The 144179-nt window shown below is 36.6% G+C and overlaps 1 protein-coding gene and 1 long non-coding RNA gene across 3 annotated transcripts; both read right to left on the bottom strand.

Annotated features, from left to right (window-relative positions):
- Positions 1–70933: 70933 nt before the first annotated feature.
- Positions 70934–122437, bottom strand: HNMT (histamine N-methyltransferase). Of its 2 annotated transcripts, XM_077861549.1 has the most exons (7): positions 122049–122437; positions 111985–112020; positions 110174–110226; positions 89285–89392; positions 88120–88250; positions 85621–85714; positions 70934–76939 (listed from the first exon to the last, which is right to left on the bottom strand). In XM_077861549.1, exons 1-7 carry the CDS (start codon positions 122183–122185, stop codon positions 76584–76586), a joined length of 915 nt encoding a protein of 304 aa, XP_077717675.1. In that variant the 5' UTR covers positions 122186–122437; the 3' UTR covers positions 70934–76583. The 2 variants fall into 2 exon arrangements, with proteins under 2 accessions (XP_077717675.1, XP_077717677.1); XM_077861551.1 differs by lacking the exon at positions 111985–112020 and having other exon boundaries at positions 122049–122433.
- Positions 122438–123184: 747 nt separating this feature from the next.
- LOC144291779 (uncharacterized) lies at positions 123185–139381 on the bottom strand. The gene is made up of 3 exons (XR_013359269.1): positions 139126–139381; positions 137487–137608; positions 123185–123551 (listed from the first exon to the last, which is right to left on the bottom strand). It is a non-coding gene; the product is annotated as an uncharacterized LOC144291779 (long non-coding RNA).
- Between the last annotated feature and the right edge of the window lie 4798 nt (positions 139382–144179).

Below are 144179 nucleotides of genomic sequence, written 5' to 3'. Positions count from 1 at the left end.
GGATCCAGTGAAACCACATGCCATCAACTAGATTGTTGCTTGAATCTCCCATCTGGCATTTAATTGTCAGAACTTAAATATCCTCTGTAAGCTTAGGTTTTCTCATCTGTAAATTGGTAATGAAAATACCTGCCTCTTAGAGTTATTGAGAGGATCAATAAAAATACCTCTGTAATTAGTATAATGTCTGGTTCTTACAAAAAACTCAATCAATGGTAGCTCTGATTGTTCTTTTTATAAATATTATTGAAGAAGAAAGATTGGGGAAATATCAACAAAAAAGTCAACAGCCTCAAAATAAAACTATTAGGGAATTGTCTTTAATATATTTTATGAGATTAAGTTGTGCAAAGCCTCAAACTCCAGGAAAACTATGACATGGTAATGTTTTCCCTCCAAGAATTCTTTTTTTTTCCCTTTCTCTTTCTATTACTTCTTTCAGGATTCATAACTAATTGTGGCCAATTGTTCATGTGTTCATTCATTCTTTTATTTGTTCATTCATTCATTCATTCATTCATTCAAAGGTATTTGCTATAATCTGCTTTTTCCAGATACTGAGTTAGGTACTGGGGGCATAATAGTTAAAACAGTCACAGCTTTGCCTTTGTGGAGAGCCCAGCCTAGAGAAGGAGACAAAGTCTATTACAAGGGGTAATTGTATATGCCTCCTCTTATTGCAAGCAACAGTGACCCAGTGAGCTATTTCTCACAAAAGTCTTAATGAATCCTTCTAGGATTCTTTATGACTAATGAAAAGCTCCTGAAGAGGTGAAGGCTTAATCCAAATAAATGAATATCTAATGACAGAAGTTCTGTTAATGTGGCACCAAGAGTAAAACAGATATTTAAATCAAATGCTCTGCTGAGAACTCCTCAAATCCCACCACATAGTTAACTCCTATTTTGCCAGGAAGTAGGGTTTTGATATTCTTTGTGTATAGTGATTGTTAAACAATAAAGGATGTTCTGAGCCCCATGCCCCCAAAGTGACACTTTCCCTTCTTATATATAAGCTGAAGGCAAGCAGAGTCAGTTTTATATTTTAAAGATTAAAAGCTCTTCTTGACTGGATGAGCAAATGAGGATCCACAGTTGGAGGAACAAGAGGCTTTTTAATTCTAAGCTGAAACATTTACACATGGAAATATGGAAAATATAATTAAACTACAAAAGGAAATGTGATGATTCAAGGTGAATAGAATTAAATGTAAAAATAGTCTTCAAATCTTGCTACTTATTAGAATCACCTGAGAACCTCTTTAAAAATGCTCATACTCTATTTTAGACCAGCTAAATAAGCAAGCTTGGGATCTGGACATTGTATTTTATTTTTTCATTTAGATCTTCTAGGAGATTCTATTATGCAGCCCAGGTTGAGAACACTGGAGTAGAGAGGAGTTTCAGGGACTGAAGATGAACCATAAAGGCAGAGTCAGATTTTGATACATGAAGAGGAATAAAAATGGCAGCCTGGAAGGAGAGTAGTGTGAGAACAAATAGTCATACCTGAGTATGACCCCACTTTGGGCTGTGAAGAGATGGCCTGCTTCTTGCTAAAAAGATAGAAGATAGGTCTGGGCTAGGTATATAGGAATTCTTCTGCCACAAATATCCTTACTTCAAGTTCTAATGTAATTGTGAAGGTTTCCTTGGTTAGCTTTTTGGGAACAACAAATCATGTTGGTTGCAGTGAGTTTGAGGTACTTCTTTTGGTGTATCTGGAAATAAGGAGGGGAAAAAAGGATTCAGAAATCAAAAATAAAAAAGTTTAACCAAGAGGTTTTTTGTTTTTACTTTTATTTTTTGTCCCCCTCCTGAATCTCCTAAAGGAAAGAAAGTACTGAAATAATTAAGCAAGGCACTAAATTTGGGGTCACAAGTCCGTGCCTCCAGAGGCCAGGCAGGTAGCACAAATGGTGGTAGACTACTGCAAGGCTCCCCTTACTTAAGGCCCTTACCTCAGGAGTTCTGCTGGCCAATGTGGCAACGTCCAAAGAGAATCCTTTGAGGAAGTGATCATAAATGAAAATTAATTGTATATTTATTTTTTCATCCTTTTTTCCTCCTTCCTTCTTTCCTTCCTTTCTTCTTTATTTTGCTAATTTAAGAAATCTAGATAGTAATTGGTATTCTTTTTGTTCCATCTATATTGCCTTGTTTCAAAGAATATGAAAGTATTTATAAGGAATTCTGTAGTTTCATTTACAATGTTAATACTTCACCCTAATTTCTCTATAGAAAGGTAAATTTTCCAAACCCAAATTCTAATGAAGTAAAGTTCCCAGACACCTAAATCAGGCAGTTAGAAAGAGATATCTATATAGTTAGAAGTTACGCCAGTTAGTGTTTGACAAAACTTAGTAACAGTTAAGACTGTTACCCATTCTAATTTTTTGCATTGCCAAGTTTAAAAATTCTGAAAGTAAGCATTAAAGCATAGCCCATTCAAGGGTATGATCTTTTACTTGGGGTCTGTTAGACTCTGCTATATTCTTAGGAATGGAAAGAGTTAGAGAAAATTGAATTTACAAATATTTGTCTTAGTATGAGTATTACTTGTAGTTGAAAGGAATAATGTTAGAGGATACTTTGGGTTAGGATGGTAAGGCTGTGGACAGCATAACTGAGTAGCAGCAGGTGGTAACTAGACTAACTTCCAAAGGAGGTAGTAGCACTTAAATGCAAGGATTTATTTTACTGAGTGAGTTTCCAAATCTGACTGCTGTCCTGAGGATTCTTTTTTCTTTTCCCTCCCTTCATAGCCCTTTATTTCTTCTCTATATAAACCTATAACAAATATTTTTAATTTTTTATTGGAGTATAATTAATATACAGTGCTATATTAGTTTTAGATATATAATGATTCAACATTTGTATACATTACTCCATGCTCATCACAATAAATGTACTCTTAGTCTCCTTTATCTATTTCACCCATCCCCAACCCACCTTCCGTAGAGCAAATATTTTTAAAATGTGAGTTTAAAAATGTGCCAAATGTTAGTTTTACTGGGATGGTCACATTATTGTCTCTATCTCTGTCTTTAACCTTATCTTCTTGAAGTGTGTTGGTGGTCCCAAATTCTCCTGGATGCCCTTCCCAATATTTTGCCTTTTGTACCTATTGCATTGGGCAGATTCTAAAATTAGCGCTATCCCCCATGCTTCCTGCCAACTTGTATGCATGGTCGCTTATAATTCCCTTTCTTTCATTGTGGGTGGAAACTTTGACTTGATTTTTCTAGTAGAATATGGCAAAATAAAGGATGTCACTCCCTTGAGTAGGTTGTTATTTAAGACTGCCTTCCTGCAAACCTGCTGTAGAGACTCCCCCTGCTGACATGAAGTTAGCAGCCATTAGGGGAAGTCTACATTGTAAGGAATTGCAGGTGGGTTCTAATTACTGAGGGCAGCCCCAACTTCCAACCAGTAAGAAACCAGGACCCTCAACCATGCAGCCATGAGGAAACTAAAGTCTGTCAACAATGGTAGTAGGTTTGGATATGAATAATTTCAAGCCTTCAAATGAGAACTCAATCCAGTTGACGCACTGATTGCAGCTCTGTGAGACCTTTAATAAGGAACTCATTTAAGGGGTACCCAAATTTCTGGTCCGCTAAAACTGAGAGATAATAAATATGTGTGCTGTTTTAAGCTCCTAAATTTGTGGTAATTTGTTACACAGTAACAGAAATCTATTATACCCATTCAGAAGTACAAATCAAAATGATGCTAAAGATGAGCCAAGAAAGAAACATGTATAAATGCTAAGGCTCCATCTCATCTATAGCGTTTGTTCTGAGGTTAGAGGTTCTGTCTTTCAGTAATTCATTTACAAGAAATTTGGTGTGTGGAATTATCACTTTGACTCACTAGAGGCCTGTCAAGCTGAAAAATAAGTGGGAATGAAGCAATTTGAGGACACTTTTAATGATTAAACATAGTTCACATCATTAAAGAAAAACAGGTCAATGCAATTCACCAATTGTTCACCAGCATGAGAAAGATTACTTTTACCCTGTGGATGGATATTGGCTTGTTATTGTAGTTACTATAATCAATATAAGAAGAAATGAAAACTCCAGTGTTTGAGCTAGACCAGTTCATGTCTTTTGAAAGCTATTTAAGGATAGATTGATCACCTGAAAAAGCAAATGAAAAATGTCAGCTACTCAAAACAGTGTGTGTGTGTGTGTGTGTGTGTGTGTGCATATAGCTATGTACTGATTAATCCCATCTATATTCTATTACCTACCTCTTAAATAAAAGATCAAGAGAGTCCTTGTATATGTACACATTTTAAAAATGATGACACTGAGTTCAGCTGTATTACTTTCCTTTGTAGGAAGTAAGCGGCAGTCCTGGATGACAAATGAAATGGTCTAATACAAATCAAATATAGGGTGTGGAAAGAAGACTTTTGGGAAACTCCTCAAATGTAAGATGATATCCCTTCACCCAATATTCTTTATATAGGATACTTTAAGGACATTAACTTCATTTCAATTATTATTTTCTAGGACAGTCTAGCATTTGAAAATAATACATATCCAAGGAAAACTGGAGACACTGCAATAATGTTTACATAGTTAACAATAATAGTTTATTTTTGTCTATAGTTATATTTTGTCTATAGTTTTGTAAGGATGTTCATATTAATAATCTCATGAAACATAAGCCTGGGACATTTTATTAATTTATTAACACGTGTGCATATGTAGAGACAGAACTTTTGCCCATCTACCATCCAAACACACCAAGAAGAAGTAAGAGACTCATCAACTTTTGTCAAGAAGATCCTGATTCTTTACAACATAGGTCTTCCTTTCATAGGTGTAACCACTAAGTTTTGAATATTTGAGTCCTAGACTTGATTGTTTGAGGAAAAAACTGGTGTGTTTTATCCAATAAGAGTAAGAATTGCCCGGTAGTAGAAACTATCTACAATTCCCTGAGGTCTTACTCTATTCTACGTAGTTCATGCACATCATCCTTAATGCTTCCAAGAAGCTTTGTGTATATGAGGAAACAGGCTCAGAGGTTTAAGGTATTTCCTTATAGCTACACACTTAATAATTGAAATCTGAGGGATTTAAAGCTAGGTTATAGAGTCTGTACTCCTTTCATTAAAGTAGGCCACTTGTTGAGAATCCAGTTCTCCTCATTCCCAGCAATAGGGACTTCCCTGTCAATTAGTCTGAACCCAGCATTCTAGGTTCTAGATAAAGTCAAAATGGGTCTTTATCCTATAAAGATATATCCAGAGATTATTTCTCTTTCACAAATAGCTAAAGCATGGGTTTGTGAAAAGACAGAAGAACAGCTGCTCCCTTGCAGAGTGTATGTGTACGTATATATTGCTCCCTTTGATGTTTCTGCATGAGCTATATATTTTAAATTATATTTTATATTTTGACTTTTATTTGAATTGTAGCTTTTCACTGTCTCTATATACAGGCTTTCATCAGCATGTATTAAATATGTCTGTAAAAAATTAAGATGCCTGTTGGAAAGTTCACAGTGACTGGGACAGCATGAGCCATTTCAATCCTGGCTGGACTGTTTCTTCCATAGGGCATCAGTATGGAGCCATGGAGCCTGAGTTTCCTTGATGTTTCCCTTCAGGAAAAGAAATAGAATTTCACAGGCACCAAAGGGCCCTATCAAAGACACCAGACTTTGAGTGGAACAGGGGTACTGTGTGGCACAGTGCATATTTACAGGACAAATGGAAGGCTTTTCTTGGAATTTCAAGAACAGAAGGTGCAGACAGACACAGTAGTCTCTCAGTCATGCTTTAATGAGCCAGGGCCCTTGGCTGCCTGGATGCTCAGTAACAGGACGTCTGTGCAGTGAGAATACAAGCATAGGATGTTCAGGCTTTGCCTGGGCAGGTGTCTCTAAAGGGAGGGAAATATGACACTTGAGCTCTGTTGACCCTACTGCCATCACCCTTGGAAAATTATTTGTGGGCAGAGATCTAAGCTGTTTATAAAAATGACATGTGCTACAGCTTCAACCTCAGGAGTCTTCATAGGGATAGATAAAGAGGAGGATTACAGAAGCTAAAGCTTTTGTTTAATGAAAGATTACAAAGCATTTGGGTTGGATCAAGTTGTCCTGAAGCTTAACTGCTAAAATGTGCCCCCTTTTCTCTGTTCTGTGAGGAGTTTTGCTCTTAAACTTAGTGCTCAAATGTGAAGATGAAGATGAAGCTGTATTTGGAATAACCACAGCTTAAGATTGTTGGTCTCTTTCCCTTCTCTTAATATGAATCAGGAAACATGAAGGGTAGAAGAGATTCCAACATTATTTTTTCTAGTAACAAGGGCAAGTACTTTCTAAGTATTTGAATGTGAAGAGGAGATCATGCAGCAGGAAAGTGGATGCAATAAGGTTAACACTACAGAGAGATTCATAAACTTATGGTTTTTGTGTTGGACATTGTCCAAGATATAGACTGCCCCTGTTGGGAGAATAAAAAATATCGGTTTAAAAACATTCAATTTATTTCCCACTTCTGAGGCTGAATTGAATTGACTGCATGGCTGATCCAGTGAGTGTAAAAACCTACACTTTCAGGAGGTGACTTTAAAAAATGAATTGACCAAAACTCAGCCAATTTGTCAACTACTTGTAGAATTGGCCTTTGTTCAGCTAGGGATCATTCCTGAACTTCTCTATGTCAGAGATATTTTCTGCCTCAGTGAATCTTTCCCTTTCATTAAAAAAAAATGATAAAGTTCCAAAAGAACCATATGCAAAATTAGACATGTGTGACTTATTAATTCATTAATACAATAGCAGTGTGCAGAGCATTTACTAGATGCCTGGCATTCTAAGCACCGGAAATCCAGTGACAAGACAAATTCTCTGCACTTAAGTTATAGTAGGGAAGACAGAAATTAAATAGTTGAATAAACAAGTATATTTAAGAATATTTTTTATAGTGTGGTAAATATTACTAAGAAATTAAAAGTGGGGGAGAATGTAGGAAATTGAAAGGCTGTTTTAGAATGGATGTCAAGGCAGGCTTTTCTGAGGAGGGGATATTTAAGCAGAGATCTAAAGATATGTAGGAAACAAGTAGTGTGAAGATCTAACAAACTGTTCAATAAAGAAGTAACAGCATAGGAAGGGAATAGTGGGTGACAAAATCTTGAAGCAAAAACTAGCTTAGAGTGTTTTAGAAACCTTAAGAAGGTCAACATAGCTGAAGTGGAGAGGGTCAAAAGAGCAACACAGGAGGTAAGGCTGGAAGGTAGAAGAGGCCAAGTTATGTAGACCAAGGGAGTCCTTGGTAAGCAGATGGGCTGTTATTCTAAATGTGATGGAAAGCAGTAGAAGGGTATTACAGGAATTTTGAAGAGCTCCCTAGTTACATGTAGAGAATAAACTGTAGTGTGATGATAGTAGAAGCAAGGAGACCAGTTGTAAGTCAATTTCTGAAATCGTTGAAGGAGATGGTATCTTAGAGATGTGTGATATTTAAAGAAGTGAACAGAAGTAATGGGACATGGGTATATTTTGAGAGTAAACCCAACAGAGTTTTCTGGTGGATTTTATGTGGGTAAAGTTAAGATTGGAGAAAGAATAATGGAAGGAATGGAGCCATCTAGAATTTTAGCAGGGCACAACCTGCATCCATGCATAAGCCATGACTGAGTTTAGCAAATGAGTGAATGTTGGTGGCTAGAATGAGGAAAATAGTGAAGAAACAGATGTTTGGAGGGATTGAGGTGGGAATAAAAGGTTTTGACTTGAACCTGTTATGTTTTAGATATCTCTAAACTATTACTATTAACTATTCAGCTAGGAAAGATTCCAGAATCAGGGAGAGGTCTGGATGGGGTATACAAATAGGGTGTTATCAGTATATAGATACACAAAATGATAAAATCACTGAAGGAGATTTTAGAGAGAGATCAGGGCCAAGGACCAACACTGGGGGAAGGACAATATTTAGAAAGCAATAGAAGAAAAGAAACTGGCAAATAAAACTAAAGGGGAGTCATCTGTGAAATAAATTTCACTGAGAATAACACTTGATAATAGTTAAATAACAAAAGGACATTGAACTGACTAATGGATTTAGTGACGTTTTTAAGAGTGAGGAAAAAAGCCTGATTATAGATTTTCTTTAGGAGGCAAGGAAGTAGAGACTGAATGTACCTAATACGTTCAATGATTTTTTTCTAAAGAAAGCAGAATAAGTTGATAGTGGCTGGGAGGGAATGTAGGGTCAAGAGATGTTTTTAAATAACATTCGTATGTTCTATTTGTCAAGATAGGCTAAGTTATGCTTAGGCCCCAAATTCTAGTGGTTTACTACAACAAAGGTTTATTTTTCACCCATGTTGCATGGGAGGGAGGGTAGAATGGAAGCTCTGCTACCCATGGTTTCTTAAGCTCACAGTCTGACGGAGGTTCCATGATTTTATATGTGTATGACTCAAATATGCAAATCCTTTAATTGCTATAGCAGAAAAGACTAGAAAAGTGTACATGGGATTTTTCACTTTTTTAGTCTGAGATGATTATACATTTACGTGGTCAGAAGTAATCACATGGCCTGCCTAACGACTAGAAAATTTAACAATTGAAATATTTAATGAGCATTACTGCCTCTACCACATAAGTCATTAGGAATAATACAATAAGTAGAATAAACGAGATGTAAGAGCCAAATTCCTGAGTAGGCAGGAAGAGTTGTAAGTCAGGTCCCTTTTAGGCAGTTTGGCTTTAGCAGCCCTTAAGTAAGAATGTTTCATCTGCTATATCAGAAACTTGAGTATATGGATACTGATTATAGAGACTGAGAGATTTGATGTTGGAAAGATGAGGTAATTATTTTTTGGATACTTTATTTTCCTGGGGATATAGGAAACAAAAAAATAAGGTCATCAATTAAGAATGAAGAAAGGAAGTTATTTTTGTAGATTTTAAGATAATGTCTGTAAATAATCATCTCTAACAGTGAAAATACATGTTTACTAGGTAGAGGCAGTATAGTGTAATGGTTACTCTGTATAGATCCTGGAGCCAGATTCCTGGAATTTAGTCTTGCCTATATCACTTATGACTGTGACCTTACTTACTCACCATGAAGTGCCTCAGTTTCCTGATCTGTAAAGTTAGGATATAATAGGAGTCATATCATAGGATTTCTTGGTGGAGTAAAGCAGCCTGGCACCGTGAAGTGGCAGCTGGTATTGTGAGGATAGCCTGACAGTGGGAAAACTACTGGTTAATGGTCTTACAAATGAAGTAATGCTAATTAGAACAGTTCTGTGTTCTTTCTCCCTCCTTGTTCAACTGCTCAGTTACTAGAAAGCAGTTGTGTAGTAGGCAGAGAGTTAGATTTAACCAGGGTTAGAATAGATTTATATGAGAGAGGGAATTTTCTCCATATCTCTGTGGCAAGGTAGTCTTGTTTCTCCAAGTGTGAAGATGTCTACCCCCACATCTTTTTTATGTCTTATCAGAAATCCTAAGCATTTTTCTCTTTTCTATGAGCTATGTCAAATTTCTCAAGACTTTGCAGGTCCTTTGGAATATTGAGAAGGGAAGAATTTTCCATTTTTGATTAAATTAATCCTCTTTTCCAAGAAAAGCACCATTCATAATTTTATAAAAGTGGCATATTTGGCAGCAACCAACTTATAGTCTCTTCATGAGGAAATATATTCAATGCTTCTCTTCTTGGGGGAGGGCAATTCAAGATGGGGGCATAGGAAGGCCCTCAGCTCACTTCCTTCCACAGACACCATACCTACATTTACATATGGAATAATTACTGCTGAAAAAGAACTGAAAACTAGCCTAACAGCTTCCTCCATAACAAGAGATAAAAGGGCTACATCAAAATAATTAGGAGAGGCAGAGATGTAGTCTCACAAAAACCCTACCCCTGGCATGGCAACACACATTAGTGAGGGATCTCATGGGTTCAGAGATTATTCTTAAGTAGTGAAGGTTTTTTGCTTCACTTTGGGCACCCCAAATATTGGGACCTGCATCAGAGAGATGAAGACATAAAGCATCTGACTTTGGAAACCAATGGCGTTTATGTTAAGGGCTTCAAGGGACTGTGGGGACCTGAGATATTCCTTTTGATGAGTTCACTCATAAAGTCACTTGTCCAAGGATCCAGCATATAGGTGGTAGCTTGAGAGGTTACTGAAACATATGTGAAGGAGATTCATTTGCTAATATTAGAGTATTTTCCAGAGGGGCAGGGACCAATTGGGACTTCTTTGGGGGACAGGGGTGCTGGGGAATACCATTTTAACACTTTCCTTCTACCTCACTAGTACAGGCAGGCATCTGTGGACACAGGTTTACTAAAGCTGAAGGTGTGTTCTGCCTCAGTACTCTTTCCCTGAATCACTATAGCCTCAGACATACCCCAACCCCAATACATTCCCGCAGCTTTGCAAAAGTCCCTGGGCAAGTGCAGTCCACATAGGGGATGCTTCTTGATCTCCTAGCTCTGGTGGCCAGAGGGGTTTGCATTCCTGGGTTTCATAGGACCGTAACAATCAGAGAGACAGTTCTGGGCAGATTACCACACCCAAGGCACTGCAAAGACAACAGACTAAAATTACCACACCCAAGGCACTGCAAAGACAACAGACTAAAACACATCCCCAGTACGCCTGTGAAAAAGACTTCTTTACTTATCATGGAACTTTAACCTAAGAGACAGGTTTCAGATTTGCCATACATGCAGAGGCATTCTCTAGGAACATGGGCAAGGAGATACCATCTTTGTATACTCCTTTGATCTTGCCACAGCTCACTCCTAGAAAGGAACTGATACACTCCTGTGAAGTCTTGATTCTTGCACCTGTAACCCAGGGAACACCTCCAGGCCAAGAGGGCCTAAGATTGTGACCCTAAAGGTTCATATATATTTGTATACTTCAAAAGTTGCTTTCAATAGATCTGGCTTCCAATTAGCCTGAAACTAGGTGCTGAATGAGATCACTCCATTTTGAACACTGACAGGTCTTGGCACACACTCAGCAACAAAGATCTGTCAAAAATAAATCAGGCTACTAGTACAATCACAAAGGTTTGAGAGACAACTAAGGACTGGACAAGCTGTTTAAGTGATAAAGTTCATGTCCTATACAAGGGCATCCCCTCGGGACTGGGAGATGTAGCTGTCTCACATAACAAATAGAAAGAGATATTAAGGGATCTGTGGTGGCGCAGCGGTTTAGCACCTGCCTTTGGCCCAGGGTGTGATCCTGGAGACCCGGGATCGAATCCCACGTTGGGATCCTGGTGCATGGAGCCTGCTTCTCCTTCTGCCTGGGCCTCTGCCTCCCTCTCTCTCTCTCTCTGTGTGACTATCATAAATAAATTTTAAAAAGAAAGAGATATTAAGCAAAATGAAGAGGGGAACACGTTACAAATGAAAGAATAAGACAAAAACCTCAGAAAAGAACCTTAATGAAATGGAGATAATCTACTTGATAGTTCATAGTTATGGTCAGAACATGCTCACTGAACTCAGAAGAATGCATAAACACAGTGAGAATGTTAACAAAGAGACAGAAAATATAAGAAAGTACTAAGTAAGTCATAGAGCTGAAGAATATGATAATTGAATTGAAAAATACACTAGAGGGGTTCAACAGCAAACTAGGTAAAGTTTCCTTTTCCCTGGGAAAGGAAACTGATTTAGGTCCAGGAATCACAGAGTTCCAAATAAGATAACCCCAAAGAGATCTATACCAAGACATATTATAATTAAAATGTCAAAAGTTAAAGAGAGAAATTTTAAAGTAGCAAGAAGAAAACAACCACTTATATACAAGGGAACTTCACATAAGACTATTGTTGATTTTTTTCAGCAGAAACTTTGCAAGGCAAAAGAGAATAGCATGATATATTCAAAGTGCTGAAAGGAGTAAACTTACAACCAAGAATACTCTACCCAGCAAGACTATCATTCAGAATTGAAAGAGAGAAGTAAAGATAATTTTCCAGGCAAGTAAAAGCTAAAGGAATTCATCACTACTAAATTGGCCTTATATGAAGTTTTAAAGGAACTTCCTTAAGCTGAAAAGAAAGGTGCTAATTAGTAACAAAAATACATATGAAAAGAATAAACCTCACTGGAAAGGTAAATATGTAGTAAATGTATTGGATTAATCATTTATAAAGCTAGTATAAAGATTAAAGTACTAAAGGAGTATAAAAAGATTACAATCATAGTAAAGAAAGACACAAGAATAAAAGGTATCAAATGTGACATCAAAAACAATATGTGAGGGGAAGAATAAAAATGTTGAGCTTTAGAAAAAGATCAAATTTAAGTTGTTACTGACTTGAAAGAGACTGTAGTAGATATAAGTTGTATGTAAGCGTTATGCTAACATACAACTTTTAGTATGCCTCACAGCCTGCTGGACTGCGCTATGTTGCTGCTGTCTCTGGGACATGCTCACTTGACCAGCTCGGCCTTCCTTCCTGTCCTGCCAGTTCAGCCACCACCTTCAACAGGTGTGCCTGCCCCATCTCTTCTGATTGCTGAAATAAATGAAAATGACTAGCTCTGCACAGATACGTCTACCTTCAACACAGTGGGATTCTAGATTAGCAGGGATTGTGCTGCTGTTTAATTCAGGGACTGTCTTTTTAATATTCAAAATCCATTTATAATTGGCCTTTCACAAATGTGCTAAATGACTTTTATTTTTTGGCCAAAGGCTTAGTTATAAAATATATATTTAAAGATTATACGTTTACAGTAGTGACCTGATGTAATACCACTGAATGATTTATCTGCTTACACCCTGTATGTTTCAATAAATTTGTCTAAACCTAAAAAAAAAAATTGGTAAATACACAAAAGATAAAGAGAGAGAAGAGAAAGGTATATAAGCATACCACTTAAAAAAGTCACCAAGGGATCCCTGGGTGGTGCAGCGGTTTGGCGCCTGCCTTTGGCCCAGGGCGCGATCCTGGAGACCCGGGATCGAATCCCACGTCGGGCTCCCAGTGCATGGAGCCTGCTTCTCCCTCTGCCTATGTCTCTGCTTCTCTCTCTCTCTCTCTGTGACTATCATAAATAAATAAAAATTAAAAAAAAAGTCACTAAAGCGAAAAGAGAGCAAGAGAAGACAGGAACAGAGAAGAACTACAAAAACAGCCAGAAAATAATTAACAAAATGGCAAAAGGTACATATTTAAATATAAATGAACTAAGTTTAAATATAAATGGACTAAATTCTCTAATCAAAAGACAGTTGCTAAATAGATTTTAAAAAGCAAAATTCATTGATAGACATATAAGAGATTCATTTGAGATCTAAAGATACAGACAGTAAAGGTATGAGAAGAAATATTCCATGCAAATGAAAATAGAAAAAATATGGTACAGTATATTTATATCAGACAAAGTACACATTAAAACAAGGACTATAATAAAAGAGAAATAAGGGCATTCAATGATAGGTCAACTCAACAAGAGGATATAACATTTGTAAATACGCACTCAACATAGGAGCACCTAAATATATAAAGCAAATATTAACAGACATAAAGGGAAAATTGATAGCAATACAATAAGAGTAGGGTACTTTGATGCCCCCACTTATATCAATAGATAGATCATCCAGACACAAAATCAATAAGGAAACAACAGCCTTAAATGACAAATTAGACTAAATGGACTTAGGAATATGCAAATATTCCATCCAAAACAACAGAATACACATTCTTCTCAAGTACACATAGAGCATTCCCCAGGACAAATTATATGTTAGGCTTAAAAACAAGTCTCAACAAACTTAAGAAGATTGAAATTATATCAAGCAGCTTTTCTGACCTCAATAGTATGAAACTAGAAATCAATTATAAGAAGAAAAGATGGAAAAAACCTACAAATATGTAATTAAACAACATGCTCTGAACAACCAATGGGTTAATGAAGAAATCAAAGAGGAAACAAAAAAATCTGGAGGCAAATGAAAATAGAAATACAACAATCCATAATCAATAGAGTACAACAACAGCAATCATAAAAGAGAAGTTCATAAGTGATACATGCCTACCTTAAGAAACAAGAAAATCTCAAATAATTTTATATGAAAAGGAACTAGAAAAAGAACAAATGAAGCTCAAAGTTAGTAGAAAGAAGTAAATAATAAAGATCAGAGTGGAAATAAATGGAATAGAGACTAAAAAAGCAACAGAAAAAGATCAACGGAACTAAGAGCAGATTTTTTGAAAATATAAACAAAATTGATAAACCGTTAGCTTGACTCACAAATAAAGAGAGAAGGCTTAAATAAATAAAACCAGAAATGAAAGAGAAGTTACAACTAATGCCACGGAAACATAAAGGATCATAAGAGACTACTATGAACAATTACGTGCCAACAAACTGAATAACCTGGAAGAAATAGATCAATTTCTAGAAATACACAGTCTTCTAAGACTGAGTCATGAAGAAATAGAAAATCTTAAGTGACCAATTGCTAGTAAGAAGCTTGATTCAGGAAATAAAAAAAACAAAACACAAAATACCTCCATACAAACAAGAATTTAAAACCAGATGTCTTCACTGGTGAATTCTACTAAACAAAAATTCAAAGAATATTTAATACTTATCCTTCTCAAACTCTTCCAAAAAAATTGAAGAGGAGAGAATGCTCCCAAATTCATTTTACAAGGGCAGAATTTCCCTGACAAGTATGTCATACACAAAAAGATAATAACACAGATGCAAAACTCTTCAATAAAATATTAGCATACCAAATTCAACAATATGTTAAAGGAATACACACTATGATCAAGTGCCATTAATTCCAAGGATGCAAGGATGGTTCAAATCAGCAAATTTATCAGAGATACATATATTAACAAAAATGAGAGATAAAAATTGTATAGTCAATAGATGCAGAAAGAGAACTTGACAAAATTCAATGTAGATCTATGATAAAACCCAACAAAGTGAGTGTGGAGGGAACATATCTCAACATAATAAAGGCCATATATAATAAACTCATGTGCTCAAGAGTGAAAGGCTGATAGCTTTTCCTCATTGATTAGGAACAAGACAAAGATGTCCACTTCTACCACTGTTATTCAGCATAGTGTTGGATGCTAGTTGCAGCAAGCGGGTGAGAAAAACAAAAGCCATTCAAAATGGAAAGGAAGAAGTAACACTGTCACTATTTGCAGATAACATAGAGAATCCTAAAAACTATACCAAAAAACTGGTACAATAAATTAATTCAATGAAGTTGTGGAGTCCAAACTCAATATACAGGTATTTGTTGGATTCCTATACAATAACAATAAAATATCAGATGCTTAAGAAAGTGCTATTTATAATTGCATAAAAAGAAAAAAATAGGAATAAATTTAACCAAGGTGGTGAACGACCTGCACACTGAAAACTATGATGTTGATGAAAGAATTTGTAGAAGACATAAATAAAAGGAAGGATATTCCTTGTTCATGGATTAGAAGAATTAATATTTTTAAAAATGTCCATATTACCCAATACAATCTACAGATTCAATGTAAGCCCTATCAAAATTACAGGACCATTTCACCAAATATCATAAGGGTTTACAAATAATTATAAAACTTGTATGGAACCACAAAAGACCCCAAATAGCCAAAGCAATCTTGAGAAAGAACATGCTCCCTGATTTTAAACAATCCCTGATCTTCATGCCCACTGATTTTAAGCTATACTGTAGAACTATAGTAATCAAAAATAGTATGCTATTGACATAAAAAGACACACAGATATCAATGGAAAAGAATAGGGACCCTATAAATAACCCCACTCATATACATTCAATTAATTTATGGCATAAGAGTCAACAATATTCAGTGGAGAAGGGACAGTAGTCTCTTCCATAAATGGTGTTGGTAAAACTGGACAGCCACACATAAATAATGAAACTAGATCACTATCTTACACCATATACAAAAATTAACTCAAAATGGATTAAAGATTTGACTCTAAGACTTTAAATTGAAACACCTAGAAGAAAACATAGTAAGCAACTTGACATCAATCTTGGCATTGAATTTTTGGATCTGATATCAAAGCAAAGGCAATAAAAACAAAGTAAACAAGTAGGATTATATTAAACTAAAAAGCTTCATCACAGGAAAAGAAACCATGCATAAAATGAAAAGAAACCTACTGAATGGGAAAAAAATATTTGCAAGGTAGATGTCCAATATGGGGTTGATATCCAAAAAATATAAAGAATTCTAACAACCCAATAGCAAAAACAAAACAAGCAAAAACCTAAAACCAAAACAAACAACAGCAACAACAAAATCCCACAAAAAAAATGGGAAGAGAATCTAAGTAATCATTTTTCTAAATTTGAAATACAGATGGCCAAGAGACACATGAAAAGACATTCGACATCATGAAGTATCCAGGAAATGCAAATCAAAACCACAATGAAAAAAAACAACAAAACCACAATGAGATATCACCTCACACCTGTTAGAATGGCTATTATCAAAGAGACAAGAAATAACAAGTGTTGAAGAGACTGTGGAGAAAAGGAAACCTTTATACAATATTGTGGGAATGTAAATTGGTGTAGCCACTGTGGAAATCAGTATGGAATTTCCTCAAAAAATTAAAAATAGATCTATCATATCATCTATTTATTCCATTTTTAGATATTTATCCAAAGAAAATGAAAACACTAAGTCAAAAAGATTTGAGTACCCCTAGGTTTACTGAAGCTTTATGTACAATAGCTGAGTTATGGGAACAACCTAAGTGTTCATCAATGGATGAATTGATGAAGAAGATGCAATATATATACAATGGAATACTACTCAACCATAAAAAAGAAATCTTGCCATTTGAACAATGTAGAAGGACCTTGAGGGTATTGTACTAAGTGAAAACAGAGAAAAATACCATGATTTCACTTAAAACAAAACAAATGAGCAAACACAAGCAAAACTCATAGATACCTCAGATACAGAGAATAGATTGGTGATTATCAGGGAGCAAGAGGGTTGGAAAGTGGGCAAAAATGGGTGAAGAAGGTCAATTGAATGGTGATAGATGGTTAAGATATTGTGATGATCACTTTTAATGTATACAAATATCAGCTTATTATATTGAATGCCTGAAATTAATGTTATATACCAATTTTACCTCAATTAAAGAACGAACAAACTTGTTGGAAATGGAAGAAATTTTTTTCTGTGTCAAATAGAATTATATTTTTGAGATAAAGCTCACATAATTTTTCCCATAGGTTATTTCTTTTTCCTCTACTTTAGAATCCCTGAGTATTTAGACCTTGATTTTTAGTGGGAAACAATAAACCAAGGATCTCTACTTCAATTATCCTGCCAGCTTAAACAGTGCCTTCTTAGTTGCTAATGATCTGAAACAAATGTCACTAAGTAGAAAGGAAGATTAATTCCAATGAGACTGTGCAAGTATGCCAAATCTATTTTCTTTCTTCACGCAGGAATCTGCGAGGAGGCCAACAGCAGAATCTTTTATTGTGTAATAACAATAGAACAATTTTCTCCACATTTTTCTTTGCCTTTAAAAATCTTTTTACATTGGCTTTTCTTTCCAGAAATCCTCTCTAGCTTCCTTAATAACCCAGGCTACAGAAACCCTTATGATGTTTGATACTAGATATTATTCTAATTCATTGGGATTATTCATCCTGTAACTATTAGATTTCTGACTTAAAAAGCAATCTCCCTGATAGCCTCTCCTAGTTTTCATTAAAATATGCTTGTAAACATATGCAACAAAAAATATAGAAACAACAAAAGATGAGAACTCAGAAAAAACAAATTGGAAAATAATATGCCAAAATTAAATAATTCTAAATGTTTATGTTGCAGATGGAGGAGCAAGATGGGAAGATCCTCCGCATTCCATTCTTCTAACCCCAGACACATGTTTCTGTCCCTGAGACCTGGGCAACCAAGGTAATAAGCGATTCTTCTGTGGCATCAAGTCTATGATGCTTACCACATTTGAGTGATGGAATTGTGAATAATTTTGATACTTTTTTTGCCGATATTTATTCTTTATCTTCTAATCTTTTAATCTAAATAACTTTAAAAAGAGAATATCTATATAATGGCAGAGGATAAATTCAGATTAAAAGTGGTTGTCTTTGGGATTAGGAGTTTGGGTGATAATTTTATCTTTTATGTTATTATTATATTTTGAAATATTTTTACTATGTTCATATTTTACCATATAATTAGGGAATAGACTATAGTTTTCAAAGGACACTACTTTAGAGGATTTTGAGGAAAATTTTTTCTTTATCTCTCATTTTAAGTCAGATTTGCAACAAAATATTTTCTACTTGGTGCTTTTTTCTCATTAAAGTGAGAAAGGTTATCTTTTTTATGAAGACTAATATATATGTAATTCAAAATGGTAGTCTGGGTTCTTAGCCAAAATTGATGGTATATTTGGGTGGTCTGCCTTAAAACATATTCCACGCAGTATGCAGAATTCACAATGATGGTCCCAGACGGTCATTAAAGAGCTAGATTGTCTAGAAGCTAAAAATGAGGATGGATTTTTAATAAAAATAACTTTAACAGTGTGGAAACAATTATTGAGATAATCTGTGTTCTTAGTAAAATTTCTCTGAATGCATGAGGGTCTGTGGCATATTTTAAAATATGAGTCATCCTCAAAACAACCAAAATTGAGGATTAGAGACTCTTGTAACTACTGACTTGGAAGCATCTGCTTTACATTCATTATTTTATTATTATTATAAGGCATAATTTACATATATTGAAATATACAGATCTTAAGTGTACAGGTCTAAGAGTTTTGACAAATATGTATACTGTGTAATCTGCATTTATAACAAAGTATAGAACATTTCCATTCACTGAGCTTCTTCCCAGAGAATTTAATTTCTTTCCCATTTGGGGCTTACCTGGATACTCCTGTCCACCATGGTAGACATAAACACTCATTCCTGTGGGCATATGTCTGGGAGTGAGATTGTTAGGTCATGGAATATATGTTTGTTGATATTTAGTAGGCACTGTATAACTTTTTTACTATGGGATGGGATCAGTTTACACTCTCCCTGCTTGGTAAGAAATTCACAGTGTTCCATATACTTGCCAATACTTAGTATTGGTTATCTTTTTTATTTTACTCATTCTGGTGACTATGTAATGGGGACACACTGTGGTTTTAAGTTGCATTTTTCTGGTGACTAATGATGTGAGTACTTTTTTACTTGTTTACTAGATATTTTGATATCCTGTATCATGAAGAGCCTACCTATCACAATGTATTTTAAATGTATTTTCTTATATATAATTACACCCTAACAACTGGTCTTTATATTCTCTAAAGGCAAGGAATACTTTTAGTATTCTTGATATTTAGCTTGCTGCACTAGCACATGCAGTTTCTGAAAAAAAATTGGGGTTCAATGAAATAAAGATAATTATTAAGTAACTTTTTCTATGTGCCAGATGCTTTTCATGTGTTACATCTTAATAACTATATCAACTTCATTTATAGATGAAGAACTTGAAGCTTAGAGAGCTTTAAGTATTTGTCATGACCACAGAGCTAGTATGTAGCTTACATTGCTATAGTCTGAAACCAGGACTTTCTTGCTCAAAAACTATTTTCTTTGTTCCTTTGAATCCACCACAATAACTTCAGATTTAGAAAGAGGTCTTTCATTATACTCATTATGCACCTATTTACTTCATAGGACGACAAAGAATGCTGTGCTCTCAAACGTCTATGTTTTTCTCCTTTTTTGGGGCACATGGCTAAACTATTTCCTAGGACCCTTGAAATTAGTTTGGGTCAGTGACCAAGTTATGACAATAGAATGTGATTTAATGTTGTGCATGGTACTTTCAGGTCTCATCCATAAAAATCTCCTACATGCAATCTTCCACTTAATGTTTCTGTGGCACATTTGGAATCCACATGTAGAAGATGGTAGTATCAAAGAACAGAGGAACCTTGATCTCTGAGTAACTGTGTAGAATGAAAATTCCTCTCCTTTCCCTATCACATTGGTGTGTCATGAGTGAACATTAAACTCTCATTGTGATAGAGCACAGAGATTTCAGGGTTTGTTATAGTAGTCCAGCCTACTATAATCTGGTATTTATTGATGATACAGAGATGAAGAGCTGTAGTTTTAGAGAATATAAGTTTTTTAAACAAAGAATTCTAACACAATATGACAAATGCTATATAAAAGTACATACCAACATCTATGGCAAATGATGGAGAGAGACCAATTCTGCTTTGTAAACTTGGGGAGTATGTCACTGACGGGAATATATGTATTATCTGGATCCTGGGAGGATCAGATGAAAGTAAGAGGCATTTTTGTTTGTATAAACAGCATGAGGAAATGCATGGAAAGCTAAAAAGCATGCTGTATTCCTTCCTGGAGATTTGTGAAGTTTTATGTGGCTAGAATACAACTTGCATAAGGAGAATGGTAAGAGAGAAGTCTAATAAAATAGATTGATAGCCAAAATTGAAGCACCTCATATGCTATGAAAAAGAATTAGAACTTGGTTTTATGATCAATGGGGAACCATCTCTTAAGAATTGAAGGGAGAAGAAACTGGAAGCAGAAGAATCATTTGAAGGCATTGCGATTATCTTGATAAAAAAAATAATGAGGATCAGAACTAAGATATTGTTAATGGGAATTAAGAGGAGGTAGATTGTCAATGGGAATTAAGAGGAGGTAGATTCTTAAAATTAATAGTGTTGTGGAAGCAAAGAGAATGACATTTGGACTATTTCTTTGGTTGAATGCCACCCAATATTAGAAAAGTATTACATAGATCAAATCCAAATGAATCTTCTGTGTTTTCAGGTCTCTCTCTATAGTCCATGTTTTTTGTTAAAATATTAATTTTTTATTTCTCTCTCTAACTTCTCAGAACTTCCAAAAACCTTGTTCTACTTACAATGTGCTCATGAATAATATTGTATTAATGAAAGAAAGTTACCATGCTCTAATTGTTCATTCTTTATACATTCTTCCCCAATTTATCAGTTTCTTTGTTTTCTGTTTTAAATGGAAGAAAAGCAATTTAGTTCCACAAATACTTATTGGGTTCCTATTATGTTCTCAGCATAGTAGAGGCAATAATGATTAAGAGAGAATAAACCTCGATCTTAGTCATTAAGGAATTACAGAGACAGTGAGCTGAGAAGGATGAGACAACTCCAAATGACTACAATGCAGTTTTAAGTAATAACTGAAATGAGGTATTATGATGGTTCAAAGCACCAAGAGAGTTCAAATGAGTGATATCATAGATTAGGAATGGTACGTATGGTTCTGTGTAGACCACACAACATGGTATGGGTTTCAATAACAGGATGCTGCTGCTGATGATAATGGTAATGAAGGACAAGTTCCTTTTAGCATCTACAATTATATTAGTTGCTGTTGACATGTCTATGGGCACATGGCCAGGCAAGCTATTCATCCACATTCATGCCTGGTCTCCTGCATTAATGATTCCAATCACTAATTATGTAATAAGAATAATGAGAACTGTTAGCCAAAAAGTCAATTTCCATTGTTTGTTTTGCTTCTTTAGGGGAATAAAGGCTGTTTTAGAAAACCTCCTTTGAATTTACAGAATAAAGCAAACACACAGGAGGAAAAGTATCGCCAAGGATTAAGGAAGCTTATGCATCAGGATCAGAGTAGGAAACACCCAGAAGCTTAGCAAAAGAATAAAAGAGCAGTTTCTTCACTTCTGCCCCTGAAAATACACTCACAAACTGAATCACAGTGGGAAAGATAGGCTATTATATGACAAGGGGGAGGTAGGAAAAAAAAAAAAAAAAGCAGCAAGCAGGATTTTAGTTTGGTTTTTAGAGGATTAAATAAGGTTTATGCCAGGAACATGATGAAGTGAATTTCTCAAAGGGGTAAAATTTTGGCAGAAAATCAGAATCATGTATTTAGAAATGAGTGCTGTTCTTTAACTGTAACAATAAAAACTCTAAATTATTCAGCCTGGAAATGAATTCTGGAAAGAATATAGCAGATGTATTCATTCATTCACTTATTCTTCAAACATATATTGAATGTCTATTATAGACCTGACACTGTAGAAAAAAATGATAGAAAAAAATGCTGAGACAGTGTAGTTACCCTCAAGAAGTTCATGTGGGGTGATTCACAGGAAAACAAAAACAGCCAACAGACATGGTGATGTGTATTGTACAGCTATGTGTGGGCTGCTAAGGAAGAAGGGGAGAAGGGAGATCATCTGCCTGGGGCAGACTGGAAAAGTTCCACAGAAGAGAAACAAAGAAACAATCTGGAACTGGGATATGCAGGATGAGTAGAAAATTGCCATGAAGAAAAAAGTGGAGACAGATATTTAAAGCAAAGGGGATAATAAAATGAGAAAGAGATCAGACATCAGTAATAATAGTAGACAAGGTTCATTATTGGATGCTAAAATTAGTGAGTAAAAGCTTTAGAACAAATAAGATTTACATAGTCTCAAAGTATGTCCCCAAGACATGTATTAACTACAAGGGCAATGATAGAAACTTTACAGTAAAAAAGTCCTACAGAAACCACCTATAAGAAGTCAATATCACCAGTAATGAAACATACCAACATTATGGATCTCATGATGTGTTGCACTGAGAACACTCTTCTGTGCTGTTCTTGCCAAAAACACATAACTTCATTCCAATCATGAGGAAACATCAGACAAACCAAAACTGATGGATATTCTGCAAAACAACTGGTCAATACTCTTCAAAATAGTCAAGGTAATGAAAGATAAGGAAAGACTGAGGAACTGTTACAGACTGCAGGAGACTGAAGAGTTACCTAATGAAGGGTGGAGTCTTAGATATGATTTGGAACAGGAAAAAAAGTTAGTGAAAAACATGAAATTTGAATAAGATGATTTATTTGGTGAATATTATCTCAATATTAATTTGTTTTACTTGATAAATCAACTATTTCTATGTAAGATGTTAGAGTAAGGAACTTATGGAAAATCTCTACAATTTTTTCAACTTTTCTAGAAGTCTTTGGTTCAAAATGTAAACGTTAAAGAAAAGACCTACAGGTTTAAGATAACAGAATGTACATATGAGAGGGTAAATACATTGATAGAATCTTGGTGTTGGATATTTGTGGGAGATGAAGTGGGCCAAGTCCTTCCTAAAGAGTCTGTGTTTAATCCTGTAGGTGATAACCAGACATTTGGGAGGCTAAACAGCAGAGCATCACAACTAGATTTGTGTTTTATTTTTTTATTTTTTTTTTTTTGTTTTTTTTTTTTTGTTTTTTTTTTTTTTTTTTTTTTAGATTTGTGTTTTATAAACATACTGATGACAGCATGGACAGGAAGGTAGGGTCCCTGGAATTGGGGATACTGTTAAAGTAGCTATAGGCCCATGGGAAGATGGTGGAGGCTTGTACCAGGACAGTAGCCCCAAGTGATGGAATAAAATCAAAGAGTTCCACAATAGTCTTTTAATACATTCTTCATCATTCCTTTGTTAAAATGTTACATGAATGTTTCCTGGGCCTATTTCCAACACCCATAGCTATAGTTATGTTTGTAGCCTACATTATTGTCTATTTTATCCTGCTGGGAATTCACTCACTCTCTATTTCATTTGTACTTCTTCCTGACTTCTGGCCTGAAGTTTGGTGTCATTACTTGGAGATCAGTTGCTGCTCATATAGAGTAGATCAGATCTCTTTCAGTAAATCATCTACCCTGACAATGATCTTTTCCCTTTCTAGAACATGGTGCATGGAGGCAGCAAGAAACAAAGACGGGGAAATTCCATTCTTCCTGTGCTAAAGTTGCCAATCTATCTAGTTGATCAAGACCACTTAGAACTCAGGATCCAACGAGTTCTTAGCCCAGAGTTGCATTACTCTTTTGATAAGAGAAAGAGAGGGGGAGGGAAAAGGGGAAATAGAAGGGAAGGACAGGAAGGAGGGAAGGTGTGAAGGGGTGAGAGAGAGAGAAGGATGGAGAGAGGGAAGAATGGGGAAGGAAGAAAGGGAGGGAAGGAGAGAAAAAGAAGGAACAAAGAATTGAATTTGTCAGTTTCTTGAACCTCTAAACAAAACAAAACAATAGAATACACCTTCCAAACCATTCCTCATCTTTGGATCTTGTCACTACTTTATAGTGTTTTATTACTCTCTCCAAAATTCAGCTGCCTGTGCTTCTGCTTGAGGCTGTTTAATTCTGTTTTGTAATTTTCTCTGGGCTTCCGTTTTAAAAGGCCCAGAAATGGGAAAGGCTTCAAGTGAAATAAGAAGGCTGGCAAATGTGTTATTCAAAACTTTTGCTTTATCCTGTATCTTCTATTAGTTTTTTTTTTTTAATACTTACTTGCAAATGGAGCCCAAATGACCATCAGGTAGCTTAATAATAAAGCAGAGTTCATGTGGTTAACTTCTTATTGCCTTCCCCAGTGAAGTTGCTTCCCCAAAGATCTACTCTCTGCATTGTTCTAGGGACTAGGGAATGCATTTTTAGTTCATTATAACTCCTAATTCTTCCTAAATCTTTTTCTATTGAAACGAAGACTCCTGATAGAAAGGCTATGTTAGGCCACCACTGTGTCAGTGTGCTCAATGTTATTAGATCTCTATGATTGAGTTAAGGAAGTGGAAAGCCTGAATATGCTGAACACCTCAGAAGGAACAGTGGCATAGGATCCGGTGTAAAAAGGACATAGAGGAGATTCTCCTCTTCCAAAGATACCAGACCTCCAGGTATTAGCAGAATACCCAATATACTCTGACTTCTGTCTCACTGCTTTGCATGAGATGCCTGAGACATGAGGTTAGGTACAGAGCTGCCCATTGCCTTGAACACTGGAGTAAGTAAAGAGTAATCTTAGTCTAAGGTAAAAGGGAGTAGAAAAGGATACCTGTAAAAGATTTTGAAAGAAGGAGAGACTCTACGCCTATAAGAACTGGGATTAATTAAGAAAAAAAAAAGTTAAGACATACTAAAAATCATCTCAGTGCCCAAACTGAGATAAGGAACAAAAAGTAGAGAAACCAGAATCTGTAACCAAAAGGGCCATGTACCAACATGCACATGAGAAAATGCTCTGCATCACTTGCCATCAGGGAAATACAAATCAAAACCACAATGAGATACCACCTCACACCAGTGAGAATGGGGAAAATTAATAAGGCAGGAAACCACAAATGTTGGAGAGGATGCGGAGAAAAGGGAACCCTCATACACTGTTGGTGGGAATGTGAACTGGTGCAGCCACTCTGGAAAACTGTGTGGACGTTCCTCAAAGAGTTAAAAATAGACCTGCCCTACGACCCAGCAATTGCACTGTTGGGGATTTACCCCAAAGATACAGATGCAGTGAAACGCCAGGACACCTGCACCCCGATGTTTATAGCAGCAATGTCCACAGTAGCCAAACTGTGGAAGGAGCCTCGGTGTCCATCGAAAGATGAATGGATAAAGAAGATGTGGTTTATGTATACAATGGAATATTCCTCAGCCATTAGAAATGACAAATACCCACCATTTGCTTCGACGTGGATGGAACTGGAGGGTATTATGCTGAGTGAAGTAAGTCAATTGGAGAAGGACAAACATTGTATGTTCTCATTCATTTGGGGAATATAAATAATAGTGAAAGGGAATATAAGGGAAGGGAGAAGAAATGTGTGGGAAATATCAGAAAGGGAGACAGAACATAAAGACTCCTAACTCTGAGAAACGAACTAGGGGTGGTGGAAGGGGAGGAGGGCGGGGGGTGGGGATGAATGGGTGACGGGCACTGAGGGGGGCACTTGACGGGATGAGCACTGGGTGTTATTCTGTATGTTGGTAAATTGAACACCAATGAAAAATGGATTTATTATAAAAAAATAAATAAAATAAATAAAATAAATAAAATGGTTAAAAAAAAGGGGGGGGGGCATGTAAAGCACCGAATGACTGGGAAAGATGAATTGGAGAGACGGTATAGACATATAACCATCTATTTGCCCAAATCCTTGGGTCTAGCTACTAAGATGTAGTCTTGCTCCCATAACCTAATGTAAAGGAGCATGATAAATGTAATCAAGTCTAACAAGTTTGGTATTAAGGTCATTGAAATTCTTGGCCTGTATTATAGTCTTGTTATAGGGAGGGGGAAACCACTGTAGATGGGAAGTCCAATAACAAAACCATCCCTGGGAGAAATAATGGGTGCGCATCTGTTTTTGGAGAATTGTGGTCCAGATACTATGAGAGACCCCCAACTCATTTTCAAACTCCAGATTAACTGGTTCTTTTTATAAGATAATAAGGAAAAATTTGAAAATTCAAGAGAAACTTTAGACAGAATGATTTTTAGCAAAGTCTTTTTATATTCTACTCAAAATGACATTAATAATCAAATATTACCCACATTGATTTTTCAGCTTGGTATGAATGAAATCTTTTGCGTTTAATTTCTCAAATGTCAGAGTATAGATTTAAGATCTGTTTTAGGAGGAGGAAACAAAAAAGAGATTCATCTGTAGTTAGGCTCGTGTACCATGCTCGTGTACCTTTTGAGAGAATCTGTCATCCTCTATCACACCCAACACCATTAATAGACGTTAATAAACTGTTACATCATTCCCTTTTTCATTTGAATGTAAGAAGTAGGCTGTCTTTTTTCTGCCTCCTAGATTTTAGAGAGTAATAAAATTATCTAGACACACAAAATATAAAGGCCAAAGAACATTCTCTTGTTATAAATCACTTACTGGGATGTACCATGCTGTTCTAGGGATAGTACTATCTTAAGCCTATAGATCTTGAAGGAAACACGTGGAAAGTGGCCAAGCAGCATTGTTCATGGGACATGGGATAGAGTTCCAAAGAAAACACTTTGCCTATTTCACAATTTTCCCTGAGTCAGCCTTGACTTCATGGGAAGAATCCTAATAGCCTATTTCACAATTTTGCCCTGAGTCAGCCTTGGCTTCATGGGAAAAATCCTAATAGCACTATGGGAGTGGCCCTCTGTCACATTTCCACTACTTGATACTGTAGAATAGTAGAACCATCACCACTTGATGCATCACCTCTCCTCCAGTAGTATAAATGGCTGCTGTTGGAACAGAGATTGTCTATGGGAATTGGTGGGATTTTGTAACAATTACCAAGAACTAATTTTTATGCAAACATTATTAAGTATAATGTACTATGCATTAAAAATATTACTAGTAATGATTTATCCATGACCTTTTGGGGTATGAGGAATTATCTTGTCATGTATTATTATAGTAAATCCTCTCTATCCTTTACCTAATAGAAAACATTTTTAGTAGGAATTTAAATAGATCTTTTAGAAGATTTTAAGATCTATCTTAAAATATTCAACCTAATACAGAATGCTATAACATATATCTTATCTATGGTGAACAATTTCTCTCTGTCAACACAGAAACTTCTGGGGAATATGAATACAAAAAGTTATGCTTGTGAATCAACCCCATTACTTTGAAGTAAAAAGTTAAAGCTAAGACATTAGTTAGTTGTCCTGAGTTCATGGGCAGATCAGAGGCAGGGCCTAGACTCGTGCTGAGTCTTCTTCATTCTCTCTGTCCAGCACTCTGTCCTGCAAATCTGTGCAAGGATGAGAGAAAGGAATTCATAACACACACAATGAATCATATTGCCATCTAACACTATGCTGCTGCTAGGGTGATGAAATATGTGGTTTGGTGGAGAATAAAGAGGTGTCCCTGGGATTTTGTCGTAGGTCAAGTTACATGTATGTGAGTCATAGGACACCTGCTTTAAACAATATTTATTATATACTTATAGCATGGCAGACAAGTGATAGCTGTCTAGGGGTCTCAGGAGTGAGGGTGAAAATCTCCCTTCCCTAGTTTCAAGTTTCTATGAGAAGAGATATCACTTGGTATCTTTCTGCCCCCACACACTTACATCTTCCAAGGGGGAGCAGTGACCTGCCTCACTGAAGAGTTTCAAAGAACTCAGTCCCTTTCTCTTTTTCTTCTCTTTGGAATCTGTCTGGTCAGCTCTTGGTTGTGTGTTAAGCTTAGCAGTAAAGGTTCTATTTTAATGGGGGCTAGTCTGTGGCTTCCTCTTGACTTAGGTATGGGCTGTGTGGCTTAACATACTCAAGTTCTGCTTGGCCTGGTATCAGAAGATCATTTTAGATAGAATATTTGCCACTTCTAAACTTTAACATGGCTGAGATCCGTGTACAGAGTGCTGGTAAGATTCTAATAGTAAAATCTTAGGTTGCACTGGATTTGCTCCCCCAAATTCCATTCTATATTCAGGAATATAGAGAAAACTTTGTATTCCTGAGGCCAGTGGGAAATATCTCTTCAGAAGATTCTCTTTTTGTTGTCTCTTCCTAAAAAAAAAAAAAAAAAAAAAAAAAAAAAGATCTTGAATCTATGCTCTCTTTTTTTGGAGGAAATACGGACTTGAATGAAGATTATTTCTCTTTGGTATAAGTGAGACCCATGAAAACATCCAAACAACACCAACAACAAAAATGAAGGGGCAAGAATTAAGACAATCAAATCTCCCTCATCCACAAGGCCTAAAGAAAGAGCAGAGCCTGTTTCACTGTCTTTGAGGTTGTGCCAGGCTTAGTGCAGCCCTGACCTATAGAAGGCACTCCATATGTGCAGGTCTTTACTTCCCTCCTTCTGAAACTGTAACACTCATTGAGTCGGACTTCTGCCTCTCAGCCTCATTATAAGAGGCCCAATTTTTTCTTGTCCTAGCTCATAACTGACTTTCCTCTGAGCCAGGTATCTCTAAATGAAAAGATAATGCTGCCAACCACAATTGCCTCACAAGCTCTGTATTTCCACTCCCATCCCCCAGAAAAATACACAAATTGGCCCCAGACTGGCTCCAGATTAATTACTAAAATCTTTCTGTATTTTACTGTATTTAAATAACACATGTAAGATTTTGGTTCTCACAAGGCCCCCATGTTCAGAAGCAGTAAATGCAGCATCAGTTCTAGGTCCCACTGACACCCAGGTAGGGAAAGGGAGAAACTTTCTCTAGGAGGCAGCTTTCAGAGTCCTAATCACTTCCATAGCAAGAGGCTTTGTTAACAGACATTGAGAGATAGGAGTAAGAATGCCTGATATCATGAGAATGTGGAAAGATGCTTCCAGAAAGAGCCATACTCAGTAGAGGGTCATGGACATAGGGATCAAGGAGAAATTGAAATTAGGAAAATTTAAATACACTGAATGGAAAAGAGTGGTACTTTGAAAAAGACTTGATATTTGGACCACTACATTGCAAATTTCTAAACTCCAAAAGACAGTATATCAAACAGCACTTTCTTGGGATAAGAGATAGAAACTGTAGGTGGAGTTCCCTAAATTAGGTATGGTGACTATATTAACCCTTATTTAAAAAATCTCTTAATGAATAGGTGATGAGATTTCCAGACCAACCTAATTGACATTTGGAGCTGAAACCAAATTTTCCCCATTTAATCACATCTTTCAAATATCATTTTCTCTGTTCTGCATTCTTTGGCAGTCCTAAGTACTGGGTTTCTTTGCTTTGGATGAGGGCTTGAGGATTGGGAATTGCCTTCATTTCTACATTGCTAGGTTTGCAGCAATACTTGAATAAACTCCTATGTACTAATCTTCGAACTCTTTAAAAAGTGAGGTATATGACAATTTTAATGTGGAACTAATTCAATTCCTGACCATCACTAGAATGGTTCTAGTGATGGTCAGCACAGACTGTAGTTTCTAAAAGAGCCAAACTGTTTAGGTTTTGAAAAAACACCTTCAACTAAGACTGAACACAAAAAAAGACTACTTTCTTTGGGATTTTCATACCCAAGTTCAAGAATATTTGATTTTAGAGGTTTTTTTTATATTTAAAGAGTATTTGTCTTACTTTTTAAAAGATTTTATTCAAATTCTAGTTAGTTAACACAGTGTAATATTAGTTTCAAGTGTATACTATAATGATTCAACACTTCCATACATCACCTGGTGCTTGACCACAAGTGCACTCCTTAATCTCCATCACCTATTTAATTACTTTGAATTTTGATGTATTTGAGCTTGAGTTTTCAAGGAATTCTAATCTATGGACTTTATTTTCTCCCAAGGAATTTGATTCTGCAAGGGGGTTTATATTCAGGTATTGGAAATTTTATTATGGGATTAACTTTAAGTTTCCTGGTGAGTTATATTAGGCAATATGCTTGATCAGAATTTAGGATTGGGAAAAATAGGCAGGTAGATTTCAGTTGTCTAGAGTGGACTTAGTAGTTAAATAAACTTATCACCTATTTCAGTGAAGAAATGTCTTTACTGTCACCAGCAACTTCAGGGAGGTCCTCCATAGAGGAGTGATTGGTATGGGGGAGAGCTTTATGAAGGTAGAATCAGATCACCCTAATGGGCTGCCAATCTCCTCCCCCAGAGAGATATCCATACCATTTTGACCATATATTTAAGGGTAACCCAAATGAGTTAAAAGAAACAAGGTCTTGGGAATGTTGATTGGAAAGCCTATTTTATCCTGGTTCATGTTTCCAAAGGAAGCAACATCCGTGTAACCTCCTGGCTTCTCTCCTTCCATCTTACTTATTCCTCTCTAAGACAGATGAAGTTAGTGATCAGATTGATGAGATGGGGAGAGGAAGCAGGATGCTCACTCCAATCTTTGCTCTCTTTTTGGGCTCTGTCTGCTTTTAGAGAACATGTATTTTCTATTTGTGGCTATGAGCTAAGCAGAGTACTTGAGACTTGCTTGGGGAGGTCTGCAGTTTTCTTATGCTATCCAAATTTAGGGTACAGTATTATGAAACCTACTATTGCTCTTCACTTAAACCACAACCTCTATCACCTCTATAACTGAAAAAGTTGATTTTTTGAGCTCTCCCTGCCTTGTTGTAGACACCAGGAAGACTTCCATTTATAAACTAGGTGACCTTTGTCAAACCATTTAACTTCACTATTTCCCAATTTCCCTATGTGTATAATGGGAGAATACCTGTATTTATTTTTACAGGATTGTTATAGATTGAAAGAGTTAATGGAAAGTGCTTAGGTAAATTCTATGTTAGTGTTTGTTATTACTATTTTATCTCATCTATCAATTTATATATAATTTGGGGAGTGGGAATGAGATATGCTTTTTACTGTGTCTCCTATGAAGTGCAGCAATCGGTACTAGGTGTACACAGAGTGATGTAATGGTGGTGGAGACAGACAGATGATAATTGTGATACAGCATGTGATGTGCCATTTGATATAGGAAGTCAGAGATGGGAGCAACTGACAATTTAAATATTCTTACAGCTGTACTTAAGACTAGTTCAAGATAAATTATGAATTAGAACCTAATATTTTTCAGCCTCAAAGTTAAACTTTTGTGTTAGTGGTCTTCCCAATTTTTCTGCCACATAGTGATCTATGTATGCTCTCTCACCACTCCTTGGATGCCCTCCTGGAGTTTCTCCTTCTAATATGTAATCCCAGATTCAATAGCATGTTGGCACAACAGCTGCCTGAGGCACCCATCCATATGAGCTGTCAAAACATCACTGGATATGTAACAAGATGGATAAAATTGAGTTTATCTGAAAGGAAAGGACATAGTGTACCAGATGAGAATTGTGGTTACAAGAAGCAGAAACTAGGTCAGAATGATTAAGCAGAAAAGGAATTTATTAAAAAGGTATTTAGCAGATCACAGAATCATTGAAAACAAGCTGGAGACTGAGCACTCAGAGCAATGCCCCAAAGCCACACTGTAATACTGGTCTGTGAGGAAACTGCAACTGAGGCCACTGCACAGTAGGTAAAGGGATTTGTACCACCACCATTTGTGCATTACAACTGCATTGCTTCTGTAATCACTGTCGCTGCTGTACTGATGCCACTTCTATAGCAGCAAAGCAGCTTTGCATCTTCTACAGCCACCACAGACCCCCGAATGCTGGACATTTCTTCTTTAATCTTGCAATACAAAAGCAACAACAACAGAAAAATGGATTCTGTGCAGTTTTTGCTTTTACCACTATCTACTTTCTACTATAGTTTGTAAAGGTTTATCCAGTTGGTGGAGCCCAGGTAACATACTTGAATTCCAGCAGCAAGAAGTTGACAAAGCCAGTATTCTGGCTTCTCCTTTAGGGTAGTATTGGAAAAGTCTTAGTGAACCAGGAAACATGACAAATGTCTAGGATGCTCTTAGAGCCTTGGAGTAAGAATGAGACTCTTTAAAGACTTGATTGAATAATGATTGATGCCAATAAATATAAGGCTTTTTCTTTCCTTTTCATATTGATGGAAAGATTTTCTTTTCCATTTTTTATTTTACATGCAAGGGTGGAGCCAGAACTCAGAAAAATACATGTAAGGCTAAGCAATTCCACTGTGGGTTCCCTTTTTTCCAATATTCTTCACATAGTTATCTGCCTTTCCTTTAAGTGTTGAATTTATATTAATAGCAAATTATTTTAAAGGTGCGTCAAGTTATCTATCAGCTTACCTAGGGCACCCATGTGTCTTGATATTTAAAAATGGTATTCCATGGTAAACTTCTTTCCTTGTGCCCTCTGAAGTATAGTGTTAAGGGTTCTCTTGTTCAAATAAAATAATGTCAGATATTGCCTGATCATCAAATCCTTCTGAAATACAAACTAAGTTATCTCTTAATCTTCTGTTATATTCTTTCCCTCACCAGATGCCATGACATACTAGATGCTGTGGGTCTTGCTCAAATATATCATTCTATTTGTACCTCCAGGTATTATAAATTCAGGCCTTGATGCCAAAATTGCCTACAAATCTTGCTTCTTAAATGTCATAGACAAGATACTTTGATTAAAATCTTCTTCCCTAAAATGAGAAACATCAACACTATCAAGTAAATGCTCAGAATATATTACCCATTATTATTATTATTATCCTCATCATCATTATTATTTTTGTTAATTAGGCATAAAAGATAAAGGATTTTAATAGAATAATTTTTTCTCTCATGTAATTATTTTTTTAAGGAGTCTCTGAAACCATATTCCAAATCTATTACATGTAGGGGTTCCCTAAGACAATTGGCATAACAACCCTTGAAAAAGGCAGTCAAATAAGACCTTATGTCCAGAAGAAAGCTGGAATAATCTTGTTTCATGGGAAAAAAAGATGACTTTCCTAGCCCTCCAGATAAGGATGACAGTGATCTAAGAGAGCTGACCTCCGTAACCAAGTAGGATATATTTGGGTTGAATTTAGCACCAAGAAGTGGAGTTACTTTCAATCTCTTCTTCCCTTGAAAGATCACTGATGGAAGTTGGCCTAGTGAAAACCTGCAGTGCTGGACATCATCAGCCAAATTCTTCAGTGTTATCTTTTGGTGGTGAAAAACAATGGGGTTACAGAAGCTGCAAAAGACTGATTAGAAAGATGGCTTCTCTTTCTTTGGACTTGGAAATCCAACTGACAAGGTTGGCCAGCTATCTTCTCATCTTCATCTAGGGGGTTGATCTGGTTTTATTTTTTTTTAAAGATTTTATTTATTTATTCATGAGAATAAATAGGAGAGAGAGAGAGAGAGAGAGGCAGAGACATAGGCAGAGGGAGAAGCAGGCTCCATGCAAGGGAGCCTGACATGGGACTTGATCCCGGGTCTCCAGGATCAAGCCCTGGGCTGAAGTGGCTCTAAACCACTGAGCCACCCGGGCTGCCCAGGTTTTATTTTAATTTGAAGAAACAAAGTGTGTCATCAAACTTATATGATGATTACAGTATTTAAAACTGTAGTTATGTTTTACTGTTATGACAGTTGACTGCATGTGCCTATTTACATGGAAAGGCCATGGAGAAGACTGTGAAGCTATGATGGGGAATTATATAACAATATAAAACATAAGCATGGGTGATATTATTTGTTCATAGATAACAGCCTCACTTTGAATGAGTTCTAGCTGTTATTTATTCTTCCACTGTCTCACAGGATCCATTTGAGGGAAAGGATCACTAAATATTTGATCTGGAAGAAACAGAAATTGCCCAGTCATTCCATTTGAAAGAGAAGTATCTGGAAGGCCAGTGAAGAAGTGAGACCCCACAAAGGTCACACAGTGTAAATAGCAGAAGTGAGACTGGAATCATGTCTCTTCTGATAACATCTGGCCGTGATCAAAAACTGTCTAAGGATCTACTCAAAGACATATCATTTGCTTTCCCTCTAGGCATCAGGCTGAACTTTTTTCAAGCTCTACTTTTCAAAATGATTACTTTGTAAATTTTAACAGCCATGTTAGAAAATAACACACAATTCCAATGTTAATTATTATATGAAAAGGGAAAGGAGACTTTGCAAATATTGTGCTAAATCTATAAGCAGATTCAGCTATGAGGCTAATCTTTTCTTTATTACCTTCTTCTCCAATCCTAGTTTAAAAATACACGCTGATAAATAACGTGTTCCAACAAGTCCATTTTTCAGAATCCAACACATGTCTTTGCCTCTCTTTAACATTGGCCATCTGTGGGTCCTACTTTGGCTTTGTTCCTAATTACTATACTATTAGCTCGCTCTTCATCTGTTCTTGGCCATTTAGTCTATGTGGACTTGTTTTCTTTGCCCTACTGATTATGAGTTGGGCAGTGGGATAGCAATCCCACTCAGACCTAACAGATAACCCTGTGCAGTATTAATTGTCTTATTTGACCAAACTATCACTAGCAACTCCCTGAAACATTCCCTTTGAATCCTAATCCATTATTTAGTAAAGTTCCCAAATTAGAAATCAGGACTCCATATGGCTTAGGCAAGCAAATTCTGAGTTAACTCTATTAATCCAATTTTGAGGGGACACCTTAGGCCTGGGGTTCTTCTTCAGAGTCTATATCTAGTTTTAAAGTTGTATTTGACAGCTTATTCGGGGCAAAATATACTAAATAACTTAGCATGTAGTTTTCTCTGGATACCTCTGTGTGTAAGTAGGCTTTGCGTACCACAGTAAGTGAGACTGGTTGATAATTCAGCTATATTCAACTAAGTAGAAAACACACCCCAGATGGTCTGTCCAGAGGAAAAATGCCTCAGATTCTGACCTATTTCCATTACACTTGAAAAGTCCTAGTTAATTCTTCTTAATGGTATCCAATTCCAACCATTTATTGGTTACCATGGAACAGTGAGAGCAGGTCCTTGGTTTAATGCTCTACTGTTGCTGTCTTGAAACTTAATAATTTAATCTTTGTGTGTTTTGTAAGTGAAGTCCTATGGGAACAATGGAGCATACACTTGAGCAAAGAACATAGGTGGAAGAAAGGTAGAAACTTCATATTTTAGTACTTTTAATGAAACTGCTTTTCTGCTTTTTGAGCAAGGGATCTCATTGTTTCATTGCTGTTCTGAGTAACGATGGTATATATTGCCAAGTCCCTACTTCATCTTGGCCACTCAAATTTATAGATGGCTCTATAACCTTCTGTCCTGGTTATATGCTACTCACACATCACCTCAATGACTAAGGTTCACTTTCTCTCACTTATACCAACAGTTATTTAAACTGTTTGTTAAACACTGATTCTGTGCCAGACATTGTACCACGTACTTAATCTGTATTATACATGTAATCACCATGGTGTCTCTCTGGGTTCACTGTTTTCATTATTCCCATTTTACAGATGATGAAATTGAAATGTAGGTTAAGTGACTTTATCCAAAATCACATAGTAAGTGTTGGAGTCAGAATTTGAATGCTGAAAGACTCCAGAATCATGAATGTAAGTGAAAAATATCTAAGAAAATGATCAGTCCAAGAATGTGATCTATATATTCTTATTAATCTACTCCATTATTTCCTCGGTAGTCTGTGACCTTTTATTGATTTATTTTGACTTAAAAATACCCTCCATATAGTACTATTTTACAGTAAGTTTATGGTCTACTAAAATACATCTTAATGAGGCATTGATGAGGTGATAATAGACCAATAATCACCTGCCTTCTCCTGTTTGATTTCTTTAAGAGTAAGAAATATTTGAATAACCTATTGTTCTGCTTAAGGTCCTTGAGTCAAAATTGCACTTTAATTCACTTAATTATTTCTATTTCCTGATCATTCCTTCTTTCTCTGAGACTCAGTTTAGAAAGCTATGTGCAGTACAGGTAGTAAGTTCAAAATCTGTAGAACTCAATTTGTAGAACCTGATTCCAAGAAAGTATACATGATCTTCATACCAATTCTGCAGATAGGTCCAAAAACTATTCTCCTCCATTTCATTTATGCTTTAACTGCAAGAACAATCCAGAGATCCTTCTCCAAGGTGCACACTTTCCCCTGATTGCCACATCAGTCATTCCAAATCAGAGCTTAGATGATTCTATGAATGCAAGTAGAAAAGTTCACTTTCTTCATCTTTCCCCACAACTAAGTCTAAATGAAAATGTTACACATTCAATAGAGTTCCAGTATGAACCTATAAGGAGTTGGCAACTAAAGTAGAGAATGTGTAGCTCTTATGATGAGAGTTTTCTGTTCTGCTTAGTGGCTGTTGTATTGTTAGCATTTCACTGTCCAGGATGGAAAGAGTGAGGGGAGAGGCTTTCCCCCTTGCAATTACTGAATGGGCAACTCTTAGTAGAATGCGTACATTAGTCTGCCTCTCCCAGTGAGCAACAAAATTTCATCTTTCTTCTGTTATGATGTTTGATCTGAGAAGTACAGAATGCAACTATTTTTCAGGAAAACAGATTTTTCTATGGATCTATGTTCTGTTCCACATGAGTTTTCCTCAAGAAGATGCTCCTGATTAACAAGGAGAGGGAATTTGGCAGTAGCAACAGACTGCAGAGAAGGATAAATGACTTTCTATACACCCAAGTTACCAGAACATTCATAATCATTGAGTGTGACCAGGCTGTGTCCTCTCTGGTTAAAAGTATTTCCAAAGAGAAGATCATTTTTGTCATTTTACAACTTGTACTGGCCTCTGTGCTATTAGCCTGACTATTTCTTGAAGTTAGAGCAATTTAATGGTAGTTTTTATCTGAGGGGTTCATTTTCTCCTTACAGCAGCCCAGCTGGACTAGGAAGAGGAAGCTCTAGCCCTGTAACCAAGAATCAACTGCCTCCCCTCCCCAGAGAAGAACCATTTATTTTGAGCTCTCCATTGCTGCACACCATGATTATATTTAGTGAAGCTTCTAATACCAGCAGGATGAGAAGTTAAAGAGGAGATGACCCCTTACAACACACTGGGCCTTTCCTCCAGACCATTGACAATTACTATTCTAATAGTCACTATCCTCCATCAGTAGGAGGCTCCTACTATCACATCACACCATCATACTTTGATGTTGAAATATATGCATCACAAGCCACAGAACACATTCTGATCTTTCAACACCACCTACTCCCCAACACTGAGGCTAAACTTCCACATTCCCTTTTCCCAAACCCTTCTACCATTCCTCTTGAATACATGACCCTGAAAGGTAAAATCCTCTCACCCTTAACATGTTTCGTATGAACTTCATTTTCTGTAGCCTATTGAAGAAGAGGGTGGCTTTATCCCTTAATAGGAATGGGAGGTAGAATTATTATCTCCCTTTCTCCTTGGGGGTAATTCCAGACCATTCTATTTTTCTTTAAGGACAGAATCCTTCTATACCATTCTACTGTTCCTTTACTAATGTTAAGACATAATCTCTCATTCATTAAATAATTTATTTTTATTTTTTAAAAGATATCTATCCATCTATTTATTTGAGAGATAGGGAGCATGAGAGAGAACATGGGAGGGGGAGGGGCAGAGGGAGAAGGAGAAGCAGACTCTGCTGAGCAGAGAGCCAGACAGGGGGTTGATCCTATGACCCTGGGGTCATGACCTAAGCTGAAAGCAGGTATTTAACCAACTGAACCATCCAGGTGCCCCTTAGTCATATTTTATGTGCTTGTTCACTTTCCACCTCAACTTTGACCCTATTCCAGAAATCTTCCAAAGCAATATCTATGATTTCTACAGTTAATTGATCTCTTACTTCCTTGAGTTATCTCATTTCAAATGAGCTTCCCTCTCATTGCACTTCAACCATCCATTTCCACAATTCTTTTCATGTCTGTATGATCTCCAATAGATAATCCACTCAGAAGTCACAAAAGCATAGGTTGCTTTCTTCTGCTAGAGCTCTTTACTTCTTTCCAGTTGCCATACTCAGGCATATGTCCACCACAATACATCATTGATGTCACTGATACGCTAGTCTTTGTCACATCCAAATTTGATCTATCACACCTCCCTGTTTTCAGGTCTATCCTTATCCAGTATATGTTCCGTGGCACATTCTAACAGTCATGCTCTTGCAAAAACTCGCTTGCACCTCCCTTTTCTCATCCAATCTGTCTGGCAAAACTATGCTCCTGGGTAGAGCTTAGTATCTGTATTTTCCATGCTTGCATCCAAACAGATGAGTATTGTGCAGAAAAACCACAAAGCCAGGCAGATTCAGTGAGATTATAAATTTATGATCCCAGATTTCAGCTGAGATTTCATAAGTGCTTAACATTCTAACTTGGCTGTGCTACTAAGAAAATTCTTATATTTGCTTTAAAATATCATTCATATATTCCACTCTCTTCATAACACTTAACCCTCCCCTGTACTCAATTTCACTAATCTTTGAAAACCTTTGAAAAGCAGAAATCATTTCCATGAAATGGAAACCCCACCTTCCTGCTACCAAATGTATCAAGTTTTCTACATAAAAGCCCATTCTCTTCTTCTCTCCTGCTTTAAAAAAAAAAAGAAGAAGAAGAAGAAGAAGCATCCTTTACCAATATTCAGCTTCCTAGGTCTCTAGTTCCTGTCTCACCTTCCCATGGTCCCCTCTATATCAGTTATAGTTCTGGGCAGCCTGGGTGGCTCATCGGTTCAGCACTGCCTTCAGCCCAGGGCCTGATCCTGGAGACCTGGGATCGAGTCCCCACGTCAGGCTCCCTGCATGGAGCCTGCTTCTCCCTCTGCCTGTGTCTCTGCCTCTGTGTGTGTGTGTGTGTGTGTGTGTGTGTGTCTCATGAATAAATAAATAAAATCTTTAAAAAACAATATATATATATAGTTTAAAAAAATATATATATATATCAGTTATAGTTCTTCCTCTTATGTTTGAATTAGTCTTCCTTAGTGAATTCTTTTAATTAGCATCCAAACATGTTCTTGAATCCACCACCTAGATCCCCATGTCCATCCAACCAATGCTCTCTATTTTTAACGACTTTTCACAGTTAATTTTCAGAATTATCTATCTAGGCATCCTTAGCTTCTCTGTTTCATTTATACTTAGCATCCAATATAACAGCAAATTACATCAACAGTAGCTTCAAAAATTTCCAGAATGTGACCTTTCTCACCATATAAACCAAAACTACCTGGTACAAGCTGCTGTCATTCATTACCTGAGGGCAACAATTGCTCCTCCTGCTGCTTCTACTCTACCTTCCTGCAGCAGCCTCTGCTGAGAACCCTCCAATGGTTTCTCATCTCAGAGAAAAGACCTAAGTCTTGAAAAAAGATTTTCAAAGCCTGACAGGACCTGTTCCATTCTACTTCCCTCACCACTCTGATCTCACCTCTATCCCTTTTCACTTTATCCAGCCAAACTGGCTTCACTGTTATTTCTCAATAATAGTGCAGCTGCCTCAGGTCTTTTGTATGTGCTGCTTCTGCCTGGAGTGTGCTCCCATAGATATTCTCATGATGTACACACTCTCTCTTATTTCCTATAGGTCTGTGATCCAACATTACCTTATAAAAGAGGACTTCCCTAAATAAAACAGCAAGCACCCCTACTCAGTAGTTCCTATTTCCTTTAATGCTTTATTTTTTTCCACCAGACATATTGCATATTTATTTATATGCTTATTGTCTGTTTCTCCTCCTTAAGGCATGTTTGTTTGATTTTGATTTTCAATTTACTACATTAGCCCCAGCATGTAGAACAGTATCTGGCATGTAGTAGGTCTCAATAACTACCTCCTAACAAAAGTCTCCATCTTGTTATATCCCCTTTATTCTCATATTCATTCCAAACTGGTTTGCCTCCCTCCCTTCTAAATTTGCTCTTCTTAAGGTCTTCAATGACCTTTTTTGCCAAATCCTCATCTAATTTTTGTTGCACAGAGCAGGTTTTAACAGAATAGGTAACCACCTCCCTCTCAAATCACTCTTCATGGCTTTTGTGATATCCTTCTGCATTCCTGGTTCATAGTCTCATTAATTTTTCCTTTTTATAGCCATTAAATTGTGGAGCTCTTCAGGGGCCTCTCTTCTTAAGCTTCACCTTCTCTCCAGGTGATCTAACTTTCTCCCATGACTTTATAAATGTCACCTATTGGGGCACCTGGGTGGTTCAGTGGTTGAACTTCTGCCTTTGACTCAGGTGGTGATCCCAGGGTCCTGTGATTGAGTCCAGTATCAGGCTCCCCACAGGGAGACTGCTTCTCCCTCTGCCTGTGTCTCTGCCTCTCTCTCTGTGTCTTTCATGAATAAATAAATAAAATCTTAAAAAAAATAAATTTCACCTTTTGCTAATGGTCCCAAACTTATTCTCTTGCCAAGCATTTTCTTCTGATATTCAGGCCTGTGTTTCCACTAAAAGTCTCAACATGATATATGAAAAACTACATGTCAGACTTACTTATCCTTGAGTATTATTCTGAAAATGATACCATTGCTTAACTCACAAAAATGGGAAGCCCTTCCCTATTCCTCATTTCCTATATCTAATTCATGACCAAGTCCTATTCATTCAGCTGCCATACCATACCTTGTGTCTTTTGCCTTCTCCTCATCTCCTTTGTTGTACCTACACCATCATCATTTCCACCTAGAACATCACAACAATCATTTACATAGTCTTTCTACCTCTACTTGTCTCCTTTCAATCTTTTCTCTACACAGTCTCTAAAGGTCCATATGATCATGTCACTTCCTTGCTTAAAGCACTTGAAGCAGCCCTCATCACAATCAGGTTATAGTGTCCATCATGATCTGGACTATAACTATTCTTTTGCATGATAACTCATATTTTTCCCTCAGTAATCCTATGCCTACACGTATCTGTAGTTATAAATGGCTTTTATTCAGGCATCTATTATTTGCATTGTGGTAGTTATGTAAACTTTGTTTTCATGCCACTTTTTAATTTTCATGCAAAATGAGCACCAGTGTCACTAAATTTTAGATAAGGATGCTGAATTCCTAGAAATTAATCATGTCACTGAAATCATATTTATTGAATGAGTGAATGAATTTGTCCAAGATCACATATATCTAGACATTGTAGAGCTTTTCTACCATACAAGGTCCTTGGGATTATACACATGCGATATTTTTTTTTGAAAAGCATAAAGTATTAAAATGTAAATTTAAAAAATCATAGTACATTTTGGAAGTTTCTGTTACCCTGTATTATAAAGATACATATGCCGGAGGGGAATAAATAACTAAAAAACTGAGTTTCCACCATCAAGTGGCTTATCTTCTCACTAGGCAGGCAAGGTTTATGTATACTAGAACTCACTGTAAACAATATAATATCACACTTATAAATGCTGGGGAAAATAATTGGGGAAAGTCCTCCCTCTTTTGTATTCTGTTGAGGAAGAGTACAAATAAAGAAAGGGAGACTTATCCGATCAATCTGATCAAGTCAACCAATAGGCCATCATTATAAATTATAGCCAGATTTCCAGTATCCTATGCAAAAGCCCCCATTACTGGACTTAGCTCACAAAAGCATATCAAATCTGAACCTACAAAAGTGTCTAATAAGAGAGGTCTTCTCTGACACTATGTCCACATTACCCTGCAACGCCTCATCGCTTTTATCTCACTAGTCTTTAATATGATTTTTTCTTTCTTCTCACTACCCAACATTCATGTATTTATTTGTTGTTGTTTCCTTGTTTTTGTGTTGTCTTGCTCAACTAGAATGTGATTTTGAAAAGAATATGGACTTTGCTTTGTTTGTTGTCATGTCCCTGGTCAATAAGGGGCTATATAAATAATATGTTAAAGACATGAAAAATGAAGCACTATGTTGAATAGAATCCATTCTTTAACTGAGGGACTCTGATTAGGTTAATTACTTAAAAGCTCTCTCATATTATCCTTTCTTGACTAGAAAGTACCACCTAAGTTTCCTCTCTCAATTTTGAGGACCAACTTCCCTGCCCTTTTCCAAATCTTATAATGGGAGAAACTGCCACCTCACCTACCTAGTGTGCCTGGGGAATATGACCAAAGGGATGGGCCATGCCCTCTTCTAAGAGTTGCCATAAGCAACTGTCTGGTATCTCAGTGGGCCTCACTTTGGGCATGGCTGACTCTAATGCAGAGGATCACTAGCTTATTTCCAAATGTGCTACTTATGCGAAGTGATCCAAATAACCATTCCACAACCCAAGAGGCCCCAAACTGGCTCCATTCAGCTGTGACAATGTGCCCAAAAGCTACTACAGGTTTCACTAAAGTACAGAGGAAATGTCAGACTTCCTTTGCATTATCAGACACACGTCTTACATGACTTCTTTATTGGGTTTTATATCTTGAGGGGGGGTCTTAATAGGATGAAAGGGAGGCTTGCTAGGTGCAAATGAGTGCCGTTCAACTATTTAAAGGCACATTTAATTAAACTGGATTCATAGCCTGCATGGGGCAAGTTAAATGAAAACTAAATAGATGGAGTATGATTACATATTATTAAGAAGAGAGACAGCTCTGGAGACCAAATTCTTTTAACACAACATTAAGCTGAGCTCATTTCATATGCACAGTTTAGCACCGGCCTATAAGGAGAACGTGTTTTGAGAAAATCAGCAGAATGGTTATGAGCTCTAAACAGCTTTTAATAAAATGCAATGTTTCAGGGAAGGAGCAGCTTCTAAACTTCACTTAAATATGCTAATTAAAGAAAATTAAGTTTCCCACTGATTCCAGGTTCTCTTTGTTTTCCATTTTTTATGTACATCTCATCCAGGCTACTTTCTGCCTTATTTTATAAACTCCCAGAAATGTTCTAAAATCCTTATTAAAAAGATGTCAGGACTTGTTGAGAGTTGGGGAAGAAAACCAAACATGAGTCTTGCAAATTGATGACTTTAATTGACTATCTGGGTCTGATTGACCATAGACTAAAGCTTTTAGCTGGTATCTAGACCATTTTTGACCAAGAAGGCCCCTCAAGCTGGGCAATAATAATAAAAACAGTTGTATCTGTTGAGTCTCCTGAGTAAGGCAGGTGCATTCCAGATATCACCTAATTGGATGCCCACCATCACCCTAGAAGATAGGTATCCACAGAGATGGGAAGGACAAGGGAAATAGTTTGTGGTGTTGCTGGTATTCAAATTCAGGTCGGCTAACTTCAAAACCTCCACTTCTTCACTGATAATACCTACCTTGAGTCCATCTAGGGAATTACAACCCTGGAAGAGGGAGTGATATTTGAAAAGCACATAAAATTGTCAACATAGTTGACATAAAATAGTCAACACAATTTTATATTACAAAATAGTGGGAAAAAATCTTTCAACGTCTTTCAAATCTTGCAACGATTTCAAACCCCTTTAAAGAACATTGTACAAAGTCGTCTTTGTTTCTGGTCCATAGGTTAAAAAAAAAGATGTTGAGAAGCATTGATCTGATTTATTCATCCCTGAGTTATGTTTTGAGCTTGTGTCACCATTCCTATCTCTTCTGAGTGCAACACCTTAGTGCAACTTCGTAGAATTGGCTTTCCTCTACTTTCCATCCCTGTGGCCTGTATTTGTCTCCCTAGGTCATTCTTTCTTGAAGTGTGATTACCTGATCAGTAGCATCAGCATCATCTGGAACTTGTTAAAAATGCAGATTCTCCAGCCCCATTCCACATCTACTGAATCAGAAACTGAGGATAGGACAGAGAAATGTGTGTTTTAAAAAGTCCTTCAGGTGACTCAGATACCTGCTCAGGTTTGAGGACCACATCTCTAGATCAAAGTTTTTTTAAATTCTTGAAGTAGCAGAAACATTTTCCTTAAGTAGAATATTGCCTAAAAGTCCAATATAAGTCATTTTGCTTGAAATGGAGATAAAGAGCCTAGAGATCTACTTGTTCCTGAAAACATATGGTAGCACCTGAGAACATTTCTAGGGACACTCTAGGACTCCATGAGATACAATTTGGATAAAGATTGGTGACATGCTATGTTAATGAGCACCTGCCCCAATTCATATCACGTTAAATACTTTTCCACTAATATTTACACTCAAATTTTCTATAGTCCCTGAAGTTCTGTTTTAGGGTGAGATTTTCACAAATCTCTACATAAAATGAGTCTTTTGAATATTAACAGAGTCAGAACAGGAAGTTGGGATTAGGGAGTGCAAGGTAACGGAGGTCCCTGTTCCTGCTGGAAGAATTCACACGTGGATATAAGGAAGGAAAAGCAGCAGCTCTTAAAAACAAAAAAAACTCCAGACGCAAAACTTTTGGGCCTGGAAATGGTATAGGAAGCTACAAATATTCCCCTTAAACAAATATGTATTGCTCTAAATGTTACAAATTCAGTAAGGCTACTTTAGACAAATTTATGAAAAATTGGAATGTGTCATGGATCCTAGCTTGCCTTGCCGCATGCTCACCTAGCCTTGCCTGAGGGGAATTGTCTTTTCTACAGAAAACTGTCTAAATCACCCGTGCACACTGCAGCCTCATACACTTGGTGTTCTGTCTTCCCAAGGCTATTTATAGAGGACAAGGCAGTCTTCAAAAGAAGGAACCAACTGTTTGGGAAAGATTTGGGGTCAAGGAAATTTTTACAGCCCTTCTAGGAACACTATTAATTGCTTCTGTGTCTTGGCAATGGTTAGTTATTATCCCTGAAATACTCTGTGATCTTCAACTCAGCCCATTTCCAAAAATTTCTATTATTATTATGTAACTTCAGATATCACTAATAATTTTAACTACCTCCCTGTAAAATTATCCCTGTCTCCCTGTCTTGTCTTCTCTGATATTCTTTTTAGTATGTTTCCACTGATTCTTGTGCATGGCTGTTAAAATGTTTATCATATTTTGGTACTAACAACATTTTAATAACAATAGATAATACATTTTATATTTATCATTTCAAGTATGTATCTCTTCAACTTCGAGGTGAAAGTAGAAACCATAGTGTTTTATCTATGTATCTGAAGAGCCAGGCACAGCATCTGTCATATCATGGTGGCTTAAAAATACCTTTTCTGTGAAAAAATAAATAAATCCCTTACTAGGCCTACTCTCCCAAGGTCAGTTATGGAGCTTACCATCTTGAGAACTTAATAACAGCCTCCATGAATTGAATGCCTAACATAAACTAGGCCTAGTGCCTGGTAGTTTCAGATGAGAAAATTTGGGGATCCCTGGGTGGCGCAGCGGTTTGGCGCCCGCCTTTGGCCCAGGGCGCAATTCTGGAGACCCAGGATTAAATCCCACATCGGGCTCCCAGTGCATGGAGCCTGCTTCTCCCTCTGCCTGTGTCTCTGCCTCTCTCTCTCTCTCTGTGACTATCATAAATAAATAAAAATTAAAAAAAAAAGATGAGAAAATTGAGGCTCAGAGACATTATGAACCTTTCTGAGATCAAGTAGCTGGTGGAGCAAGGATTTAATCCTAGTCTTGTGTGATGGCAAAATCTGCTCTTATAATATTTATCTTTCCCTCTCCTTCATTCACCCATTAATTTAACCCATGCTTAAGGATAGCCTCCTTTGCTTCAAAAGGAGCAATGCATGGCAAGGTATGTAGACATATCAAGGGGCTATTCTCAAGGTCCCAGACTTCCCTAAGCTCACAGAATGGTGGAGAGAAAATCCCCCAAACTGCAAAAAGCAAACATACAAACACAATATGATAAGGGCTCTTGTCTTAGATTAAGTATTACTTTTCTTTGAAAGAATACAAACCTCTTAAAAAAAAAAAAAGAATACCTCTGAGTACATAAGCAGTGAGATCATAAAGAGATTGCCCTTGTTTAACTATATCTCCCTATGGAAATAAAGCTCATTCCTTTACAACATCCTCAGACTTGGAGGAAGATCAAATTAAGCAGGTTATCTTGGTACTGTTCATTATCTCAGGCTGCTCACCTATCCCTTGCTCTAATTGCTAGCTTTCTGAGCAAAAATATTTCTAAGCTGCACGCTCTGCACTTTCTCCTCCTTTTTAATATCATCAGATTTGAAATAGACATACGTTGCAGCAGAGTTGCTAGAAATATTACAGAAGCCCAGTAGGAGATATTTGCATATTTATGAAAATAGTTTACCTTCTGCTATGACAATAACAAATGTTCACAATCTCAGCAGTTTGTTCACTTTGTAGAAGGAAAGAACTAGGAGTGAATTAGCAATTTAAGAATAACTTCTAGGGGATGGTTACAATATGATTTTCTTTTCTTAAAGTTGTCATTCTATGAGGCTTTGTGGGACATAATTGCTCATGCAGACATAACCTTCTTCTGACCATGAGAAGCATTTAAACTTTTGGAATCCTCAAAATTTGCTAAGGATTTAGGTCAGACTTTGCCTAACTTTATCTAGCCCATCTATATACTCATAGTTCATATTCAACAAATATAATTTTGCAATTTTTTGGATAATTACTTAGGAACAACCTGTCAGTCTCATGAGTAGTATTTAGCTTTCTAAAAATCTTACTGAAGACATTAAACAAAGAAGGATGTAAATCTGATCTACCAAATGGCTTTTTCTAGGAAGAGAATGAAGATACCCAAAGAAATATTTTAAAATCGGAAGATGATACTTATAGTGCTTTTAATGATGCTAAGTCTCTGTTAGCCAATATTTGTGTCAATCTATCTTCAGATATACCACCAGTTTATTGTAATTTTGAGATAGTCTAAAATCAATGAGCCCCATGTGGAACAGGCTGAATGATATAATAGAAAGAGCAAAGTTAGAAGTTAGACGGACTTGGACACAAATCCCTACTCTCTTACTTCCTCATAGTGGTCTTCTGGAAAAAGTCTTAACCTTTTTGAGCTCCAGTTTCATCAGCTGTAAAGTCAGGATGGCCTCACACATTTTGTATGGTTCTATAAGTTTGAAATTACAGAGAAATTGGGGATAGTTCTGGGCACAAAATGCTCAGAGGTGTTCAATATTAGTAGGTGTTCAATAACCTTACCTCTTATTCAGTAACCATACTATTGGAGTATGTATTCCACTTTTTTATAATATTTGTGTTATAGTTATTGTATAGTTTCAATGCTGCTACTCATTGTATTTGTTTCCTGTGGCCACTGTGACAAATTTTCACAAACTTGGTGGCTTTCGACAGTAAGAATTTATTGTCCCATAGTTCTAGAGGCCAGAGTCTAAAATCAAGATGTTGGCAGCACTTGATGTTCTTTGAAGGCTCTAAAAGATAATCTTTCCTTGCCTTTTCCAGTTTCCATTGACTCCTATGTTCCTTGGCTAGTGTCTGCATAGCTCTAGTCTCTGTCTTCATGTGCCCTTCTTCTTTGTTTCGTCCTGCTATAAGGCATTATAAGGACATTTGCCATCAGATTTAATGTACACCTAGATAATCCAAATGACATCATCTTGAGACCCTTAACCTACTTACATATACCAAGACCCTTTTTCTCGATAAAGTCATATTTGCAGGTTCTGGAGATTAAGGCATGGATATATCTTTGTGGGGACCACCCTTCAGCCCACTACTAGTATATATTTTGAAACTATAGTAAACTAATGAGAAGTTAAAAACTTTAAGTAAAATAGGACATGAATAGATACATAAAAGTTAATGGATTCACTGAAATAATAATGAAAAGTTAGGCAGGAAAATAGGAGAGAATGAATTTATGCAAGATTGTCCTAGTTTATAATAAGCTTGAGTGAAAAGACTTACTGGACATTGATTGTAACAACTATGTAAAATATTCCATTTCCTGAGTACAGATATGATTGTTTTAATATTAACATACAAGTCTGACTAGCTCTGAACTTTTACCCTGCTTATCTGCAATGAGCACAATCTTCCTAGAACAACTCTGGCTCAAATATTTCTTTAAATCCCCAAGTAGGAGTGAGAACATGACAGTGAGTTGACTAACACAGTGAGTCAGTCTTATACATTTTAAAGACTTTCTAGTTAAGCAAGAAATCAGAACCCCCTTGAGACTAATTTTAATAGAGATATTCCAAGGCAACTGGCACAGATTTTTTCAAAATTGGCCTTCACTTTAGTTCCTTGGGAAACCCACTACTGCATCTAATATTTGTGAGTGTTATAGTACTGAAGAATGCCAAATGTTTTGCCCTGCATCTTAGTTCTAGGGCTTCTCAACCTTGTCCTTTTGCAGTGAAAGGAAGAAAGCATTGTTGTATTTGAATAATACAGAAGAATACTGAATTACCTGTGTTATCCATAGCTGGGTCCTCAGTTATATAACCAAAGCTCCCAGTGGTTGCAACTCTTTGGTGCTTACCAGAACAGATGTTGATAATAAGGTTCTGGTATCAACTGACACACTTTTTTCCAGACTCACTAATGGCCTCCAACAATTTCAGTCTTGGTGAGGAATCTCATGCAGATGTCCAGCCTCCCTGCTCTCAGTTTTCCTTTTCTGCAATCTCTTCCTGACACAATTCCTGACTGTTTTTCAGGTGATCTGTTATATATCTGGATTTAGAACACTGGAGGTCAGAATTCCATTCCCTTTTGTCCAAATCTGTTTCAACTCTTATGCAAACAAGGGATCCAAGTAGACATAGAAAAGTCACATATTTTATACCTTTACTTGGTGTCATTCCCTACTCACATACTCAACATCTTTTGTAAATTCCTTGGAAAAATATTCTGTCTAGGGATGCCTGGGTGGCTCAGCAGTTGGGTGCATCTGCCTTCAGCCCAGGACATGATCCTGGAGTACTGGGATCGAGTCCCACACCAGGCTCTGTGCATAGAGCCTGCTTCTTCTCCCTCTGCCTATGTCTATGCCTCTCTCTTTCTGTGTCTCTCATGAATAAAAAAATAAAATCTTAAAAAAAACATTATGTCTAAGTAAACTGTGCTTAAAGACAAAGAGGAGTGCAATCTTTACATTATAGGGACAGAAAGAAGTACAATGATCAATGAGTGATGACCTACTGGGAGGTGTTCCCATGGCAAGTGAGTCAGACTAGGCATACAGAATTTACTTCTCCCCTGAATCTTCTGGAGTTCATTTCTGTTGCAACACTAAAGAGACTTGGGACACCAAAGGATAATAAGCTGGGTCTTCATGGTTGATCTTGGTATGGGAGAAAAAATATGAACCTTGGAATCAGAGCAACTTACATTAGAATCCTAATCTACCATTTACTAGCTTTGCTTTTTTAAACATCTTTCTTAGATTTTTTTTTTTAATTTGGATCATCATTAAGTTGAAAGAAATACCACTTAACTGAAAGCATGGCAGGAAAGATTAAATGAGAATTGAAAGCTTAAGCTTTTTCATAATAAGAATTAATTACCTTAAAACTTAGTTCAAACTTTAATAATGTATAGATTAATTGTCCGTGGCATCTTTAACTCAGAGCATCTTTGTTACTAGACCTACTTCTTTGGCTTGTTATCTCTTCATCTTGTGATTCTCTGGCCTGCCATAAACTTTGCTCCCTGATAAGTTACTTGATGGGTGCTGAAGATTTAGATTAAAATACTGTCATTTTCAGAAATCTCTCTTTAAATAAATATACAAAATCCATATTCTTATCTTTCATTTGCCTTTAAAAATAAACCAATATAGATAGAACTTTTTGACACACTTAAATGCTAGTTTGAGATCACTCAACTCATTTGCATGGATGACCTCTACTTGAACTCATTTCTCTGGAAATAAAAGTTTAGTGCAATACTAATTCAACTTAGAAAGTAATTGGAAGTCTTCAGTAAATGAGGAAAATTCTAATTTTATAGGGACTGGGGACTTAATTCAAATGAAAAAAAGTTCATTGATGACATGAGTTAATTGTGCAGTTAACATGAAATAACCTTACCTAGCATTTTGAAGACTCTAAAAGCATCAGTTTGCAGGTATCAATGATTAAAAGATCTATAACAGAAAATAGCAGTTCTTGAATTTTCTTTATGTTGTATATAGCAAAGGAGATAGTCAATGGTCACTAGAGAGTCTAAGACTTTCCATAATATCATATAGTAGACCCCTATTGTAACTCCCAAATCTAGGTATAAAGGTTCGGTTTCTTCAGATTATACTTCAACTTTTGCAGGATCTTCATCTTCTACCTCTAAATGTTGTCAATCTCAGAGCTCAGTCCTAGACTCTATCCATTTATTTTTTTTATTAAATATTTTACTTATTTATTCATGAAAGGCACGCACAGAAAGGCACAGACACAGGCAGAGGGAGAAGCAGGCTCCATGCAGGGAGTCCAACATGGGACTCAATCCCAGTTCTCTATGCTCACACCCTGGGCTGAAGGCGGCGCTAAACCACTGAGCCACCCGGGCTACCCAACTTTATCCATTTCTCTGGCTGTTAATGCCATTCTTATGCTACTGATGTTCAAATACTCCATCTCTCTAAGGTTGAATCATGTATCAACCTGTCCACTTAACATTACCACTTGAATGCCTCAAATTCATATTAAAAGTAACATGTTCAAAATTAAATCCTCTCTCAGGTTGGGTTCCCTAGAAACAGAGCCTCAGACAGGGATTCTCAAGAGATTTATTGTGTTCATATTGATTTAGTGATATTCAAGTGACTATTATTTAGTGAGTGCCCTTAGGGAAAGGGAAAGAAAATCAGGAGAGAATTGGGGAAAGAGCTCAGTGAGACTAGCTCTAGCATGTTCCCCCTGGGAAGCTCTGGAGTGCAAGTTGTACCCTAAGTTATTTTCATCTTGAGGCATGTCAGAATCTGGATCCCCACAAGTGGGAGATTGGAGGACATAACTTTCTGAGTACTGCAGTTTAACTGCAGTTAAACTACTGTTTAACTTGTGAAAATTCTCCAGAGAAGATGTTAGCTATGAGCAATTAACAGCTAACACTCATGGCAGCTATGAAATGGGTATATCCACCAATAAAGCAGGTAATTGGAGGACACCAATAATATCCACTAAAGATTTTTAATTGGCCCTCTCAATATGTGGCCGAACTTCTACCTATAGCTTATATGTGAAATCCACATGCATCTCAGCCAATTCTACTTATACCTAGTCCAGGGTGCTATCATGTCTTACCTGCACTGTTAAAATGTTTCCAACAGATGCCCCTATGCCAACCTTAACTCAGCAGCATACATTGTTCTCACAAAAGCCAGAATTATTTTCTTTCTTTGTTTGTTTTTGTTGTTTTTAATACAAATCTGATCACCTTTAATAAAAATTTTTTAATAGCTTCTTATTGCCTATAATTAATTTCAAACTCAAGACCAAGATCTAAAACACACTTCAGAATTAGGCTTCTGCCTCCAATGCCAACCTTATCAGACACCTCTTCTCTCTGATGTTTCTGATGCTGACCTTTGGTCTATGGCTAGATTGTTAAAAGTTTCTATCTTGACCTTCATTCTTATTATTTCTTCAAGTGAGAATGATCATCCAGATCTCTTTGGTCGGTTCCTTCTCATCATTCAGGTCTCAGATTCAAGGACACTGGTCTAAGAGAGGCCTCTCCTGACCTGCTTAGCTCATTGACAGCACTGATTACAATCTGTTCTCTAAAATCCTGACTATCAAATGAGCTGGATTTGGGTATATGAAAGCAGAAAACAACTTTCTATTAACCTCAATCCCTTGACTCATTATCCTCCACAGTGGATAATCCCATATCTTCTTCTATTCCTCTCAGATATTAAAATTCCAATCCAGTAAAACATCTAGACTTTAGTTTCTTTGACTTAAACTACTTGAAGATTTTTAGCTCTCCCAGCTTGGGCTTGCCTCAGGCTGGAAAGACTACATTGGACAAAGAGGGCAAGATGAACTTCTTCACTATTCCTTTAGCTTGCACTCCCTTCGTCTTTCCACCCAACTGTGTAGGCTCCCTGAGCCTTTGAAACTGGAACAAAGGTAGATCTAGGTGATATATAAAAGCACTTAATTTACTTGAGTCATTGTTAACTTGGCATCAGGCCTTCTGTGTGTTGTAGGCCTGACTGCTAATTCTTTCTCAAGTTGGGAACTCCAAATCTTCAGTTTTCTGACAGTTAAAACCTTGGATACTAGCTAATTATACATCCTTCAACTCCTGGCTTCTTTCAGCCTGCTCCTCTAAACAATCATGCTGAGGTCACCTCACTCCTTTGAGCAATCCCCTTTTGAGATAACATGAGATACAGATCCCTTTTGCAGAGAATGTACCTGGAGCAGGGACAATAATTCAGCTTTGTGCTGCCAAAGCAAGGGGATACAGGACATTCTCAGTCCATTCAGAATGATATAACAAAAATATCATAAATTGGGTGGCTTACAAACATCAAACTTTTATTTTTCACAGATTTGGAAGATGGAAAGTCCAAGATCATGGTGCTGACCAATTTGGTGTCTGATTAGGGCCCTCTTTCTCATTGATGGCCACCTACTCAGTGTAATCTCACAAGATGGAAGGGGCAAGGGAGCTCTCCGGGAACTCTTTTACAAGGGCATTAATCCCATTCATGAGGGCTCCACCCTTATGACCTAGTCACCTGCCAAGTCCACCTCCAAATACCATGACATTGTGGATTAGGTTTTAATATATGAAATTTGAGGGAATGGGCACATTTAGACCATAGCAAATACTCTCCCATGAAACCTGCTACCAAAGGTTATTCAAGGTCAACTGGAGGCTTTCAGCCACGAGTAGTAAGATGTCAGACTCTATGTCTCCCAGACTTCTGCTTGCTGAGGATTAAATTTTCTAAGGATGAAATAATGTGCTCTCTTATACCCTGAGCTGCTTGCTGACATTACATTGTGCATCACTCTTTATTTCCAGGCCTCTTATATTTTCTGCTCTTTACAGCCAGGAAGTGAGTATTGGCAATAGATGGCAGAACCAATCTTATCCAATCCTTTTGTACAGGAAACCTCAAAGATCTAACACTTCTATTTAGAATTTGGAGTATGTTATACCTGTTCCCCAGCTTTAGACCCTCACTTAAAACTCTAAGATGGTAAGAGCCCCATTTAATACCCTTTTATTTCCACCCCCCCTTTTACTGTAAGTCTTACTAGAATATATATACAATGAGAGCTGGGATTTGTTCGTCTGGTTCTTTGATGAATCCCCAGCTCTTCGCCAAGTTTCTGGCCCATAGTCTGTGCTTAGTAAGTATTTGCTGCAAACTAAACTTTGCTATGTATACACACTTTTTTTCCTTAGTTCCTTTATCCATAAAACTTGCTTAAAACCCAACTTTCAGAGTGAGAGTGACAAGAGAAAAAAATATACAGCACACATAGAAAAGAGTAGGGAACTGATATTTAGATTATAACTTTTATTTAGGATTTGAAGGGTCTCAGAAACTAGTCAGTGTCAGGGATTTACAACCTCCCACTCTTACCCCATGGATCTTTTGTTTAAAATGTAGTATTTAAACTGTTAAGTACTTTTTTTACCCCAATTTTTGGTAAATTTTTCCCAAATCATTCATCTCCTCACCTGCTCTCCCTAGAGGAGCTGTTTAACATAAAATGGTCTATGTAAAAAAAATAAAATAAAATAAAATGGTCTATGTAGTTCTACAAGGTAAGAGGCCCTTGCACTCACCAGGCAGGTATGTGTCTTACCAACATCTTTCTGCTTCAGCTACTCTTGCCTCCTCCTGGGAGTTCAGAGAGCCACAATAATAGCTCTGTCTTTACATGAAGCAGAAAAATGAGAAATACCTTGAAAAGTTTCTCTGTTATTGGGTGGCCAGTACATCCTACTTATTATAAGACTTATCACTATATTTTTGATATGTTAACAGGCCATCCTGTCAGAATCTTCTGTGTAGTGAAAGTAGTAAACTTCTCATCTCACTTTCCTTTGTCAACACTTATTGTTTCTCCAACTAATTAAACAAACTAGTGTGTATTTTCATGATCAGAGTGAACAATAAATTTTGGAAACAAAACAAAACCAAAGGAACAGTGTGTGTCCAGAAGAACTGAGGATTCTACTGTGGAAGCTCAGTCACCTGGTAAGAAGACATCTAGCTTCTCTGAGGGGTTTCATATGTGTGTCAGCAATGATTTTGCCAAAGTCAGTATAGGTGAAAGTGCTGTGATTGGATGCTTGGAAAAAGGTCGAAGGAAAATGTATGTAGGCAATTTAATAAATTTAAAACACACACACACAAGTATTTGAATAAGATAGGGGCAACGCCCAGCTCTGAATTTTTTCTCCAAGTTTCTCCAAAACTAGGGGAAAGAAAAAGAGGAATGAGGAGAGAATTATTCCAAAGAAGAATGAAGAGAAAGTTATTTCAAAAGACATCTGTGGAGATTGTCAGGTTTATTATTAAAGTAAGTGAATTTTGGGCCTTTTTTGGAGACTGGCAAGATCTGAAATAAGGGTAGGAAATCACAGCTCTTCTATAACAAATGAAGTACCCAGGCTGTAAAAATGAAGTTCTTGAGTTCTGGTAAAATATCCAGAAACAGAGGAGCACAGTAGTTCTTCATTAATACAGAGATAGTTTCTTCTGCACTGAAAATATGTGGTAACAACAATGTTTATGCTTTATGTATGGTACCTTATTTTGTTTTTGCAATTTAACTTGAAGCCACACCCTTCTAACATACTTAGGTGTTTCCCTGGAGCCTGACTGCCCAGATCTGTATCCTGGTACCACTCAATGTGTTTGCTGGCTGCCCATATGGCAAATATGTGCACACTTGAAAAAGGTGCACTTTTAAAAAGATTCTTTACCTCCATCTGTCAAAAGTGTCACAATATACTGATTTTGTTAGAATAAAACACTGTACTGATATCTTCTGGAAAAGTGTCCTATTCAATATACAAATCTACCATGACTATTTATTCATGAGAGACACACAGAGAGAGAGAGGCAGAGACACAGGCAGAGGAAGAAGCAGGCTCCATGCAGGGGGCCTGACTTGTGACTCAATCCCAGGTCTCCAGGATCATGCCCTGGGCTGAAGGCGGCGCTAAACCACTGAGCCACCCGGGCTGCCCTACCATGACTATAATGGGAATGGAAGAACCTTAGATGGGACTCTTTTGTGGCATACAACATATGAAAACCACCTTAGTTCTGCTCTCTCTTTTTTTAAATCGATGTGGGCTTGTGCAATTATTTAACCTTTTTCTGTTTCTGTAAAATGAAGCCAATAATAGGTTTCTGGGAATTAAATTAGTTAATGCATATAAAGTGCTTAGGTACTTGGCAAATAGGAAGCATTCAGAAAATATAAATTATAATCATTATTACTGATGAAGAAATATACTTTGATTAGACAGCTTCCCCAATGATATCCAAATGGTAAGAGGAAAAGCTAGGATATGAATTGGGTCTGGTTTCTCTCACCCAGTGTTCATTTTCTTGCTGATGATTCATGACAATTCTTGGGTTGGGGATGTGCTCTGTTGTCAAACATCCAATGCTTTTCTTGATCAACACTGACATTTAACTGAATGGAAGGTAGCTGTGTAATGATGTGTTACTGCAAGAAATAGTATAGATACACATTCTATTGTTTGCATTTAAATTTAAAAAGTATAAATTTTTCTCTCCAGAAAATCATGTGGTTCTGTTCAGTGTGCAGTTCCTTTCTATTGTCTAACTTCTTGTAAAGAATGTCCTGTGTTTACTACCTAATTTGGGACCTGCTGTAATTATAGCCTTTAAAATATAATCTTTTAGAACTATGCCCTTTTGAAAGCATATGTATTCATTAAAAGCAAAGCTCTCGTTATGGGAAGAAAGTTTGCAAATAACTATGAACCCTGGGATGGTATAGAAAACCGGTGCCCATGTTCCAGACCAGACCTCTCTCTTAATTCATGTTCCCTTTGAAACATAGGAGATGGCCCCTGTGGGACCTGAAACAGCTGCAGAGCATGAGAGGAAATTCCCCTGTCACTCCTCCTTCTCACTATGTTCCTGCCAGCTCCCCTCTGATAAAAGCCCCCCACTTCATCCCAACTTTTTAAAAGTAAGCAGGCTTGGCTGTATCCTGTATCATATCCTTCCCCCATATGCATCTTCAGATCTTTTGGGGAAATTAACTTCTGACAGCTTGAAATGAACGAAATTCCATCTTGTGTGCCTATTCAGGAAGCTGCTTGCCCTCAAATTTAATTCTCCGTTTTCTCCTTGCTCTGCTCTGGCACAAAGGGTAAGGAGACAGTGACAGGGGAAGGTTAACTAATCCCCATAGGCTGTGTTTTCCAGAGTCCATGCTATATTCACAGGCACACACTTATGGCTGGATTTGGGCAAAGAAGGCACTAATGGAAGAAGATTGGAGATTGGTGGGAAGAAGGGAGAAGCCGCCACTTCTCTGCCTATGGTAGGGTTTCCAATATCAACTGCTTCTCCTCTGTGTCTCCAGCAAACCTTGCAACGACTTACTTTTGTTCCAGCTTATACTGGATGCCACCTTCCCCAGGCCTTCAGTGATAACACTTCTCTCTTATTCCTTCAAACTTGGGATTCTAGGGGCCTCTTAGTTTTACTCATCTCTGGATTGCTTCCCTTTGTACTGAATGGCTTTACATCATACTTCCTGTCCTCTGTATAATTTTGGAACCAATTCCCTGTGTTTGTTTTACGCACTTGGACTGATTTCTGTTTTCCTAGTTGGGTGCTGACTGATAGAGACTGATTTTACAAAAGGTGGTTGTGGTGAGGTAGAGTCAAGCACAAACTCATAAATATAGTATGTAGAAGAAAGAGGAATGTATATGTTTTGGGAAGTGATTCAGATTAAAAATAAGAGGTTGCTGGCTCCTAAATGCTATGTTGCAGGAAGGAAAGAGGTTAGTACTCACCAAACTACTGGGCAACAATCATACTTAGACCATTACACATTAAAACCACAAGATTTTTTTTTTCTTATCAGCATACAGTACTGGGCTTTCCCTCTTAGAATTGCTTTGTACTCAGCAGGGAAGGAATGGACTCCTGCCACTAAGGCAGCAGACAAGAGACTGTGTGATACTCAGGATGGCTGGTGAGGGTATACAATTCAAAACAGCTATTTGAAAGTTATATTACTAACACATAATTCTTGTGTTTTTAATATATAGTTCAGTGTTTGTCCTATAAAGCATTAAGGTTAGCTGGTTTTTTTCAGTCATTATATAACTATTAATGAATGCCTACTATGTTCCATGCTATATTGTGTACTGGGAGAGAGCAGTAAGCAAATTAAAAAAAAATACTCTGGGAGCACCTTGGTGGCTCAGTTGGTTAAGCATCTGACTCTTGATTTCAGCTCAGGTCATGATCTCAGGGTGGTGAGATAGAGTCCCACATCAGCATGGAGCCCACTTAAGATTCTATCTTTCTCCCTCTCCCTCTGCCCCCTCCCACCCCCAGCTCATGCAAGTGCATGCACTTTCTTGCTCTCTCTTTACCTATCATCTATCTATCTATCTATCTATCTATCTATCTATCTATCATCATCATCATCTATCTATCAATTTTATATATATACAACACATATACTCTGTCTTTATGGAATTTATAATATAGGGGTGAGGGACAGAGGAGATAGACCATAAACAAAATATATAAGTAATATTTATGTTAAAATGGTAATATATTTTACAGAGTAAAATAATGCAGGGAAATAAATAATAAATGTTGGGAGTAGAGAGTTGAAAAAAAATTTAAAAGATTTTATTCATTTATTCATGAGAGATACAGAGAGAGAGGCAGAGACCTAGGCAAAGGGAGAAGCAGGCTCCCTGCAGGGATCCTGATGTGGGACTCTACTCAGGACCCCAGAATCACAACATGAGCCAAAGGCAGACTAAAGGCAAATGCTCAACCACTGAGCCACCCAGGTGCCACAGAGGGTTGAAATTTTAAATAAGAAGGTCATGAAGGGCCTCATTTAGAATAGTATTTAACTAGAGACCTGAAGAGGTGAAAGAAAGAGTCATGGGTCTTGTAAGTAAAGAATATCCAGGCAGAGAGGAAAGAATGGGGCAGGAGTAATAGAGCGGACTCAAGGAGGAATACACAATTTCTGGTCAGTGCCTCTGGAAGGACAGCATTCTTATTAATTGAAACAGAGCAAGATGAGTTGAAGGAAGTTGAGTTGGGTTTGGGAGATTAGCAGCTTAATATTTAGACATATTAAATATGATAAGCCTATTGCACATTTAAGAAGAGATGCCACATAGGCAATTGCTTCTTTGAACCTAGAATTCAGAGAGAGATTTCAGACTTGTCAGCATATCAAGAGTACTTAAATTAAATTTCAAGCCCCAAGGAAATGAAAGTGAACATAGAAAAATAAAAGGCTGAAGATCAAGTCCTTATCACTCCAAAATTAAGAGGTCAGGAAAATGAGGAGGAACTCAAAAAGAAGCTGTATTAGGGTTCTCCAGAGAAACAGAATCCATAGGACTTATATAAAGGTATAAAGATATGTTGAAAGAGATTTATTATAAGGGGCTGGCTCATGAAATTATGGAAGCTAAGAAGTCTCATGGTCTGCTGTCTGCAAGCTGAAGGCCCAGGAAAACCAATGATACAGTTCTGGTTGAAACACAAAGGCCTGAGAATCAGAGGAGCCAATGGCATAAGTCTCAGTTCTACTTTGAAGACCTGATGTCTGAGAGGAGAAGAAGATGAATGTCCCAACTCAAGCAGAAAATAAGCTAGCCTTTCCTAGGCCTTTTTATTCCATTCTGGTCCTCAACAGATTGGATGATACTTACCCCCATTAGTGACAGCTATCTTCTTTACTCAATCTATCAACTGAAATGCCAATCTGTTCCAAAAGCACCCTCACAGACACACACAAAAATAATATTTTTTATCATTTATCTATGCATCTTTTAGCCTTTTCAAGTTGACACTAAAATCAACCATAACAAAAGCATTAGAAGCAGTAGCAAATGAGGCACAAGTCAAAGGTTTTGAGGAGGATATCCTGAAAGTCAAATGAAGAAAGTGTTTGAAGAAAATGTAAAATGCTGCTAACAGAATAAGGTGTGGAATGAGGCCTTCCCATCTGATCTAGTCATCTGGAGGTCACTAGTGATGCTGAAAGGAGCAGTATCAGTGGAGTATTGGAGATAAAACACAGAGTAGGCTCAAGGGAGAATGAAATTACATGGCGATGAATGACAGAATAGGAAATAAGAGGAGAGGTATAATAGACATGCCAGGAGAGTTTCAGTAAAGAGAAAGAAATAAATGGTAGCTAGAGATGAAGTTGAGTTAGGAAGAAATTTTTTGTAGGTAGGAAAATAAACAGTAAGTTATTATGTTGATATGAAAGATCTAACAGAGAAGAGAAAATCATAGTTCTGGGGGAAAAGGGGGATAATTGCTGCTGCATGACCTTTGAGCAGACTGGAGGACTTGGTACCAAGGGCCCAAGTTAGCTAAGAGCATGGAAAGTGCATCCATAGTACTAGGAGAGAAGGCAGAGTGTATGGGCAAAGATGCAAGTAGCTAAGTAGATGTGGAAGGAGTTTGTGAAGTTCTCATCTGGTTGCTCTTGTTTTTTCAGCAAAATATGAAGCTGAGGAGGAATCAAATCATCAACTAGGAAAGGGGGATAGGGAGGAGATATTGGAGGTTTCAAGTATGAAATAGTCCACTAGTAAAGTAGAAAAGAAATTGATATGGAAATATAATTTCCAGCTCGTCTTAAGAGCTCACCTGAAATTCATAGCCATGAATTTAAATTGAGGGCCTTTACCATGGTTTTATGCTTTTGTTAGTCAGGTACAGTTGCACAGTTGCAGGCATAGAATAGACAGATTTAACCAGAGATGTGTTTTGGCCTATGAGGAAGCTAGAGAGCAAGAAAGAATTCATTAATATATGCAAGGGTGGGATTATTGGTCACAGAATTAAGACTGGATAAGAAGGGGAGTGAATCCAAGACGGCTCAGAAAAAGTGAAACATATCATGGATGAATTTTAGGTCCTGATGGGTTCAAATGGAGATTAAAGAGAAGATAATGGAAGGAGTGCCCTAGAAAGATGGCAGATGGTGGTCAAAGAATATGATGCTGGAAATAGAAAATATGGAGGGGATGTATTTTAGATAACAACAAAATCTATGGTATAATAATGGGAAGAGATCATAGGAAGTTAGGGTTAGAGACTGAGAAGCCAGGGTATCAGAAGGATAATATAGATTAGAAAGACATTGAAATCACCAAGAAGCAATAGGGTATAAAAGATAATGACAATGAAACAGGATAAAAATCTTCAAAAAATAAGACATGGCCTTAGTATGAGTTGATAACTATAGCAAGGAGGACTGGTATATAAAAGCACTTGATTATTTTGAGATTCAAAACTGAGTGTTTTTATGGAGAAGGAAGAGCAAATAAGAAGGAAGGGGCAGTGAGGGAGTAAGAAGACACCTTCTTCTTACAAGCCAGTGTCTGAGAACACAGAGGGGCCAACATCTATTATTGGAAGGGCTACCAGGGAAGTTGTATTCTCAAGAGTCTGGTCTAGAACATAAGGTGCCTTTCATTATAATGGGCCAGGATTTCTATAAGTCATATTTGAAGAGTTTTAGGAACTGGGTACAGTTGGTAGATGTGATCAGGAAAGGATTCCATGGGACGCCGGGGTGCTCAGTGAGTTCAGTGTCCAACTCTTGATGTTGGCTCAGATCATGATCTCAGGGTCATGAGACAGAATCTCGAGGGGGCTCTGTACTGAGCATGGAGCCTGCCTAGGATTAATTCTTTCTCTCTTTCTGCCCCTCCCCCCTTACCCACTGCTCTTTCTCCCTCTCTCTCTCTCAAAAAAAAAAAAAAAAGACATGGGAACTTGGTTAGGGCAGGGAGAGGAAATTATTACTTATTGGAGTCATAGGCTGGGGTAAGACATTGATGCTCTTACACAGTGTGGTCCCCCATGAGGAGAAAACTTGTAGGATATCATTGGATAAGATATATAGTAAGTTTTTACTTTCTCCTGAATTATCTATTTTTATTTTAGTGAAAAGCTTAGGTTGATAAGTGAAATAATACACATGACAATTGCTAAACTCTTTGGGGAAAAAAAGGTGCTATAGGAACAGAAATTATTATTATTATTTTTTTTAATTTTGAGAATAGGAAAGAAAGAATGAGCAGATGGCTCGTCATGCTTTCATTGGTTTTCAGGTTGGTTCCAAATGGTAAACTATTGCCTGGCAAATATTCGGAATCAAAATGACCCTACTCCATTTGTTCAGAATATTTCAGTACTCTGTGTACTATGCAAGTCATGTTCACCATTATAAAAGGGCATAAAACTTGCTAGGAAGAAATCTCTGATTTATTAGATCACTGGGATGAAGCTTGAGAAGAAAGCAAGTAAAGGAACAGATACCCATCACCAAATGGCAAAAATGCTAACAGAGAAAGAAAAGACTGAGTACATTGTGGAATTTGAAGTTTAGGTGGCAGAGCTATTCTCTAGCCATGGGAAAACTCATTGTAGAGACCAGGAGTATTTTTAAGTGAAAGTGGATCTTGAATTATAGCTCTTGTTCTAAATAAGTCAAAGAGAATTTTGTGTAACCTTGATGGAACCAATAATCTTTGTGAGTAAGTAACATTAAAAAAAATATTTTAGTAAACCTGAAATGACTGTATTGTGGAATAAAAGAAAACCTAATTGAGACTTGACTCAAGAGCATCAATCAAATTGTTTGGACTTAAAAAGAAAGAAAAAATACTGAACTTTGCATAGTTAATTAGTAATATGAACTAAGTTTTAGAGAGTGGGTTGTGGCTGTCTCAATGTTCTAATCTATCACTTGGAATTAACTCAAAGTCAATAGTTGTGCCTCAGGGCTAGAGTGTGGCACAGCCTGTGCAATCAGTCCTGAGTCTGAATTCCCACTGAACTACTTCCTAAGTATTAGTTTCTTCTGTAAAATGGAAATATTAAAATCTCCTTCATGATTTGCAGGGATGAAGTGAAATTCATATATTGCTTAGCATAGTGTCTGGAACAGAGAAACAGGATTTTGCATCTAGTTCCTCCCAGTAAGTTTGCTCTACAATGGATTATGCGGACACCACTTGAACTTTTCAATTTTTCTTTCAAAGATGTTTGGGAATAAATGTAATAAAGGAACCCATTTGCTCTGCTTTTTCCCACTTAATGACTAAGCAAAATTTAAAGCCTAGTATGCTATGGGAAGAAGGCTAGATGGATATTAGAGTTTCTCTTAAATAAAAAGCAGATTTATTCCTTCTGTCTATGCTTTAGTTGCTGCCTCTCTCTCTAAGCAATTACTATGTTTGTGATTTTGTATTCGTCATTATTAGAAGTTGGGCAAGTATAAATTAGTCCACTCTACTCCAGCCAATGGTCATTCCTGAAATAGGAATCTATTATTCCCCTCATATTGTGATGTATCCCATAAAAGGATATTGCACTGGACAGTAGGATGGGAGAGCAGTCTCTGAGGAAAAGAAAAAACATAGATGGGATTCTTGAAAATCCTGCTCAAATGTGTCCTGTTCAAGAAATAAATTGTCTGGTAAGAATTGTTTTATATTCCCTCAAGTAATCGCTGCTTAATTTTGCAGTTATGGCTCATTTTATCCTATATTATATTTGTTTTCTTGTCAATCTCTCTTAGTTGTCAGTAACCACCATGAGTGCTAGACTATCTTCTCATTCACTGCCACTTTCCTATTGTACCTAGCCCCTAGACCTGTGCACAGGCATCCAAACAAAGCCAACCCCTGACAATCACTTCCTCTCTGCAGTAACCCCAAGACTTGAGAGTCTTAGTTATTGTGATTATATCCATGAAAATGCTTAAGTTAGGAATTAGGGAGATTTTTCAGGTAACTGTGATTAAATAAAACCTCATTTTGAGGTAAGAAAGATCAAAGCTTGTGGAATCAGTCATCCTGTAATGCAGAAAGGCCTTTCTGGTCCTGCTGCCTTCTACCTCCTTGGCTGAGAAATGGCATAGACTGGTAAAGCTGACTTCCAAGCCAAAGGCACACCTATTTACACAGCTGTGGTTATTTATTTGACTATTACTTTTGCTTCTCCAATGTTCCTCTCTCTTCTCAATAATGTTTTCTCACTGTTCCATGTAAATTCTTCTATTTTTCAAATTACTGATCTGAAAAGGGTAGGAGAGAGGCATCTTGCATGAAAGGAAAAATCAATTGGCATATATGGTTATCTTGAATACCTGACACTTGAGTTTAGTTGTTACCCTCCTAAAAATTAAATAATGTCTTTTTATGGCATAAAACTGGGACTGCTAAAAACTCTGATTTTTAAATAGCCATAGGTATCTGGGCCAGATTTGAATGTATTATTCTTAGCAGGAAATGATTATGTCTTACAGTTCCCTTCAATACTATTGTGCACAAGCCAGCAGATCTCTGTTCTTTTTTGATTGGAAAATGTAAATCATACTTAAGAATTGTTCCAAAAAGAGTCTTGAGCTGAGTCCTTGGACACAAAGTTGCAGCTCACTGCAGATTCTGATAGTTGAGTTACAACTCACTGAAAATCAGGGGTTTAAAATGGAAGCACTGACAAACCTTCAAGCCAGGGCAGCACAAATGGCGCCTTGATAATTTATAGTCTACAGGCAGCTCTTGGGTTTATTATCACAATGACAAATGCACTGTCATTGTTAATAGGATATTTCCCAGCAAGGACTTCTTGTTATGCAAGCCAGGTTCGGTATGTCATGCAGCATGATAGCAATAAAGTCTACAAGAATTTGTAATGAACTTCAATTACTAATAGATTATGGTTAATGGAAAATATGTGCAGTAAAGATATGGGTTTTTATATGCGCCTTCTGGTATTCTACAAGGCAATGATTTATGCTACAATTTATGTTAACATTTTCTGCTATGAAAAGGCCCAATTTGGTAGAAAGCCACTTCATCCATAACAAATATTCAAGATAATTTTGCACATAATATAAATGAACGTATAAAATTAGATATTAATCTATTTAATTTTAGCATTTTTATTTTATTTTTTTGAAATGGAGACTTTTTTTCTCTCCTGAGTAGTACTGTTGGTTAAAAATTCTTGATATAAAACAAAAGCATGAGATATATTGATGTCTTTCAGTTAAATGTAACATTTTGCATGTTAATTTCTTTGTTTAACTTCCTGTTGTAATTAAGGACCCAGTTAAGATTTGATATATGCTGGTGTCTTGCTTATGTAAGTATTATTTTGAATTAAGAAAACCCACAAGTATTCATGTTAACATGAATTTATAATCCACATCATGGTTCCTCTCAATATGAAGATTGACAGCTGTGATAATAAATGTGGAAGTACATATATAAATGATTTCTATTTGTGTGTATGTGTGTGTGTGCACATGTGTGGCATAAACAGACACAGTCTTATATACATATATATATAGATAGAGACAAAAACAGACAAAACTGAAAAATGCAAACCCCAGCTTAGCCAAGTATAGACCCAAAAAATGCAATAAAATTAAATTATAAAAAATAAAACAATTCACCAAAAGATTTTGAATTAAATGATAATTAATTTAAAATTTTGAGTGTAGAGCCAGCACAGTCTTGGAAACCTACTGAAAACATTTTACCTCTTTAAAATGTGTCTGTGTGTGTGTGTGTGTGTGTGTAAAAGCTAAGATGACTTTTAAAAAGATGAATTTTTAAAAACCTTGGTCTTTAAACTCAGAACACATATTTTTTAATGCTCTTCCTTTTCTTTTAATCCCTGAAATCATTTTTTCCATAGGTCCTATATGATATCCTGCAAATGGCAGGTACACACATAACATTTGTACTCACTACTGTACTTACTTGAATAAATTTTGACTGTGGTTTTTCCCTCTGACCCATGACAATGCTAAGAATGATGAGCAACCTTAGTGTCCAAGAGTTAAGGTCTTAGACTCTGGAGAAGAGACCCAGTTCTGCCACTTTTTAGCTTAGATTTTGTGTAAGTCCATCTAAATCTACCAAACCTCAGTTTTCATCTGAAAAATGAGAATAGTTAGTAAAGAATGCCTTTTTATTTTGAAAATTAAATGAAATAGTGTCAAAGATTTTCATAGTGCCTAACATAATGAGCGCATAATTCATTTTAGATATTATTTTTATTTGCAGTATTTAGTGAAATACTGGTCTAGATATGTCAGTGAGTGATTTAATATTTTTATAATTATTGCTATCATTATTATCAATATTCCTTGCAAGCTTCCATATCTTATAGCTTTTGAGGCTCTTGTGATCCAGAGGGTCACCTGGTTGATTCATAAAAAGGCTTCTAGGCTTCACACACAAATCTAGGGTAGGACCAAGAAATATGCATATCTAACAAGACTCCCAGATGAGTCTTCTGCCCAATGAAATTTTAAAAGCAGTGCCGTGGTACAATTTATAGAATTTGTTGGTGTTCATATTTCTGCTACTTGTTGAAACATAACTGAAATACCATGATGACTGACTTGATCATCTGTTAGTTGAGATTTGACATCATGCTGATTAAACATCTAGAATCCAAGTGATTGATAAAATATGTATACTTCTCATCTTGATATTTTGGGCCTATTTGGGGAAAAAATGCTTTTTCCTTAAAAATATCCATCTACTCTCCTAGATCCAATATAACTTGTATTTTTTCAAAAATTTTCTCTTTTCTCAATGTTCTTCTTGGTCTACTTTATAGATTAGAAAAAAGATTCTAAAAACGATGGGAAAGACTTGAATTAGATTAACCTTCTTGTGTTAGGGCATTATCTTACTCCAAATAAGTTAGCATTGTACACTGCTTCTTTCTCATGTAACAGTCTGAGGATAGGCAGTACACACACCACATCAAGACTCAGCAACTTCTACCCATTGCTCTGAATTTCCTATGGCATTGCTGCTCTTTCTGAACAGTCTGAGATAGCACACTCCCACTTTCACATTCTAGTCATCCAGAAGGAGAAAAAGGGGAAGAGGAGAACATAATTCTTGCTTTATCAGCATAACCCACAAACTGTGTTGCTTCTTCTCACATCCCCTTGGCTAGAGGGTAATCATATGACTGTATGTAGCTCAAAGGAAGTATCAGAAATGCAGTCTTCATTTGGGGAACCAGTTATATCATTAAAAATTAGACATTATGTTACCAGAGAAGAAGGGGAGAATTGCTATTGGGAAATAGTCTCTGCCACATTCTGTTACAATTCTCCAGCCAGCTGGAGTTACATAGGCCTTATCATTTGCCATTACCAAGTATCTTTTGTTATGGATACTCAATAACTGATAATATGCTTACTGAAGACCAGAATACTAAATCAATTCACTAGAATTGTCCTCCCCTGCCCAAAAGGGCAGGCCACAGTTATATAGGAGTTGCTTGTTTAAGGTAGTACATTGTAGAATCAAAGTTGACTAAGTCAAACAGGTGCTGTCTTTGTGCCAGGGTCACCAAGTGAGATCAGTCCCCAGGAAATAGAATGAAAATTCGGCATCAAAGAGGTAATTCCTATAATGAAGCTTGGAGAGAGAAAGGAACAGAGAATTAACAAGGATTAACATTAAAGACAGCCAGGATGTGGTGGTTAAGAACATGGTCCCTGGGGTTCATCTGTGTGGGTTGGAATTCTGTTTCCACCAGCTGTGAGAAAGTGGGAGAAGTGATACAAGCAGCTTAAACCTCAGCTTCCTTCTTTGTGAAATTGGGATAAAAATAGTTACTAATCCATAAACCTGTTAGGAGGATTAGATTAAATAATATAACACAGTGTCTAATACATCATAACTGCTCGATAAATATTACTATGGAATCCTTATATTTAAGGTCTGTTTTTTTTTTTTAAAGCAGAGAATCTTTTTCCATGATCAACCCTTTTTCAAGCTGGAAATCTATAAATTAGACACACCAGAGAAAACCCAGGGAGCCAATGTTTACTCCACCATTCCTAGGACACACAGATGGGAAACCCATGGGTTGCCAACCTTGCCCAAATAAATCTGTCCCACGAGGTTTATTCTGAAGCAGTAAGCCTTGGCTAATTTTCTTGTCCTGTTCTCTGGGTATGCTTTGAAAAAAAAAAAAAAAAAAAGAAAAGAAAAAAAAAAAAAAAGGAGGAAGAAGCCCAAAGTCTTCCCAATCAGACCTGGAGAAATAAAAATAATAAAAAAACTAATAAAAGTAATAAACCACAAAATTTGTAAAGCACCTCCCATGAAAAGCTATTGTAAAGTAGGTAGGTTAAACTTGGAAAGCATGTAGAATGGTAGCAATATCTTGATAAATAAGCCAAGGCTGCAGTGTGCTTGTGCTGATAATAAGTAGCATGGAAGAACTGTCTCTTCTACAAAACCCTGGGATTTATGTACAGTCTGCCTGCATCGGAAACTGGAGAATTAACTCATGAAATCCATCTATCAGCACAGGTAGAAAGAAGAATCACAGTATGGAAATGAAATTAGCATGAAATTAGTTAGCTGTAGGACATAAATATAAGTACTGACATTTTCCTGCATCTTCTGTATCAAAATGTCTTTGGAGAGCTCACCAAGCTTGGACTGTAGTTGATGGTTCCTATGATTTATTTCAACATTTTCTACCCTAGGCAGGTTGTTTGCAAAGTCCTTCAAGTATCATTAAGACAAATCAGGAAACAGATAATTCCTCAAGAGAAGAATATGATCATGGGAAGACACCACTTATACAGAATATCCACAATGTGTCATTGCAGCCTCCAGAACAACGCATTACTGTATTTATTAATCTATTGCTACAGAGATTACGGCAATCTGACATGGAACCCTAATGAATTTTTGGCACATTTGAAAATTGTGACTGTTGTTGCCCGAGGAGCCTCTTAAATCAACTTCCACCCCTTTACTGCAGTTGCCTTTTTACAGTGTATATCATGTTGAGAAATGGATTACACAACCCGCAGCTTTAACTAACCTGCATTAGTTGATTGTGTACTATGGATGTGTGTGTTGCCTGGCATATGAATCATAGGGGAACTAGGATATGGGTGACAGATAATTTAAACATGAAATCGGTGATGCCTGGGACCTGGTAGGAATAGTGGTAGAGAAATAAAGGCAAAAATCAAGGCAAATGGTTGGGAGAACCCAGGTATTTGGGACTTGATTAAAACAAACTAAATAATAATAATTATTATTATTATTTAAAAAAAGCAAACTTACTAGTGAAGGATAGTGTTTAGAAAGAGTATTATTTTACCATTCAAGGAAGTGAGTTTTTTAATACTACCCTTTGGCCCTCTGATGCTTCTTCTCTTCTATGATAGGATCAACTTCCTTCAATTCGCAGATGGACCTTTGGGGCAAAAGGAATTTCATTCTATGAAGTCTTACCTTTAAGGCAAGCTACATCTAAGATGAAAGAGCATCATTAACTTAATTTTCCCACTCTACAGACATATAGTGTAAAGTCAGAAGATATAGAGTCTTGCTTACACCCAGTTACAAACTTGCTTTGAGAATTGGGCTAAATCATTTAACTTATTAGTATCTTAGCCTCCTCACCTCCAAAATGGGATAATGATAACCAATCTTTCAAATTAAGTAAGAATCAAGTGAAATGTTATATGCTGTTCTATCTAGGACATCTGAGTTGCAAGAGGCAGATATGCCCTAGGATACTGCAAGGTAAAGGGTATTTGTTTTCAGGATAGACATAGACAGAGATTGGAAATGGCAAGGGGCATTACTTGAGACAGCCAAAGCTCAGCTCCTATTCAAATGCCATGTGGTTTTACACTCCTGGTATCTCTCCATTCCAGTATATGCCCCATTCCTGTCTTTCTAACTAATATCTTGAGGTCCCGCATATGGTCTACAGTAGCTACTCTAGATTGACTCTGTCTTAAGACCTTTCATCTCATCTACTACAGAGTGCCACCTAGCCTCCTGACAGTCATTTGAATATGTCAAGCTCATTCTCACATCAGGGCCTTTGTACTTATAAGTCCTTTCTGAAATGTTCTCCCATCTTTTTGCATGTCTTTCCCTTGCACTTCATTTAAACTTCTGTTCAAATCTCACTCCTTTAAAAAGGACTTCCTTCACAATTCTAACTAATATTATACCCTCTGGTACTCTTTTCTCCTTACCTACTTTTATTTTCTTATTAGTGTCTATCACTATCTGACATATCTATTTTTCTGACTTCCCTCCCACTGCTTCTAGAAATCACACCAGTAGCATTGGGAACTTTGTTTTCTTTACTGCAGTATCACTCTTGCTAAGAACAATGCCTCACATGATAAATATTATTGAATGTATATTTCATGAGTGACAGTACAAATGCCAAATCTCCCTAGATTTCTAATTTCTAATTTTGTTAAAGATTTTATTTATTTATTTGAGATAGACTGAGTGAGAGCATGAGAAGGGGGAAGGGGCAAAAGGAGAGGAAGAAGCAGGCTCCCCACTGAGCAGGGAATCCTATGTGGGGCTCCATCCCAGGACCCTGAGATCGTGACCTGAACCTAAGGCAGACACTTAACTGACTGAGCCACCCAGGCGCCCCTATAATTTCAAATTTTTTAAGAGAAGAATTAAAAGGATCCATTTGATATTTTTCAAGAGAAATCATTCCAGTCAATTTCTGGCCAACCAGTGAGTTGCCTCCTTGTATTAGCTTCCCACCCATTGGTCTGCAGACTAGGTTGAAATGGGGCCACTTCAGACAGTACAGAGCACAGGCACTTACAGCATCAGATAGGCAGGTGTCTCAAGGTGGGGCTAAAGTGGCCCAACCCTGATGGCACCTTTGGTTTCATGAAGCAAACCAGTAGCTTGGCTCCAGTAGACACAGCTTGGCTCCAGTAGACACAGAAAGCCCACCAGTCTTTGGCTAGAAATATCAAGGTTATGAATTATTAGGTTGACCTCTCTAGGTACCAGCTCTCTGGCCTCAGTCATAATTTTCTTTAATTTTCATTTTTTTATCTGCTCTGCATTTTATACTGAATTGTTATAAGCAATTAATAATAAGCATTGCTACTATTTTTGAAATTCCCGGAGTCTGCCATTTTATGAGTATATTTATGCAGCTTAACTCCAGAAATCCTTATGACCATCTTCTGAGGTAGATACTATGATTATATTCATTTTGAAGGTGAAGAAGTGTGAGAATCAAGAAGAAATCAGTTACCTGAGATAACTTAGTAAGTAACTAACAGACTAGGGTTAACCCAGAAGTCTGGTCTGCTTTTCATCTGACAAGATTATATACATTCATTTCCCTGCAGGGCTTAGCAAGAAGTCCTTATTTTCTCAGAAATAAGGTTCTGATGGGGTAAACACATGTATATATGCCTTTAAAATGACAAAATATTCTGTGTAAGCTACTCTATTAAGCAAACATTTGAAACATTAAATATACATTCAGGTCTATGCAGTTTCACAGACTTAAGATCTAGTATTCTTTGTGACCTTTGTGTATGTTTTTATGGAGATACACCAGAAATCATTACTATTTTATGTGTGCCCAGATTGGCAGAATTTTTTATTAAGAAAATTGCCAATTTTTATAATAAGCAAATATCAGAACCCTGTAATAGTGCACTCCACTTAATGTTTTCTCTGGATTTTGGCAATACTCCCTAACAACAAAATAAAAAAAGTGTCCGAAATACTTTAAATAAGTTAAGGTTTATATAAATACTAAGGGCGACAAAGAATTTTATTGGGTTCTTGAGTTATACTTTCAGTAAGAATATAAACACACAGAGAGAAAAAAAAAGAATATAAACACATGGTTACAAGATGAATGCTTGAGAAAGAAATCATTCACTAGACACCCATTACTTGGGACCCATATGAATGGCACCATATTAAACACTGGGGAATGTATTATTTTGTATAAACTAGCATTCCAAATTCATGTTACAGGCTTTTTTCTGAACCAAAAGAACAAACTCAAAGAGTCAATAGTTTCATTCCTTGTACCTATGTAACTTTCCATCACTGCCTGGTAAGTACTCATGGGGATTTTTGTTTTAAAGGCTCAAGTGTTCCCGTTACCTTAACAAATTGAAGCAGGTGAGAAGTTATCCTTTTTTTTTTTTTTTTTTTAGTAAGTGATGTTTTTAGGGATGAGAAAGGCCATTTTTACAAATATCCCTATGGATATCCCTCTTTTCTATCTGTAAGTAGCATATTATTCAGTTCTTGTTTTGTTTTGTACGTGTGCTTTTCAGAAAAGGCCATAATTTGCTCTATAGAGTCTTGATTTCTATCCTTTTGGGGACATTGTTCAAGGTCGTCATGGCCCATATCCATCAATTATGTCTGCCTCACAGATTTCCTTTGTCAGTAGTACATATCAGTATGATTAATGGTTCAGGGTTCATATTCAGGAAACTGATTGGTTAACTGTCATTTCATTTGTTGTCACTGATAATTCAGAAAACATTGATGAAGTTGTCCAAGAAAAGAGGGCAATGCAAGCCAGTTTTACTCATAATGAACAACAAAGTTTGGTCTTTTGTTAACAAAAATAGGCTGCGCACTCCCATATACTTCCTGGGCCTCAGCAGGAGATTAGGGAGAGGTGTTAACTCTGTGATTATCCTGCAGCATTAAGTGGTAGCTCTGTAATGTGAAAAAGTGAATACCACACTATGTTGAAGGCTTCATCCCTGGGAGAATAAGGGTCCATGAGCTCTTCAGTAAAATCTAACTGTTGTTCTGTATCTAACAGAAAGTAGTAATTGTTTACTTACTTTAAATATGTCTTTACTTATTAATTATAAATTACTGGATTATTTACTTATTTAAAGAGATGTACTGCTTTTATAAGAATGATAGATGTTCACCATTAAAGATAAACACATTCAATACTCTCAAAAATCCTCTGAAATCCTGTCCAAGGATGACTTTTGCTCTTAAAAGAGATCTTAGAGGAATATAAGAGACTCTAGAGGGTTGAAATAGATTCAAGATTTTCTGGAAATTTGATAAGTGATACAGAATGCATTTTAAGTCTGTGGAGTTTCCCTCCCTCCAAGGAAAGTGTGTATAGCAATCTATCTTTGTGAGGATAAACAGTTTGTTCTCTTTTTCACTCCTTACACTTATGTAAATTTCCTTTTTTAATTTTTTTATTTTTTTTCCTTTTTTTAAAATTAAGTTTTAAAATTTTAATTCCAATATAGTTAGCATACAGTGTTACATTAGTTCAGGTGTACAATATAGTAAGTCAGCAGTTCTATACATTACTCAGGGCTCATCATGATCAGTGTACTCTTTAATCCTCATCAGTTTGTTCTCTATACTTAAAAGTCTGTTTCTTAGTTTATGTCTCTCTCTTTTTTCTTTTTCTTTGTTCCTTTGTTTTGTTTCTTAAATTCCACAAAGGATTGAAATCATTTGATATTTGTCTTTCTCTGACTTATTTCACTAGCATTATACTCTCTAGCCCCATCCATGTTGTTGCAAGTGGCAAGATTTCATTCTTTTTTATGGCAATAATATTCCATTATATAATTGAATAAATATATAAAATCACTTCTTTATCCATTCATTAATCAATGGACACTTGGGTTGCTGTCATATCTCGACTATTGTAAACAATACTTCAATAAACATAGTAGTACATATATCTCTTTAACTTTTTGAGGAATCTCCATACCGTATTCCACAATGAGTACAGCAGTTTGCATTCCCACCAAGGGTGCTCTAGGGTTCCTTTTTCTCTACATCCAGTCAACACTTGTTTTTTATGTTTTTTTATTTTTTTTATTTTAGCTGTTCTGACAGGTGTGAGGAATATTTTTTGTAGTTTTGATTTGCATTTCCCTCATGATGGGGGATGTTGAACATCTTTTAATGTGTTGGTTATATGTGTTTTCTTTGGAGAAATATCTGTTCATATCTTCTCATTTGTTAAGTGAATTTTTTTGGTGTGCAGTTGTATAAATTTTTTATATATTTTGTATACTAACCCCTTATTGGGTATATCATTTGCAAATATATTCTCCCATTCAGTAGGTTGTCTTTTAATCTTGTTGGTTGTTTTTAACCAGTTTTGCTGTTCAGAAGCATTTTATTTTAATATAATCCCAAGTTTTTTTAAATAATAAATTTATTTTTTATTGGTGTTCAATTTACCAACATACAGAATAACACCCAGTGCTCATCCCATCAAGTGCAAGTTTGTTTTCGCTTTTATTTTCCTTGCCTCAGGAGGCATATCTAGAAAAATGTTTCTGAAGCTGATGTTAGAGAAATTACTGGCTGTGTTATGTTTTAGGATATTTATAGTTTCAGGTCCCACACTTAGGTTCTTAATGCATTTTGAGTTTATTTTTATGGTATAAGAAAATGGTCCAGTTTCATTCTTTTGTATGTTGTCTGGTTTTCCCAACACCATTTATTGAAGAAACTGCCTTTTTCACATTGCATAGTCTTGCCTCCTTTACCAAAGATTAATTGACCATATACTTATGGATTGATTTCTGGGTGTTCTATTCTGTTCCATTGATCTATGTGTCTGTTTTTATGTCAGTATCATACTGTTTTGGTCTATGCTTTGTAATATAACTCAAGGTTCAGAACTGTGATGCCTCCATTTTTGTTTTTCCTTTTGAAGATTGCTTTGGCTATTTGGGGTCTTGTCTGGTTCCATATAAGTTTTAGAATAATTTGTTTAATTCTTTGAAAAATGCTGTTGGTATTTTGATGGGGATTGCATAAATGTGTAGATTGCTTTGGGTATACGGACATTTTAATTCTGTATTTTATTGGTATTGGTATTTTATTGGTATTTTATTGGTTTTGGTGCAGTTGTAAATGGGATAGTTTCCTTAATTTCTCTTTCGCTGCATAATTATTAGCATATAAAAATGCAATAGATTTCTGTACATTGATTTTGTATCCTGCAACTTTACTGAATTTATTTATCAGTTCTAGTATTTTTTTGTGTGGAATCTTTAGGGTTATATATAGTATCATGTCATATGCAGAAGCCCCTTTTAACAGGGACTGTTAAAGGCTGGTTTGGTGGTCATGAAGTTCTTTAGTTTTTGTCTGAGAAATTCCTTATTCTTCCTCCTATTCTGACTGCTAGCCTTTCTGGATAAAGTATTCTTGACTGTACATTTTTCCCATTCAGCACTTTGCATATATGTCATTCCCTTCTGGCCTTAAAAGTTTTAATTATTGTCTTTTCTCTTTCTGCTTTATTTTTTTTGTCTTTATTACTTCTTTTTGCCATTTTAAGTATTGTCTGTCTTTGTGTGGACCTCCTTGGGTTGATTTTATTGGGGGATATCTGTGCCTCCTGGATCTGGGTTTTTGTTTCTTTCCCAAGATTCAGGAAGTTTCAGTTATTATTCCTTCAAATAAATTTTCTGCTCCCTTTTCTTTCTCTTCTTAGGGATCCCTATATTGCAAATGTTATTATCCTTGATGCAGTCACTAAATTCTCATTTTGTATATTTGTTTTCTTTTACCTCCTCAGCTTGTTTGCTTTCCATTACTGTCTTCCAAGTCATTAATTTTTTCTTCTCTTTCCTCTAACTTATTTATTCCATCTAGTGTATTTTTAATTTCATTTATTGTATTTTTCATCTGTGATTGGTTCTTTTTTTATAACTTTGTTAAGGGTCTCATTGATGCCTCCACTCATTTCTCAAGTCCAGTGTCTGTGTTTTGATCATTAAATTCTCTATCAGGCATATTACTTATATTTGTATTACTTAGGTCTCTTCCTGTGGTTTTGTCCTCTTCTTTCATTTGGAACGTATTCCTCTGTCTCCTTATTTTGTCTAACCTTCCATGTCTATTTTTATGTGTTAGGAAAGTCAGCCACATCTCCTGCTCTTGAAAGTAGTGGGTGGAGCACACACTTTTAACAAGGTGGTGCTGGTTCTCTTCTATAGGGTACATGAAGTTGCTGTGAAGACCAGAGCTGGCCAGTGCTGCTCTGCAAAGGCCACGTGGACAGGGAGGCAATTTTAACCAGGTGTATGTGGAGGTCACCTGTTGTTTGGAATAAGGCCCCCAAAACACACAGGACTCTCTGTTTTGGCAGGTATTTTTCAAACTACTACTTCTTTGCTGTATTTACATGGAATATTTGTTGTGCTGTTCTTTAAGGGCAGGAACTCGGTTTCTTATAATACATTGGACTTACCCAGAGCCTGCTAATTTTTAAAATTCCAGGCTTTACATATTGCTGATTGTAAGAACTCATGAAATTCAGCCCCTTTCACTTTCAAAGGCAAATGTCTTGGGGATTCTTCTTCCCCATGGAGGCTCCCTGGTGTAACTGTTTCTCATCCTTCTCCATGCCCTTGGTCCCCTCTCAACTGCAGACAGCCAAGGGTCTTTTGGCTCCCCACATCATATTCACCCTTCCTATCCAATTACATGTGGCCTCTCCTTTACCTGTAGTTGTGGAGTTTTTTCTGCCAGTCTTTGGGGGTATTTTCTGAGTTATTTTATGCTGATATGAGTTACTGTGGGACTAGGTGATCTTAGAGCCCTTCTACTCGGCCATCTTCTCAGACTTCTACACTTAGGTAAATTTCAAACATAACCAAAGATTTATTTTTTTAAAGTGAAACTATAACTTTTTATAATAAAATATGTAAATATTCTAAAGCCTTGTTTTAAAAAGGCCTTTAAAAATGTGTCAGAAGCCCAGAAATTAAGAAAGAAAAAAAGCTTAAAATGTGACTGAATAAAATAGAAAAAAAATTCAGTATATCAAAAAACAAAATCTATAAAGTCAAAGATAAAATATAATAAAGAGAAAAGAGAAAATAAAATGGAAGCAAATGGAACACATGACAATGAATTTTCTAATATCCTAAGGTGCTTACATCTAGTAATCAATAAAAACAAGATAGAAACTACTAGAGGAAAGTACACAGGCAAATAATTCTTAATAAAAGAAGAAAAAATCAATAAACATATACTTTTTCATATATATCAACAAGTACATACTTGTTAGTATTTAAAGAATCCATGGTACATGTTTTATTAATATTTTGGGAAATTCCAGTATAATCAACAAATTGGAAAAGATTTTCTTGTCAATAAGCCAGTGAAACTAGTTGTCTCATTTCTCTAGCTTATGTGGTATTTAACCTGAATGTGGCCTTTTGATAGGGAGAATGGATAGGATAAGACAAAGAGTATCCTATATGATTCTGCATGGAAATCTGAGAATGTCTTGGAATTTTCTAGATTTTATATATGAGACAATGTTCTACTTATACCGAGATGTGTTTGTAATTTTAATACAGAAATAAATGATCAACATTATTCAAAATATAATTTTTTGAGTACACTCTCATGATTGATATTTATGCCTCAACCACTATGAAACTCAGATTATTATTAAAAAGAACCTTTCCCTCTTTCTTTACACTGAATTCAGACTCTTGCAGATCTTTCATAATTTCTGCTTTAAGATCAGGTGGTGCTGTTGTGTTAAAGTTGCAGGTTTCTGTCAAAAAATCACAAAGCAGTTCTCCATTTTCATTGCCATCAGTAAAACAATCAGATATGTCCATGGTGGACAGAAGGTCATAACACTCATACTTAATCCCCAATTTGTCCAGCATCTGCGTGAGGTCAGACGATGTGACATACTGGCAGAGGTCATCCTGAGGTAAGCGGGTTCCATACTTTTTCCATAGCTTGTCCCAGCCACTGTTTCCTATGAGATAAAACAAAGTTCATGCTTTTACTTATTCTTCTTTTCATTTTCCTACTCTGCCTGGAAGTATACTAGATGTTTAGAATAAAACAGTCGGTAAAGAAATATTCTTGCCTTTGGGTAGCTTAGTTTAAGGAGTGTACAGCAGGGGGAAAGTTAAAAACAGAAGTAAATAAATCACGTATCAGATGGTGCTAAATCCTAATGAAAAACAAATCAGAGCAAGGAATAAGGAGGGTCCAAGAGCTGGATGTGTTGCTGTTTTCTATAGAGTGGTCACAGAAAGTCTCTGTAATAATGTGACATTTGAGCAGAGATATGACAAACCATGTAGGTATCAGAGAGAAAATGACCTTAAGTAGAGAGAATAGGAACTACAAAGGACCTGAGGCAGGAACATGCTTTTGGCATGTTAAGAACTAGCCAGGAAATCAATGAGATTGGAATTCAATGAGCAAAGGGGAGAGTAGAAGATGAAGTTTGATGAGTGGTGGGGGAAGTGGATAGGGTGCCATATCATGTGGGGTGAGATGGGAAGTCATTGTAATGGTGTCTGAAAGAAATTTCTGGATTGATGGACATATTTTATATCCACATTGTCCAATATGGATGATAGCCACTAACTATCTGTGGCTAAGAAGCCTTTGAACTAAGCATTCCTTAGTATGACCAAGGAAATAAATTATAAGTTTTACTTCATTGCAACTCATTTAAATATCAATTTCAATAGCCAAATGTAGCTTTCATATTAGACAATGCAACATTAAAGTGACTTAACCTAATTTACATTTTAATAAAGTTACTTGGTCGCACAGATGAGAATAGACTATGGCGCATTAGGGCAAAAATAGAACAGTAAAGAGGTTATGGCAATAATCTGGGTGCCAGGTGATGGTAATTGGAGCAATTAGCTTTGGAAGTGAGAAGTGGTTAGATTTTTTTTTTTTTTTATCTATTATGTTCCTAGATCTAGTGATATTTGCCAACAATTTGGATATTGGGTGTGAGTAAAAACAGAGTCAGTGTCCCCCATGATTTTGGCCCAACTATCTGAAAAAAGAGAATTGTCATTATTGGAAAAGGGAAGAAAAAAGGCACCTGGGTGGCTCCATGGTTCAGCAGATGTCTGCCTTTGGCTCAGGTCATGATCTCAGGGTCCTGGGTTCAAGTCCCTGCAGGGAGCCTACTGCTCCCTCTGCCTGTCTCTGCCTCTCTCTCTGTCTCTCATGAGTAAATAAATAAAATCCTTTAAAAAAAGGAAATGGGAATAATAAGGAAGAGAAGTTTTAAGAGTGTCATCAGGTGTCAGGTTTTGGAAATGTAAATGTGAGATGTCTATTGATACGTATCTCTTGGATATTCCAGCAGCGATAGGAAGAAGGCAGTTGTTTACATGAGTCTTGAGTTCAGAGGAGAGGATCTAAGAGTAAGAATTGAAATAGAAAGAGCATAATAAATACAATACTGATTTTCTCAAACAAAAAATGGGGTAGCCTTTCATGTCTCCACTTATGCTGCCTTGCACTGCCAATAACTAGGCTGATTCTTACAAATTTTGTCCCCAGCTTTAGAAGATATTTTAGCAATGTCTCAGCCCAGTGTAGAAGCTAAGAGATGCAACCTCTAAGTGAGAGAGACACAGGTTGGAATGTACTTTTGACACTTCAAAAATAATGTGAGGTTTGTTATTAATTTCTCAGAACCTCAGTTTTCTAATCTATAAAGTGGAATAACCATGTTTACCTCAAATGCAACTGCAAGTATTAAATAAGATAATTTAAGTGAATTGTTGCACAATGCTAAGCACATGGCAGATGGGTAAAAAGTACTTAAAAAATAAATGAACATACTGTGGAATTAGTTTGATAATGTATTTTCATTGGTTGTAATCTTGAGGCTGGAAAAGCAAACTTGCTATTCAGAAATCTGTAATATTGATACATCAATACAAATGAGCATCTACTTGTGGATCCTCTAATACCTGCATATAATAATGGGATGTTATATACACAATTGATACAGTGTAGTAATTAAGAGGGTCTTTAAAGCCAACCGCGTAAGTACAAAGCCTGCCTTTTCTTCTGACTAGCTTTATGAAACTGCCTCAGTTTAATCATCAGCAAAACAGGGATAACAATAGAATTTATGCATAGGATTGGGGCAAGAAAAAGTAAAGGAACTAAAAAAACCATGACTGGCACACATAGTAAATAAATATTGTTGACATATTAGGGAATTAATTTGGACTTGGCAAAACAATGCAAGAGAGAACCTATATTTTCTATGAGCTTCCGGGATTAATAGTGAAGATTTCAAAGCTTTAATTTTTTTTTTTGTTCCCAAACCTCTTTTACAGTCTAATGAAGTAATTAACTTTCCAGAAAAGTACACAAACAATAAATACCCATACAATTATGCATATAATTATTAGATGCTCAAAGACCCCTGGCCTTCATCCATGGATTGGGCTAAAATGTTATGATTGAACTCAACAAAAGAGACTATCTAAGGCAGAAAATGATAAAATTTAAAAGCTTAGATAATTGACATTCTACTAATATTTCAGAAGAGGGAGCAATAACTGCAGGGTGTGCTCTAGAAGGTAAATTGGAATGAAGCAGTAAAAAACAAAACCTCAGTCCAGTGAAAAAAAATTAGGGTCATGACTATGTATTAAAAAAATCTTTAATTACAAAGATAGTGATTATCTACTCAAATAAGGATATGCCTACAAATAAGACTATATAAGAAAATAAATATTTCAATGGTTGAGGAGAAGCTGTATTATCATTCTTATTTTTATTTTTAACCTGTCAGAGAAAAAAATAACCAGACACTGATTGCTGGTGTTAGTGTTGTGTGACTTGGTGCCATTTCTGAGCTGAGCAATTATACACTTTCTAACTGATGCATTATCATAATGGCTCTCAGTGGGCACAACATATGGTGTTACTTTTGTTTCCAACATGATATAAACCAGATTCTTTTTCTTTCATTGTATTAAAAATAACACACCATGATTTTCCTCCTTCCTTAGGTAAGGAGAGGGGAGGACAAAAACTATGGTCTCCTCTGGCTAAACCCCCTTAACTAGAAAAGTTGCATTTTAACTAGCAACTCTCAAAACTAATGCCTGGCTACTGCATTTTTAGAAAAGCATGCTGCTACTGATATCATTTTAGTGTGAGAATAACTCATTTTAAAAATCTACCTCTTTGTCTTTATTTCTCTTCCTTTTCATCCCCAAATCAAATCTTTTATCTTTATATAATCAGGAACTTCTGCTTGTTCTAATTAAATGAATATTTACTGAGCTGGGCTAGTTCTGTAAGTGATACTTATGATCACAGAGAAGTCTCTCTTCCCTCAAGCAACATGTATTCTAACAGTAAATGCTGTCATTTAATTCTGAATTCAATGTCTTTCTTTTCCTAATGAGTTTCACTTGCCCACCCTTCATCAGTCTTCTCTGCCTGTTCCAGTGAGTGCTCTAGTGTATATGTGTATCTTCTATATTGAATCTTTTACTCCTGTTTATTAAATCTACCTTCAAATCTCCAGAATGATTCCATGCCATCATGTAGTAAATTTTAGCCAAAACATGATCTCTTTTTTTATTTATTTTTATTTTTTAAGATTTTCTTTATTCATGAGAGACAGAGAGAGAGAGAGAGAGTGAGGCAGAGACACAGGCAGAGGGAGAAGCAGGCTCCATGCAGGGAGCCCGACATGGGCCTTGATCCCGGGTCTTCAGGATCAGGCCCTGGGCTGAAGGCAGTGCTAAACCGCTGAGCCACCAGGGCTGCCCTGGTCTCTTTTTTTAGACAGACATTCAGAACTAGTAAAATATTATAAGGCAGATATAATAAATTATTAAAGAATAACTTATTCAGTTCAATTCAAATATCTATTAAGTGTACTCCAGCTGCCAAAGAGATAAAAAGTAGAACTTCTGCTCTCAAGGAGCTCTCCTAAACATCTCATGTGCCTCTGACAAGAAACTTAGCACACTGCTCCAAGTGGTTTACATAAGAGCCCTTCAAAGGCAGAGGAAAAGTAGTAGTCTGCATCCTTCAGAGCCTAGCAGTGACTGACTGTAGAAGCTCAAGAAAAGCTGAATGAACCAAATCTACACAATAGCTATCCCCTGTGCAGCCAGTATGGGACTGATAGTACAGGCTGTGTACTGTTTTCAGTATAGCTGAACATACATGCTACATATGGAATATATAGCCAACCTAGGTCTCTGCATAATTCTAGAAACTGATCCCGTATTTCCTTATACTATGACTAATAAATTGCAAAAGTGAGTGTCCACATGGTACTCAAATAACAGTAATTCAGTCTATTCAGAGTAATAACTTGTTAATAGATCAGTGTCTGAGATGGACAAGAAACAATCTTACTCATGTGGCATATTTAAGATAACTCTTTAGAGTAAGACATACCATTATCTGCCTAGATATTAGCTAGATAAGTGTTCTTGGTAATTTAATTTAGTAACTAGTTCTAGGCTTGTCTTAATTGTCTACAATGAGCACCCAATTTTCTGCATTGAAGTGTAGCTGTGGATGACAATACTGCCTTAAAGCAAAGGCTTCTTCTTAAACAGGTTTCTTCACTTCTAGGTAATTATGAAGCAAATTCCACTCAGAAAGTGACTGCAGGGATGCCTGGGCAGCTCAGGGGTTGAGTGTGTCTGCCTTCGGCTCAGGGTGTGATCCTGAAGTTCCATGATCGAGTCCCACATCGAGCTCCCTGCATGGAGCCTGCTTCTCTCTCTCCCTATGTCTCTGCCTTCTCTCTGTGTCTCTCATGAATAAATAAATAAGATCTTTAAAAGAAAAAAAAAAGAAAGTGACTACAAAAGTCTTGATAATAACATAACTTACTGTGAACCATTTTGATGTATGTGTTCCAAATTTTAAGGCAATATTCAAGCTTAAGGAATGTTTTCATGAGTCAAATACGGAGAAGATGGTTTCAAGAATTATAGTTTGGGCCAAGAAGGCAGGTTAGAGCAATGGCTTTTATACAGAGGTGAAGGGGGAAGTTGTTCAGGCACCTCATGTGACCCAGCGAGCATTCTCAAACTTGGTTGCTATCTATAGATTGGTCTGAGTGGATAGGGATTTGAAGCGATATCATCAAATGAAAAAATCACCAATAAAAATGTGGATCAATCCTATACATGTTAATTGACAAGAATATAAGGCAAATTTGATTGCAAATTTCTTGTGATTAAATTTGCTTTCACTATTGGAAACTGGCCATTATCTATTTTTCTAAAAGCTGACTCATATATTTGTATTGCCTTGGTTCATGCAACAAAGAAGTTATTGTTATTTTTTTAAAAAAAAGATACTACAGCCACTTCCATACACTGAGGGACAATACAGTTTATCCTAGAGATATATTCTATGGTTAAGACAGGTTTATAGGTGCACAGGTTTATCCAGGTGAGAGAGATAGAGCAAAAGGGCATTAAACTGCACCATGTAACAAAAAGGATGCAAGAGGAAAAGTAAGGAGTGGGTATCTTAGGAAGAGTAGTCAGCTACAAGGATATGGGTGAGGTCTGGGAGAAGTTATGAGTAGGTGCAAGGGAGAAGGGTACCAATGAGCAGGAGAACAGCTAGAAAAAGAGTGGCTGTGGGCCTTTGTGCTAAATTCTGTTTCTGTTGTTCTTCCATCCATCAATCTTGCCATCTCCCCAAATCAAAGAATGGTGCTTTGGAGAATGAGGGAAGTAGGGCTGTGTTTACATTTGAAGCAAAGCAGAAGAGGATAAGAAAAGGCAGGTGAAGGACATGCAAGGTTTGGAGATAGGAAATCAAAATTTGAACCAGGAGCAGAAGTTTGGAGCAAATAGTGGTTGGCAACAATCATGAGCATGTAAGCATGACCCCTAGGATCCTCAGGAGTCAGGGGGCAAGGAGTGGGTGATCCAAGTCACTTGGAACAAGGGGTCCTATCATTTTTCTTTTCTGGATTTGTAAGAATTATGAGTGAGCCCCTAAGACTGGGGAATCTGGAGTCATTCAGATTATATTAAATTGATGACAAGATCAACATATTTGACAATTTTATTTACCTTTTCAAGTAGAATATTTTCTTTACTGAAAAGGAGACTATATTGAACAAGGTTGATTATTTTTTAATTACATATATTTAATTTATTTACTTAAAACTCTTCTGATAGAAGCAATAAAGCTATAACTTTAACATCAGGAGAGAATTGGAAAGTCCAAAATAAAATACCTAAATTTATCTTCTCTTTTGCTAAGTGGTTCTTTAAGAAGAAATATATGTATGATATTTCTCTTGTAGCTGTGCAAATCTCTTCTAAGAAAGAAATGCATGTGATAAAGGCAGGGGGTCATTAGAATCCCTTTAATAACTGTACTTCTGTTATTTGTTGCATTCTTATGTGTAGGAACTATGTTTATGAACAATGTTTTCTTCTTTGGGATACCTGTCTTCCATGCTGGGTACAGTAATAAAGAGTGGTTTACTGTATACAGAAAAAGTGAGCAAATATTTCCACCATCAAACTACATTGACTGAATAACTTTTGCCTCAAAATACTTTTTTTAAAATATTTTATTTATTTATTCATGAAAGACACAGAGAGAGAGAGAGGCAGAGACACAGGCAGAGGGAGAAGCAGGCTCCATGCAGGGAGCCTGACGTGGGACTCAATCCTGGGACTCTAGGATCACGCCCTAGGCCGAAGGCAGGCGCTAAACCACTGAGCCACCCAGGGATCTCCTCAAAATACTTTTGAAGAAAGAGCTGATATTTGAGTCTTTTCTCCCTTTCTTTGATTTTTCTGTGTTAATGAATGAATACATAGTACATATGAACCATATATATGCATAGATGAAATGTAGGTATGATTATCTAGAAATAGCCCTTGAATAAGCTAAGACTTATAGACCAAGTTCACACAGCTAGAAGTGCCTCAGCATTCCTGTTGCATGCATTATATCATCATATATTTCACTGCACCTATTTTGGTTTGCACATTTCTTGATGCCAATGAGCCACGGATTGTATTAATGTATTCATGAAATAGCCAACAGAATACTGTACTCATAAGGGCACTTAGTCGATTATCAGTTGTTTATAACTACTTACACCGCTTTCTTAACCTTGGGCTGACTTTTTCCTATTGGTAGAAATATACTCATAGAAAACTGCTTTCTGACACTGAAATACTTAACTTCTGAAAATATTTAAGAATAGACCAAACAGGGTCACCTGAGTGGCTCAGTGGTTGAGCATCTGCCTTTGGCTCAGGTTGTGAGCCCCGGGTCTTGGGATCGAGTCCCACATCAGGCTCCAGGCATGGAGCCTGTTTCTCCCTCCGCCTATGTCTCTGCCTCTCTCTCTCTGTGTCTCATGGATAAATAAATAAAATCTTAAAAAAAAAAAAGGATAGACCAAATATAAATAAGAGTGGATCTTCTATGGATATGAAACATATCCTAAAATCAAACACACATGACTTCTGGATGAATTAGTTCTATCTGTAACACTTTTTCTTTATTATTGATACAGATTATCAAGAATAGAGTGTCCTCACTGGTGACAACCAAGTTTCCCTTTGTATTCCCAAATGTAGTACAATGGCTTCACCTAAGTGTTTTAATTTAGATAGAGGTTAGTAGCAAGCGTCTAGTATACATAAGCCCTTCTAAATGGGAAGACAGAATTTTTCCAGATAAATGAGTATTTTTAATTAACCAGATATAAAAATAGTGTATCAAAATGTCCCTTGGGGGAAATGTTGTATACAGGATCTCTCATGTGCAAAAGTCCCGCATGAGTCCAAACCTTGTATTACAGGCAACAACCTTGTTTGCCATCCTTGAAGTCATTCCTCATACTTAAGAGTTAATGAATTTTGTGATTTATAGTTTTGAGTATGGAGTATGCTATAAGCTTAGGAAGATAGAGCTGTTGTATATCTAGAATTAATCTGCCTAGCACTGTGTAAACAATCCATGAAGATTGCTGAATGAAAGAAGTGATGAATTAATGAACTCAACAATGCCAGTGTTTCATTGATTAACATGTTTGCTTACATTCTCTAAGTGGTACTTATTATATACTGGAAGCAACATGACATCAAATGCTGTCTTTGGAAAAAAGAGAGTAACATAAAGCAAAATAATAATTTTTGGTAATTATTTGAGAAAATCTATCATGAACAATATTGATAATGGCTCTAGAAATGCAAATTAATCAAACATGAAAGCTTCCCAAATATTTATACCTTTATTTATGTATTAATAAACATCAGAGAAAGGAAAGAGACATTCCAGAAACAAAATGGAGGTAAATAGAAATGTTTACTATTTTTGGTCTCATTAAAAATAAATCCTATTAGCGGTATTTGCTCTATGTTATTGAGAAAAGGATTTATATATAGACAACAAATATGAAATTTCCCAAGAGAAAGGAGTATATAGACATTTAATTCCACTAGACTCCCTAAATTGATAGCCATTGTGAAGGACTTTCCTAATACTGTGTTAATTAATTGACTACGATCAGAAGCCAAGTCAAGAATTTCATAATGAAGACAAAATATAGCAGCTGCCTTCAAACACATGTATCTGAGCACATATGCACTATTACTGTTTTAAAATTCAGAGTGAATGTAAATAATTTACCTGACACAAGAATAATGAGCATCTTAGCATTGGTAGCTAAGAGACTATGGAAGAATTTCAGGGTAGCTGGGATATCTTTTACATAATACAGCATCTAGAAATGAAGAAAAAGAAAAATTAGACGCTTTTCTATGTCAATGTCTTTGTTAATTGGGCTAGATACTTATTAGAAAGTTTGATTTTCAAATTGAGATTTTTACTCAACAAAACATTTTTAGAATTTAAAAATTAAAGATGTTATATAGAGAAAGAAATAATAATGTGATAAAATATCTGGGAAAAAGGAAAACTATGTTATATGCTCAATTACTGCCAAATAGTTTTAAATTTACTCTTTCTGGCTTCAATAACAGAGACATTTATAGCTGGAGATACTTAGTCTCCAGTCCACATTGGGGTATTGATTCTATGCTTACTCTATATTTTGTGAATTATAGTTCTTCTGGAAGAAGATGGTACTGGCACTGTAAAAACAGACCCCATTTCATGGAACGTTGCTTTAAAATTAAGCCCTTTGCACTAGCTTTACCATATGCTCACAGATGCTTTCTTTAAATCACAGAAAATATGTCAGGCTTTGATGTTGACAGATTCTCTAGGAAAATGGACTGAATAAAGCATGAGGTTACATGCTTGGTCACAAGGTTCTAGGGGTCAACCCACCCTTTTATTTTTTTTTCGAAATCACCCCCTTTTAATAACTCTGGAACATCTCTGAATTCAGGGGGAGGCCTTTCCACTCAATACAGGTAGAGCTAAGAATTATACATTGCCAGTAGAAATTTTTCCCAAAAGGCTTGCATTCCTGGAATCTACCCTCACAGATACTTAACTTCTTATATCTTATCTCCATCTCTCTTGGGCAAGAATTCAATATTCTAGGTAGATGCCCATGATACAATTTGTTGCATAAAGCAAATACAACTTAAATTATGCTCCTCTCACATGAATGAATGAAATAAAATGGACCTGCATATGGCCTATGCTGCTTCAGGGCCATATTTAGTATCATGTCACTCCCTGCTGTTCATGACAGGGATAGATACCCAGATACATAATCCATAAAATGGCTAATAATCTATGATGTGATCTGGCTAAAAAAGAGGAGGTGGGCCATAACAGATGCTCTGAAATTTGATCTGATAGACACAGATTCTCTGAAGTTGACTGTGAACATTAAGTTGAAAGAATGTCATGAGAATATTAAGACTATAAAGAACAATGAAGAGACAAAGACATAATATGGGGAAAATGCAGAATAGACAGGGAGGAAGAAAGAGGAATAGAGTAATAAAGCAGAGGAAACAGAATTGCTCTAAGAAAGAAGGGAGAAAAAGAATGGGATCTAGAGCACAAGTGGAGGGATTAGTTTTCAATAAAAGGAGGCTTCTGTAATAAGACAAAAGAGATGGTGGTTACAGATACAGCTGTGCTTATAAATTTGGAGGGTGAAAGATGACTTTCTATCTGATGATTCCTCTTTGCTATACAGTATAAAGTCAGGTTACCAGTTGGAAATGAGTGGTGGGGGAGGGGTTACAGGAGGTGTAAGGAGAGAGAAAGAGAGGTATGAAATAGTTATGTGAGGAAAGAGGAGAGCAAGTCTAATTGAGAAACACTGTAGGCTTGCTGGACAATTTAAGTACTCCTTCATAAGTAAATTATTCTGTCACTAGTAGAGCAGAGATATAGGATCACTTGGATATTCTAATGTTAGAGTCATTTCTTCCTTTGATTTCTTATAAGTTTATTCCTTTGGAATGACTGTGCTTATGGACTATAGAAGTCTCTTACTGTTAATATTGATATTTCTAAAATATGCATAGTTTCTAATGGCAGCCAGTACCCAAGATCTATACACCCATATGCTATCCAGAAATATCAGTGATTCTCAGATATCCATCCCTATAATACCTAATGAATAGTCACTGCCTTTCTAAGAAATACTCTAGTGTATTTCTAAGAAATACACTATCAGTGCTGGATCACGGAAATAAATTCCTACTGAGTGACTGACTGACATAAGTAAAATTTTATTGACCTAAGAAATTATCTAACCTGACCTTCTGTCACATGCACACTAGCCAGGTCATCAACAGAAGGGAAAAGCAAGAGGATTCAGAGAAACTCCAGGACATTGGTACATCCATACCATTAGAGCTACTGGAGCGCTGTGCTAGGTAGGATATGTCACACTCAACTGTCCTCAAATCTATCTATGAACTTCCAATCCTACAAAAATTGATTAAGCCAATATTGAAAAAATATCAATAACTCTAAAGGTGTTTGAGTATAAAGAACTGGCTTTTTTAATTTTACAGAGACTATCCCAGTACTATCAACATATTTATCCTCAGTTTCTGTAGATAATGCTCACTTGTAAAATCAGAAATCAGATTTTCAGTTTTCTTCCTAAAGGTAGAATATCAGGCATTCTTCATACATACTTCTGAAAAAAAACCTCCTTTCTGAGAATATATAACAATAAATATTTCTTACCTGAATCATATGAATAAAGTCCCACTTCTGAAATTCTTTTTTCTCTCTGATTCTATTTTGATATTCAGATGATGTCTCCTTATGCCAAGCAAACTTTATGTTCTCGAGGTTTGATGTCTTGGCTACAAGCTCTAAAATACAGAAAAGAGATGGCACACCATCAATTTTAATTGCAAATGCAGAATCCATTTCCATTTCGAATTTTAATGCAATCAATGTTATATACATAACAGATATAAAGCACATTTTTCTTTTTTATGTAGCTCTGTAAAACCAGAGAGTTCACCCTGATTTTTTCTAGTATTAAATGAAATTAGAGGTAAAAGAAAGAATCAATAAGAAATAATTATGAGAATGCTGATCAGACATAGGTTACATTATCTCAGTATTAATGGGGAATCAACTGGTGAATTTTATCACTGGAAAACAAGTTGATATGATTCTGTAACCCAGGAGTCAGCCACCCATGGCCCATGGACTATATCTTGCTCACCACCTTATTTCTAAAAAGACTACAAACTAAAAACGCACTATTATATTTCCTGACTTTATGCCTGTCTTTCATGTCTCATGTTGTTACACTTTAAAATGATTGAAAAAAATCAAATGAATAGTATTTCATGATATGTGAAAATGATATAAAATTCAAACTTTGGTATTTACAAATAAAGTTTTATTGGAACATATGAACACTCAGTTTATCAGTATCATCTATGGCTGCCTTGGTGCTATAATAATAGAGCTGATTAATTGTGACAGAGATTGTGAGGCCTTCTATGTCTAAAGTATTTACTGTGTGTGTTTTTTTCAGAGAAGTTTAATGACTTCTGCTACAATCCATTAAACACACTCTTTAAGAGCAAGGATTCTGTTTAAATATTTCTGAATGAATTAATGACTGTCTCTAAGAATAAACATCAAAAATAATAGTTGATAACCAGGGAATAAAAGGAGTCAGTAAAAAAAGAAATCTAATTATTCACTGTTCGTATTTCTGAGGTGTTAGTCATGTCTGCCAAGAAAACAAATTAAATATGTTCTTCTCCCAATAAGCTTACAAAGATCATACCACAGTAACTGTGTTGTTAATGACTAAGGGGACAAATTTGGGTTGATAAGCCTTTCAGGATAGGATTTGATGTAGAGCACCATGGCTTACAGGTACCTTTGTACTTGGCAATTTGCTCAGCACTTGGCTCAACAACTTCATTGTTGATATGAATTCCTGGATATTGAGTCTGCAGTTTGGAAAGAATTTGAAGATCAATTTCACCTAGAAGACAAGCATATGGAACATATATTGTAAACCCAGAAAGAAATGATTAAGAATAATTTGAGGTAGTGTATTATGTCTTACTTGTACTAGGAAAACCCAACATAAAGAATAATGCTCAACTGTTGCCCTGTCACATTGTCTATGATGCAGAACAGCTAGATTATAAGTAGGAATAATAATATGAATTGAGCAGGGCTGTGTTGCTATTCCTTTCTTCATTTATATAACCTTTATTTATTATCTATGACTGTATTATGTTAAATCTAAGATGCCATTGGTTATAGGACTCAATCAACTCTTCTTTTTTATCACTAGGTCAGAGAAAACACTGTCAATTATAATTTTAAGATTCCATCAGTTTATAGCAGCCATGGCCACAATAGCCAAACTGTGAAAGGAGCCTCGGTGTCCAACGAAAGATGAATGGATAAAGAAGATGTGGTTTATGTATACAATGGAATATTACTCAGCTATTAGAAATGACAAATACCCACCATTTGCTGTGACGTGGATGGAACTGGAGGGTATTATGCTGAGTGAAGTAAGTCAATCGGAGAAGGACAAACATTATATGTTCTCATTCATTTGGGGAATATAAATAATAGTGAAAGGGAATATAAGGGAAGGGAGAAGAAATGTGTGGGAAATATCAGAAAGGGAGACAGAACGTAAAGACTGCTAACTCTGGGAAACGAACTAGGGGTGGTGGAAGGGGAGGAGGGCGGGGGGTGGGAGTGAATGGGTGACGGGCACTGGGGGTTATTCTGTATGTTAGTAAATTGAACACCAATAAAAAATAAATAAAAAAAAAAGATTCCATCAGCTGAAGGTGTATCCTGAATTCATAGATGTTAAAATATGACAAAAAGTACCTTCAAATTGATAAACTAGGCTAGGCCAGAAGCATATAAAGAAAATATGTTAGGTACAAAATAAAAGATAAAAAAAATATGACAGACATCGACCTTAAAATACATCATGATCTAGTGGGAGACACAGGCATGGAAAGAACCCTGTTGGGTTGGGCCATGGTGGGAAGAGGAACGGAGACAGTGAGGAAGAGGATAGGAGAAGAAGTGAGAGAAATGGAAAGCCTTATGGAGGGAGACCACTCCTGAATTCTTGAGGTAAGTGGAACTTAGCTCAGAGACTTTTGGGAAAATGAGGAATTGCAAGGTCTATAGATAAGACAGCAAGATAGAGACAAGGTCAGGAAACAATGGTATACATGGACTACTGGCAGTTCAGAATTTTGGAATATTTGATAAGGTAAGGTCTCCAAGCAAAAGTTGATTCCAGTGAGGTAAAATAGAGAGGGGTTGTGACAGAATAGATATTTATTCATTAATTCATGCACCAACTATTAATTGCATGCACTAGGCTCCAGCAAGTAATGATAGGAAGAGCACGGAGATACCTACCCTGATGAAAATTTAGCCTGTAAGTGATTGCATGAGAGAGATGGCAATAAGCTTGATGGACTTGCATTCCAAACCTGTCTTTCCCACTTACTAGGTGTATATAACTTTCAACAATTCATTTTGCCTCTCCACACTGTATTTCCCTCATCATAAAAATAGCAATAATGATTGTACTTAATTTATTAATTGTGAGGGTTCGGTGAAGCAAGACATATAAAACTCAGTGTAAAAAAAAATAAAACTCAGTGTAAAATAGACACCCATTAAATGGAAGCTGTTCATTAGTTTTTGTTGTTATTATGACTGAGTGCCTCTCTTTGAAAATATCTCCTCTGTGTCTATTGCTGATGTCTCCAATGTAAGTTCCACATTTTTATTCTCTAAGGTTATGAAGTTGATCTTTACTAAAATAGATGTATGTGCTGGCAAAACTAGCCTATGAAAATGATATTAGTCTTTAACATTTTGGCATAAATGACATTAACAGAGCCTCTACAAGGTTAGATATGGCAGGCAACCAAAGTAGAAGTCATAAGACTAGAAGGTCTGGAAGAAAGGAAATAAGGAAGATAATTTGGAAACAAAAGATGTTAAACTAGAAAAAAGGGCAAACAGCATCATGAGAGTCCCAAGTACTGGAGTAGAGCTGGTAAGGGTAGGGAGAGGAAGGAGTGGGAAGGAGGCTGAAATGGAGAATAAAGGAGATTATATGACAATTATCTGGCCTCACCAACAGGAAACCTTTTATACCTTCTGTAATAATTATAGCTGCCAATTATTGGTCATCTACTGTTTGTCAAACACTGTGCTAGGCACTTTACTTAGATTGTCTCACTTAATCCTGACCACAATGTTATCACAAACTCTACAATATTTTTCTAACTGGATAAGGTGATTCGAGTAATTTGACACTCAGGAGATATTAATATGCCTAAAGTTTAAAGCACATTTTTCTGATTCTAAAGTGTTTGTTCGTCCTTCTCCGACTGACTTACTTCACTCAGCATAATACCCTCCAGTTCCATCCACGTAGAAGCAAATGGTGGGTATTTGTCATTTCTAATAGCTGAGTAATATTCCATTGTATACATAAACCACATCTTCTTTATCCATTCATCTTTCGTTGGACACCGAGGCTCCTTCCACACCAATAAAAAATAAATTAAAAAAATAAAAAATAAAAAAAAAATAAATAAAGTGTTTGTTCTTCTAGAAACCGAATACTAAAAGGGCATAAGGAGTATTTTTTTCCTTCTCTGCAGTAACTATTTTTGAAAGATAAAAAATAATAATTACTAGGCCAAAGGCTGATAAGAAAAGCTGTGGACTAATGAGAAATAGATTCCAGATTGCCCATAAGGACCAGAGGTCAATAATTCTATTCTTGCCTCTTTCAACCTAGCTTGCTTGCTTGCTTGCTTGCTTGCTTGATTTATTTATTTATTTATTTATTTATTTATTTATTTATTTATTTATCTATCTTATTTAACTTATTTATAGAGTGCATGATGCATGAGCAGGGAGGGGAGAGACAGGAAGAGAGAGAAGGAGTGAATCTTAAGTAGGCTCCATGTCCAGCTCAGAGCCCAGTGTGAAGCTGGAACTCATCACCCTGAGATCATGACCTAAGCTAAAATCGAGTCAGACACTTAACCCCCTGAGTCACCCAGGCAACCTAACCTAGACATATATTATAAACAAAAATATTCATCAAATCTGAGGGTCCCAGATCCAACATTCTGAAATTCAGAAGGTTGCAGTAATTTTCCCCCTGGGGGAAAAAGATCCCCAACATTTTGTATCTTCCCAAATGTCAAATGTATCCAGCACAGCCCCAGGGTATATTACTATATTATTACTTTCCCAACCAGCAAAATATTCTACTACAGTCAGAGCCAGCCAGTCACTCTTTTTAGGGCAATGATGGAGGGTACAATATTAGAATAGCAGTTGAGACGTGGAAACCACAGATTTACCTAACAACCTCTAGAGTATGAGTGAATGTGTGGGCATAAACCATCTGTGCGTTCTCTGCTGCAAATCTAGCAGAAATGAATGAAAAAAAAAGAAGATAATGAAACTATTTCACCAGGAATTCACATATAGAATCCATTTCTGACTTCATAAATTGAGTAACCATGCTTCCTGTTTGCTAGGGATAGTTCTATTTTATGCTTGTTGTTCTGGTGTCCTGTCTGGTTTTATTCTTATCCCAAGTTTTTAAAAATTTTTAACCAAATATTATTATTAGAATTTTATTTTTGCAAATAGTTTTGAAAATATTTTATAAATTGATCAATATAATAAAAACCTGTTTAATAAATTATTTAATTTTTTAAATTTTAATAATTTTAATTCTTTACCCACTCCCTACAACTCTCACTAATTTAAAAAATATGTGTATTGATTTATCTTAGAATAAGAGAGTAGGAGGAGAGGCAGAGGGAGAGGGAGAGAGAATCCTCAAGCAGACTCCCCGCTGAGTCCAGAGCTCAACATGGGGCTTGGTGCCAGGACGCTGAGATCATGACCTGAGCCAAAATCGGTCCAATGCTCAACTCACTGATCCATCTAGTTGCCCCTACAACTCTAACTCTTAAAAGGATTCTGGGTTTGACAATAATGCCACCATGTGCTTGAGACACTTATTCTCTGTGCTATATTTTTTATTTACAATGGACTATATTATTTCTTATTGTGATAGATGAGAGAGAGAGAGAGAGAGAGAGAGATGTAGAAATCACCCAAAATATAATACATTCCTTGGTTTCATACCCTTTATAGTTTGCTTTCTAGTATCCCTCATAAATAGGAGACATGCATTTAAAAAATGATTTATACGAATGTCTTCCTCTACTAAAAGAGAGTAATGAAGAGGTAGTTCGATGTTGTATAATATTATGTCCTATAGTCTAGCCTAAACACTTAGCATTTAGTTATAAATATATTTTTAATACATCATCTATACTGTTCCCTGCCTATCCAGTCTCCCAAGCTTTGCTTCTTGCTTCTTCCTCCTTTTCTAGCCATGTGTAAAATTTCCTGCTAAATTTTTCTTTACTTTTTTCCCATTCCTATTAGCAATCCTTGTTCAGGCCCATATTATCTATATCTTGGAATACTGCAAAAATTCCCTGAAAATACTCTACAAATTCTATCTGAACTTTGTGTCCCCCAAAACCATCATGACTACAATCATTCAAAACTCTAAGCCAAGCAAGCCCATCACTTCCCTGCTTAAAACCTTCTGACTAATCAACTAGATAAAGTCCAAGCTCCTAAACTGTGCATTGACAACCCTACATGCTTCATATTCTCATCTCTCACAGCTTCATATTTTGAAACTTTTGGCTTCAGGAACCTTGAATTTCTTGCAGTTTTACCCTTCTTTCTCTCCCCTGCCCTCCACATATACCATGCTCTTCCATGCGTTTTGTCCTCTGCCAGGAATCCTCTCCCCTCACTTCCTTACATCACCTAACTCCCACACATCATGAACTCTTCCACACATTACCTTGGTAGTAATGTTTCCCACAGACCTTGGAAGTAGCATCAAAATCCTTCAGACAGAAACTACCCATCAATTGACTGGAGTTGGCAACACAGATAAAGCCTTGTGTTCCCTGACCTAAATTATTGCTTTACTTCACTTCTTTTATTCACTATCAAAGGCTTGATTCCAATGAATTTGTTAAAAAGTATCAAGGACTCTAAAATGCTAGACTGAACAACTGAGCAGTTTGATCATCAATCACTGAAAAACATGTGAGGGGTTATTACAGCATGTAATACCTGAGCCAGCAGTAAAGAAATTCAAAAAAAAAAAGAAAGAAAGAAAGAAAGAAAAGAAAAGAAGAGAAAAGAAAAGAAAAAAAGAAAAGAAAGGGAGAAGGAAGGAAGGAAGGAAGGAAGGAAGGAAGGAAGGAAGAAAGAAAGAAAGGAAAGAAAGAGAAAGAAGAAAGAAGAAAGAAAAGAAAGAAAGAAAGAAAGAAAGAAAGAAAGAAAGAAAGAAAGAAGAAAAAAGAAAACAAAAGAAAAAGGAAGGAGGCCATTTGTTCTTTTTCAACTGAATCCTCCTGTGTAGGAGCCGTAACATTATGAATGCGTTCCAGTATCAGACATTAAGCATCCTATAAATGCTTTTAGAGAGCACATAAACCAAACTAATGTGCCAAAGGAATGGGAGAAAGTAAACTTGAAATGAATCAATCAAATAATTCAGAAATTCTCAGCAAATTCTCAGGGGGTAAACAAAAGGAATGTGGAAACCAGGACTTTTATTGTATGTTGCAAAGCCTCCTGGGAATTCTACCTTTGAGATCCAAGAAAATAGCATTTAAGGAGAAGGCAATACTTGTTTATCTCAAAGTCAGTCTTCTTTTACATATGATCTCTCATTAGTCATTGCTTGATCATAATTCTGACAACTGTAGAGTACTTATATTTAACATCCTAAGCCTTCAGCTACATAATTGCCAATAGTTTTTTGGGTTAACTAGAGCCTTAATATGTGTTCCCCTTAAAGTTTTGGAACAAAATCTGCAGTTTCCTGTGACAAATGGAAAAATTATAATGATTAAACAGCTCTATTTCAATATACTATCCTTCTTTTGGTGTCTGTGCATTTTATGATGTAACTATCTCAGTTGGTTAATGTGTGAAACTTGAGCAAAGTTGGGAAAATCCAAATGTGTCAAACTGTTGTAGAGTATTTTGTTTCTATTTATAGTGTCTAGAAAGATATGCACCAATTTACAATCATTGGTTACCTTGGGTATTGGAATTATAGGTTGTTTTTCACACACACACTCTTTTTTAAATCTTTCATTCCTGTGACTTTTTCATTCCAGAATTGGAATCCTGTACCTCCCACTCACCTTCATCTATTCACCTCCTCTCTGGCAACCACCAATTTGTTCTCTATAGGGGTCTGTTTCTGCTGATTTGTTTTATTTTTTTAGATTCTACTTATAAGTGAAATCATACAGTATTTGTCTTTCTCTGACTGACTTATTTCACTTGGCATAATACACTCTAAGTCCATCCCCTCATTGCAAATGGCAATATTTCATTCTCTTTTATTGTTGAGTAATATTCCTGTGTGTGTGCACACGCATGTGTACCACATCTTCCTTATTCACTCATCAATTGACAGACAGTTAGGTTGCATCCAGATCTTCACTACTGTAAATAATGCTGCAATGAAAACAGAGATGCATATATTTTTTCAAGTTAGTGTTTTTGTTTTCTTTGGATAAATACCCAGAAGTATAATTACTGGACCTTATGGTATTTCTATTTTTAATTTTTTGAGGAACTTCTATACTGTTTCCCACAATGGCTACACAAGTATACATTTCCACTAACAGTGCAGGGAAGTTCCTTTTTCTCTACATCCTTGCCCACACTTGTTACTTCTTGTTTTTTTGATACTGGCCATTCTGACAAGTGTGAGGTGACATCTCATTCAAATCCTCATTTTTAATTGGATTATTTGGGGTTTTTTGGTGTTGAGTTAGGAGTTCTTTCTATATTTTGGATATTAGCTACTCATCAGATATAGGATTTGTAAATATCTTGTCCCATTCAGTAGGTTCCCTTTTTGTTTTGTTGATTGTTTCTTTCACTGTGCAGAAGTTTTTTGTTTTGGTTATTTTTACTTTTGTTTCCCTTGCCTAAGGACATAGATCCAGAAAAATGTTCCTAAGGCCAATGTCAAAGAGATTATTGCCAATGTGTTGGTCTAGGAATTTTAGGATTTCAGATGTCACATTTAGGCTTTTAATCCATTTTGAATTCAGTTGTCCAGTTTGTCCACCACCATTTAGTTGAGAGACTGTCTTTTCCCCATTGCATATTCTTGCCTCCTTTGTTGTAGATTAATTAGCCATGTACGTGTAGGTTTAGTTTTGGGCTCTCTATTCTATTCCACTGGTCTATGAGTCTGTTTTTGTACCAGTACCATACTGTTTTGATCACTGCGCTTTGTAATATAAATTGAAGTCTAGAATTGTGATGCCTTCAACTTTGCTTTGCTCTTTAAAGCTTGCTTTGGCTATTTGGGGTCTTTTGTGATTCCATCCAAATTTCAGAATTGTTTTTTCTAGTTTGAAAAATAATGTTGGTATTTTAAAAGGGATTGCATTAAATGTGTAGATTGCTTTGGGTACTATGGACATTTTAACAATATTTTTTCTTCAAACCCATGAGCATGGAATGTATTCCATTTCTTTGTGTTGCCTTCAATTTTCTTTCATCAGTATTTTATACTTTTCAGAGCACAGGCCTTTTACCTCTTTGGTTTGGTTTATTCCTAGATATCTTATTATATTTGGTACAATTGTAAATGGGATTGTTCTCTTAATTTCTCTTTTTGCTGCTTCATTATTAGCATATAGAAATGCAACAGATTTCTGTACATTGATTTTGTATCCTGTAACTTTACTGAATTCATTTATCAGTTCTAGTAGTTTTTCAGTGGAGTCTTTAGAGTTTTATATAGAGAGTATCATGTCATTTACAAATTGTGAAAGGTTTACTTCTTCCTTACTGATTTAGATGCCTTTCATTTCTCTCTGTTGTCTGATTGCTATGGGACTTCCAGTACTCTGTGGAATAAACATGGTGAGAATGGACATCCTTGTCTTATGCCCGACCTTAGGGGAAAAGTTCTTTGTTTTTCCTCATTGAGGATGATATTAGCTGTGGGTTTTTCATGCATGACCTTTATTATGTTGAGATGTATTCCCTCTAAACCTACTTTGTGGAGGGTTTTTTTTTTTTATCATAGATGGATGTTATACTTTGTCAGATGCTTTTTTTGCTATCTATTGAAGTGATGATCATATGGTTTATCTTTTATTAATGTGATCTATCACATTGATTGATCTGCAAATACTGAACCACTCTTGTATCCCAGGAATAAATCACACTTGATAGTGGTGAGTGATTTTTTTTAAATGTATTGTTGGATTCTGTTTGCTAGCATTTTGTTGAGGATTCTTGCATCTATATTCATCAGGGATCGTGGTATACAGTTCTTCCTTTTCGTGGTGTCTTTCTTTCTTTTTTTTTTTAAGATTTATTTATTCATGAGAGACAGAGAGTGAGAGAGAGAGAGAGAGAGGCAGAGACACAGACAGAGGGAGAAGCAGGCTCCATGCAGGGAGCCTGATGTGGGACTCAATCCTGGGAGTCCAGGATCATGCCTTGGCCGAAGGCAGGTGCTAAACTGCTGAGCTACCCAGGCATCCCCAAGTGGTGTCTTTCTCTCGTTTTGGTGTCAGGATAATGCTGGCCTCATAGAACGAATTTGGAATTTTTCCTTTCTTTTTTATTTTTTTTAATAGTTTGAGAAGAATAGGTATTAACTCTTCTTTAAATGTTTGGTAGACTTCACCTGTGAAACCATCTGTCCTGGACATTTGTTTATTGGAAGATTTATTTATTACTGATTGCATTCCTTTGCTACTTTTTGGTCTATTTGAATTTTCTATTCTTTTGAGGGGTTTTGGTAGTTTAATGATTTTAGGAATTTATGCATTTCTTGTAGGTTGTACAATTTGTTAGCATATAGTTTTTTTAATATTCTCGTATAATTGTATTTCTGGGTATTGGTTGTTATTTCTCCTCTGTCATTTATGATTTTATCCATTTGAGTCATTTCTCCCTTTTTTTAAGTTTGGCTAGGGGATTATTAATTTTATTGAGTTTTTTCAAAGAATCAGGTCCTGGTTTCATTGATCTGTTCTATTGTGTTTTTAGTTTCTATATCATTTACTTCTGTCTGATCTTTATTATTTCCTTCATTCTGCTGGTTTTAGGTTTTGTTTGTTCTTTTTCTTTATCTTTTTGGCATAAGGTTAGGTTGTTTGAGATTTTTCTTGCTTCTTTAGGTCAGCCTGTATTGTCATAAACTTCCCTCTAAGAACAGCTTTTGCTGCAGGCTTTGGACTGATATGTTTTCATTTTCATTTGTTTCCATGTGATTTTCATTTCTTCTTTGATTTCCTGGTTAACCAATTCATCATTTAGTAGTGTGTATTTAACCTCCATGTATTTGTGGTCTTTCTAAATTTTTCCTGTGGTTGACTTCTAATTTCATAGAGTTGTGGTCAGAAAAGGTGAATAGAAATGACTTTGATTTTCTTGAATTTTTTTAAGCTTATCTTGTAGCCTAATATGTGATCTATTCTGGAAAATACTCCGTGTGCACTGGAAAAGAATATGTATTATGCTGTTTTAGGATGGAACATCCTGATTATATCTGTTAAATCCATCTGTTTCAGTATGTCATTCAAAGCCATCCTTTCCTTGTTGATCTTCTGTTTACATTATGTATCGTATCCCCTGATGTAAGTGTGGTATTAAAGTCTTCTATTATTGTCTTATTATTGATTAGTTCTTTTATATTTATTATTAACTGTTTTATGTATACAGGTGCGTAAGTAGTTATAATTGCTATGTCTTCTTGTTGGATTATCCCCTTTATTATTATATACTGTCTTCGTCTCTTGTTAGAGCCTTTGTTCTAAAGTCTATTTTATTCAATATAAGTATTGTTACTCCAACTTTCTTTTGACATCCATTTGTATTACAAATCCCCTCATTTTCAATCTGCAGGTGTCTCTACATCTAAAATGAGTTTCTTGTAGGCAGCATATAGATGAGTCTTGTTTTTTTTTTATCCATTTTATCATCCTACATCTTTTGATTGGAGCACTCAGTCCATTTACATTCAAAATAATGTAATGTAGATAGGTATGTAACTATTGTCATTTTATTTGTTTTGTCATTGTTTCTATTTCCTCTGATCCTTTCTTGTTTTTCTCTCTTTTGTGGTGTGCTGATTTTCTTTAGTGATATATTTGGATTTCTTTCTCTTTGTTCTTTACATATTTATTAGAGGTTTCGAATATATGGTTACCATTAAGTTTGTATATAACCTTCTTCAGCATATACTAGTGTTGATATAGTAGTGTGGATATATTAAGTTGATGGTCATTTAAGTTTGAACTCATTCTTTACTCCTCCTCATGTTTTTGGTATATGTTGCCATATTTTGCATTTTTTTTACTTTGAGTTCTTTGACTGATTTTTTACAGAAATGCTCTTTTTTACTGCTTTTGTGTTTCCTACCTTTATACTGTCATCTTTGGTCTCCTCTTTCTATTCAAAATTCCCTTTTAAAACATTGCAGAGCTGGTTTAGTGGTCATGAACTCCTTTAGTGTTTGTCTGGGAACATCTTTATCTCTTCTTGTATTCTGAATGATAGCCTTTCTGGATAGGTATTCTTGGCTGCATACCATTCAGCACTGTGACTTATGCCACTCCCTTCTAGCATGGAAAGTTTCTACTGAAAAATCTCCTGCTAGCTCTATGGGTTTTCCCTTACATGTTATTGTATTTTTTGTCTTGCTGCTTTAAAAATTATCTCCTTATCACTATATTTTGCCAATTTAATTACAACAGATCTTGGTATGGATCTGCCTTTGTTGATTTTGGTGGGGGTTCTCTGTGTTCTTGGATCCGAATATGTTTCCTTTCCCAGATTAGGGATATTTTCAGCTATTATTTCTTTGCATAAATTTTCTGCCCCCCCCCCTTTCTTCTTCTTGTTATTTTTTGTCACACAAAATATGCTGATCTTGATTTAAAAAGTTAAATTAAAACTAATTTTTTAAAATTCCCCTCATTGCAAATCTCCTTCCTTTGTACCACCTCATCCCTCAAATCAGCCACAACTATAAAATGATTTTCCATGTCTTTTTTGGGGGGTTATGTTGAATCTTTATTTAACTTTGCAGCCAGATAATTTTGTAGTTGTAATATCTTGATTTCATAGCAGCCATATTTTAAATGCATCATGCCTATATTTGAGGGATATGTATTTGAAATCCCTGACAATGGAACTTAACAAAAAGTTTAAAAACAAGGAAAGAGAGGATTTCATCCTCTAGACAACTTTTCTCTATTCCCTGAACTTCAGTGGTATATTTAATGAGATAGCAGAGAAATGTTGCATTCTTGCTTGAAATTCAAGGTCAGCTGATTAAAAATGGAAAAAAAAACATGAAAAGGAAAATTTAGAGATTATGGATAGATAAAACTGAGCTCAAATTTAGTATTTGCCAGAATTATACAAATTTATTAATATCTCTGCCCTTTAAAGTGCATGTCTATAAATTAAGGATAATGTTCTATCCTATTGTAAAGGTCAGCTTTACTATGTGGAGATCTTGTACTTCAATTCATGATTATATAATAATTGCTCAATAAATTGAAGCTATTATACATTAATTCAATGAATATTTCTGGGTACCTACTAAATGCTATGTTCTAGTCACTGGAGATATAGCAATGAATAACACAGACTAAAACATTCAAGTGTTACAGATGGTGATAAGTCTCACAGACAAAACCCAGGCAAAAGGAGCAAGGTGAAGCCATAAAGGGGAGTTTGTGATTTTCAATTGGATGGTCAAGTAGGCTTCACGGAAAAAGTGACATTTAAGAGAAAGTTTAAGGAGACTGGGAATGAGGGAATGAAGTTTTGCCCTTCATGGGCAGTCCCATAATAAAATGAAAACTTAGAAGAGTGCTCATCATGTATTTGTATTGTATAGGTTGTTCTTCTGATTTAGCTTCCATCAAATAAAACACAAATCCCAGCTTAAGAACCCTGGGGCTTCCCAAAATAAGAAAACCTGTAGGTCAAGAAAATGGAAGGTTAAAGACTAGAGATATCTCTTGCCATTTGATCTCCATCTATTCTTGCTTCATTTCTCATATCAAAATATATGTGAATTCTTTATATTATCAGCAGGAAAATTTTATTCTATTACATGTTGCATTAAGATTATTATCTTCCTTGCTCTCTCTACTAGAACATCAGACACAAAAAAAAATTGTTTGTAAAGAGAAAAATTGCCCAGAAAACTCTGCACTTAGTAATGAAAAATAATTTCAGCTATGGGTTTGCAACCAAAGTAAGAATAATCTGATGTTGAGCTGCAGGGGGAAAGATAGAAGATTCCTGACAAGATCATCTCATCTCAATCTCTCTCTCTCTCTCTCTCAAAGATTCCTGACAAGATCATCTCATCTCAATCTCTCTCTCTCTCTCTCTCTCTCTCTCCCCCTCTCTCTCTCTCTCTTTCTCTCTCTCTCTCTCTGGGTGGCTCAGTATTGAGGCAATTCTGTCAGTACAGAAATATGAGAGTGGAATATTAACATAGCTATAGGGTCTCAGGAAAGGAATTATAAATTCTGAGTCAAAAGCACATTGCCATTTGCTTTCATGTGTCTTCTGGCTATTTGCCCAGGAACAAAACTGCCTGAATACTTTGCAACTGCAGGAGTCCTAAGAAAAACCATGCTACCAAAATGTTGTATGAAATATAAACTTAGAGAAAATGTTCCAAAAAGTGCTAAACACTGAAATGTAGATATATTTGATAGATGATTCATATAAAATACAGAATTTTGCCTTAACTTTTAATTTATAGATTTTTAACATATAGATACTTGATTTCTACTTCAGCATATACATAGAAGGAAGTACATTCTATCCATACAATATTGTAATGTTTAAAAGTTATATTGAGTTACCCTTAATGAAGTGCTTTGTCCTACCTTTCCTTCCTTATACCCAAGGAAGGATTTATAGGTTGAAACTCCTTGAAATGGCAAAGGTAGTCCAAAATAATCATGTAGATGGTGTGATTTTATCAACATTGGCATACATGCTCTCTCATGCCTATTCTGTCTCTTAAATAACCTTCACAGGCTCTCATCTGAGCCTGCAATATTAATAACTGTTAAAACACAAATGCTATTGATGAAAACTATCAGTTATTTAAACCCTCACATGAATAGAGTCTGAAGACCTACTGTCCTCATGGAATAAAAAGCATTAAATAATAAGTATCCCAAGGAAAACACAGTGAACAACCAACATCCTTTTGACCACCCTCACCCTCATCATTATGGCTAACATGTACTTGGATCAGCCGTGAGAGAATCTGTGTGCTCTGAAAAAAAGCTCTGCTAAGTTATAACACAGATGGCATGGCTCTTAAAATATTTGTACAGGTATAATGGTGTTGCCAGTGACTCAAAAATGGCCAAAGGAAAATTGTCCCAAAAACATATATGTGGGAGCAGTGCTATGGGCATCAGCCACATAGCTAAAGTTGCTGTGAGAAGTCAGTGAGTCTATTCTTTACCATCATCTCTCATCAACTATAAGATTATAGTTTTCACTAGGTTTACTTTTCCTGTTCCTAGTTATAAAATAAAAACTGTAGGAAACCTGAGAAATAGACAAAGATATAATGTACAAAATGAAATTAACAGTTTACTACCAGAGAAAACCAAAGTTAACATTTTGGCTTATTTCCTTCTAAACTCGTCCTTTTTTACTTTCAAACAAATAATTTCCTTTAGTCTATCCAGGTGAAATCATCTTGTGTATAAATTATTTTGATTTGCTTACTTGAGGGTTAAACCACGAATATATCAAAATTCACTTAAATGTGTTATTTATGGTGGCAATTCTCTAAAATGGAATAATTGTTTTAATTATTATCTTTGATAATATAATATAAATGTAATGTAAATTTATATAAGTGTATACATTTATATGTGGAAATTTATATGAATATGTATTTATATATATAAATGTATTTTATATATAGTCAGTTGGTATATAGTTATTTTTTTCCTATCATGAAGAACCTGACAACAAACCATGACTTTTTGAGCAAAAATGTTGTTTTCAGATTAATTCCAAGAACCAGAACTAATGTTAGAATGAGCCCCTTGATCTTCGGTGGTATTGAAAATAAAACAAAACAAAACAAAAGACAAAGTTTAAGGATAAAGGGTGCCAGATGCTGAGAAAAGATGTAGGCTGAAGAACTATAGTACATTTTTAGAGGCCTCCTCATTGGGCAAGACCAGTCTAATAGCTGAAGCACTTGCAGATGGGGAGCAGAGGTACAGGGGTGGGAGCAGGAATGTCCAGGAGTCCATGAGGAGGGGCTGAAGCAGAAGCTGGGGCTGTAGTGGGACAACAGGGGAGTGGCTAAGTATGTCAGTATTTTTATTGACATATTTATTTATTAAGTATATCAGTATTTTTAGAGCCAGTATGAACAGACTGTATTAGATGAATATCAGAACTTTTTCTGATACATTACTTACAGGAACATTTCATTTCATTTCCTGCCTTTATCTTTTGTACATGAAAGCTTCCGTATCACTGTTATTTCATTAGTATTACATATTGGCTTTTTAAATCTTCTCAAATTGTTCTCAGTAAAAATTTGAACTTTTCTTCGAATAGGTTGCTTATTTTTGTATTAAATATAATTATTAACCAAACAAATAGGTTCATCATCTGTAAAATGAAGATGACAACAGACCCCTTACACCAAGGTTGCATGAGGATATATATTAAATCACAAAGTTTTATTTAATAGTAAATGTCAAGTGGAACCTTATTCACTAATTAAGAGTTTGTCCCAAACTGTCATAAGAACTGACAAGATACATTTTTTTCCTTCAGCAAAATTGCAGATAACCACATGCTAAGGTTTTCAAATACCTTGTAGATACTCGAAACTGTGAATGAAAAACTCATATGTTAACCAAAAAAATGTGTATATGTCATATTGCTTTTTATCTGTTTTACCTATATCAAGCCATTACTGCATTCTTATGAATTCTAAGGCTGTGCAACTGAGTTTATTTGCTTTTCTGTGTATACAGTCATTTAATCTACAAATAATGGTAGTTTCTTCTTCACTCTGCTCATTATCCTGTTTTCCTGTTTAAATCCTTATTGAATTAGCCAAAACAGTCTTGTTTACTCTGGTTTTAATGACAATGATTTCAATGTTGTAGCATTATGCTTGTTTCTCTCAAATTGGTAATATATTTGTTGTTAATAATACTTCCACTTCACTTGAAAGTTTTAAATACAATGGAGTAAACTATTTTGTTAAAATTATATGTATTTTAATATCATTATGAATGCCTTTAACAAAACTTTCTGAGACCCCAAACTATGATTACCCAAAGTAGACAGTCCTGAATTCTATAAATTAGTGAGTCTCTAATAATAGAGTAGCTGCTAGCATGCCACACGTGAATCCATAGAGTCCATATACCTCTAATAATAGAGTAACTGCTAGTATGCTATACATGAGTAAAATAGTATTTACTCATTTCAAGTTATAAGCAATTAGAATACAGACTAAAATTTACGTACATATCTAGATGTCCTATTTGAATTCCACTTCCTCAGTATAGGCAAACATGGTGTTAGTCATACCACTCTGGAGAAATGGCTACCTCTTTCTAGAAGGTTAATCATGAAGCCATAGATTTTATGGAGTAAAAGCACCTTTATTGGCCCCAACATCCGAAAAAAAAAATGTCTAAGCCCTTTCCATAGCATATCTGAAAAGTATTTTTCTAGTCTATGCTGACTCCTAGAGCCTTATCTCTCAAGATGTGTGCTTTCATTTCTGGACAAGTTTGATCAGTGAGTTGTAATATTGACTCAAAAAATCTTTCTCTCTTACAACCATTGGTTCTTTAAGGGTAAATATTCTGTAGTTAGATCAACATGAAATATCTGATGATAGGAATAAGCACTTATATATATTTCCTTTTTTGGTCCAGAAAAAATATTGAATGTGCTTATTTCTATCATCAGATATTTCATGTTGATATGTATATATACATGTCCCCTGATTAGGGGAACATATATATGTCCCCTAATTATCTGAATTTTCCCAGTCATTCCCAATTTGCTGATATAAACTGTTAGCTTACTCTGGACCACTGAAAAACATTAACCTTTGCTTCCTACCACCTCCTGGCTTTTAAATTTGACACACTGGCTCTTTCAGTTCCTGCCCTAATTATATTTGCTTCACTTCTATCCAATTAGTTTAGAAAATTAAACTTCTGTGTCACCTTAGCATGTCATTATGAACAGAGACAGAATGAATAATCTAAAAGATTAGATTTTCAAATAGCCGGTTATTACTTAGTATTTAGTATCTCCTTTTCCAAGTCACTTATTAACTTTTATATTTGCTTCATACAATCTGTTGAACTGGACTAAAGTCAAGAGACCTGGCTTTTGTTCTGCCTTGGTGGTTCTCAGGCTTCTTTTCTGTAAAATGAGATGTTGATGGTTTCTAAACTCTTTTCTGTTTTCTAATCTTAGTAGGAACACTGATGTCTATATGTTGCAGAGCAAGAAAACCACCTAATTGTTCTCACCATATATGAGCAAAATTATTACCAAAAAGATGTCATGAGAGGGTTCACATTACCTGTATTTCATATGTGAGTTGCTTCAGTTGATTAGGAATTATCTATGGGGGGGGGGGGTTTCCTGGGTGGCTCAACTGATTATGTGTCTGACTCTTGATTTCACCTCAACTCATGATCTCAGGGTCATGGAATTGAGCCCTGCATCAGGCTCTGTGCTTAGCAGAGAGTCTACCTGAGGATTTTCTTTCCCTCTCCTTCTATCCCTTCCCCCTGAAATAAATCAATACATTTTAAAAAATTATCTGTAAACCTATATACTATTATATATGTTATGGCAATTGAGTCAGTACACAAAAGGTTAATAAAAATAGACATAGAAAGCTGGATAAAATGAGATTATTTGAGTTATCTTGTCTAATCCTTATAAAACGTTCTGACATTTGAACATATGAATTGAACAGTATAGCAGATTCCTTTAAGCAGAGCCCAGAGCAAGGAGAACACATTACCCATTACTGCCTCCTGGAACATTTTTCTGGGCATAAATGCATGCACTGTAAATTACTACCATTCTCCTTTACCAAAAAGAATATGGATTTATTTTTTTAAGATTTATTTATTTATTTATTTATTTATGAGAGAGAGAGAGAGAGAGAGAGAGGCAGAGACACAGGAGGAGGGAGAAGCAGGCTCCATGCTGGGAGCCCAATGTGGGATTCGATCCCGGGACTCCAGGATCGTGCCATGAGCCAAAGGCAGGCGCCAAACTGCTGAGCCACCAGGGATCCCACGGATTTCTTTTTATTTACGTACTGTGTAGCATAAAGACAATCTTCATTAAACATCAAGTAATAATGAAACTCCATTGGGTGATTTAATTTTAGGAAGTATCAGTACTGAGGATGAACCAAAAAGCATATTCTATGAGACTTAGAAGACAATGTAATTGTTCTCATTATCTGAAAGCAACTGCTAAAATGAATATGGTATAAGTACTCCAAGACCTTGAGTAAAACAATTCCAGTTGTTTCGTGTTTCATTAAAGTACAAACTCATGCAACACGACACAACTTTACACTTACCAGTTTGAGCTGTATAAAAGCTACATGATGTTTTTCATTTGATGTCCTCTTCTTCATTTTTGGGTTTACATATTTATTTCATACATTTTCCTAACATTAAACATATAATATATGGATAGCAGTGCTGTTTATCAATTGTATTTTATTGATGTGTTAGATCAAAGATCACATTAAAAAGTTTGCCATGAGTTTCCTTTCTTTTTGAAAGAACCCTAATAATTGTTCAGTTTCTGAACTGAATTGTCAGACACCTTTTTCAAAACTCTCATATTCTTTTTTAAATGGTGAAATCTCTCTCCACACAAACACCAACCTCTACAGAAAAGAAGCAGAAAACATAAAGGGTGCATTGGTAACCCCCTGCTCATGTTTCTGAGAAGAAATTCAAATAGGCTGACAAAGAACATGAACATTAAATGATAAAAGCAGCAATTTCATTTAGAGAAGTTTTTAGTTTGTTTGCTTTTGATTTGTTGTTGTTGTTGTTGTTGTTGTAATGGGGAGAAGTGGTAGGTAGCACCATTATGAATGGAGAAAATATTTGCACCAAAGATGTGCAGATAATGATCTGCAGGTGTGGACAACCAGAAGGAGAGCATTTACAAGGTGAAACCAGAGAGGTCCATAAGCTAAGAAGGAAGTAGAACTTTGTAAAATATATTATGGGAGCTAAGTGCAAGTACTAGATAGGGCCAATGGCCTAATTTGCCATAGATTGGAGTTCAGTGACTGATTGGAAAGGATACTGAAGTCACAGGATAATGCAAAAACTCTCAGGCATTCTATAGATTATAGAACATGTGGGGAGACCATAAGGCAAAGATAGGGAGTTCCTCATTGTATAGTAATATATTGTTCTTCTTCACAGTGCTTGCTGTTAGGCAATAACAGGTTATCAGATAAGCAAGTCCCAGTTTGTATGTGAGCACCCAAACTGACTAAATAGGGTCCTATTATAAAGCACTGCTCTTTCATGCCAGGAATATGTAGACCTATGAATTTCAAATAAATCAATTTTGATTTCATGTAGCTTACTTATTTGAGCAGAGAATGCTAAGTATCTATAGCTTGAATTTCCCTTGGAGTTCTTTTTATATTTTTGATCAATTTCTCATGCAGAGTAACCTTAAAGGGCACCCATATTCTCTCCAAGGCAGAGCCTGTCATTAATACAATGTTAGGGCTCAGTCAGAAAAATTCCAAGTGTTGCTTCCTTTGTTTTGATAAGTTCTCTATATTAGTTACTATGTGCACCTTTATGTAAGGAATCACTGTGCAGGCCAAATGTTCCTTTCTCTAGATAGCTTATAAGCATCTGGATAAATTTACATTAGAAATTCAATTAACTTTATATTAAAAGGTCAATTAACTTGGCCATGATACAGATTGTTTTTAATTACTTTTCCTTGTAGGGCTTCTCTTCTTGTCCAAGCACAAATGACACTATCAAATGATGGTCTCGTAGCTTGTTGGGTGCCTGAAACTTATATGTAAAACTCACTGGAAAGGGCAGTCTTGGTTGAATGAATTTACTTTTATGATTCTTAGGACTTGGAATATCAGTAAGCAATGATAGGATATTTTAGCTTAAACAATCTCTATATTATTCATGACAGTATCCTTCATTATTTGTCCTTTCTGGTTTCCGTTTTCTTGGTGGAAGATGATAATAAGTAAAAATTATTTTAAAGAGTTAGCCATCATTACATCATGTCACAGTATATTGTATGAAAAAAATGAACAAATGATTACATTAAAAACAAGTGATTCTATTCCATTAGAGAGCTCTTAGCTTTGTGTTCACATGGGTCACAATTTAACTTGTTCATATGTCATTAGATCCTTATACTTGAGAAACCCAAGGCATTACCACTTGGCATTATAACTAAGCCATCACTCAGTCAAAAGAAAATAACGAAAGAAAGATACAAATATATAAGTAATATATTGACTATATCTTACATATTAATATTCTAACTCAGATCTTCAGATGACTAGCAATTTAAAAATAAAACAAACAGTACTCAGGAGTTTGATACCAGGTGCAATCTGCAGATTAAATTTTTTGTTTTATTTTTGAAGAAGGGACCAGCCTTTACCTTACAGGAGCAATAACAATGTGTTAAGCATGATATAAATGTTATCTATGTAGTTCTCACTACAACTCTATGAGATATAATTCATTGTTTCCATTTTACTGATGAGCAAACAGAAGTTTATGTTCTAGCCACGGTCACAAATTTTCACACTCTAATGGTAGAGTCAGAAACTACACCCACATCAATCTGCCTTTTCAGATTTCCTATTTTCTTCCTGGGTAAAAACACAGCTCTAAGAGTAGTGAGATCAATGAAGTGCTTATAAGAGTGGGCTTGGGAGTGTGTTGAATGTTTGGAGGGCAGTTTGGGAACTGAATCAGAGGAAGGGAATGGTTTGGGTCAGTGTAACTCAAAGAGTGGAGCCACAAGGATATAAATTAACTACGTCATTAAACATATTTTTCCCCCTTAGCGATAGTTTCTCAATGAAGGAGCTGTATACTGATTTACATTCTGGTACATGCTTCTTCCCTCCTCCTGGACAATGACAGTTTGCAAACCAGCAAGCAGTCCATAGACCACACTTCAGTGGCACATGCTTAAGGAATGTCATATGAAATTTTCCTTTACTGTGAAAACTTGAATCATTTTGGATAAAAGTTACCCTCAAAATCACCATATATTTTTCCATTTATGAAAAAGTATTAAAAAGCCACTTCTTATCCATATTTCAGATACAAATAAAGGCTTAAGTCCTAAATGTTATAAAAGTATGGGGGCCCTTAATCTTAGTTGAAATGTTACTACTCTTACTAGTTTTAATAAGCTAATCTCTTCCAAGAGCAAAGAAAAATAGTTTTCTTAAAGAATGAACAATATTGCCATCAAACAGCATGATGTTTCAAATGAAATACAAATTTTAAAAATGTATTATTCATACCTGCACCTCCGCCAATGCTTAGAATCTTAATTTCTGATTTTCTATCACCAATCCTGAAAAAAAAAATTATGTAGTTTAAGAAAATTGTGCTATGTGCTTTGTAAAATCTGATTATCAAGTCTAGTTAAAGAGAACAAACTAAAATTTTAGTGAACAAAAACTAGGCCAACATGAAAGGTCACACTCATGTTAGTGGTTACACTGCTGTGTTTAGAAATCTTTAGAAAATAGTTCCACTCATTAATGGTTTTGAACTGGGAGACTTTTAGAAACAGCATTATAAACAGTTCAGAGATAGGAAATGCCATTTGTTTCATGATTAGAAAACAAGAACACAAAAAGTGGGCCTTTGAGTCTAGTGATCTAATAAGCCATTCATTAAAGATGGGAGAAAGGTTAAGGTGATTCATGCTGTATATCTGCCTTCCTTCTTTCTTGCTAACTTCCTTTCAATGAATACGTGTTTATTAAACATTTATTATACATCTATATTTAGCATTGGGGATATAAAAATGAATAAAACACTACTTTGCTCTCAAGTTAAAATGAGAGATAATAAACCCCAGTATTAAGAGAAGGTAAAGGTGGCAGAGTAGAAGAACCCTGAGCTCATCTCCTCCCACAGACACACTGAGACCACAATGACATATAATGCAACTCACCTGAAAACAACCTGAAGACTAGCAGAACAGATTTTCCACAGCTAAAGACAGAGCCATATCAAGAAGAGTAGGAAAGATAGAGATGTAGTAGGAACCAAAGCCCCAGCATGGCAATTATAGGCTGGAAGGATATTAGAGGCATGGAGATCCTGCCTAAGAGGTGAGGGGATGAAGCCCCATCTGAGGCACCCTCTGTCATAGGAACCTGTACCAGGAAGACAAGCCTTCATAACATCTGGCTTTGAAAATCAGCAGGAACAAACTCTGGAGAGCCAAGCCACAGGAAACTGAGACTCTGCTCTTAAAAGGCCAGCACACTATATCACTCCATCAGAGACCCAGTACAGAAACAGAAGTCTGAAAAGTACCTGGACATATAGGGAGGAAATTTATTGACTTTTTGCACTGGAGGGGCAGGGATCTAAGAAGCTTTCTACAGGAATGGAAATCCTGGAAAACATCATTTTTCTTGCCCCTTTTCAGTCCAGCTAGCTGGATGCTGGTAGGAGCCAATGTTGACACTCTCCATCTACCACTTGCTCTTCTCAGCATGCCCCTGCAGACATACCCCAGCAGGCAGTGCTCCAAAGCAGCATCTATACCACCACACCCAGAAGACAGTGCTATCTGGAACCAGTGCCCCTTTAAAGTGATTTCTACACTGAGGATACTAAAGGGTAGCCCTAGCCATCAGTATACCTGCAGTAATTCTGGCTGGGCATTTCTGCCAGCTGTGTTGGGAGCTCACACCACTGACCAGCAAGCTCATAGAGGCTATAGCTTGTTCTTTCAGCTAGCCAGGCTGTGGGCCATCTCCACCCATAGTGTCCATAGCAGTTGCATCCTGGTCACACCAGGAGGGCACATATGGCCCACACAGGGGACACTCCTGGAGCACCTGGTCCTGGTAAAAGGAGACATTTTTGGCATTACTGGGCTCCACAGGATGCTTTCTACATAAGACCACTACTTTCAAGACTATAAGACCAACTAATGCAAAGAAATAAACAGAGTCAGATAAAATTAAAAGACACAGGAATATGGTCAAAACAAAAGAACAAGACAGAACATCAGAAAAAGAACTAAATAAAACAGTTAAGCAAGGTACCTGATGAAAAAAATGAGAGTAATGTTTATAAAGATGCTCACCAGATTTGGAAGAAGAGTGGATGAACTCCATGAGAACTTCAGTGAAGAGACATAAAATGTAAAATAAAAAACATCAGAGCTGATGAATACAATAACTAAAATGAAAAATATAGTAGAGGAAATCAACAGCACGTTAGAGGATGCAGAAGAAAAGATCAGCAATCTTAAGTCAGGATAGTGAAAAGCACCCAAGCTGAAAAGCAAAAAGAATTTTCAAAAAATGAGGATAAGTTAAGGGACTAATATATATCAAGTGTACTAACATTTGTATTACAGGAGTGCCAGAAGGAAAAGAAGGGACAGAAAACTTACTTGAAGAAATAATTGCTGAAAATTTCAACAACCTGTAGGAGGAAACATTTCCAGGAGTCACAGAGAGCCCCAAACAAGATGAATCAGAGGCGATCTATACCAAGATGCATAATAATTAAAATGCCAAAAATGAAAGATAATATGAAAATCCTAAAAGCAGCAAGAGAAAAGAAAACAATTATGTAAGAGGAAATCCAAAGGCTATAAAACTGATTTGTCACCAGAAACTTTCTAGGCCAGAAAGTAGTGAAATTATATATTCAAAGTGCTGAAGGAAAAAAAAAACAAACAAACAAACCTACAATCAAGAGTATTCTACCTACAATATTAACATTTAGAATAGAAAGGAGAGATAAAGAGTTTCCCAGAAAAACAGAAATTAAAGGAGTTCATCACCACTAAGCTAGACTCACAAGAAATGTTAAAGGGACTTATATACATGGAAAAGACAAAGTCATAAGTAAAAGTAAGAAAATTAGGAAAGGAAAAAAGTGACATCATATACATAAAACATAGAGGGGGAGGTAAAAATGTTTTTATTTTAGAATGTGTTTGAACTTGAGCAACTATAAACTTAATATAGACTGCTATATACATAGGATACTATATAGGAACCTCATAGTAACCACAAACCAAGAACCTATAATAGATACACAAAAAATAAAGAGAAAGGAATCCAAGCATTACACTGAAGAAAGTAATTAAATCACATGGCAATAAAGCTAGAGGAAAAGAAAAGAGAGAAGAACTACAAAAACAATTATTAATAATTGTAAATATTAAAAAAATAATTGCAAATATCTATTCACCCAATATATAGGCACCTAAATATATAGAGCAAATGTTTTCAGACATAAAGAAGTTAACAGTAATACAATAATAGTAGGGAACTTTACATCCCATTTACATCAACGGATAGATCATCCTGGCAGAAAATTAATAAGCAAATAGTGGCTTTGAAAAACACGTTAGATCAGATGGACTTAACAGATATACACAGAACATTCCATTCAAAATCAGTAGAATACACATTTTTTTCCAGTGCACATGGACATTCTCTAAGATGGATCATGTTAGGCTGTAAAATTTGTATCAATAAACTTAACTGAAATTATATCAAACATCTTTTTTATCGCAACAATATGAAACTAGATATCAATTACAAGAAAAAAATGGGGGAAAAAAACCATGGAGGCTAAACAGCATGACACTAAAAATCCAATGGGTCAACTAAAAAAATCAAAGAAGAAACAACAACAACAACAACAACAAAAAAACAGGAAACAAATAAAAATGGAAACCACCAGTAAAAATGTTTGGGATGCAATAAATGCAATTTTAAGAGGGAAATTTATAGTGATACAGGTCTACCTAAGAAACAACAAAAATCTCAAATAATCTAATTATATACCTAAAAGACTGGAAAAAAGAATAAATGAAATTCAAAGTTAGGAGAAGGAAGTCAGTCATAAAGATCAGAGAGGAAATAACTAGATGAAATAAAGACTTAAAAAACAATAGGAAATATCAGTGAAATGAAGAGCTGGTTCTTTGAAAAGAAACAATTCATAAACCTTTAGTCATATTCATTAAGAAAAGCAGAGAGAGGACTCAAACTTGGAAATGAAAGAGAAGTTAAAACTGACACCATAGAAATACAAAGGCTTATAAGAAACTACTATGAAAAATTATATACTAACAAATTATATACTGAGAAATAGAAGAAATGGATAAATTCCTACAAAAATACATTCTCCTACAACTGAATCCAGAATAAATAGAAAAATCTGAATAGGCAGATTACTATTGATAAAATTGAATCAATAATCAAAAAACTTCCAATAAACAAAATTCCAGGACCAGATGGATTCACAGGAGAACTCTACCAAACATTTAAAAAAGAGTTAATACCTATTTTTCCCAAACTATTCCAAAAAATGGAAGAGGAAGTAACACTTCCAAATTCATTCTATGGTGCCAGCATTACTCTGATACCAAAACCAGATAAAGATACAAAAAAAAAAAAAATTACAGGGATGCCTGGGTGGCTCAGCAGTTGAGCATCTGCCTTTGGCTCAGGGCGTGATCCTGGTCCTGGGATCAAGTTCCACATCGGGCTCCCTCCGAGGAGCCTGCTCTTCCTCTGTCTATGTCTCTGTCTCTCGTGAATAAATAAACAAAGTCGTTTAAAAATATTACAGACCAATATCCAACATAGATGCGTAAATTCTCAATGAAATATTAGAAACCAAATTCAACAACACATTAAAAGGATCATTCACCATAATCAGGTAGGATTTATTCTGGGATACAAGGATGATTCAATATCTGCTAATCAATCAATGTGATATACCACATTAACAAAATGAAGGACAAAAATCATATGATCATGTCATTAGATGTAAAAAAGCATTTGACAAAATTGAACATCTACAGAATGGGCTTAGAGGGAATATACCTTAATATAACAAAGGCCAAATAGGAAAAGCCAAACCCACAGCTTGCATCATACTCCTGTGAAAAGCTTTTCCTCTAAGGTCAGGAACAAGACAAGGATGTCCACTCTTACCACTTTTGTTCAACATAGTACTGAAATCCTAGCCAAAGCAATCAGGTAAGAAAAAGAAAAAAAAGGTGTCCAAATTGGTAAGGAAACTGTCACTATTCATAGAAGACATGATTCTATATGTATAAAACCCTAAAGACTCACTATTCATAGAAGACATGATTCTATATGTATAAAACCCTAAAGACTCACTAAAAAACCGTTAGATGTATAAAATCTATTCAGTAAAGTTGCCGGATCCAAAATTAATATACAAAAATCTGTTCCATTTCTGTACACTAGTAAAAAATCTAACAGAGAAATCAAGAAAGCAATCTCATTTACAACTGCATTAAGAAAAATAAAATACCTTGGAATAAATAAAAATAAGGCGGTAAAAGGCCTATCCTCTGTAAACTATAAAACTGATGAAAGAAATTAAAGGAACAAAAATAAATGAAAATCTATATCATGCTTATGAATTGGAAGAATTAATACTGTTAAAATTTCCATACAACCCAAAGCAATCAATAGATTTAATTAATTTATATCAAAATACCAATAGTGTTTGTCACAGAACTAGAACAAATTATCCTAAAATCTTTTATGGAAACACAAAAGACTTCAAATAGCCCAAGCAATCTTGAGACAAAAAGAACAAAGCTAGAGTTATCTCAATCCCAGATTTCAAACTATATTACAAAGTGGGAGTAATCAAAAATGTAAGGTACTGGCACAAAAACAGACACATAGATCAATGAACAGAATAGTAAGCCCCAAAATAAACCCAAGCTTATACTGTCAATTAATCTATGACAAAGGAGTCAAGAATATTTAATGAGGGGGTGCCAGGTGGCTTACAGTTAAGCATTTGACTCTTGGTTTCAGCTTTGGTCATAATCTCATGGGTTGTGATATTGAGCCCCATGTTGGGTTCCACTGTCAGCAAAGAGCCTGCTTGAAATATTCTCTCCCTCTGCCCCTCTCTCTACTTGCTCATGCTCTCTCTCTCGAAAACAAATCTTAAAACAAGCCAAAAAAAAAAAAAAAAAAAGAATACAAAATGAGAAAAAGACAGTCTCTTCAATAAATGGTGCTGGCAAAACTGGATAACTACATGCAAAAGAATGAAACTGGCCCACATTCTCAAACCATAAATAAGACCTGAATGTGAGACAGGAAACCATAAAAATCCTAAAAGCAAACATAGATAATAAACTCTTGGACATGAGCCTTAGCAAGATATTTTTGGATCTGTCTCCTCAAGCAAGGGAAACAAAGACAAAAATAAACAGCTGAGACTACATGAAACTAAAAGGCTTTTTCATGGCAAAGGAAACCACAACAAAACAAAAGACAACCTAATAAATGGGAATAGATATGTGCAAATGATATATCCAATAAAGGGTTAACATCTAAGATGTATAAAGAACTCCTGCAACTCAACTCAACACACACACACACACACAGTAAAAAAGAAAATAAAATCCAATTAAAAATGGGCAGAGGACCTGAATAGACATTTTCCCCAAGAGAACATACAGATGACCAACAGACACATGAAAAGATAGTCAACATCACTAAATGGACAATGCAAATGAAAACCACAATGAGATATTACTTCACACCAGTCATGATGGGTAGTATTAAGAAGATAAAAAATAGCAAGTGTTGGTGATGGTGCAGAGAAAGGGGGTCTCTGGTGTACTTTTGGTGAGAATGTAAATTGGTGCAGCCCATATGGAAAACAGTGGAAACAGTATGGAAAACAGGTTCCTAAAAAATTAAGAATGGAAATACCACACAATCCAGCAATTCCACTTTTGAATATTTACCCAAAGAGAATAAGAACATAAGATATATGCTTAAACAAAAAGATACATGCCCCCCCCAAAAAAGATACATGCTCCCCTATGTTTATTGAACCATTATTTATGATAGCAAGATATAGAAGCAACCTAAGTGTGAATGGATGAATGGAGAAAGATGTGATATACATACACAATGGAATATTACTCTCACAAAAAAAATGAGATCTTGCCACTTGTGACAACATGGATGGAGTTAGAGAACATTATTTTAAGTGAAATAAGTCAGACAGAGTAAGATAAATGCCATATGATTTCACAAATATGTCAGATCTAAAAAACAAAACTATCATCAACAACAACAAAAACAGAGACAGATTCATAAATACAGAAAACTGGTGGCTGCCAGAGGGAGGAGGGTGAGGCAATGGGTGAAATAAGCATAGGAGTTTAAAGGGTACAAACATCCAGTTATAAAATAAATAAGCTATGGGGATGTATATACAAGATAAGGAATATAGCGAATAATGCTGTAATATTGTATGGTGATAAAACAATAACTACACTTATTGTGGTGAGCATTTTGTAGTGTGTATGATTGTGGAATCACTATGTTTTACACCTGAAACTATATTGTATATCAAATTTATCAAAATATTAAAAAAATAGAGCCCAGTATTATGGTTCTAGCACTAGAAATGGAATGGGATTGATGGACTGGGAGGTAACAGTAGGATTTGCTTCTGATTGATGTTAATAAAGGGGGGGAGAGTATTAGAAAAAGGAGTGCACAATGAGTGACTAACTTCCAATTTCGATGACTGCATAAAGTATGGAGAGAAAAAGGAAGCTGGATAATATACTTTGATGGCAGGTGTGTGTTTTGTCAGGGTGTGTTTTGTTTTGTCTTTTTTTTTTAAATAAATCTGAATTCTACAGACATTTGGATATGCAAGATTTAAGTTGAGTGGGAGATAGATCAGGGTCAATTATGTATTCTGGAGAATTAGTATCATAAAGTTATGATCAAAACTAGGAGACTAGATTCTATCACCCAAGCATATTGCAAAGAGTTAGATGAGCAGTGGGAAGATGATGCAATGCCAAGTTTTAAAAGTCACTGGATTATGAGGAACACGCAAAGGGGACAAAGAGGAAAACAGCAGAGCTCAGAGAGACAGAATTAGAGAAAGAGAAAGCCATTAGTAGCAGAGTGTACTACCAAAAAATAAAGGAGGAATCATCTTCATTGAATTTGAATATGAATATGTTTGATAATAGTTTTAAAGGATAGCTGAGTGCAGAAGTCAGATGGCAGGGGGATTAAAACTGAATAAAGAGGAAGAAGATCTAGAGATTGTTGGAATAGAATGAAAGAGAAGGGAAAGCAGAAACAGGAACTGAAAGAGTGGTGTTTGTTTATTTGAATTTTAGCTTTTTTTTTTTTTCCTTTTGAAATGAAAAAGCCTGTACAGAGTAGCAGAACAAAGACAGAGATAGAAGCTAAGTTCTTACAGAAACTGGAAAGGATAGAGTCAAGGAAACATATAAATGAGTTGAGTTGCCTTTCTTAGTTCTAATTTTCTTCCCACTCATAATCATACACCCATCCCTATCTATGCTCTTGGTTAATTCTTAAAACTGCTTTTATATTTGTAGATAGCATAGTGAAGCTATGGAGCGCAGCACCAAGATTGAAATCCCAGCCTACCAATATATTACCTTAAGCAAGTTATTTAATTTCTCTGCATCTTTATTACCTATGAAATAGGATAATAATATCACCTACTAGATAGAATTGTAATAATAGTATCTAGTTTAAGGAGGAGTTGTGGGGATCAAATTATTTAATTCATGTATATCTCTTAGAAATGTGTCTGCATATGACAAGCACTCAACATATGTTAGCAATTATTATTATGTCAGCCACAGCTAAGTGATTTGACTCTTTGAATCTTCACAATTCTTCTATGAATTAGACACTGTTATGATCCCATTTCATATATTATGATTAAGAATTATTGAAAATTTACTATTTTCTAGTCAATGATCTAAATGTGTTACATATAACAACAAACTTTATTATGTATGGCTATATACTGGAACTCTCTCCATCCCACTCTTCACTTCCAGATGGGGATTTTTTCCCCCAGGGAAACAAACCATCTTGGTGCATAAACTTCTAATTTTGACATCTGAGAATCTCCTAACAAACAGCTAAACCCACATCCAATTGCTACAGTGACTCACACACTCAATAACCTTCACTTATATACACAAAGAGGATCTGAACACCTTTTTTGTGTTTCATTATTGATTGGATGAACAATCAAATCATACCAGGTAGCTAGGGTGCTCTCCTAACCTGAGAAAGACCAAAAGAAACAGAAAAAGAACACTCAGAAGAAACATGCAGAAAGCAGAGGAAAATTTTATAATAGATAAAAAAGATATTACATCTGTGAAAGATGAACAAGATGCTATAAAAAATCCTAAAAATTAAAAATATAATAGTAAAAAAATAATATAAAGGCCATAAGATAAAATTGTAGAACTTAGATATATATGAAAATTAGAGAATTAATTCGAAAGGTCTGGTGTTTGATGAATAGAAATTCCAGAAAGAGAAAAACAGAAGGAAGGGATGATAAAATAGTACCAAAGTTTTCCTGAACTGAAAGGTCTGAATCTTGATTGAAATGGCCCAGGGGACTACACACAAAAATATGTGAAAAAGTCCCTTATCACAATTCATCTTAAATTTCAGAATACTAGATAGAACATCCTTAAAGCTTCTAAGTAGGGAAAGCAAAAACAAAACCACAAAAACAAACAAACAAAAAAGATCACAAATGAAACATGAGCAATTTGAAGGACAAGGGATTTCTTAGAAACTCTAATTGCTAAAAGACAATGGAAAAATACCTTTAAATTTCTGATATCATTTCAGGATAGAAATTACTACCTAATAAAAATGAGCATAGATTGAAGGCACTCTTAAACATGCAAAATCTCAAAAAAGTTTACTTTTCATGCACTCTTTCTTGGGAAGCTCTTTTAAAAATATTTTTTATTTATTTATTCATGAGAGACACAGAGAGAAGGGCAGGGACATAGGCAGGGAGAGAAGCAGGCTCCCCATGGGGAGCCCGACACAGGATTCAATCCTGGGACTCCATCCTGGGGTCCCATCCCAGAATCACACCCTGAGCCAAAGGCAGATGCTCAAGTGCTGAGCCATGCAGGTGTCCCTCCTGGGGAGTCCGTTAAGGGGAAGGAGAATAAAAAGAAGAAGGAGAAGTAGAAGTAGAAGAAAGAGAGGAAAGACAAAAGAAGAAGAGGAAGAAAAGTCTAAAGAAACCGAGAAAGCAATAACATGAGATCCAGAATCAGGGAATCCAATACTGCAGAGAGGGAAGAGAATTTCTAGAAGTTGAAATAAATTCTCTTATCAATAATTGTATAGCAAAAAAAAATAATAATAATAATAATAATAATAATAATAATAATAATTGTGTAGCAGACCACCAACAAATCACCGCAGACTAGAAAAGATGGACAGAGAGCTCCAGAAAAGATGTACCCATGGGAAGAAATTGACAGATGACTTGATCTGTTGGACTATGTTGAGAGGAGATTAATACTTCTGATTGGGGCACAAGTAGTGATAGGTATAAGGAAAACTAAGAAAAGAAACTAAAATCAAAACAATAGTTAACTCTAGGAAAAACAAAAAGTACCAGAAAGGAAATGTGAATGTAGCATATAACACATCATTCAATTATGTATATTATGTACACAGGCAAAATGATAAAAACATTCAAATTATTGAACCCAAAATTTTGACATAAATACGCTGACATGATAGGGGAAGAAATGTACATGCTTATTTAGCTATTTTAATACAGTAAATTAAGAAAGAGAAGAATAACATGTTATTTAGAATTAGGAAAGAAAATTTCATAAGAAGCAACCAAAATATTTCAGAATGTTAAAACTGGTTGCTTCTAAAGAGTAGGAGTCAGTGATGGGATTGAATTGGGCTAGGAGCCCAGGGCATTTGCAGAGCAATGCAAATTTGGTTATTCCTTTGAAAGTTCTTCAGTCTTTCACAAATTCTACAATTGATATTTCCAACCAGATTGTGTACACCATGAAGGAGGGGTCATCATTCATTATGTTATATGCATCCATGATGCCTCTTCGAACCACTGATGACTGAAGAAAACCAAGGGTCTGGATAAGCTACAGACATGAACACAGACCTTTAATACTGCAAAAGACCCAAAGAAGTAAATTACTAGTTCCTAGATAAGAAGTTATCTATATTTGCTGTATGCTTTGATTTTTGGCATCATTGTTTCATTACTTACTAATTATTAATAAATTATATAACACTCTATTTTTAAAAAATTAAGAAACTAACCATGAAAAATAGAAAAGGAAATAGAATTCCATACACATCCAACAATGCCTGCTTTCATCAGTCAGAGGTACTGTACTGGTGAAAGAATTTCAGGCCTACAATAGAGAAATCCAGCAAAAGATAAAATATCAGTTTTCTTTGCTGTTGTAAATTGGATCCACAGTCAGTCATTTCTTCCCAGTTTTCTATCATTATTTCCTGAAGCAGAGTAGGTTACAGCAATCCACCCCTAGATAGGTGATTTGATTATCTTTAGCATGTGGAATCTTTTACTCTCATAATGCTTATCAGCTCTGGCACAAATTGAACACATTAATCACCAAAAAAAAAAAAAAAAAAAAGTCTGCAAGAAGGATAGGAACTAGTGAGTTTCACTGATAATGGGAAAATGCTGCTTTTTTTTTTTTTAAAGAACCACATTGCTAATATTAAGTTGAAAGGAAAAGACTATTTTTTTTTTTTTGAAAGCGATAACTATAAGGATGGATAAGGAAATGAATTTAGATGGATATTAGGAAAACTGATAAGCACCCACCCCTCAATCCTCAGGAACAAACAGTAGTTGGCACTTATTTATATTTTATTCTAATGACAAGGCGACTAGACTCCGCGTTTGGGACTTTTTTGAGGCGTACAATCTGGAGGGCTGAAAAATCTGAGCTCAAAGATTGGTATCTTTTCCCAAATGAACATGGATGTGTGCCTTCAAATGGTTAACGCTTATCTCCGCGCAGCTGGAAACGCTGCACGAATCTGAGCCTTTGAACGTGGGAAGCTGGCGTCTCACTAAAGCACCCGGGAGAAGGGGCGCAGGGGGGCGAGCAGGGGGGCGAGCAGGGGGCGGGGGGGGGGGGCGCTGCTGTCTGAAGCTCCTTAGCCGGGGCCCAGCCTGCAGGGTTGGGCTCCCCCATCTATCACTGAGCACAAGCGGCCGGAGGCTTGTCTCTTGGACAAAAACGTCCTTTTTTGTTACCTTGCTGTTATGCCTGGCAGCTTCTTGTCCACGAATTCCTGCATGCACTGGTGTTCCGTGGAACTGTTGAGAAACCTCCGGAAAGATTCAACGTATCTGTTGTGGTCAGAAAACAAGCTCCTCATGGAAGATGCCATGTTTGGTTTTCTGATGGAAGACAGAGAAGGAAGGAAGTTTTAACTTCCCCTCCTTTTCTTCCCAGTTCCCTATTTTTTTTTTCTCCTGACTGCCACCAATCCTATCCTCTCTCCCCTTGCACACACAGAAAGAAAGAAAGAAAGAAAGAAAGAAAGAAAGAAAGAAAGAAAGAAAGAAAGAAAGACAAGAAACAAAAACCCTGCTTTGAATTTATCAGTCACTCAAGGCTGGTGTGCAAATCTCATTATTACGTCAGTCATTTGTACAGGACTTTGCGCTGCTACTTTAACCCCTACGGTGTTTTGTAAGAACCAGAGGTGGAAAAGTAAAGCCGTAAATCCACTGCTAAAAACTTGTTTTTTAAACGCCTGAAGTTCAGAAAGCCGAAAAAAGCAGATTGGATTCTGATCACTTCCTGTTTTGTCAGCAGCAGCCAGAAGTAAATTCCATGTGGGACAGTGGCTGCTTTAAGAGCCGAAGGGGACAATCACGGGGATAAACACCCATGTAAAAGGCTGCAAACCACTGTCAGAAGTCTACCCCTGCAGAAACCTTTAGACTGTCCTCTGCCTCCAGGCTTCCTACAGAATTCCTTGCCTTCACCCTTCTCTACCTGAACTTTACACTCATCCACTGCATCTCTTCAAATGCTGATTGGTTTGTTGTGATTCAGGAAGTCTCTTTAGCATATTAAGGCACAAATGCAGGAGAAAGGGTAAAAGCCAAATCTGTAGCAATCATCCCTAATTGCTTCCGAACGAGGGATCTTAGATACTTAGGGTTGGATGAGCCTGAGGTGGCCTAGTGTTGTCACCTGTCAAAGACCCAAAATGTTAGAATATCCACCTGCTGGACCTTTTTACCTGGGAATTGGTGTTAAACAAGACCACTCCTCCAGCATAGGGTGTTTTGTTTTGTTTTGTTTTTTGTTTTTGTTTTTTGCATAGGGTGTTAATAACCGTATCCAACTCCTGGAAGGGTTATAAGAATTAGTGAGTTATTCATACACGTCTCTTAGAGGTGTGTCTGCCCAAGCCATTCCCTTCCGCTGATTCAGTTCCCAAACTGCCCTCCAAACATTCAACATACTCCCAAATCCTCTTTTTTAAATACATCATGATCCCACTACTCTTAAGATCTGTGCTTTTACCATAGGAGAATGTGGGAAATCTGGCAAAGCAGACTGATGTGGGTGTAAGTGTGACACTGTGTGACCTTGGCTGAAACATGACCTTCTTTTTGCTCATCAGTAAAATGGCAACAATGAATTAAATCTCATAGGGTTGTAGTGAGAATTCCGTAGATAACATTGATGTGATGCTTAGCACGTTGTTACCGCTCCTATAATGGGCAGGCTGGTTCCCTCTGTAATAAGAAAATAATAAAAAGGTTATCAGTTTTATTTACAGACACTGAAAATTGAGTTTCATTTCATTTTCACAGGTCATGAAATGTTAATCTTTGGATATTCTCCAGTCATCGAAAGATGTAACAATTATTCTTAGCGCAGGGGCTGCACAAAAACAAGGTGCTGGGCTGGATTTGGTCCTAACTCAGCTCCTAGACCGACAGACAGACAGACACATGCTCCTTAACTCCTGTGTCTATCCAACCAGCCTTGTCTTCTCAAACTGACTCTCACAAGCTTCTGGTTCTTCATTACCATCTCCCGCTCTTCCCTTTAGAACTCAAGCCAAATCATTCATGTATTCATCCGCCGTCATCCATTTAGTAAGGGTAACTGTGTGAAGAAATGGCATTGACCTGCTCTTCAAAAGTTCCTACTAAAACCTACTTAACTAAAACTCACTCTCACGTGAGACCAGCACATGCTCCGTTGTCAAATCTTCCCTAACAGGCCACTCTTCATTTATGTCTCATTAGGGATTTCCTCCGTGTTCTCATGCCTCTTTATCCTACTTGAACTTCTCCTTTAAAACCTTTTATTTATTTATTTATTTATTTATTTATTTATTTATTTATTTATTTATTTATTTATTTATGCCTTCTAAGCTATATTCATACTGGCCTTCCTGTTTTAGGAGAGCCAATTGTATTGCCACCACCAGATTCAGTTTTCCAAAGCACGGTAATGATGAAGTCACTCCTCTCCCTTCAGATGTGTCCTATCCCTCCCCAGGTTAAACCCAAGACTCATTCTCTGACTCTCCTACCCCATATCATCCAGACTTCGGTTTCATTGTCCGTTAAGTCTGGGCAGTGCATCCCTTCCAACTGCGCTGCTTCTCTGGATATATCCCTGTGCTTTCCTGCCTACAGCTTCTCCACGTGGTAGTCCCCCCGGGAGTGATGCTCTGCTTCTCTCCCGCCCCACTGAAAACCATGAAGCCTTCCATATTTCCCTCAAAAGGTTTAGCATTTGTGCTCTTACTTTCTGAGGCTCTTACAGCATTGATGGCATTTGTCCTTGAGTTACGGTTTGTTAATACACTTGCCCCATCACAGGAGAGGAGGGTAAGACGGTGGAGGAGTGGGGGTCCTCAGCTCACCTGGCCCCACCAACTTACCTGGATAACTTTCTTTCTTTCTTTTTCTCTTTCTTTCTTTCTTTCTTTCTTTCTTTCTTTCTTTCTTTCTTTCTTTCTTTCTTTCTTTCTCTTTCTTTCTTTCTTTCTTCTTCTTCTTCTTTCTTTCTTTCTTTCTTTCTTTCTCTTCTTTCTTTCTTTCTTTCTTTCTTTCTTTCTTTCTTTCTTTCTTTCTTTCTTTCTTTCTTTTTAAGATTTTATTTATTTATTCATGAGAGAGAGATAAAGAGAGAGAGAGGGGCAGAAGGAGAAGCAGGCTCCATGCGGGAACCCGATGCGGAACTCGATCCCGGGTCTCCAGGATCACGCCCCGGGCTGAAGGCGGCGCTAAACCGCTGAGCTGCCACCTGGATAACTTTCAAACCATCCTAAAAACCTTGAACTCTACCTGAGATGTAAAGAGAGCACAGCTGGAATGCTCCAGAGGGAAGGGTTTTTGCTTCTAACAAGGCAGCAAGGTGGGGAAAAAAAAAAAGACACAAGAGAGGGAGGGCCCCGAGGGGAGCTGGGCTAAGGGGCCGGGGAGAGCCTGGGGACAGGCAGCCCCAGCCCCCGGGAAGCGTCCTCCTCTCCCCGGAGGGAAAGGCCTCAGGGCGTCGGCAGGGGGTCGGGCAGGCCGGCAGGAGGGCGGGGGACCCCCAGGTCCCGGGGTCACGAGCAGAGGAGGGAGCCGGGGGAGAGCGCACCCCCACCGCGGCCCATCTCGGGGCAGGGCTGGAGCGCACCCGGGGCCTCGGGGGAAGCCGGGGGTCGGGCGGGGCCCCGGGGAGGGGGCTGCGCCCTGCTGCCTTCGGGGGCTCCCGGGAGCGATCCCAGAGGGACGCGGGCCTTGGGGGGCACCTGGCGGGGGCGGGGCATCCCCCAGGGGCGCACACCTGAGACAGCACCGCAGGCCCTGCCCCCGGGAGACCAGCTGGAAGGACGGGGGAAGGGCGAGCCCCGGACCCAGCAGGCTGGGAAGCTCCAGGGGAAGTCCATGGACTTAGAATATATAGAACCAGAGGATACTCCTCCTTTTTTTTTTTTCTTCCTTTTTCCAGTACAAAGCGTTTTTATATCAGACTGTAAATTTCCAGGTTTTTTTCTCTTTTCCAACCTTAACTACAATAATTTACCACCTCTTCATTTTTAAGTTTCTTCCTTTTTGACTTTCATATTTCTACAACTACAAGTCTTAGATATATTTTCCACTTCTAGATTCCCTTCCACATACTCAATTTTGGGAGATATATAAGATATGGGGTTTTTTTTGTTTGTTTGTTTGTTTTGTGTTTTTTGTTTTCTCTGCCTCATTTTGTTCTATAATGGCAGAAGTTAAATTCTTATAAACCATGACCAGCATGCACTCAGAACCAACTACTATGCCATCCTGGTTCATTCTGTGAGATTCCTCATTCCCATTCTGTCCCCCTCTTTTATCTCATTTATGTTTTGGTGGTCAATCCTGGGGTCCTCTACAAGTATTTCTGGTTTATATAAATTTGGGACTGAGCATCTTCTAACATACAGAACTTAATAACCCAGAACCAAGAGGATCACTCTCTAGGACCCCTCAGGTAGACTACATTCTCCCTCCACTACAACATTATCACCACCACCATCATCTCCCAGTAACCCCCCCCCCCCCACTTTTATACTTCTCCTTTTTCTTTTTCTTTTTATCTTATACTTTAGGATTCTTGGCCTTTTATTTTTTACTACTTTGTTTTAAAATGTGGCTTTCACTTTAGTGGACCTTTTGTTTTATTTTGCTCTGATCTTTGTTTTCAATTTCTGGTCTCTGACCTCGGCAGAATCATCTAGGGTGAAATTTACTTAGGTCGTGGTTGATATTCTTGACTCAGCCCACTCATACAGCCACTCTGCACTGAGCAAAATGACTAGAAAGAAGAACTCACCACAAAACAAAGAATCAGAAACAGTACTGTCTGCCACAGAGTTACAGAATTTGGATTACAATTCTATATCAGAAAGCCAATGCAGAAGCACAATTATAAAGCTATTGGTGGCTCTAGAAGAAAGCATAAAGGAATCAAGACACTTCATGACTGCAGAATTTAGATCTAATTAGGCTGAAATTAAAAATCAAATAAATGAGATGCAATCCAAACTGGAGGTCCTAATGATGAGGGTTAATGAGGGAGAAGAAAGAGTGAGTGACATAGAAAATAAGTTGATGGCAAGGAAGGAAGCTGAGTTAAAAAGAAAAACAATGAAAAGACCACGAAGAAAGGTTAAGGGAAATAAATAACAGCCTCAGAAGGAAAACAATCTATGTATAATTGGGGTTCCAGAGGGCACTGTGAAGGCCAGAGGGCCAGAAAGCATATTTGAACAAATGATAGCTGAGAACTTCGCTAATTTGGGGGAAGGAAACAGGCATTCAGATCCAGGAGATAGAGAGGAGCCCCCAAAAATCAATAAAAAACATTCAATACCTCGACATTTAATAGTGAAACTTGCAAATTCCAAAGATAAAGAGAAAAATCACTAAAGCAGCAAGAGACAAGAGATCCCTAACTTATATGGAGCAAAATATTAGATTAACAGCAGACCTCTCCACAGAGACCTGGCAGGCCAGAAAGGGCTGGCAGGATATATTCAGGATGCTAAATGAGAAGAACATGCAGCCAAGAATACTTTATCCAGCAAGGCTCTCATTCAGAATAGAAGGAGAGATAAAGAGCTTCCAAGATAGGCAGAGACTGAAAGAATATGTGGCCACCGAACAAGCTCTGCAAGAAATATTTTTTTTTAATTTATGACAGTCACAGAGAGAGAGAGAGAGAGAGGCAGAGACACAGGCAGAGGGAGAAGCAGGCTCCATGCACCAGGAGCCAGACGTGGGATTCGATCCCGGGTCTCCAGGATCGTGCCCTGGGCCAAAGGCAGGTGCCAAACCGCTGCGCCACCCAGGGATCCCTCTGCAAGAAATATTAAGAGGGACTCTGTAAAGGAAAGAGGATATACAAAAAATAATCCACAAAAATGGGGACTGAATAGGTACTACAATGACACTAAATTCTTATCTTTCGATAGTAACTCTAAATGTGAATGAGCTAAATGATCCCATCAAAAGACACAGGGTTTCTGACTAGATAAAAAAGCAAGACCCATCTATTTGCTGTCTACAAGAGACTCATTTGAGACCTAAGGACACCTACAGCCTGAAAATGAAAGGTTGAGGAACCATTTACCATTCAAACGGTCCTCAAAAGAAAGGAGGGGTAGCAATCCTCATATCAGATAAATTAAAGTTTATCCCAAAGACTGTAGTAAGAGATGAAGAGGACACTATATCATACTTAAAGGGTCTATCCAACAAAAGGATCTGACAATCATGAATATTTACGCCCCTAATGTGGTAGCTGCCAAATATATCAGTCAATAACCAAAGTAAAGACATACTTAGATAATAATACATTAATACTGGGAGACTTCAACCCGGCATTTTCTGCAAATGACATATCTTCTAAGCACAACATCTCCAAAGAAACAAGAGCTTTAAATGATACACTGGACCAGATGGATTTCACAGATATTTACAGAACTTTACATCCAAATGCAACTGAATACACATTCTTCTCAAGTGCACATGGAACTTTCTCCAGAATAGACCACATACTGGGTCACAAATCAGGTCTCAACCGATACCAAAAGATTGGGATTGTCCTCTGTGTATTTTTAGATCACAATGCTTTGAAACTAGAACTCAATCACAAGAAGAAATTCGGAGGAAACTCAAACACGTGGAGGTTAAAGAGCATCCTGCTAAAAGATGAATGGGTCAATCAGGAAATTAGAGAAGAATTTAAAAGATTCATGGAAACTAATGAAAATGAAGATATAACCATTCAAAATATTTGGGATACGGCAAAAGCAATCCTAAGAGGGAAATACACTGCAATACAAGCATCCCTCAAAAAGTTGGAAAAAACTCACATACACAAGCTAACCTTGCACCTAAAGTAACTGGAGAAAGAGTAGCAAATAAAACCTACACCCATCAGAAGAGAGTTAATACAGATTCAAGCAGAACTCAATGAAATAGAGACCAGAAAAACTATAGAACAGATCAACAAAACCAGGAATTGGTTCTTTGAAAAATTAATAAAATAGATAAACCACTAGCCAGCCTTATTAAAAAGAAAAAAGACTCAATAAAATCACGAATGAAAAAGGAGAGATCACAACCAATACTAAGGAAATATGAATGATTTTAGAACCATATATGAGCAGCTATATACCAATAAATTAGACAATCTAGAAGAAATGGACGCATTTCTGAAAAACCACAAATTACCAAAACTGGAACATGAAGGAATAGAAAACCTGAGCAAGGCAATATCTGGGGAGGGAATTGAAGCAGGCATCAAAAACTCCCAAGACACAAAAGTCCAGGGCCAGATGGCTTCCCAGGGGAATTTCTATCAAACGTTTAAAGAAGAAACAATCCCTATTCTAGTAAAGCTGTTCCAAAAGATAGAAACGGATGGAATACTTCCAAACTTGTTCTATGAGGCCAGCATCACCTTGATTCCAAAACCAGACAAAGACCCCACCAAAAAGGGTAATTATAGACAATATCCCTGATGAACACAGATGCAAAAATTCTCAAGATACTAGCCAATAGGATCCAATAGTACATTAAGAAGATTATTCACCATGACCAAGTGGGATTTATCCCTGGGATGCAAGGCTGGTTCAACACTCATATAGCAATGTGATAGATCATATCAACAAGAGAAAAAACAAGAACCATATGCTCCTTTCAATAGATGGAGAGAAAGCATTTGACAAAATACAGCATCCATTCCTGTTCAAAACTCTTCAGAGTGTAGGGATAGAGGGAACATTCCTCTGCATCTTAAAAGCCATCTAAAAAAGGCCCACAGCAAATATTCTCAATGGGGAAACACTGGGAGCCTTTCCCCTAAGATCAGGAAAATGACAGGGATGTCCACTCTCACCACTACTATTCAACATAGTACTAGAAGTCTTAGCCTCAGCAATCAGGCAACAGAAAGAAATAAAAGGCATTCAAACTGGCAAGGAAGAAGTCAAACTCTCCCTTTTCGCAGATACATGATATGTACATACTTTCTATGTACAGTATGACATGATACTGTATATAGAAAACCCAAAAGACTCTACCCCAAGATTGCCAGAACTCATACAGCAATTCGGCAGTGTGGCAGGATACAAAATCAATGCCCAGAAATCAGTGGCATTTCTATACACTAACAATGAGACTGAAGAAAGAGAAATTAAGGAGTCAATCCCATTTACAATTACACCCAAAAGCATAAGGTACCTAGGAATAAACCTAACCAAAGATGTAAAGGATCTATACCCTAAAAACTACAGAACACTTGTGAAAGAAATTGAGGAAGACACAAAGAGATGGAAAAATATTCCATGGTCATGGATTGGAAGAATTAATATTGTGAAAATGTCAGTGCTACCCAGGGCAATTTACAGTTAATCAAAATACCATGGTCTTGGTATTTAGAGAGTTAGAACAAATAATCTTAAGATTTGTGTGGAATCAGAAAAAAAAAAAAAAAAAAGAAAGAAAGAAAAGACCCCAAGTAGCCAGAGGAATATTGAAAAAGAAAACCACAGCCGGGGTCATCACAATGCCGGATTTCAAGTTGTACTACAAAGCTGTGGTCATCAAGACAGTGTGGTACTGGCACAAAAGCAGACACATAGATCAATGGAACAGAATAAAGAACCCAGAAATGGGCCCTCAACTGTATGGTCAACTAATATTTGACAAAGCAGGACAGTCTATCTACTGGAAAAAGGACAGTCTCTTCAATAAATAGTGCTGGGAAAATTGGGCAGCCACGTGCAGAAGAATGAAACTAGACCATTTTCTTACACCTTGCACAAAGATAAACTCAAAATGGATGAAAGATCTAAATGTGAGACAAGAATCCATCAAAATCCTAGAGGAGAACACAGACAACGCCCTTTTTGAACTTGGCCACAGCAACTTCTTGCAAGATCTATCTATGAAGGCAAGGGAAACAAAAGCAAAAATGAACTATTGGGACTTCATCAAGATAGAAAGCTTCTACACAGAAAAATAAACAGTCTACAAAACTAAAAGACAACCTACAGAATGGGAGAAGATATTTGCAGATGAAAATCAGATCAAGGGCTAGTATCCAAGATCTATAAAGAACTTACCAAAGTCAACACCCAAGAAACAAACAATCCAATCATGAAATGGGTAAAAGAACAGAAATTTCACCAAAGAAGACATAGATATGCCCAACAAGCACAGGAGAAAATGCTCCGCATTCCTTGCCATCTGGGAAATACAAATCAAACCACAATGAGATACCACCTCACACCAGTGAGAATGGGGAAAATGAACAAGACAGGAAACAACAAATGTTGGAGAGGATGTGGAGAAAGGGGAACCCTCTTGCACTGTTGGTGGGAATGTGAACTGGTGCAGCCACTCTGGAAAACCATGTGGAGGTTCCTCAACGAGTTAAAACTAGATCTGCCCTATGACCCAGCGATGGCACTGCTGGGGATTTACCCCAAAGATACAGATGCAGTGAAATTTTGGGACACCTGCACCCCAATGTTTCTAGCAGCAATGGCCACGATAGCCAAACTGTGGAAGGAGCCTCGGTGTCCATCGAAAGATGAATGGATAAAGAAGCTGTGGTTTATGTATACAATGGAATATTACTCAGTCATTAGAAACGACAAATACCCACCATTTGCTTCAACGTGGATGGAACTGGAGGGTATAATGCCGAGTGAAGTAAGTCAGTCGGAGAAGGACAAACATTATATGGTCTCATTCTTTCAGGGAATATAATAGTGAAAGTGATTATAGGGGAAAGGAGAGAGAATGAGTGGGAAATATCAGTAAGGGTGACAGACATGAAAGACTCCTAACTCTGGGAAATGAACAAGGGGTGGTGGAAGGGGAGGAGGGCGGGGGGCTGGGGTGACTGGGTGACAGGCACTGAGGGAAGCACTTGATGGGATGAGCACTGGGTGTTATGCTGTATGTTGGAAAATTGAACTCCAATAAAAAAAAAATATACAAAGAAAAAAATACACTTGCCCATCTGCCCTGCTAGTCCCTGCTAGTCCGTACGATAGCTAGCAGACAAAGAGAGGGACTGAGTCACAACTCTCTCTGATGTGTGCTGCCCACAGTAGGCTTGTTGTTTTAAAAGATTAAAATTGTGCTTGATCATTTTCACTATTGAGGTACTCTCCACCATCAGATATTCTTCATCCTTTGCATTACTGGGCAACTCTGTTAATAATAAAACTGTAATACCACTTACTGAGTTCTTATTATGTGCCAGGAATTGTGTGGATCTTTTATAACTCCGGAAAGGACTTTTCCCTTTGCAGTGTCTCTGTGGGCTTGCCTCTATGACAGATGAGAAAACGGAGTTCCCAAGAGGTTAGGTCCTTTGCTGCAGGCTGCCTAGCAAGGAAGGGGCTGAACTGGGCATGTAATTCTCATCTGGCAGGTGCCCAGACCAGTGCTCTCACAAACTCTATCTCCAGCCCAAATCCACCTCCCTATAACTTGTACAAGGTACTCCTGTCTCTGGCTGCTTAAGCTAAATGGAATGATTCTAATTTCTTCCCCCATATAACACATATTGAAAACTTTGAAATTGGCTCATAGGACAGCCCTACTCCCAGAGGTATCTTTCATTGCTCCATAATTCTTAGTGTATTTGGACTGCTATCACAACAATGCCATATACCAAGTGGCTTCAACAGCAAGCATTGATTTCTCAGAATTCTGCAGGCTGGGAAGTCCAAGATCTAAGCGCTGGCAGATCTGGAGTCTGGTGAGAGCCCATTTCTTGGTTCTTAATTAGTGCTTTTCTCACCGCCTCTTCACATGTCAGAAGGGACAAGAACGCTCTTTGCAATCTCTTTTTTAAGAGCACTGATCCTATTCATGAAGGCTCTATACTCATGACCTAATCACTTTTCAAAGCCCCCCACCTCCTAATACCATAACATCGGGGGTTAAGATTTCAAGGTATGATTTGGTGAGTACACATAACAGTTACTAATTATTTCCTTTCCAATATAGCTTTATATAATCTATTATGCCAGATCCCTCCTTTGGACAAACTAGTTTGTTAGGATTTCTTTAAAAAAAATTGCTGTCTCAGGGATCCCTGGGTGGCTCAGTGGTTTAGCGCCTGCCTTTGGCTCAGGGCATGATCCTGGAGTCCCAGGATCGAGTCCCACATCGGGCTCCCTGCATGGAGCCTGCTTCTCCCTCTGCCTGTGTCTCTGCCTCTCTCTCTCTCTCTCTCTCTCTCTGTGTCTCTCATGCATAAATAAAATCTTTAAAAAAATTGTTGTCTGAAAATAAACCCAATATCCCAAAAGTTGCCTAACCAGTACAGAGTGTTACTGTCCAGGTTAGGCCAAGACAAATATTTCCCAATGATGTTTTGTTCAACCAGAGTTCTTTCAGATGTTACTAGTTGCTTTACCAAAAAAAAAAGAGGGGGGGGGGGCGGTCAATAGATTTCCTCCAATAGTCATAATGCACATTAACATATTAAAGGTTCATAAAATCTTTGTCACATGCTCTGTTGAAATGCAGATACACCATGTCTATGGCATTTTGACGTTTCTCTGATTAGTCTTTCAGCCCCTCCAAAAAAAGGAAAATCTGGTTACCTTCAGCATGACTTGCAGACTTGCACTTGGCTAAATGCTTGCTTCAGCAATTACAACTTTCTTTTAAAATTTCAAATAGAATATCTATTTCATAATCCATAATGAATCTGGAAGGTCCAGGGGATTAAAACATCTAGCAGGTTGGTTAGAATTACTAAATTTTAAGAATCCTCTCTTCTCTCCTTTCTTAAAAATTGGGACAACAATCTAACACAGCTATCATTTGCCATGACTTCTCAAAGGTTACTGGCAATAACATCATTAATTACTCTTATAAATTATTTTAGTACATTGGGATGTGATTCTTCCAGGCTTTGAAAGATTGTCTTAATTAGAATTCTTAGATGTCCTCTTCTTTGGGATTTCTGTCCTCTATTACCTACCATATATTATGCTTTCATACATTATTTCATAGTATGGCACAGAGTGCCTTTCATACATTATTTCATAATACTCAATCCTCCGGGAGTGGAACAATTGATATTATCAAGCAAGACTCAGAACAAATAAGTTGTACGAGACCATAGCTCACGAGAGAAGAATCTGGATTCAAATTCCAGATGTTTTTTAACTCCATGGACCACTTAAAAAAATTATATCATACAAACCATGAAAGACTCCTAACTCTGGGAAACAAAGTGTTGCAGAAGGGGAGGTGGGTGGGAGGATGGATGACTGGGTGATGGGCACCAAGGAGGGCACTTGATGGGATGAGCACTGGGTGTTATACTATATGTTGGCAAATTGAATTTAAGTAAACTATTTAAATAAGTAAAAAAATATGTCATACTACTTCTTACTACTCTGTACCTTTTCAACTTGATTATTTTCCATGCCAGAGAACTCCAAGACAAACAAAAAGTAGAGTAATTCGGTATTCTTCCTGTCATCCATCCATGCTAGGTCAAAAAACAAAACGTTTCCTTTATTCTCTTTAATTTCTTTTTAATTTGAACATAGCTGACACACAATGTTACATTAATTTTAGGTGTATAACATAGTGATTTGACAAGTTTATACATTATGCTATGTTCACCATGAGTGTAGCTGCCATCTGTCCTAATATACCATTATTAATGGAGGATAGTTGCAAGAAAGGCAGACAGGGGCAAGGGGTCCCCATCCTAAGAGGAAACAACCGCTAAAACAACCCCATCCTGTTACTCTACACCACACTAGAAGGAGCCCTCCACCCTTTCCCATGTGAACAACTACATGACAGGTAGATGAGCATAAGAACAAAAACCTGATTGGGTGATAGGTGCATGGAGGGTTAATCAGAATAAGGCAGCTGGCCAACATTCCCATAAAAACCCCTAGACTTAGAAAACCTAACGGCAACCCTCTCAGGCCTCCTCCCTTTTCAGGAGATTTGTACTATCCCTCAATAAACTTTGTTTTGCTGTCCACCACTAGTCATCTGGTCTACCTCTTTGTTCTTCCAAGGGGTGTGACCAATAACTGCAAGTACCAAAGGAAAAGAAATCCTGCAACACTACTACAATATCATTGACTATATTCCTTCTGCTGTGCCTTTTATTCCTGTGACTTCTTCTTGCCATAACTGGAAACCTGTATCTCCCCTTCCCCTTCACTCATTTTTTCAACTTCCATGCCCCTCCCTTTTGGCAATCATCAGTTAGTTTTCTGTATTTGTAGGTATGATTCTGCTTTTTGTTTATTTCTCTTTATTCTTATTGCCTTATATGTGCTATACCAAAAAACAAATAATCAAAAAGAAGAAGAAACAATAGCAAAATCCTAATAATGTGAAAATGTTGGGGTTTGGGAGCAAATGGTCAAGAAAGAATTCTTGAGGTGTCTTTGGTGCAAATAGAGTGGTTTTATTAAAGCATGAGGACCAGACCCCTGGGCAGAAAGAGCTGCACTGAGGTTGCGGGGATTGGATTAGGGAAAGCATAGTCTTTAAGGAACTTGGAAGGAAGGTCTACAGGACCTTGAGGGGCTAGCTGTTGTTAGGATAAGGTCATTTACTAATATCTAGTAAGACATTAAGTCATGAGACCCTTCAGATATATATCAATGGGCCATCTGCTTGAGGGATGATTGCTAACATATATCTTGGTAGGAGTAGAGATAAAGGAAGTTTCCAAGGAGATTTTTTTTTTTATAGGATCCTGAAGGTTGGGATAATATCAAGCTGAGGTTGCCTTTTGCTTTTAGCAAAGTATTAATATCAAAGCAGCTAAGCTCCTTGAGGAAGATCACTCTGCCTGTCTCAAGTATTTGTCAATGGACTGCAAAGGAATTTTTTTTCCTTTTAGCTTTCTCCACATCATTCCCCCTGAACAATTTTGACCCCTAAATATTTAAGGTTGCTGAGGGTAGAAGGGCTCATCTTCTATAACTTTTTCCTGCTGAATAGAGACATAAAGATTTCCCTACCTACGGGTCACCATTGATCACTTGGGGACTTATATGTATAGGAATTATGAAAGGCAGAGGCAGCTGAATCCAAAGGAGACCACATGTATGAATTTCCCTGAGTAGAAAGGATCTTCTGTTGGCTTAAAGATAGGGCAGTGAAAGAGTCTGGGCACCAGCTGAAGAGACATAGGAGAAAACAGCAAAACATGATTAGAATAACAAAAAGAAAAAGAAGCACAATCAGAGTCCTTTGATAGTTGACAAAAATCCTCCTCCGATCCATGATTTTAACCAATCATTAAATGAAAGAGAGGGATTATTTAAAGCACCTACCTTTGGGTATCCATATAACCCTGGCATGTTTTTGTGGTAATCTGGAATATATACATAGCACTCAGTTTTAATAAAGCAAAGATTCCCCCTTGAGCTGCAGTCAGGATGTGAAGGGCCATTTGGTTTTGGAGGACCACCTTTTGAATTTGTGGGTGACTGCTTGTCTAGCTTAAAGATGGTCACTGTATGCTTGGCTAAGGCTTCTATTTGCAACTTTTTATCATTAGAGGCAGATTCTGAGACAAATATGGTTAAAGGATAAAACCACCAAGAAGCCCTCTCCTTTTGATGTTTAGCCTTAACAATATCCTAATTATGAGGACTCACTGGCAAGTGGAACGAGATTTGTCTGGGTGTATGGGCATCCTCAAGTGTAATAATATGATCATAAGGAAAGCGGGGCTGTCCATTACTTCCACAAATCCATAGTTAATCCCACGGAGTGGGGTAGGCTCTGGCTTTTAAGGAGTGATTTTGTCATTTTAGCCAAAAGAATTGCTCAAGGTGCTAGTTATATAATTTTTGGGGAGTCTCCCATTTTTCCAGTTGTTCAAATAGTCATATGCCCATGGGATCCTGTTATTATCCTCACAGAATAACAAGGATGAAGGTTGTCTAAATGTGAGCTATTATGGCAATTTCTCTAAAGTTTACCTCAAGTTGTTTAGCTTAAGCAAAAACAAACATTCAAAGTCAACCAGAACTAGAATTTAACATCTTCAAAGATACAGTGATAAAACATAATTTTTCTCCCTAGAATCACCCTTATTTCCAGTGATAGCCAAATGGAGACTAAATTGTTTGTAAAACAAGTTCAATCCTCAACACAGTTGGCTTAATTACTTACATAAGCTCAGCAAGAATAGTAATTGACCATATAGATTTTTCAAAATTTGCTTTGCTGGAACTATTCATAAGGAATCTAGATTGAACTTTTAGTAGCCTTTCTAGGACAGAAACATAACTGTAATACTTACAGATTTGGGTAAATTCATCTTCCCAAGGTCCCCAAGGTATCCTGAGGTCCCTGAACCTACCAGCTAGTGACATTCTTTACTTATCTGGAAAAGCTGCTGGGAACTCTGTAAGCAAAGTATCAGGCCAACATTTCTGAGGGACTTTATGGCTCCATGTTTTATAAAGTCAACCTCAATTATTTAGAGCTGTCTGATCATATCTGAGTCTATGGATATTTTTCTCAAATATGATATTCCAGTCAAAGCCTTGGTAAAATAACCAATGTTTTAAATGATGTCCTGTTATAAGAAGAACAAATTCTTCTTGAATTTATGCAAACAACTATGATTGCCATGAAAGAAAGAATACTTACTGAGACTTTCTGAATTTCAGAGGGTTCAGGTAGGGAGAAAAGTTAAATGCTTCAATTTGTTCAAGAAATATTTTATCACATTTCTATAAGTCATAGGTATCTTAGGAGAAAGTTTCCTTAATCTGGAAAAGCAAACATGAGAGAACCAGTAGTGTTTCAAACAAGAGTCACAAAACTATAATCATCATCATTGGTTCACTTAATTCCATGCTACTAATTCTTATTCAGTTTGAATGTAGCTTTCTTGTTAGTTCTGAAATCCTTACTCATTTCAGTTTTAGAATCTTAAAGATACCAAATACCTGTATTTGTCCTAAAAGTCCTTTTTATGAATCTCCTTAAAGATGAAACAACATTTTGCAAGAGCATCAGAACAGTTATAAATGACAAAAACTCAGAAATAAACACTGTTAATGATCTGAGAGTTCATTATGACGTAGCTGACAGGAAATTCTGTTATTTTTATGACAAGTAGCACTTCAATAATCAGGATATCGACAGATGACCTTATACCAGAATGTAAATTATCGAGTAAACAAGCCTAATTAGTTAGAAAACTCATTTAGGATTGAAATCTCAGGGAAGTTTGTTGAAACCTTAGAATATTTTAAAGCACATGCCTAGATAAGATTATAGATCATTAAAGACCTGATAAAGACAAAACATAGAAACTGGTTTTTCTGGGCTGACAAAGAAAAGAGAAAACTTTATTTTTGTTTTCTTATCAAGAGCAGACCAGCAATCCAAGAAAACTTTCTTTTTAATAGAGAGAAAGCAAATTCCAGTTATATAACCAGGGCATTTTAAAATGCATTCATTTTAACCTTAGTCCATCCTGACCACACATAAAATATCTTTCCAAAGATTTCCCTTCACAAACCTTCTACAACTTTCTTTTGCACTCAGATTTTGTCTCAAGCCATTTCTCTCTACACAATCAGTCTCATTTTAGTACAAAATTACTCTTTTTTACCTTCAGCAAAAATATATTCCTGTTCCTTACATCTTACTCATACATCTCCTACTTTCCTACATACAGAGTTGCTTCCCTTATTTCCATCAGTCTTAACTCTTAGGAACCTTAATCTCCAGTAAAAACGAAGTAATAACCAATTATGAACTGTTACACCAGAATTCTTTAGATGGCAATTTTATGCATCACTTAAGCACTAAGCCTATTTTCCAACAGGCCCAATTATCCTGAGTTTCTTTGCAATAAGAAGTCAAAAGCACAAACCTCTGTTCTATAATCAAAACTTTAGCACTTCATCCTATTTGGAAAAGACCAGGACATCCAATAAATTCAATCTGAATCTATCATTCGAGTAAAACTTCAAAGTTTCTGGTTACCAAAGGCTTTGAAAGCTTCTTAAAATTCATGCAAAGAAATTGAGACAGAGAAAATTAACCATCATTTTAAGTCATCTTTTTGTTAACAAACTGCAACAAAGATAATGCAGGCTTTTTTGATCTTTAGTAAACCTTGGTAGAATAAAAGTTTCATATTTACTGCTGATTACTCCAAAGACATGTCTATCTTAATTAAACCAACAAACTTAAATTAGTTTAAATACTGAGTTGTGTTCCACCTGGGTCCACTTATAAGTCAATCAGTTTGTTCTCCATTGTTAATGTTTACCTGGGGGCACCGGTGGGGAAATCCGGAGTGGGTAGTGTAAGTCCAAGGAGCTCTTTGTTCCTTTATAGCAAGCTTAGGAGGAGAAGGCATCTATGGAGCCAGAGGCACTCAGGCTGGTATAGGAACCAGCTATACAGGCCACACCCAAGGTGGTTCAGAAACAAGAGGATGGGGAGGAGGCAGAAAAGGTGAAGTACTGCCAGAAGATAGAGAAAGAGGATCCCTGGCTCTAAAGCTGGTCAGCTCCGACAGTTGAGCAGACACCACACTTTTTTCCAACCAAGTTGAAATATGCAGTCTCTATGCCAGCGAAGATAGGGAACGTTTCCAAAACAAAAGGAGTTTTGGCAGCTGCTTGGGAATATTCCTTCCCGTCCCCATCCCAAGGTTGAGTAACCACAGTTGGCTCCGATTATCGTAGGCATTGACCCAGGAAATGAACGAGGAAGAAGCCCCGATATCTATTAGGAGGAGGAACAGCAAGAGAGGGTCAGCATCCCCTTTGTTAGGAATGGCCTGTGTTTCCTCCAGCAACATGAGTTCTATGAGGAGGAGGCCTATTTAGACAATTATCATCCGATATATCAGAAGAGAGTTTACTGGCCCCGTTAGTGACCAAACACATTCCACAAGAGGCCCTTAGGTCCGGGTCCTGATTTAGAGCTACGAAGGCCTGGACCTGTGATACCTCTGTCCATTGGCATATTTCCTGCAGCAGAGACATGGTAGATCATTGAGGCCATGCCATGGGACAGAAGATCAACCCTTTCCTAAATTGTGCAATCTGAATTATTTCCAGTGGGTTAAAGGGCATTCTGAAGGCCTTGCCTTGCTGGGCCTTTAACTAGCCTTGTGGTGCTGTAAAGGTCAGGCTGCCAAGAACCCACCATTTTTAGCCTATGGAAAATATTAGGAAAGTTTTATAAGGAGAAATAACCCAATTTTGTAATTTAAGTAGTTAGTAGGGGACATTGACGGAAAAGAGTAAAGATAGAAATTCATCATGGTCTAAATGACGTTCCAACACATGTAGTTTTTTACAGCTAAATTCTGTCAGAAATAGTTTCCAGTTGGGTTGTGATTCAGTTGGGTATTGGTTTCGGCTGGCTCTGAGTGGAGGTTTTGTGGACAGAAGTGGCTAGACCAGAGATGAGGAGGGGGTCACATTAGACCTATGAGGAGGAACCCTCACATGGGAGCCTTAAGATTAGCAGCTGTCCTGGTGACTTAGGTGGCTCTCCCATGCCCAAGGCAGACAACTTTGTATAAGGACAGGAATAAAGAGAGGGCACCAAGTTTCTGGGTCTGATTACCATTCTGACCAGCGAACTAACTTCCAGCTAGGAGAGGTAGGCCTTCTCCCTGTGTAGCCATGGGCCAGGGGATTACAGCCTGAGCAACTGATATGAAAGTGTTCCAATAAGACTGTACTCCTTGAAAAGCCCATAGAATGAAAGTAAAGGGAGAGGAGAGAAAACCCCAAGTTTACACCAAAGCTCAGAGTTCAGATGAGAAGACTTAGGCCAGACATTTGAATGTCAAAATGATGTGAAAATGTTGGGGTTCAGGAGCAAAATTTCTTCAGGTCAAGAAAGAAGTCTTGAGATGTCTTTGGTGCCAAAAGGGTGGTTTTATTAAAGCCCAGGGATAGGACCCATACTAGGGTCATGAGGAGTGGCTGATTATATGCTTTTAAGTTGGGAGGGAGTTAAGAATAGCATAGTTTCTAAGGAATTTGGAAGCAAGGTTTCGAGGACCTTGAGGAGCTAGTTATTGTTAGGTTAAGGTCATTTACTACTATTGTCTAGTAAAATCTTAGTCATGAAACCCTTCAGATATATATCAGTGGGCCATATGCTTGGGAGATGATGGCTAACATACATCTTGGGGGTGGGGTAGAAATAAAGGAAGTTTCCAAAGGGATTATTATTAGTAGTAGTAGTAGTAGTAGTAGTATTTTTAGGTAGGCTCCACATCGAGTCCAGCATGGAGCCCAACCAGAGCTTGAACCCACGACTCTGAGATGAAGACCTGAGCTGAGATCAAGAGTTGGACACTTACCTGACTCAGCCACCCAGGTGCCCATCAAAGAGATTTTTTATAGGATCTTGGAGGTTGGGCTTTTGCATTTAGGAAAATATGAACCTGAAGGACACTACACTCCTCGAGGAAGGTCATTATGCCTGTCTTAAGTACGTGTCAATGAGCTGCAAAAAGGATATTTTTTTCTTTTGCCTTTGTTCTCCACATCACTAAGAACCCATTTTATTGTATATTACATTCTTCAGCTTATCCACTCACTCTGGTCTGGAGTCTTTGGAACACTGTTCTTATTGGCCTGGCTTCTTATCCTTAGTCATATGGCCCATCGTGTAACATATGTGTAGATGATAATGTCAATATTGTTCAATTATCTTAAGTAGTTAGAAGAGTCCATTTTATTTTCTCGTGACAAATGAGGAGGAAGGTATTTTATACAAACTGATTGAGTTATTTGATATGCTGATTTGTTTGAAATATAGCAGGGAGTTTGACCCAACTGTGGTCTTGAAGGAAAGTTTGAAATTATAGTACATTAAAAATTAGGGCTCAATTAGATTGGTAATGTCAGGCAAATATGATAGATACTATTAGAATCTTACTCTTAAATATATTTGATATTTGACTAAGTTTCTCATAAGCGTAGAAATAAGCCAAGAAGGGAGAGACTTGAGTACTATACAAGCTTATCCTCTTAGTAGATAAATGACATTAGGTAAATGATGTAACTGCTTTAAACTTCCTGCTCCACACCCTACTGTCCCTACCATATATAAATATGGGGAAAGAAGGTAGCCTAGATGATCTTTAAGGATCCTTGAAGTTCTTTTTTTTTTCTTTTTTCTTTTAATAGAGATTTTATTTATTTATTCATTACAGACAGAGAGAGAGAGAGAGAGAGAGAGAGAGAGAGAGAGAGGCAGAGACACAGGCAGAGGGAGAAGCAGGCTCCATGCAGGGAGCCTGACGTGGGACTTGATCCCGGGTCTCCAGGATCATACCCCGGGCTGCAGGCAGCACCAAATTGCTGGGCCATTGGGGCTGCCAGTTCCTTGAAGTTCTAATTAATCTTCATCTTTTAAAAAAGATAAATTATTGGGGGCTTGTGAAACTAAAAATAGAGATATTCATAACTAGCAGAGCCACTGTATCCAGAGACTATCAATAAATCATAAATGATAACCTGAAGATAGTCTCTGCATAAGCAGCCCCTTGGCTATACATGAAATATTCGTGGCCACATTTTATCAAAGTAAGTTGCTTAAGTTCATACAGCCGGTAATAATGGTATATGTCTTATTTTTAATGGCATAGTAGTTTCAACTGCACTTTATTAGCATGGAGTTTAAAAATGATTTTGTTTCAATTAGAACAAAAAAATAATAAAGGTCCAAAATACCCAGTAAGAGAGGAGACAAACCAAATGAAATAATGTAGAAGAAATATTGGGGACTCATTAGTTGAGAGGTAAGAGGATGGATGGGTAGACAAATAATGTTAAGAACTATAGAAGAGCAACTCGTGATTTTCTAGGGATTACAGCTTATAAGAAATGTTTATGGGAGGAATAAGTAATGAGGCAAGACAAAGAAGAAATAGAGAGTTCCTATTTAATAACCCAAATATTTTAAAAGTCACCTGGAAAGGTCTAGATCTTCTTGCAAAAATAGAAGTTGGTAAATATTTGGAACCTGATATATTATCAAGAACTGGGCAGTTATGAGAACAAAAACAAACATAAAAGAATACAATTCATCAAACAAGCCTTGCCTGAATCCATAATACAGGTCATCTCAATTACTGCCTCAGTGACTCTACGAGGAGATCTAATGTTGAATTAGGGATCTGTGAAGGTGAGGGATTCATGTAAGAGAATTTTTTATAAAGAGAGTGGTAATGGTAAGTAGACTACTCTGGCATTTGGTACAGAGGCATGTGTTCAAGTATATGGTGAGTTAGAATATTCTCCCATCTGGGAAGCCTTGCTTGTGCATGATCCAGAGACTAAAATGATATACATGTTCATGAGTCCTAATATTACTTTAAAAAAATCAAAGCATAATTTACCCATAATAAAGTATTAAATCTCAAATGCATAGCCCGAGGAAGCTTTGTATATGCAAACATCCTAGAAGACTATCTCATGTCTGCAATCAATAATACTGCCTCTCCAACTCAGAAAACCACCATTCTGATTTTTATCCCCATAGACTAGTTTTTCTTGTTCTTAAACTTCATATAAAAAAAAAAGGGTAATACAAAATGTATTCTTTTGTGTCTGGCTTCTTTTCTCTTCATACCACTTTTGAAATTTGCCCATGATTTTTTGGAGGGAAGGGGAATCAGCAGTTAATTCTTTTTTATTGCTGGATATTATTATAATGTATATAGATTTTAAATTTTATTTATTTATTTTATAGAGAGAGAGGGAGTGAATGCACTTGCATGTGTGTGAATGTATATGAGAAAGGGGGGAAGAAGCAAAAGGAGAGAATCTCAAGCAGATTCCCCATTGAGTCTAGAGCCCAACTTGGGGCTCCATCCAATGAGTCATGAGATCATGACCAGAGGCAAAACCAAGAGTTGGATGCTCAACTGACTGAGCCACCCAGGTGCCCCTAAGGTATCATTGTTTAATTTATTTTTCTCTTAATGGGTATCTGGGCTATTCCTGTTTGGGGCTATTACAGAGAGACCTGGTGGAAACATTCTTATGCATGTCATTTGATACACTCTTTTTTGTTACCGTGAGTGAAATTTCAGTTGTAGGAAAAGCAAATGTTTAGCTTTAGAAGATATTGCGAAAAAAAGATTTGCAAATATCCATTATCACAAGAAAAATATAAAGATATTAATTGTCTCACATTCTCATCAGTTCTTGATACTGCCAGTCACTTCTATTTTATGCCTTCTGGGGATATATGGCAGTATCTCTTTGTAGTTTTAATTTTCCTCTGATTAATGACTTTGAGGATTTTTTTCAAACACTGTGGGCCAGGGCAGCCCCAGTGGCT

Source organism: Canis aureus, chromosome 20 (genome assembly GCF_053574225.1).
Source record: "Canis aureus isolate CA01 chromosome 20, VMU_Caureus_v.1.0, whole genome shotgun sequence".
Classification (NCBI taxonomy): Eukaryota; Metazoa; Chordata; class Mammalia; order Carnivora; family Canidae; genus Canis; species Canis aureus.
The sequence above is the reverse complement of the archived record's forward strand: the minus strand, read 5'-3'. Positions and strand labels throughout refer to the sequence as shown.

Bases quoted from the DNA above. Each gene is read 5' to 3' on its own strand.
- HNMT (XM_077861549.1), bottom strand. From the start codon at position 122,185: ATGGCATCTTCCATGAGGAGCTTGTTTTCTGACCACAACAGATACGTT. The intron at 110,227-111,984 runs GTGAGCATCTTT...TTTTTTTTTCAG, and splicing joins CCACTCTTCTTCCAAATCTG to GATTGGTGATAGAAAATCAG. The intron at 89,393-110,173 runs GTATGAATAATA...CTTGTCTTCTAG, and splicing joins AAGCATTGGCGGAGGTGCAG to GTGAAATTGATCTTCAAATT.